At 42.6% G+C, this 144,179-nt stretch overlaps 5 protein-coding genes and 1 non-coding gene across 14 annotated transcripts in view; 2 read left to right on the top strand and 4 right to left on the bottom strand.

Moving 5' to 3' along the window:
• Positions 1–49,570: 49,570 nt before the first annotated feature.
• On the top strand, positions 49,571–68,843 carry egfl7 (EGF-like-domain, multiple 7). Of its 6 annotated transcripts, none has more exons than XR_004204943.1 (9): positions 49,571–49,784; positions 59,860–60,109; positions 61,038–61,163; positions 63,197–63,309; positions 63,388–63,483; positions 63,775–64,219; positions 66,635–66,711; positions 67,769–67,931; positions 68,082–68,736. XR_004204943.1 is itself a non-coding variant. In XM_020458004.2 (9 exons), the coding sequence occupies exons 2-9, from the start codon at positions 60,030–60,032 to the stop codon at positions 68,099–68,101; spliced, it is 873 nt and encodes a 290-aa protein (XP_020313593.1). In that variant the 5' UTR covers positions 49,574–49,784; positions 59,860–60,029; the 3' UTR covers positions 68,102–68,843. The 6 variants fall into 6 exon arrangements, 5 of the variants coding, with proteins under 5 accessions (XP_020313592.1, XP_020313593.1, XP_031658154.1 ...); XM_020458004.2 differs by having other exon boundaries at positions 49,574–49,784; positions 63,775–63,972; positions 68,082–68,843; XM_031802296.1 differs by lacking the exon at positions 49,571–49,784 and adding an exon at positions 50,964–51,208 and having other exon boundaries at positions 63,775–63,972; positions 68,082–68,843.
• A 30-nt stretch (positions 68,844–68,873) lies between these two features.
• On the bottom strand, positions 68,874–102,587 carry agpat2 (1-acylglycerol-3-phosphate O-acyltransferase 2 (lysophosphatidic acid acyltransferase, beta)). Its single transcript, XM_020458005.2, has 6 exons — positions 102,127–102,587; positions 90,012–90,145; positions 75,128–75,303; positions 74,674–74,769; positions 73,593–73,665; positions 68,874–73,415 (listed from the first exon to the last, which is right to left on the bottom strand). The coding sequence occupies exons 1-6, from the start codon at positions 102,300–102,302 to the stop codon at positions 73,249–73,251; spliced, it is 822 nt and encodes a 273-aa protein (XP_020313594.1). The 5' UTR covers positions 102,303–102,587; the 3' UTR covers positions 68,874–73,248.
• An 8,819-nt stretch (positions 102,588–111,406) lies between these two features.
• On the top strand, positions 111,407–124,850 carry LOC109868854 (divergent protein kinase domain 1B-like). 3 transcript variants are annotated; one of them, XM_020458584.2, is made up of 7 exons: positions 111,407–111,516; positions 115,486–115,620; positions 117,404–117,511; positions 117,608–117,784; positions 122,594–122,820; positions 123,057–123,198; positions 123,623–124,850. In XM_020458584.2, the coding sequence occupies exons 2-7, from the start codon at positions 115,564–115,566 to the stop codon at positions 124,064–124,066; spliced, it is 1,155 nt and encodes a 384-aa protein (XP_020314173.1). In that variant the 5' UTR covers positions 111,407–111,516; positions 115,486–115,563; the 3' UTR covers positions 124,067–124,850. The 3 variants fall into 3 exon arrangements, with proteins under 3 accessions (XP_020314173.1, XP_020314172.1, XP_020314171.1); XM_020458583.2 differs by lacking the exon at positions 111,407–111,516 and adding an exon at positions 111,527–112,158 and having other exon boundaries at positions 123,069–123,198; XM_020458582.2 differs by lacking the exon at positions 111,407–111,516 and adding an exon at positions 111,527–112,158.
• Positions 124,851–128,513: 3,663 nt separating this feature from the next.
• On the bottom strand, positions 128,514–128,639 carry LOC116356678 (small nucleolar RNA SNORA17). Its single transcript, XR_004205105.1, has one exon. It is a non-coding gene; the product is annotated as a small nucleolar RNA SNORA17 (small nucleolar RNA).
• An 8,711-nt stretch (positions 128,640–137,350) lies between these two features.
• LOC109868601 (protein phosphatase 1 regulatory subunit 26) overlaps positions 137,351–144,179 on the bottom strand; it is a 14,060-nt gene continuing 7,231 nt past the window's right edge. Inside the window, exons 3-8 of one of the 2 annotated variants that reach the window (XM_020458279.2) lie at positions 143,351–143,471; positions 140,769–140,824; positions 139,904–140,619; positions 139,506–139,619; positions 139,232–139,361; positions 137,351–138,767 (exon numbers count right to left, since the gene is read on the bottom strand). In XM_020458279.2, coding sequence (XP_020313868.1) covers positions 140,595–140,619; positions 140,769–140,824; positions 143,351–143,471 — 202 coding nt within the window. In that variant the 3' untranslated portion in view covers positions 137,351–138,767; positions 139,232–139,361; positions 139,506–139,619; positions 139,904–140,594. The remainder of the gene's footprint in view (positions 138,768–139,231; positions 139,362–139,505; positions 139,620–139,903; positions 140,620–140,768; positions 140,825–143,350; positions 143,472–144,179) is intronic. The other variant, XM_020458281.2, reaches the window with a different exon arrangement.
• Positions 138,215–138,763, bottom strand: mrps2 (mitochondrial ribosomal protein S2). The gene has a single exon (XM_031802656.1). It carries the CDS (start codon positions 138,761–138,763, stop codon positions 138,215–138,217), a length of 549 nt encoding a protein of 182 aa, XP_031658516.1.

Genomic DNA, 144,179 nt, shown 5'->3' with positions numbered 1-144,179 from the left:
TTTTCAGCATCAGGGACTGGGAGACTAGTCAGGATCGAGGGAAAGATGAACGGAGCAAGTACAGAGAGATCCTTGATGAAAACCTGCTCCAGAGCGCTCAGGACCTCAGACTGGGGCGAAGATTCATCTTCCAACAAGACAACTACCCTAAGCACACAGCCAAGACAACGCAGGACTGGTTACGGGGCAAGTCTCTAAATGTCCTCGAGTGGCCCAGCCAGACTTGAACCCAATTGAACATCTCTGGAGAGACCTGAAAATAGCTGTGCAGCGATACTCCCCGTCCAACCTGACAGAGCTTGAGAGGATCTGCAGAGAAGAATGGGAGACACTCCCCAAATACAGGTTTGCCATTCTTGTAGCGTCAAACCCAAGAAAACTCCAGGCTGTAATCACTGCTAAAGGTGCGTCAACAAAGTACTGATGTAAATGTCATATTTCAGTTTTATTTTTAAAATATTTGCAAAAATGTCAAACATTTTTTGCTTTGTCATTATGGGGTATTGTGTGTAGATTGAGAATTTAATACATTTTAGAATAAGGCTGTAATGTAATATTTTTTTTTTTTTTAAGTCAAGGTGTCTGAATATTTTCTGAATGCACTGTATGTTACACCAAACCAGGTGTTAATGTATCTTGGGGATGTAAATCTATCTGTTCTATATATGCCTATATACAAAGTATATATGTACGTGTACTGTGTGTGTGTACATCTGTGTGACACATCTCATCAGTGACACTGCTGTTGACCCCCTCCTGTCTCAGCCTCCAGTATCTATGCTGCAATATTCTGTGACGGGGGGCTATCTGGTGTAATTTTCCTGTCTTATCTGGTGTCTTGTGTGAATTTAAGTATGCTCCCTCTAATTATTTCTCCCTCCCCTCCCGGAGGACCTGAGCCCTAGGACCATGCCTCAGTATTACCTGGTCTGATGACTCCTGGCCAGTTCACAGGATGCGCTACCTTGTCCTGGACCGGCTGTTTTCGCCTCTCTCTCTCTACCTCTGAATGCTCGGCTATGAAAAGCCAACTGACATTTACTCCTGAGGCACTGACCTGTTGCACCCTCTACAACCACTGTAATTATTATTTGACCCTGCTCGTCATCTATGAAAGTTTGAAAATTTTGAAGAACAATCTGGCCTTAATGGCCATGTACTTATATTCTCCACCTGGCACAGCTATAAGAGGACTGGCCACCCCTCAGATGTTCCTCTCTAGGTTCCTGCCTTTCTAGGGAGTTTTCCCTAGCCACTGTGCTTCTTCATCTGCATTGCTTGCTGTTTGGGGTTTTAGGCTGGGTTTCTGTACAGCACTTTGTGACACCTGCTGATATAAAAAGGGCTTTATAAATACATCTGATTGTTTGACGTTCTGACTCCCCACTTTGAGATCTTAGGGTTTATCTTCCTGTTTATGTTTTGGAGACAGTTGGGGTCACATTTCCGTTTTGTTACTTTAATATTAAAAGGTCATGTTTTTATTTTTTGTAGCAATAATGTATGATCAGAACATTCAGTAAAGAAGCAAAATTGTGACAAGTTACAAAGCAGGTCTGTTATCTCAGTTGAATGAGACCCCTGGGACTCCCTGACTGACTGGCTGCTATGGAAGGTGACCTGGCTGTTTATTACATAATCTGGCTCTTCTGAGATCAGTGGGCTCTATTAATCAGCTGCTGTGTGACAGGTAAACAATAGAGCCGTAGAGATCAATCGGGTGACGTGGCCCCCTTCGGCAGCCCTGGGACTCCCTGACTTCCACCTGCCACCTCACTTTTTTCATTTGTAATTTTATTTAAATGTAACCTTTATTTAACTTAGCAAGTCAGTTAAGAACAAATTCTTATTTACTGTGACGGTCTACCCCGGCCAATCCCAGACTACGCTGGGCCAATTGTGCACCGCCCCATGGAACTCTCAATCACGGTCGGATGCGATACAGCCTGGAATTGAACCAGGGTGCCTCTAGTGATGCCTCTTGCACTGAGATGCAGTGCCTTAGACCGCTGCACCACTCGGGAGCAACTCGACACTTCCTGGTCTCTGGCCTGGCTGTAAATCTGCCAACACAGGGCCTCGGCTTCATGAAGCCAAACAAAGGGCCTGGTGTTTTGTCTTCCTCTCTGTGGGTATGTGTAAAGCTGTTTTTCCTAACGCAGAGGGACCAAGTGGTGGTCATTATGTTCCAGGATCAGTGCACTTCCTCGAGTGCCGCGGTGGTGGAGGAGGGAGGGGTGGGGGGTGGGGGTAAATTATGAAACACAGGCCTTCTTGCAGGCAGAGAGATAAGACAAGAGAGGAAGCCTGAAAGCTGAGAGGGCACATCCCAACAAGCACTCCTCTCCCCCTCCCGGACCCATCTACTCTTGGCAGCATCTGCCTCTGTTATCAAAAGGGATCTGCACAAACACTCCAGACAGATTTCAAAAATAAACAGCCACATTTCCTTTATCTCTCTTTCATTGAGCAACAGATTTTCAGGAGGAAAATAAAGTGGAATGATTTTCAGTAACTCAGGTTCAGTTTTGAACACCACAACAGGTTTACATTACACATGCCCTTTCACGATCTTCCTATATATTTTAATCCTAGTTCTTACTCTCATTTCCGCTTCCATTTCAATTTTAGCTCATTTCAGGTTGTGTTATTGGCAATGGAGAAATCAATTTGCATCACCAAAACGTGCCAAAACAACAGCAAATGAAATAAGTTGAATAAAATAGATACAGTGCATTTAGAAACTATTCAGACCCCTTCACTTTTTCCACATGTTGTTACGTTACATCCTTATTTTAAAATTGATGAAATATTTTTTTCCCTCATCAATCTACACACAATACCCCATAATGAGAAAGCGATAACAGGTTTTTAGACATTTTTGCACATTTATTACAAGTAAAAAACATGAATACCTTATTTATATAAGTATTCAGGCCCTTTGCTATGAGACTCAAAACTGAGCTCAGGTGCATTATGTTTCCATTGACAATCCTAATTTGTTGTTTCTACAACTTGATTGGAGTCCACCTGGGGTAAATTCAATTGATAGGACATGATTTGGAAAGACACACATCTATATAAGGTCCCACAGTTGAAAGTGCATGTCAGAGCAAAAATCAAGCCATGAGGTCGAAGGAATTGCAGCAGTGAAAGTCCCCACGAACACAGTGGCCTCCATCATTCTGCAGCATTAAAGGTCCCCACGAACACAGTGGCCTCCATCATTCTGCAGCATTAAAGGTCCCCACGAACACAGTGGCCTCCATCATTCTGCAGCATTAAAGGTCCCCACGAACACAGTGGCCTCCATCATTCTGCAGCATTAAAGGTCCCCACGAACACAGTGGCCTCCATCATTCTGCAGCAGTGAAAGTCCCCACGAACACAGTGGCCTCCATCATTCTGCAGCATTAAAGGTCCCCACGAACACAGTGGCCTCCATCATTCTGCAGCATTAAAGGTCCCCAAGAACACAGTGGCCTCCATCATTCTTAAATAGAAGAAGTTTGGAAACTCCAAGACTCTTCCTAGAGCTGGTCGCCCGGCCAAACTGAGCAATCGGGGGAGAAGGGCCTTGGTCAGGGAGGTGACCAAGAACTCAATGGTCACTCTGACAGAGCTCCAGAGTTCCCTGTATAGATGGGAGAACCTTCCAGAAGGACAACCATCTCTGCAGCACTCCACCAATCAGGTTTTTATGGTAGAGTAGCCAGAAGCCACTTCTCAGTAAAAGGCTTGGAGTTTGCCAAAAAGCACCTAAAGAACTCTCAGACCATGAGAAACAAGATTCTCTGGTCTGATGAAACCAAGATGGAACTCTTTGGCCTGAATGCCAAGCGTCACGTCTGGAGGAAACTTGGCAACATCCCTACGGTGAAGCATGGTGGAGGCAGCATCATGCTGTGTAGATTTTTCAGTGGCAGGGACTGGGAGACTAGTCAGGATCGAGGGAAAGATGAACGGAGCAAAGTGCAGAGATCCTTGATGAAAACCTGCTCCAGAGCGCTCAGGACCTCAGACCCTAAGCACACAGCCAAGACAACACAGGTGTAGCTTCGGGACAAGTCTCTGATTGTCCTTGAGTGACCCAGCCAGAGCCCCGACTTGAACATGATCGAACATCTCTGGAGAGACCTGAAAATAGCTGTGCAGCAACACTCCCCATGCAACCTGACAGAGCTTGAGAGGATCTGCAGAGAAGAATGGGACAAACTCCCGAAATACAGATGTGCCAAGCTTGTAGCATCATACCCAAGAACACTTGAGGTTGTAATCACTGTCAAGGGTGCTTCAACAAAGTACTGAGTAAAGGGCCTGAAAATGTATGTAAATGTGATATTTCAGTATTTTTTATTTTATAAATGTGCAAACATAAAAAAAAAACTGCTTTCGCTTTGTCAATAAGCGGTATTGTGTGATTTTTAAAAAGCAATTTGATCAATTTTAGAATAAGGCTGTAACGAAACAAAATGTGGAAAAAGTCCAGGGGTCTGAATACTTTCTGAATGCACTGTATGTCTGGATTTGATTAGAGCTTTAATCGAAGACCCAAAAAAGCCCAAATGATTGTGCTGTTATCCAATACATATATGATAGTTGCTACTGCACATTACACATGACAGAAAAACATAAAGGCCCATAGATGTAGCTATATGCTCTTTTGGGTAAATAAATTAAACTAGATCCAGTAGGCTTATTTATTTGAGTGTGGACTGTATTAATGTACTGTATTATATTATATGTCTTGAATTATGCACATCATTCAAACCATGATAATACAGGGAGAGAACATGCTATTCTGGTGCAGCACATGCGGACTACAAAGTTACAAGTATAGACTAGCAAATTTGATTGTAATTTTGAAATATAACATTTGTATAATTAGTAGGCTGATATATATACCTTTCATAATATTTCCACTAATGTTATTAGCCTCCTCTTTCTCTCTGTATTGTTTCTTCATTCCTTCCTCGCTTTCAACAGTTAAATTAAATATGTTTTGTTGTCCTTATCTCCATCATTCTAATGACATCCTTGAATAATATAGGACTAGAATTAGATGCAGAAGGCTTTCACATTGCATGTTCTCTCTTCTTTCAAACTACCCGTGAGTTCTATTGGCTACTGTATTTAACATTACACAAACAAGAGCTTCCGTCCGTCTTTGAATAGTCTATTGGTATAAGAAATGCACAAAAAAAATAATGTCCAGCAAGTTATTCGAGTCTAGCTTTTCCTGCATGGGACTCCAAGAGCTAAGGAGCCTTTTTTAAGGAGAGAGGTCAGTGGAGCACAGGTGCGTCCGTATTGCACAAGAGACAGAGGCTGTAAGTTGGAGGATTATTATGCATAACCCATCATTAATTAGCTGAATATAAGGCTAATACTGATTTGAATGTAATACCTAGACTAGGAAAGCTCCAGTGTATATATTGGACTATATATACATCTAGAACAGGATGATTTATTTGGGATGTAATTTGAATGGAGTTGATGGAGCAAGGGAAAGACTGCGACAGAGTGCTCGTGCGTGCTCTGATTTAAAGCAACGGTATTCGAGTGATAGGCTTTTTAAAATGTTTAACTCTGCAGCTGCAATTTAAAAAATTTATCTTTACAGTAGTGACCCCCAAAAGCCAGATGGAGATGGGTAAATGAGATGTGCATTCGGTCTTTATAATAGGCTATGCTGCAGCAAATGTATGCCTACCTGTCACAATAAATAAAGTTACCATGAGGTCTACATGCGTTGTGAACTGCGTTCCATACTGAGAGGGGCTGTATGTCCCCAGGCTAAATGTTGATGATTCATCACACAGAGGATGCAGAGAAGCCAGATTTAGACATTGCATATCATTTAACAGTTCCATTTCACACCGTGCTGTTCATAGAAATCATTTATTATAATTGACTCGTTTTTCCAGTTATTTATCCCAGGAAAAGGGAGTGGTTATGGGCTGTAAATCTCAGTAACCGGGTTCCCGTCATTCAACCATATTTCTCACTCATCATTATTCACGATTCATTCAGGACTATCTTTAATCATGGTAGCATCCACATGAATGTATACTGAACAAAAATATAAAAGCAACATGCAACAATTTCAAAGATTTTACTGAGTTACAGTTCATATAAATTTAAATTAATGAATTAGGCCCTAATCTATGGATTTCACATGACTGGGCAGGGACGCAGCCATGGGTGGGCCTTGGAGGGCATAGGCCCACCCACTTGGCAGCCAATCAGAATCATTTTTACGAAGCATGTGACAAAAAAAATGTGTCTGTATGTCTGTCTCTGACGTCACAATCTAAAGGGCAAGGTTGGACAATTTATTAAATGTCATTCTTCATAGCGTAAATAAAACAACGTATGTAAATAGATATTGGCAACATTTGTTAAGAACGTTGGTCATCCAAGACACAAACTAATAGGTTGAAGATGAGTGCAACATAGGCCTAAGAGGTGAAATGAAAGTTCATTTTTGACAAGGTTGCATAAATGTCATTACAGTAAACTCAGTAATCAAGATTTAAAGGGACCAATACAGTATATCTGATTTTTTTAATCACAAATAATGTGCCACCTCTATCCTGTCCTATTCAGAATAAATTGACAAGCCTACCAGCAGAGGGCATTATTGTGTTGCAGTAAATGTCTTGCTTTACCGTAATAGAAATCTACCTTCTCAATGGAATTATCCTGCCGAATAACAGGCACCTTGTAAAGCCTACAAATCCCCTTCAGCATCTTCTCCCCACGTGTTTCCATGGCATTTCCATTGTTTTGGTAGAGTTCCAGTGTCCTCTTTACCGCATCTATCAAAATATTTTTTGAGAATTTGAAAAGTCAAAACTGAGACTGGAGAAAAATGTTTATATATTTGACCAAATAGACCATTAGTAGTCCCTCCACATGCCCATAGAACACACATTTGTTGAGTTCTGAATGATATAGTAACATATATGGTGTGCCATTTCCTTTCTATCTGAAAGAGAGTTATTTTCTCATTAGCTGTGCTATAAGCCAGAGGATTTGGGCGACACAGCCAGGGTCAGAGATGCAGCAAGACAGATGGTTCTGCTGGAATGAGCATACTCTACTTTCCTATACTGTGTACTTGTGAGGAATTTTAATGTTGTTGGCTGATGATCAGATGCAGTGTTGCAACACTATGCTGGTACTGGGTTAGTACAGGCCCAGGTCTGTTTTCTTAGTCAAGTGGAAAATTAGATTCTATATTAAAACAATGTGACTTCCTGGTTTAAATAACGGTTGAATAAATATGTTATAAATCATTTTAAATCATAGATCACTCTAGAACTCTGGATAACATGTTAGTCCCCCAACACGATGCCAGATCTGGCTAATGAAATTAGGTAGAGAGAGAGAGTGAGAGATCCGAATGTTTAGCTTAAAATGTTGATAAACTATTATTTCTTGACATTTTAAGCGCAGCAATGTGCAAATGGCGGTGGGCCTATGAGCAAATGTACAGTTGACAGCCTCATTTATCTGTTTCAATAGTTGCCCTACTATTAGCCTACCTGCACAGTACGTCTTGGGTTGGCCTGACTGTGAAAGATCAATAGGGGATTTATCATTTTAGGTCATTCAGAGTGTGTATGTCACGGTTTGTCATAGAGTGTTTCACACCTTTCCTTCGCCGGGTGGAACGTGTAGGAATTCTTTGGCAAAATTAGAGTATATCCACTTCTCCAGGCACCGCTACACCACTGACGACAGTTGACTTCATACACTGTACATTGTTGTAAAGACATGCCAGATCATGAAGAGAGAGGGAGAGACAGACAGACAGAGATAGAGTGTCTGTACTTGAGACCCATTCAAGACCTACTTGATCCCATGATGACTGAGGACACATTAATAAAGACATGTATCAGTGAACCGGACATAACATGACTATTTGGGGCAAGGGGAATCATGTTGTTTAACGTTCTGACTCCCCACTTTGAGATCTTAGGGTTTATCTTCCTGTTTATGTTTTGGAGACAGTTGGGGTCACATTTTTGTTTTGTTACTTTAATATTAAAAGGTCATGTTCATATTTTGATTTATTTTGTACCAATAACATTGCCCTGTTCATGACCTGTTAATCTTTGACTTAATTTCCCTTTCTGACCCTTCAGATCAAACCTTTCTATTGTATTACTGGGGAGAGAGATAATGGTTTGGTTTATAGAAGCTACATGTTCTATCCCCTCTCCACCCTCTCTGTCTAGCCTCCCCAACCCCACACCCCACCGGGAACTTGGCCCACACTAGCTAGGGCAACACTTACAAGTTTATATTAAAGAATGTGAGTTGGAATGTAAATGTACAGACATAACAATATAAGTTTAATTGTGGAACAGAGACCAAAAAGCGAGAGGGGGGGAGGAAAACAGATGAAAAACTAAATAGGTTTCCTGCAAAACTGGTAGGAAATATTGCTTTGCCTATGGCTTTATAGAGACAAGATGGCTGATGATATTAATGATACTGGACTGATATTACAATAAATCTTACATTATGATTAGAACATTCAGCAAAGCAGCAAAATTGTGACAATAAGGTACAAAACAGATCTAGTATTTTATTTGAATGAGAGCCCTGGGGCTCCCTGACTGACTGGCTGCTATGGAAGGTGATGTGAATGTTTGTTATGTAATCTGGCTGTTCTGAGATCAGTGGACTCTTTCATCAGCTTCTGTATGACAGGTGAACAACAGAGCTAGAGAAATGAATCAGGATCAGTCAGGTGACGTGGACCCCCTGACTCCCACCTGCCTCTCTCCTGCCTTCCTGGCACTCTCTCTGGTCTCTGACCTGGCTGTAAATCTGCCAAAACAGGCCCTCTGCCTCGTGAGGGAAGAAGCCAAACAAAGGACTGCGTGTTTTCTGCTGTTTCGGGTGTTTTCTCTTCCAAAAATATAAATAGTTGTCACGCCCTGGCCTTAGTTATCTGTGTTTTCTTTATTATGTTGGTTAGGCCAGGGTGTGACATGGGTGATTTTTTGTGTTTCGTCTTGTCTAGGGGTTTATTAGATTTATGGGGTTGTGTTCAGTGTAGTTGTCTAGGTAAGTCTATGGTTGCCTAGACAACTACACTGGAAGAAGAGGAGGAAATCCCTTACAGAACCACCCACCAAAACAGGACCAAGCAGCGTGGTGACAGGCAACAGCAACAGCGGCCAAAGACACAGGACTCTTGGACATGGGAGGAAATCCTCGACGGGAGAGGACCCTGGGCTAAGCCAGGGGAGTGTAGCCGCCCTAAGATGCAGCAGGAGCAGCGCAAAGAGGAATGGACATGGGAGGACGAATTGGACGGTAAAGGACCCTGGGCACAGCCAGGAGAATATCGCCGCCCCAAAGAAGAGCTGGAGGCAGCGAAGGTGGAGAGGCGCTGGTATGAGGAGGCAGCACGGCGGCGTAGATGGAAGCCCGAGAGTCAGCCCAAAATATTTATTGGGGGGGGCACACAGGGAGTATGGCGAAGACAGGTAGGAGACCTGCGCCAACTTCCTGTGCTTACCGGGGGGCGAGAGAGACCGGGCAGGCACCGTGTTATGCTGTGGAGCGGACGGTGTCCCCAGTGCGGGTGCATAGCCCGGTGCGGTACATACCAGCTCCTCGTATCGGCCGGGCTAGAGTGGGCATCGAGCCAGGTGCCATGAAGCCGGCTCTACGCATCTGGTCTCCAGTGCGTCTCCTTGGGCCAGTGTACATGGCACCAGCCTTGCGCATGGTGTCCCCGGTTCGCCTGCACAGCCCAGTGCGGGCTATTCCACTTCGCCGCACTGGCAGGGCGACTGGGAGCATTCATCCAGGTAAGGTTGGGCAGGCTCGGTGCTCAAGAGCTCCAGTGCGCCTGCACGGTCCGGTCTATCCAGTACCACCTCCACGCATCAGCCCTCCGGTGGCAGCTCCCCGCACTCGCCCTGAGGTGCGTGTCCTCGGCCCAGAACCACCAGTGCCGGCACCACGCACCAGGCCTACAGTGCGCCTCGTCTGTCCAGCGCTGCCAGAGCCTTCCTCCTCTCCAGCGCTAGCAGAGTCTCCCGTCTGTCATGAGCAGCCAGAGTCTCCCGTCTGTCATGAGCCGCCAGAGTCTCCCGTCTGTCATGAGCCGCCAGAGTCTCCCGTCTGTCATGAGCCGCCAGAGTCTCCCGTCTGTCATGAGCCGCCAGAGTCTCCCGTCTGTCATGAGCCGCCAGAGTCTCCCGTCTGTCATGAGCCGCCAGAGTCTCCCGTCTGTCATGAGCCTCCAGAGTCTCCCATCTGTCATGAGCTGCCAGAGTCTCCAGTCTGTCATGAGCCGCCAGAGCCGCCAGTCAGCCAGGATCTTCCAGAGCCGCCAGTCAGCCAGGATCTTCCAGAGCCGCCAGTCAGCCAGGATCCGCCAGAGCCGCCAGTCAGCCAGGATCCGCCAGTCAGCCAGGATCCGCCAGAGCCACCAGTCAGCCAGGATCCGCCAGAGCCGCCAGTCAGCCAGGATCTGCCAGTCAGCCAGGATCCGCCAGTCAGCCAGGATCCGCCAGTCAGCCAGGATCCGCCAGAACCGCCATTCAGCCAGAAGCTGCCAGAGCCGTCAACCAGCCTGAGCTACCTCTCAGTCCTGAGCTACCCCTCAGTCCTGAGCTACCCCTCAGTCCTGAGCTACCCCTCAGTCCTGAGCTACCCCTCAGTCCCGACCTGCCCCTCAGTCCAGTGGGGCCCTCTGTTAGGGTTCTTAGGCCAAGGTCGGTGGCGAGGGTCGCCACTCAAAGGACGCTAAGAAAGCGGACTACGACTATGTTGGAGTGGGGTCCACGTCCCACGCCAGAGCCGCCACCATGGATAGACGCCCACCCAGACCCTCCCCTATGGGTTTAGGTGTGCGGCCGGGAGTCCGTACCTTTGGGGGGGTACTGTCACGGCCTGGCCTTAGTTATCTGTGTTTTCTTTATTATTTTGGTTAGGCCAGGGTGTGACATGGTGATTTATTGTGTTTTGTCTTGTCTAGGGGTTTATTCGATTTATGGGGTTGTGTTCAGTGTAGTTGTCTAGGTAAGTCTATGGTTGCCTAGAGTGGTTCTCAATCAGAGGCAGGTGTTTATCGTTGTCTCTGATTGGGAACCATATTTAGGCAGCCATATTCTTTGGGTATTTTGTGGGTGGTTGTCTCCTGTGTTAGTGTTTGTGCCACACGGGACTGTTTTCAGGTTTTCACGTTTCTTGTTTTGTATCCTGTTCATGTATAGTTTCTCTGATTAAAGAACCATGAACTTTAACCACGCTGCATATTAGTCCTCCGATCCTTCTCGCCTCTCCTCTTCGGAAGAAGAGGAGGAAATCCCTTACAATAGTAAAGTACAGATACCCCAAATAACTACTTAAGTACTTTACACCACTGTGTATTTCTCTTTTATAATAGCCATAATAATCATGACAAAAGGCATTTGGCAAGTTGATTTTCAGTAACTCAGATTCCGTGTTTTGACTTGGTCTGAACACCACAACATGTTTTACATTACACATGCCCTTTCACAATCTTATATTTTAATCCTAGTTCTTACTCTCATTTCCACTTCCATTTCAGCCTTCGCTCATTTCAGGTTGTATTATTGGCGATGGAGAAATTCATTTATGTCACCAAAGCATGTGCCAAAACAACAGAAAATAAAATAAGTTTGTAACAAAATAAATATCAACAAAGTCTGGGAGTCATTGCATGAGCGTGATAGTGAATTGCCTCAGTCCAATGACAACCCCCTGGACCGCAGTAAAAACCCAGTCATCTTAATCCAGCTATACTTTTCTAGTCTCCCATTCTTCCTCTCAGTGTTTGTGTTTCCACCTGTCCATACCCCTGGGACCTCTTAAATCTCATTTTACTCTTCACCCCTTCACGGTCCTCAGCTTTCCTTTTTGATAAATGTGTGTGTGCATGTGTGTTAGGATAGTCATGGCAGTAGTGCCCTCTGCTCAATCAGCTCATTTTCAGATGTTTGGTAATCTGACACTACACAGTCATTACACAGGGTCAGATGTTAGTCTATATTTTTTATTTTGACATGTTTATTTAATATTTATTTAACTAGGCAAATCAGTTAAGAAATTCTTATTTATAATGACGGCCTACCCCGGCCAAACCCGGACGATGCTGGGCCAATTGTGCTCTGCCCTATGGGACTCCCAATCACGGCCGCGTGTCATACAGCCTGGATTCAAACCAGGGACTGTAGGATTAGGAACGTCTGAGATAATCCCACAAATGATAAACTTTTCTTCAGCTAATTACACAATAAAGACTATCTGATGAGAATGTATCTCCGTATGATTCTTTCCTTGGAAGAGGACATCAACAACCACCTCCATTTCTAATTAAATGTACAGTGATGATAAAATAGTTCCCTCAGTATCAGATATACTGTACTGTATATACAGGCCAGCAAAGCCACTACACAGCACACCACTAAACAATACATTAATTGCACTATAACGGTGACAAACCGTGCCCACAAACTGTTAGGGCCTACATAAAGCTGTCCCAACAGCAGATCTTTCTTTCCAGCACCATGGAGTGAATCCTTACCATCACTACACCTGGCTTGCAGCGGAGCCTTGTCAGTGAACCAGTTAATTCAGCCTCATTTACTGCTGTAAAAATTTTTAAATAGCTGATATGGCTGACTTGCTTAAACAAATTTAGCTTCTACTGGCAATTGAGATGAACAAACTATGGCATAAGGGGACGATAAGCAGATGAGATGCAATACGTAATTTCGATTAAGATATTAATGAGCGAGCTAAGACGGAAGTAGTCATAACTATTTGTTCAGCACTTTTGAAATGTACAGCAACAGAATTCAGAACATGGGCCATTCTTACAGTATTCTCCCTGTACACCAAGTCAGAACCGTAGGATAAATAAAAGGGGCATATAAGCAGACAATGAAAGCTCTTACAATATTCAATGATGACATTTCTAAAAACAGGTTATAGGCTACATGTGCACCACCAAGTCAGAACAGTAGGCTAAGTTATGAAGGGAAAGGGACCAAATTATTAGGGCTACTAATAGCTTACTACACAACATACACATAGTATTACTTTCTTAGCTACAGTATACATATCTCCCTGGCATATTACATCATTTATGCAGCAGCATACAATACCTTTTAGGACTCATCTTGTTGTGCTGTGCTCACGTGACCAGGAAGGTGGCGCGGTTTGGAATACACACCCTCTCCACTGAATAGCAGGCTACTGATTGCTTTGCAACGCTTGCAGTTAGCCACTGATTCCTTCCAAACCATTCATTGTTGAATTTGCAATTGTTTGTAATTGTTTAATGATAATGTCCAATGGCCGATGATCACCGACACGTTTTATCTATAATTTCTCTTCATATGACAAGGATTGAAAAGGATTTGCCAGTAGATTGCCGACTTGACTCATGAAGATGACTGCTAGCTAGCTAGCTAGCTAAGATTGGACTGATGCCCATGTCAACATCAATCAAAGCTACTGTAGATATAATGTGATTTGATGTAATTTATCTGTGGCTGATGACCTTGAGCCTTCTTGGATGGGCACTTCTAATATAAATATATGGCAGCACCCAAGGGGCTTGAATTGTTTAGCTCTAACTATGACGTAGTTGTTTAGCTCTAACTATGACGTAGTGTCCTCATGAATGACAGAACACTGAGCCAATCACGGCGCAACTAGAGAACATTAACAACCCCTACACTCTGTATTTTGTGCTGGCTCCCCCAGAGAAAGCACTGAGCTAGGCTGAAACACCTGCAATTTGGAGCTGCCTTACTCAAGAAAGCAAAAAATAGATTTTTTAATGCGTCTTTATTAACTCAATTATTTATTTTGTATACTGTTTGCAAACTGATATGTGACGCGTATTTATGTCAAAATAACATGCAAAACAGGCCCACCTGCCCAGAATGACGAGTTGCCAAACTGTATATACACTGCTGTATGGTAAGCCTGTAATCGGTGAAGTATGTGTTTAGTTTTTCGCAAGAGGATTCTCTCTCTGGCTGGGCTGCAGAGTATAGTAACAAAATCCCCTAGTCTGACAAGTCTGGGCATCCTCTCAATGGTCTTCTAAATAGGAAACACAAACTATGAAAGCCAAGTAACAATGGCTATCCACTGTGGACCTTGGCGTAGACTTTGATGTCTTTGGCAGATTGGAAATATTATGTCTATGGCAGTGTTGAATTAAATCTTGTGTTTCCAGACAGTTTCATATCGTAGTAATAGGTCTACTATTGACAGACTGAGTTTTGATAATAAATCCTATAATGGTGGACAAGCAGCATATCTAAGTATGAACATGTACAAAACCTGACTGAACAGTTGGAAAAGAGATCTAAGTCACTTTAATGGATGAGATGCTTGTGGTGGGTCCCAAGGCAAAAGGTTTGAGGATAAGTGTTCTGCAGAACATTGGATGAGTTCTGATCAGTGGTGGTAAGGGCTGTGAAATGGAACAGGGCACCTCTGAGGGCTTCATGTTCATAGGACAGAGGACAGGTCAGCAACTAATCTCAGTTTAAACAGAGGCCACTGCCACTACAAAAGCCCACCTTCCCTCCCGGCTGACCCCAACTCCCCCTCTCTTCTCCTGGGTTAACCCAGCCTCCCACTCCCCCCCCCCCCCCCCCACCCTGGGGCAGCCCGGGTCCTTGGAGAATAAACACAGGGCCAAAGCACATTCCTGTGAAGTCAAGAACGAGGGAATCTGCTAAAAGAAGATGGCGTGAGAGTGAAGAGGAGTAAATCAACATAGAATAAATAGGTGTTTCACTCCTTCAATCACTATCACTTGTTGTTCTTGTAGATCCTCTCCCCCTCCCCGTTCATATACAGTATTGCCTACCCTCTTGGTTGAATGTAAACATGTTTCAGAGGGGTTGGTGTTTGGCTGTGAATCTGGTTCTTAACAGGACTTGAATATCTCAGTATTTCCTCATTTAACTGTAATGACAACTCCCAGAAGGGGTTTCTCTATAAGTGGTGGGAGTACTGTGGCTGTGGACTAGCCTTCTTCCCCAAATCTGCTCTCCATAACTCTCTCTCTCTCTCTTAAACAGTATGTCAGAGAGTACTTAATTACCATGCCATTTTACAAAGGCCACTGGCTGTGCTGCTCTCAACAGTGAAACCCAAACTGTCACCAACAGTATGACCAGTAGGAGCTCCTTCCCACACATTCTCAGCAGCACCACACTTACAGGTGTCTTAGAAACGTGATCCACCGTTAAAGACTCAGACTCAGGCCTGTACTGAGAACATACCTCAGCTGGTGAACTACAATGGATCAAAAGAGAAAGGAGGAGCGAGGACAACAGGTGATACTAAGTCCAACACTTAGCTACAGCCTCCACCAGGATTCTCATCCTACCCCTACAATGCAGTTTAAGCCCTTTTATCAAAGTGCTCTGGAATTGCAAAGTAGGCACCATATAATGAGTTTACTGTGGTAATAGTTTACAGTAGGTAGACAGTGCCATATCTCAAGTCCTTACCCTTCAACACCAGCAGAGGGAGTTCAGTGCTTTTCACAATCATGTCCATGGATGAAATACGCCACAAAATATGTTTCTGTACACACACACACAAACACACATTCCATATCATCGTCAGAGCTATGAGATCAGAGCCATCTAATTGGCTCAGAGCCTAAATAATTAATTTAATCAAATTCTCTGTCTTTCAGACTTGTTCTCCCTCTTCCTCTCATGCCCTTTCTCTAGATTTCCCTGGAGAACATAGACACATAGACAGAGAATGCTGATTCACCCTACCTCACTCTGTCTGTACATCAGTCCATCCATCTGCATGCACAAGGGAAAAGATACACTGAACTCAGCTCAATAATAATATCTATGGCCATTGTACAATACTGTAAACCATATGAGCCTACTAGACTAAACAAAAACATAAACGCAACATGCAACAATTTCAAATATTTTACTGGGTTACAGTTCATATAAAGAAATGATTCAATTGAAATACATTCATTAGGCCCTAACCTATGGATTTGACTGGGAATACAGATATGTATCTGTTGATCACTGATACCGTACCTTAAAGAAAAATGTAGGGATTTGGATCAGGAAACCAGTCAGTATCTGGTGTGACCACCATTTGCCTCATGCAGTGCAACAGATCTGCATTGCATAAAGTTGATCAGGCTGTTGATTGTGGCCTATGGAATGCTGTCCCACTCCTCTTCAATGGCTGTGCGATGCTGCTGGCTATTGGCGGGAACCGAAACACGCTGTCTAGGGTTGAATGGCAGGAACCCGGTTACCGAGATTTACCACCCAAAACCACTCCCTTTTCCGGGGTGAATAAGGTACTTAGGGTAACTAGCCCACTGGAGTAACTGCTCCCTCCCCCGTAATTCCCATTAAGACCACAAGATGTCACCAAATTATTTCCCCAACACTTTCCCTGGCTACCACTGCTCTTGCTCAACAAAAAATGTCCTGTCATCACAACTTTTGGAGATATTTCAACAAAACGATTTTGTGGTAAATTGATTTTAAAAAATGAAAAAGTTATAGATATATTTCAATGAAGTTAGAGCTATATATATATATATAACTTCATTGAAATATATCTATAACTTTTTCATTTTAAATATACAAGTAGGAAAGCCTTAAGATAAATAATCCACTTGTCTAGAGAGAAACATTTAGATCATTTTTGAGTAAAGTAGTAATATGTTGGATGAGTGTGTTGGGGGCAACTCGCCCCCAAAACAATGACTAGCCCAATTAGCACTAGTTTACATTAACTTGCTAGCTAGCAACTTCACTAGCATTAAATGCTTGCCAGCTAGCTAGTTAGCATAAGCTGCTAGGAGTGCAAGCTAGCAACCTTCCTACGAGATTGTCTGAGGGAAAATACATAGAAAAAGATAGAGTAACTTAATTGCAGTTGTAAATGTTTCCACTGGTGACTGATAGCTTTATAGTTAGTTACTTTTTTACTTTTAGTCAAAAGTTTGGACAAAAGTAGCAAAGGGTGGCTACTTTGAAGAATCTCATATATAAAATATATTTTAATTTGTATAATACTTTTATGGTTACTACATGATTCCATATGTGTTATTTCATAGCTTTGACGTCTTCACTATTATTCTACAATATAGAAAATAGTAAAAATATGAAAAACCCTGGAATGAGTAGGTGTCCAAACTTTTGACTGGTAATGTAGCTTTATTTGTGACCTATTTACACATTAGAATCGTACAATAGCAGAGCACAAGATAGTTTCCACATCAGTGTTACACTGAATTAATTAGTTAAATTATGAGTTATTGTTATTAAATGTTATATTCCAGTGCTATTTAATGTTATTAGTCATATTCCATTCAAATATTATAATCAAATAAATATTTTTTTATTTAACTATTGAAAACCTTTTGCTCCCCAGTGTCATTTTATTTATTTTTTCAAATTTTTAAATGTAAACTTTATTTAACTAGGCAAGTCAGTTAAGAACAAATTGTTATTTACAATCACGGCCTACACCGGCATAACCCGGACGACACTGGGCCAATTGTGAGCTGCCCTATGGGACTCCCAATCACGGACCGGTTGTGATACAGTCTGGAATCGAACCAGTGTGTGTGTAGTGACACCTCAAGCACTGACATCATTATAGACTGCTAAGATTTAAAATCTTGCATTATTCAAATACTATTTAGTGCAATTGTATGTAATGGATAGTATGGAAAAGGAACAACAAAGAAAGAACAAAGAAATTGTGCAAGTGAGTTAAATAGAGGGGGGGGGGGGGGGGGGGAGCAATTACCCCGGTACTTTAAAAAAGACTGCCCTTTTCTAAAAACAACATGTCATGAAATACTTAAACTGTAAACTGTAATCATTTATTTCCCTTTATAGTTTATTCGCCTCAGCATGACCATTGTTCTTCGGAGGAGCTAGTCAACCCCTATTACCCAACTATGAGAAACTGGTGAATTATAATAAATGATTTCTATGAACAGCATGGTGTGAAATGGAACTGTTAAATGATATGTGATGTCTAAATCTGGCTTCTCTATGGCCTCTGCATGATGATTCATCAACGCACAGGCTGGGGACAAACAGCCCCTCTTAGTATGGAGCACAGTTCACAATGTATTATCTACCTATCATCTCATCATGGTAACTTTCTTTCTTGTTTGGTGCACCATAGCCTATGCTACAGTAATATAACGACCGAATTTACCGATCTCAATTGTAAAGATTTGATATATTTTGAATTACATCTAGAGTTGTAAAACAGCATATCACTTGAATATGGTTGCTTTAAATCAGTGTACGCGTGAGCACTCCCTCGTAATCTTTCTCTCTCTCCATCAATTCCATTCAAATTGCATCCAAAATAGATACTCCTGTTCTAGATTGATATACAGTGGTGGAAAAAGTACCCAATTATCATACTTGAGTAAAAGTAAAGATACCTCAATAGAAAATGACTCCGGTAAAGGTGAAAGTCACCCAGTAAAATAATACTTGAGTAAAAGTCAAAGTATTTGGTTTTCAATATACTTAAGTATCAAAAGTAAACGGTAAAAGTATAAATCTTTTCAAATTCCTTATATTAAGCAAACCGGACGGCACCATTGTTTTAGATATAAATATAAATAGTGGGGCCTCCCGGGTGGCGCAGTGGTTAAGGGCGCTGTACTGCAGGTGCACAGTGTTTCCTCCGACACATTGGTGCGGCTGGCTTCTGGGTTGGATGGCGCTGTGTTAAGAAGCAGTGAGGCTTGGTTGGGTTGTGTATCGGAGGACGCATGACTTTCAACCTTCGTCTCTCCCGAGCCCGTATGGGAGTTGTAGCGATGAGACAAGTTAGTAGCTACTAAAAAAAATCTAAATCAGATGTATTTATATAGCCCTTCGTACATCGGCTGATATCTCAAAGTGCTGTACAGAAACCCAGCCTAAAACCCCAAACAGCAAGCAATGCAGGTGTAGAAGCACGGTGGCTAGGAAAAACTCCCTAGGAAGAAACCTAGAGAGGAACCAGGCTATGTGGGGTGGCCAGTCCTCTTCTGGCTGTGCCGGGTGGAGATTATAACAGAACATGGCCAAGATGTTCAAATGTTCATAAATGACCAGCATGGTCAAATAATAATAATCACAGGCAGAACAGTTGAAACTGGAGCAGCAGCACGGCCAGGTGGACTGGGGACAGCAAGGAGTCATCATGTCAGGTAGTCCTGAGGCATGGTCCTAGGGCACAAGTCCTCCGAAAGAGAGAATTAGAGAGAGCACACTTAAATTCACACAGGACACCGGATAAGACAGGAGAAGTACTCCAAATATAACAAACTGACCCTAGCCCCCCGACACATAAACTACTGCAGCATAAATACTGGAGGCAGAGACAGGAGGGGTCAGGAGACACTGTGGCCCCATCTGAGGACACCCCCGGACAGGGCCAAACAGGAAGGATATAACCCCACCCATTTTGCCAAAGCACAGCCCCCACACCACTAGAGGGATATCTTCAACCACCAACTTAGACAAGGCCGAGTATAGCCCACAAAGATCTCCGCCACGGCACAACCCAAGGGGGGGAGCCAACCCAGACAGGAAGATCACATCAGTGACTCAACCCACTCAAGTGACGCACCCCTCCTAGGGACGGTAAAAAACAATTGGATACCATGAAATTGGGGAGAAAAAGGGGTAAAATTCAAATATATATACATATAAATAGCAAAGTAAGTACAGATACCCCAAAAAAGTACTTAAGTGGTACTTCCAAGTATTTTTACTTCAGTACTTTACACCACTGTTGATATTTATAGATAATACTTTCAATGCATGTAATACATGTAATACATTCAATGCAATATTAACCTTATATTCAGCTAATTATTGATGGGTTATGCATAATAAGCTTCTAACTTATAACCTCTGTCTCTTGTGCAATACGGACGCACCTGTGCTCCACTGGCCTCTCTCCTTTAAAAAAGGCTCCTTAGCTCTTGGAGTCCCATGCAGGAAAAGCTAGACTAGAATACCTTGCTGGACATCATTTTTTATACCAATAGACTATTCGACGAGGGACGGAAGCTCTTGTTTGCTGAATGTTAAATACAGCAGCCAATAGAACAACTCATGGGTAGTTTGAAAGAAGAGAAAACATGCGATGGTGGTAGGCTATAGCAGTTATTTATTAAGACCAATAACCATTCAATGTTCGTGAAGAGAAGTGAAAGCCTTCTGCATCTAATTGTAGTCCTATATTATTCAAGGATGTCATTAGAATGATGAAGATGAGGACAACAAAACTGTTGAAAGCGAGGAAGGAATGAAGCAACAAAAATGTATTTTTCCAGTCGGAGCTTGTTTTTTAAAATAGTTTTTTTTAGAGTTCCCAGTTTTGAATGCGGCAGGTCTGTGAGAGCCAGAAATCTTGCTTGTTTGTAGGTGACCAAAGACTTATTTTCCACCATAATTTGCAAATAAATTCATAAAAAATTCTACAATGTGATTTTCAGGATTTTCTTTCACATTTTGTCTGTCATAGTTGAAGTGTACCTATGATGAAAATTACAGGCATCTCTCATCTTTTTAAGTGGGAGAAGTTGCACAATTGGTGGCTGACTAAATACTTTTTTGCCCCACTGTATATATCCAACATCCTCCTCTTCCTTTATCCTCTTCCTCCCCAGTCTTCCTCTCTCATGGGGTGAGAGCTACCCATGAAGAGAATTAAGATCACGAACAGCGGGTCAAGAGAAAATGGGGGTACCATTCTATTTTTGGGGGGCTACCATACTTCATTTTTCAAATGGTAGGTCATGGCCGGTCCCTCTTGCGTCCTGGGTTGTGGTTAAAAACATGTTTTATCTATTTGGCATTACAACCTTGAAATGCTTTAGGTTGGTCACAAAGAAAATACGTTTTGAAACCACTACAATATTATTCTATAGCACTATACAGTTGTGGTTTGGGAGCCGCTACGAAAGCCTATATTTTAGCGCTCCAAAGAAAATGGATTCTGGCGATATCATTAAAAGCACTTTATTTTCCAGGAGAGCCCACCCCAGGGAGCAGAGAGAGTACAGTATATAGTGAGAGTGGTCTCTATGGCTGTTCTGACTGCTATAAAGCTCCATTAGGGAGCTATAATTTTCAGGTTGGGTGGCAGCCAATCTTTTTTTAACATATCCCAGGTCTGGTTACAAGTTACAACCACTGGAAAGAGAGAGAAGAGAGAGAGACACAAGGAGAGAGGGAGAGAGAGAAAAGGAGAGTGAGACAGACAGAGAGAGAGAATGATAGAGTGAATGGGAAGGAGGCCAACACCAGACCAGTTTCAGGGTCCATTGGCTGGTATAGTTATTTTTATGAAAATAAATGTGTAAGAACACCCAGAGATGTTTCTGTTTTACTGTATTACAGTAATCGCCATAAAACCATGTTCATGTGTTTCTGGAAGACAATAAATCCATTTTCAATCATAGAGGCCCGAAGTCAGAGTTTATAAGCCAATATCAGTTAATCATTCTTGTCGTTAGTCAATCGGGCAGGTTCTGAATAATGACTGTTATAAATGATCTTGCTAAAATGTGTGAAATTCACACTTAAACTTCTGGCTGTAGTGTAAAGCAAAGCAAAAGGCAAAGGCTGTAAAACACATGGGATAAATGACTGGTTTTATGGCGGCATAGACATCATGGAATAGCGGTTTAAGTGTGGTTGATTTCCCTCTCTAACTGTGGTCATACATTTTGACCTGAAAACGTCCCAGTGAACTAACGAGGAAGCACCATGTTGACTGTTGTCCATTTGAAGGTGACAGCTGAGGCAAATAAAGGATGTTGTCTGTAGTTAAACACAGAGAGCACACACACTCACACACACACACGCACACACACACTCACCTGTTTGAACACTCACAAGGACATTTCCTTTTCAAAGAGTATGTGCCATTCACAGATAAAACAAACGTAACTAATGTATGTACCAGCCAGGTACCTTAACTGTCCTATTCCTGCCAATGGCGTATTCTGGGACACAGAACGAAGTATACTGTGAAAACAGAGAAAGAAGATTTTAAGCTTCTGTACTTTACAGGATAATTTAACTGAAACAGCTAGTGTGAGACTATGTACTTTGTAGTGCTGCGCGATTAACCAACATTTAAGTTATTTGAACCAATGTCATTTTAATTATTTGAATTCGGATTAGGTTTGTTTCTGTAGAGCCCAAACTGTGCGATGTAGTAGGGAGCTGTAGTTTCCAACAGGTCAATATTGTACATAGTTTAGTGCAGAAAATGTAGTAATATACTATAATGATCATAATCCATTGCCCGCCTACTTGTCCGGTTTCTTTTACACTTGCTACATAAAAGAGACAGAAGAATGTATGATCGAGAGGCATTGAGCAATTGTTTCGCAAGGTATCTCAACCTGGAAATACATTATCTAAGTGATTTTTGGTTTTCAGCCGTCATAAAAGTATGCCTTATTTACTTTGAAGAACAAAATAGTGATTTTGTCAGACAGCATAAGCAGCAGCTTTATAGAGTAGATTAGGACTTGGAATTAAATAATAACGCCATCAAATAAAACAAATGTAATATACACAACTTAAATATTTTCTTAAAGTAACGTAAAAAGTACTAATTTCTCAGCTACTACTATGTTGGCAAGCATGACCGAATAAGATTCCCTGTGTTACCATGTAAGTGTGAGCTCACCTCTGAGTAGAGGGGGTCTGTTATGGTGTCCGTACCATCTGGGAACCCCCACTGTGATAGGGGTCTTGGGAACAACCTGCCTGGGTTGAGAGGAGGAAGGATGAGGAGAGGACACCCAAAATAAATGAATGAGCAGAAACAACAAGAGGAGAAGAGAAACAAACACAGGGCTAGTCTTACAGCCACCTGCTCCACAGACCACTGACCCTACACCCTAAACCCTACTCAGCCCCAGTAAACCTATAGCTATTAGTTGTAACTGCCAACTAACCCTAATTACCAAACCACATCTTAAACCATTACAATCGACATTTTATTGATCTGCCAGTATTTTCATTTAGAGATTCTGGTAAACTCTTTGATGTTTCCTACCGATTATTATTGGATTATTTACCATGGCAACCACTTGTTAGTATAAAAACAAAACTTTCTCAGTTCGGTTGGCTTTCGTGAAGATCAGACCGTTTTCATTTGCAGGGATATTTGTGAGTTTTTGTCCAAGTACTGAGCTTCTGTGTCTGTCATTGCTCTTTGACCAGAGTGCAGTCCGGCATCCATTTACTCCAAGTAGCCTATCCATGTCATGGCTGGCTGAAGGACTGGACCAAGGTGCAGCATGGTAAGCGTACATTTTCTTTATTTAAAAATGACTCCGACAGGCCCAGAACGAGCTGAAGAAGGCGGAGCTGCGCCACTCCCTCCTAGAAATGGGTGAAGATTACTCCCCTCCCAGCCGCATCTTCAACAGTCACCTGACAAAGCGTGGCACCAAGCAGGAGCCAAAAACTCAAGACGCGATCGACCACCAGGCAGGATCACATGAAGGGAACTCCGGCTGGCACCAGACCAGCCACCCACTCATACTAGAGCAACCTACAGCAATGTCCCATGTATCCTGACATGACACCAACCAAGGACTTTCCTCAAGTCCAGGTGTCCACAACCATGGTCAAGTAAACCAGAGTGATGCCTCCTCCTTGCTGCTAGTCCCACGCCATTGGACTGATCCACCTCCATTGCTTAATCAGTCAACCCAGTTCTTAGCTGGGCCACCTTTGAGCATGCCAGCACCATGCCTGCTCTTATCCTACAGAGGTCACGGGGCGGCGCCACCACATAGGCCCAATCCACGCCGGCAGCCAACATCTGGGGTGCCTCTAGCACCTGTGACTTCAGGCCCAAACCTAATGGACCTAGTTGTAGCCTCCTCCTTTGGGATCCTAAAGCTAAAACTCCCACACTTCAGCAGCGGTCGTGAGAGTGACTTTGTCCTACTGAGGAAGGCCCTGGACAGCCTACTTGGCCCACATCCTCATATGACAGAGCATTAGAAGTACCAAGTTCTGCTAGAGCACCTCAAGCTTCCAAGTGCTTACAAACTGACCCAGTCATGTATGCATGATCCAAATCCCTACCCCACTGCCCTGAGTGCACTCCAAGACAAGTATGGACAACCAAGACAGTTGGTGCAGAGCGAGCTTGGAGCTATCCTGAATGTGGAACATATCAAGATGGGAGATGCTGCAGCATTCAACTAGTTTGCTCTCGCAGTCCATTCTCTTGTGGGTGCGCTCCAGACACTAGAGGCTGCCAACGAATTCGAACTGATGTGCGCCTCACACATGGATCGCCTACAGAGAAGGTTTTGTGGAGTATTGCCTTACCAAAGGCATTCTACAAACAGGGGTTGATAGAACCTACACCCTACCTGACCTGACTGCCTGACTGCTATAGAACAGTGCCTGCCTTCCCACAACAAGTCCATTTCGAATCCCACCGTACCTTCTCCCCTATGCAATCTAGTTTCTGAGCTGGTCATGGGTGCACCTCAGCCACACTCAAGGTCCTAAACGATATCTTAACCACCATCGATAAAAGACAATACTGTGCAGCCGTATTCATCGACCTGGCCAAGGCTTTCGACTCTGTCAATCACCGCATCCTTGGTTTCTCAAATGACTGCCTCGCCTGGTTCACCAACTACTTCTCAGACAGAGTTCAGGGTGTCAAAACACACCAACACAGTCGTGAAGAGGGCACGACAATGTCTCTTCCCCCTCAGGAGGCTGAAAGGATTTGGCAAGGGCCATCAGATCCTTAAAAAGGTCTACAGCTGCACCATTGAGAGCATCTTGACTCGCTCTATCACCATTTGGTATGGTAATTACTCGTTATCCGACCGCAAGGAGCTACAGAGGGTAGTGCGTACGGCCCAGTACATCACTGGGGCCGAACTCCCATCCATCCAGGACCTCTATATTAGGCAATGTCAAATGCCAAAAACTCCAGCCACCCAAGTCACAGACTGTTCTCTCTGCTACCACACGACAAGCGGTACCGGAGTGCCATGTTTGGGACCAAAAGGCACCTGAACAACTTCTACCCCCAAGCCACAAGACCGACAATTTACATTGACCCCCTTTACTATTTATTTATCTTAATTGTATGTTATGTTATTTATATTTGAGTACCATAAGATTAATTAATCAATCAATCAATCAATCAATGCACATGCAAAAACATAGATATTGAAACAAACAACTTGAAAAATCAACCTGCAATAGAACATGCCGGGAAATGATAATGATGGGCGTGGCTTTGGTTCAACTCTTGTTATTAACACCAACACCATGGTTCTTTTACACCACTGAGTGTTAATTTAACTATTTAATCAACACTATAAATGTTACACTGAAAAATCAACACTAGTAAACACTGGACAATTTGCTGTGTGCTATGAAAGGGACACATCTGCAGGCTTCCACACATTTCAATAACCTTTTCAAATTCTGAATAACGGTAGATAACCCCCCACTTAACTCAAAGGTTCTTTATTGGGCAAGAGTTCTCCAAGAAAACTTAAGAGCTGAGAAAGAACAATTTAAGAACCTTCGAGTTAAGTGCATTTAAATGCCATGGTAACTCCATGGCAACATTGATTGTTATTCTTCTTGAAGCAGAGAAGACTGAAAAGAGTTATCACCTTCACGACTTTGGGCTTTCACACTTTGGGCTTTCACACTCACTGAGACAGAAACTGAGAAAATATTTAATTACTCAAACTTTAATGAAGATGGACTGACACCATAAGTTATCAGGGCGCCACCCTGCTACAAAGAGCACTTTAGGAGTCTCGTCTGAGTTTGCATTGGGACACACACACAAGTCATTGATTAGGCTGTTATCAGAACACTAGACTACAATGTGAACAGGGATAACACAGACACACACACTGCATTGATTTAGCTGTAAAAGAGACCCAGTGCAGCGCTATCTTCTTTGACAGTGTCAGCCCAGACACACTAATGTTAAACCTGCCCTTCCTCCAACCCCTCCCCTCTCTGAATAGTTACCGTATATTTACTACACCTGGACATCGTCGAGTTCCCACACTCTCTGTGCCACCTGGTGGACTACACTAAACAGGGGCAGAGAGGGAAAGACCTGACACAGACAGCTGGAGAATGGCTCCTCACTGGGCACATACATACGTCAATTCAATGTCTATTCCACATTGGTTCAATGTAATTTAATTGAAATGACGTAGAAAAAAACATTGATTCAACCAGGGTGGACCCCGCTGCACTACTTACTGCGATGTGCCATGACAGCAGCATGGGGGAGGAGGGGCTGAGGTCGCTGGCCTCCCACATCAGCAGTCTTTAAATCTTTACCCCCCCCCCATCAGTGAAGGAGTGGAACATGCCTTTACATAGATTCTGCTGACTGGGGAGTCTGAGTCGGGCTCTGGGGAAACACACTGCTCCAGCACACATGCTGTATGTGGAAAAAAAGAGGGAACAGAAAGAAAGAAATAGGGGGTCAGTACTTCAGGACTCTCGTTCACTATGTGAGATGTGTTTTGGCCGTATACATTACAGCCTCCCAAACACTACAGATGGCCCCAATGACAGATGAGGAGAGGAGGTGTGAGGGAGAGGAGTGAGAGAGAGGAGGAGTGAGGAAGAGGAGCAGTGAGAGAGAGGAGGAGTAGTGAGGGGGAGGAGGAGAGGAGGAGTGAGGCAAAAGAGGAGTGAAGGAGTGAGTGAGAGGAGGAGAGGTGACGAGAGTGGAGGAGCAGGTGGAGAGAGACAGAAACATTGCTGACAAACAACATGTAGCCTGCAGTGCGTGGCTGCATCTGTGGAGTTAAGAAAGGAAACCAAAATCAGCAGGCTTGTTTTGCACCCCAATCCAGGCCCAGGGTGGTCGAGAATGAGGAATGGCTTGTGTACGGCTCCTGCAGTCTGTATAGTTTGTCCCCACTCTCTCTCTTTCTGTCTTGTTTCTCTCTCTCTTATCTCTCTATTCTTTTCCTCAGTGCTCTACAGTATGCTTGTAGAGCGTTTGTCCCCCTACAGAAACCTCAGCACTATACTGTAAGTATATTATTTTCCAACATAACATTGTCATACCAGCAAAAGTAGTTGACCATCCTGTTGTTCTCTCTCTCTCGCTCTCCTTGCCACCTTTCTTTCTATTCCACATCCCCAGTCCCAATCTACCCTTCATTCTCTCTCTCTCCATCTGTCCCTCTCTCTGCCTATCAGTGTTAGTGTGACTCATATTATTGCAGTGTTAACGTAGGAAAGCACCCAAGCCATGGGCCGGAAGGTCTGCTTCTGGAGATTGAGTCACTGCAGGCCAAATAGCCTTTCCTGTCCTTTCCTCTCCCACCCTATATATCTCCTGCTCTAATATAGCCCTGTAATTCATTACATCAACACCAGAGGCTTATAGTGCAGTTCACAATATACAATATAACTCCTGCAAAAACAAGCCTCTGCATGTTGTTTGTGTCAACATTTCGGTTGGAGACCTTTATCAAGACAGATATAGTTTATAGTCCCCAAAAACACTTAAATTACTCATTCATAAAGTTTAGATTAAAGCTCGTTGGCAACATTTATATTAGCTCTACCAATATACAGCTTTCCTGCCATGCATCATACATGCCTAATGAGGAACTGTAGCTTCCATGATGCTGAATGACAGCTCCGTCTGTCCAAGAACTTTCATTCTCAGGTGGTTGGGTGGAAGAAATTACACTAACTGTTCCACAAGAGAATATCACTGATGGGCATATTTTATTGGGTTGTTTGCAGATGATTTTGAACATTCTTCACATTTAAGTGAGTGTGACAAATTCAACAGTCAAGTGGAACAGCAGGTCTTTTTAACCTTTATTTAGCTAGGCAAATCAGTTAAGAATCTGTTCTTATTCTCAATGACGGCCTAAGGAACAGTGGGTTAAGTGCCTTGTTCTGGGGCAGAACGACAGATTTTTACCTTGTCAGCTCTGGGATTTGATCTTGCAACCTTTCGGTTACTAGTCCAACACTCGAACCACTAGGCTACCTGCCTTATTTAAGGGTTAGGTGAGTGTCTGGCCCTTGACTGGCAGGGGATTGGGAGGGGGATGTAGGGGCATTTTAATGGGGTACAGAGTCTGGCGTTTGAGAGTGTGTGTGCGCGTGTGCTTGTGGGTGTGTGTTCGCTTTGGTTGCTGGGTGGGTGTGGCTGCAGGGAGTCCAGTCTGCAGGGTCAAGATAAATGCAGAGAGAGGAGGGTGAGGAGGTGAGACAGGAAGTCCTCTAACATCACTTCCTGTCTTTGTTTCAACCACTCTATTTTCAAGGCTTGGAATGTAAATCCTGTTTAGAGGTGAAGGAATTCAAAACAAGTTTATTAACCCCTACGTCGGGGGTGGAACAGGTTTCTAAGTGTCTCTGTGTGTGCGTGTGCATGCGAATGGTTTGTTACCACACCCTGTCTACATCCTGTACCAGCCATTCTGTCCTTGTATCTCAGGCCAGGGCACTGAGGAATGCCAAGCCCCACAGTCCCACAGCACGCTAGTAGAAACACTCACGGACCCTAAAAGGAAGTGTGTGTGTGAACATCAAACATAAACAGTGATTTACAAAGTGACCAACGCCAGCCCAGGGCTAACGGACAGACAAACACTGCCATACTCTTTATTACATTATGGAAGCCTACAAAGACGGTGTTTTCCTAAGACAACAACCACATCTCACTTTTAAACTACAGTGTGTTTTAACCCGTCTTACATTTTCATGGTGTTGGGCTGGTACTACTCACACACACGAAGGCACACACACACACTCACTTCTATCCTACGTGGTTAGGGGGTTTTAAGTGGAAGGGTTTGTCTCCTATGGGACGTCAGGGAGATACATGTCTCAGGCTGAGGCTCAATGTCGACAGAGGACAGATTTAGGGTAATCCTCTGTTCCTTTCCAGAAAGACCTCAATCACCCTAATGAGTCTAGGAAACTGCTGTCTGTCAGCAGTACAGGGATTTGGGATTTGAGGCGGACAAACCTTTTCCAACTTCTGTTCACACTGTGGGAAAATGTGTTTTTGTGTGAATACAATGTGAATTTGTGCAAGTTGCAGTGATGTTGTTCTATTTTAAGTGCATTATACTATTTGAGCGTATTTGACAGCGCTTGGATGAATTATTTTCTATGTGCGTGTGTGTTTGAATGTGTGTGTGTTTTTGTTTGACTGATATAATAGGTGTTATGACCCATGATTTCTATAGGATTAATAGTCCCTTGGGTGAACGACCCCACATGGAAACAGTGTGGATTTAACAATTGGGTTGTTGGGTTGTTGTTCTTACCTGTGGGGGTCAATCAGCCTTCCCTTGTTTTAACACCCTCCCACCCTCCTCCCCTCCATTAACTACCCTCTCTCCTTCCCTCGCTTACCAACAGTGGTGGAAAAAGTACACAATTGTCATACATTACCAGTGCCTGGTTGTTGAAGTGTGTTTGTTGACAGCATGTCACTCACACATTATTGGCGCATTAGACTGCTTGTCCTTCACACATTATGGGCGCATTAGGGCCAGGCTGCATGTCCTTGACATGTTTAAGAGAGCACCTCGCCCCATAAATAAACTGAGGAGCACCAGGCTGGTCAGGGACACGGCCTTGACAAAGAAGGCCATTTGTCAGGCTTGTTTTTCAAATCTTTTTGCTACCGTCAGGCTTGTTTTTCAAATCTTTTTGCTACTGTGCACATCTACTTTAACAATCCTCCTCACTGACTGACTCAAGGTCTTTAGACTCTATGTGCTACATATGTAGGATCTTAATTTGCAGCAAAATAATCCTGCATAAACAGGATTTTAACATTTAGTCCATAATGTTGCTTGCTCTGTGGTTAGGCTTTCAGCTGGCCAAAATTAGACTACATGAAAAGTGCAATACTGTTAACATAACCGTGTGTAAGTGGGTTTTCAGTGAATTTATGTAAATCACAAAGCTCACCTGCATTTCCTGCAGAGAAGGAAAATTATCTGCAACAAAAAAGTGATCCAATTAAGATCCTACATCTGTACTGTGTCTGATGGGCCTTTTCTTCTCATCCAGGGAAAGAAGTCATAGGGTACGTCTGAAATGGCACCCAATTTACAATATAGTGCACTACTTTTGACCAGGGCCCACATAGGGCTCTGGTCAAATGCAGTGCACTATGGATCTTGGTCAAAAGTAGTACACTATATAGGGAACATGGTGTCATGTAAGATGCAGACGTGATCTGCCTCAGCATTAACCCTCTGTCTTTAGGATGATATTCATTGGGGAGAGGTGTTTCAATTTCTTATACAGTAAGACACATTTATGTAAATGGATTCATATTTCAGAGATATCTGAGGTATGCGAGAGGCTCTCTGCATGTCGTCTGTCGAGGGTCAAAAACCAGGAGGAGGAGAAAAAGAGAGGCTGGAAAAAGACAAGCGCTGACAGGATAACCGCTGGTAAGCTTGACAAACAAGACGAACTGGCACAGACAGACAGAAAACACAGGTATACATACCCAGAGGATAAGTCTGGAAGATGGGCAACACTTGGAGGGGGTGGAGACAAGCACAAGGACAGGTGAAACAGATCAGAGCGTGACATGTTGAATTTCTTTCATGAGCTTTTTCTTAAGACAACTTTATTTTCAATAATCAAATTTCTTCTGAACTTTTTGCTTAAGGAGAAACATAAGAAATAGCGCAAGAAAATGTCCAAGAACCTTTGAGGAAAATCAACTTGCTTAACTTTCTTCTTAAGTCTATAGCTAAGGAAAAAATGGCAGTTAAGTAGACATTTCTTCTTTAGAATGTTTTGTGAATCTGTGCCCTGGAGGCTCCATTATATACACTTTAGTTTAGGCTCTGGCTTCAACACTACACAAAGGTGCTATCTAGGACCTAAAAGGATTTGTCAGCTGTCCCCACAGGATAACCCTTTGAAAAACCCTGTTTGGTTCCAGGTAGAACCCTTTCCACAGAGGGTTCTAAAGGAATCCAAAAGGGTTCTATCTGGAAAAAAAAGGATTCTCCTATGGGGACAGCCAAATAACCCTTTTGGCACCCTTTTTTCTAAGTGTGTAGCTGCTAACATTACAGTCTGAGTGAAGTGTAGAGTTCTTACTCTCTAGTGGTGGAAACTACTGGACACCGCTATCTCCTTACTTTAATCCTGGTTTACCTACTGCCCAGCCTCTCCACTTAGCTGCCATCAAACCTCTATCTATAAAATAAAAACTGCTCCTATCAACTACCTATGTGGATTTGATCTCTAGCCTATACAGATACAGAACCCTTATTGGCACCACCTGCCATTGATACTTTACACTTTATCTATTCTTACTGCCCCACCACACACATGCACATTCACGCACGCACGCGCACACACTACACAGTCTCTTATGACTGGGTTAGGAAACCATGGGGATACTCTTTCTAGAAATAGCATAACACACAGCAGCAGAGTGGCATATATTATTGATGGCAAAACACTGCAAAAGTTGGCAGACCATGGGATATTCAATAGCCAACAAATACTGTACGTCTCCATATAACTTACATTAAATCACAGTTGATTTGAACTACAAGAGATCCTTCAAGACTATTGTGGTGTGAATGTCCACAGTTCACACTCACCAGCCTCCTCAAACAACTCTAGGGAATGTTTTGGCTCAAATACAAGATGTTCCAAATGCTAGCCTCATGGAGAGAGAATTTGATTACTATGGTAAATAAGCCAATTACTGTCACGTGTTTCTGAGGGAGCAGAGTTTGGGTGGAATGTGTATAAAATCCCCATCCCTCCCTGGTCGCCGTTGACAGTTTCTGACGAGGATTGTTGGCAACAGCAACAAGGGGAAGAAATCTGAGTGGGACGGGAGGGAGGCCATAAAAAGGCATGTTTAAAAAATGTGCTCACATTGATATGCAGGACAAAATTAGTCAAGGCTATTCTCATGTATTTTTGTGATGTCTAAGCATTTTTACTGTAGGGGCCCAAGGCATGGATGGTAAAACCAATTGCGCAACATTGATACACTAGTGATAAACTTACCCATCCTACTACTCAACTAGATGACTAGTTTCCCTTACCCTCTCCTGAAGACCAGAGAGAGGAAGTGAGATTAATAAAGGTTGGTACCTCTAAAAAGGCTATTCACACATCCAAAACTGGGAAGTATATCAAAGCATGACTTTGCTTCAAATAAATGGTCCAATCCCCTAGGATTTGTTCACATTTTGTTGCATTACAAAGTGGAATTTAAATAGATTTATATGTGATTTTTTTTGTTTATCTACACAAAATGCTCCATAATGTCAAAGTAAAACATTTGACACATTTTTACAAAATAAAACTAATTAAATAACATATAATATAGTCATTGCATAATTATTCACCCACTTTGTTAAGGCTAGCCTAAATTAGTTTATGAGTCAAATTTGGCTTAACAAATCAAATAACAAGCTTACATGGACTCTGTGAAATAATAGGGGTTAACATGATTTTTGAATGACTACACCTTCCTCTGTACCCCATATGAGTGGCAGGTAGCCTCAAGGTTAGAGCGTTGGGCCAGTAATCGAAAGGTCGTTGCTTCGAATACCGGAGTCGACAAGGTGAAAAATCTGCCCGTGTGCCCTTGAGCAAGGCACTTAACACTAATTGCTCCAGGGGAGTTATACAATGGTAACCCTTGCCATCACAAATATAAGCACCTACCCCCATACATACAACATCTGTAAGGTCCCTCATTAAAGTATTGAATTTCAAGCACAGATTCAACTACAAAGAATAGGGTGGTTTTCAAAAGCCTCTTAAAGAAGGGCAGTGATGGGTAACAATAACACATCAGACATTGAATATCTCTTTAAGTTAATTATTATGCTGTGGATGCTGCATTAAATCACAGACACATCAAAGATACAGTCAGGCTTCTAAACTGCAGGACAGGAAGGAAACTGCTCAGGGATGTTACCATGAGGCTATTGATGATTTTAATACAGCTATGGAGTTCAATGGCTGTGATGGGGAAAAACTGAGGATGGATCAACAACATTGCAGTGACTCCACAATAATGACCTAAATGACAGAGTGAAAAAACACAGCAAAGGAATACACTTTTTGGCATAAATGCAAATAAATGCCTTATGTTTGAGGCAAATCCAACACAACGCATCAGAGTAATTGCCTCCATATTGTCAAGCATATTGGTGGCTGCATCATGTTATGGGTAATGTTGCCTTAGGCAGTGTGCGAATTTAAGTCTGCTGAGCGCAAACTTGTGAAAACTTTCAGTGCACATACACTGTGAACACTGAGGCTGTACCAGCTTTAAGTTACATCTTTACAGTGGCTATGTAGGTTACTGTAGCTATTTGATCATAATTTAACCCTACCAGTGGCCTACCATAAAAAAACAATGGAAAAAATGCATCCTATAACATTAACAAGCGCATCTACTCACGACCGCTCATGCTGTAAACATAGCCCAGTTCAAAGTAAATGGCACAGACCCATATATGGTAATGGTCTATTTGCATATAGACCTACTGCAGCTCTGATTGTTTATGTCACACAGGTCTGCGTAGAGTACGGGCTGAGTAGTGTGTGCCAATGCAATGGAATCCGAATCCAATGCGTTCTGCCTACAACAAAATCTCTTGCATAGTTCGTGTTGTTTCAGTATGTTGAATAGAATGTGGCTAATATTGCATTGATTTGATCAGTTGCCACAATAAAGGGAAATGTTGATGGGGGAAACTCTTGAACAGTGGTCACCAACCTTTTCTGATTCAAGATCACTTTCTGAATCAAAATAAAAGCTGAGATCTATTGCTCAATTTTTTTTGTTACATGACTTAAAAACCGTAAGCATATGCAACATTAACCAATTAAAAACAGTACTGTAGAAATGAGGTTTGTGCAGTAACCTATAGGCCCAGTACATTATGACCGCATATTGGTTTTGCTTGAATTGCCCTGCCTATGCATTGTTGTTCGGGCCATTTTTTTAAATTACATTTTAACATTTGAGGTAGGCTGTATGATCATACTGGTAATAGAGCCGTTGTTGTATTACTTGTGAGGCACAGCTGAGTGAGCATACATTTAAATAATTTTTTGTTAATTTCTTTTTTTTACTGGGCTGCTGGTGTCTGCAGACTGAGTGTCTGCCTCAAATCAAATCAAATGTATTTATATAGCCCTTCGTACATCAGCTGATATCTCAAAGTGCTGTACAGAAACGCAGCTTAAAACCCCAAACAGCAAGCAATGTAGGTGTAGAAGCACGGTGGCTAGGAAAAACTCCCTAGAAAGGCCAAAACCTAGGAAGAAACCTAGAGAGGAACCAGGCTATGAGGGGTGGCCAGTCCTTTTCTGGCTGTGCCGGGTGGAGATTATAGCATGGCCAAGATGTTCAAATGTTCATAAATGACCAGCATGTTCAAATAATAGGTCTGGGACAGGTAGCACGTCCGGTGAACAGGTCAGGATTCCATAGCCGCAGGCAAAACAGTTGAAACTGGAGCAGCAGCACGGCCAGGTGGACTGGGGACAGCAAGAAGTCATCATGCCAGGTAGTCCTGAGGCATGGTCCTAGGGCTCAGGTCCTCCGAGAGAGAGTAAGAGAGAATTAGAGCGAGCATACTTAAATTCACATAGGACACCGGATAAGACAGGAGAAGTACTCCAAATATAACAAACTGACCCTAGCCCCCCGACACATAAACTACTGCAGCATAAATACTGGAGGCTGAGAGGAGGGGTCAGGAGACTGTGGCCCCATCCGATGATACCCCCGGACAGGGCCAAACAGGAAGGATATAACCCCACCCACTTTGCCAAAGCACAGCCCCCACACCACTAGAGGGATAGCTTCAACCACCAACTTACCATCCGGAGACAAGGCCGAGTATAGACCACAAAGATCTCCGCCACGGCACAACCCAACAACCCAACTTTTGAGTTGCACTGGCCTACAATTTGCTGACTCAGCCCCTGTAATAGGGTTAGAGGCAGAGAATCCCAGTGGAAAGAGGGGAACCGGCCAGGCAGAGACAGCAAGGGCGGTTTGTTGCTCCAGAGCCTTTCCGTTCACCTTCACACTCCTGGGCCAGACTACATTCAATCATATGACCCACTGAAGAGATGAGTCTTCAGTAAAGAGACCGAGTTTGCATCTCTCACATGGGTAGGCAGACCATTCCATAAAAATGGAGCTCTATAGGAGAAAGCCCTGCCTCCAGCTGTTTGCTTAGAAATTCTAGGGACAATTAGGAGGCCTGCGTCTTGTGACCGTGTAGGTATGTATGGCAGGACCAAATCAGAGAGATAGGTAGGAGCAAGCCCATGTAATGCTTTGTAGGTTAGCAGTAAAACCTTGAAAAATCAGCCCTTGCCTTGACAGAAAGCCAGTGTAGGGAGGCTAGCACTGGAGTAATATGATCAATTTTCTTGGTTCTAGTCAGGATTCTAGCAGCCTCAACATCCCTCCGCTCACCCTTTCCTCTACTGACACTGACCAAAAAGGGACACCGTCTTCCAGCTGATAGGGAAACTTGAGTCGCACCGCATTATTGCTGCCTCATACACAAATTCATGTTGTTACTCCTATGAACAGAGAAAGTTAAATATTCCTCAATATTAAAAAAGACCCAAGCCGCTAATAATAACAACAATGCAAGAATACAGATACACTTTCCTATTCATTCATTACTGCTGCATTGTTTGTTGTAGCGCTGAGTGGAAATAGGAAGAACGAGGCATTTTATGGCTTATAAAAGTGTTGACTACAAAGTGTTGACAGTGCTGAGTAAGAACTTTAACATGAACTCACTCAAACTGCAGCTCTGCTGTATTCGTTGACAGTCTCTCTCTAGTCATGGTTTTAAACGTTGTGAAATCTCACAGTATTAACTTCACTGTAAGCTTTATTTTATACCTGCTATGTCACTTTAGACATGGTAATCTGAGACATCCGATTGGTCAGCAGTAGGCCTATAGTGCACCTGATTTGCTCTCTGGGCCTGCCGGAAAGGCAGAGTTTTTACCTTCAGACACATGAAATGGTTCAAAATGGCAACAGTTTGCCTACCCGGCACGCAGGGCAGCTGAATCGGGTGCACCCACCACCAACAGCCCGAGACTAATACAAACAAATTGGAACACAAAGCATTATTATTTTTTATTTTTTTACAGAAATGTTTGGCGTTCGACAAGGAATGCCTTGGTGACCACTACTCTATAAAGTTGAGTGAAGTTCACATTTATTTATTTTTTAAATTAACTAGGCAAGTCAGTTCTTATTCTTATTTACAATGACGGCCTACCAAAAGGTAAAATGCCTGCTGCAGGGACAGGGGCTGGGATTAAAAATATAATCAAAATAAAGGACAAAGCATACATCACGACAAGAGAGACACCACAACACTACATAAAGAGAGACCTAAGACAACAACATAGCATGGCAGCAACACATGACAACACAGCATGACAACAACATGACAACAATATGGTAGCAACACAACATGGTAGCAGCACAAAACATGGTACAAATATTATTGGGCACAGACAACAGCACAAAGAGCAAGAAGGTAAAGACAACAATACATCACGCGAAGCAGCCACAACTGTCAGTAAGAGTGTCCATGATTGTGTCCTTGAATGAAGAGATGGAGATAAAACTGTCATGTTTGAGTTTTTTTTGCAGCTCGTTCCAGTCGCTAGCTTCAGCGAACTGAAAAGAGGAGCGACACAGGGATGGATGTGTGCGCTTTGGGGACCTTTAACAGAATGTGACTGGCAGAATGGGTGGAGGATGAGGGCTGCAATAGGTATCTCAGATAGGGGGAGTGAGGTCTAAGAGGGTTTTATAAATAAGCATGAACCAGTGGGTCTTGCTACGGGTATACAGAGATGACCAGTTTACAGAGGAGTATAGAGTGCAATGATGTGTCACATAAGGAGCATTGGTGGCGAATCTGATGGCCAAAACCACGTTACCTTTTTACCAAACCACGTTACCTTTGTTTTGGAGGTGTTCAGAACAAGGTTAAGGGCAGAGAAAGCTCGTTGGACACTAAGAAAGCTTTGTTGTAGAGCATTTAACACAAACTCCAGGGAGGGGCAAGCTGAGTATAAGACTGTATCATCTGCATATAAATGGATGAGAGAGCTTCCTACTGCCTGATCTATGTTGTTGATGTAAATTGAGGAGAGCGTGGGGCCTAGGATTGAGCCTTGGGGTACTCCCTTGGTGACAGGCAGTGGCTGAGACAGCAGATGTTCTGACTTTATACACTGCACTCTTTGAGAGAGGTAGTTAGCAAACCAGGCCAAAGACCCCTCAGAAACACCAATACTCCTTAGCCTGCCCACAAGAATGGAATGGTCTACCATAACAAAAGCGTGGCCAAGTCAATAAAAATAGCAGCACAACATTGGTTAGAATCAAGAGAAATGGTGACATCATTTAGGACCTTTAAGGTTGCAGTGACACATCCATAACCTGAGCGGAAACCAGATTGCATACTATAGACATTAAGAAAGCCAGTCAGTTAAATATTGACAAGTTTTTCCAAAATAGAAATTGGCCTATAACAGTTAAGATGGGCTTGATCTCCCCGTTTAAATAAAGGACACACCCTGGCTGCCTCTCCCCAGAGAGTTTAGACAGGTTAAAAAGGTCAGAAATAGGCTTGGTGATGATAGGGGCAGCAACCTTAGAAGAAAGGGTCTAAATCCAGACAGTTTTTTGGGGGTCAAGTTTATGGAGCTCCTTTAGCACCTCGGACTCAGTGACCGCCTGCAGGGAGACATTTTGTAGCGGAACAGGGGAAAAAGAGGGAGGAGCATCGGGGCTAGTCGCATTAGAAGGGGTGGGAGATGAGGAAATATTGGATGGGCAAGTAGGCATGGCTGAGTCAAATAGGAATCCTGACTTAATAAAGTGGTGATTAAAGAGCTCAGCCATGTGCTCCATGTCAGTAACAACCACATCATCAACATTAAGGAACATGGGCAGCTGTGAGGAGGAGGGTTTATTCTCCAGGTCTTTAACCATTTTCCAAAACTTCTTGGGGTTAGACCCACAGAGAGAGAACTGCTCCTTAAAACTTCTCTAGGGTACGTGGAACGGTAGCGTCCCACCTGTCAACAGCCAAATTCAAAACAACAGAAATACCATACATGTATTTTACACCATTTTAAAGATACACTTGTTGTAAATCCAGCCACAGTATCCAATTTCAAAAAGGCTTTACGACGAAAGCAAACCAAACGATTATGTTAGGTCAGAGCCAAGTCACAGAAAAACACAGCCATTTTTCCAGCCAAAGAGAGGAGTCACAAAAAGCAGAAATATAGATAAAATGTATCACTAACCTTTGATGATCTTCATCAGATGACACTCATAGGACTTCATGTTACACAATACATGTTTGTTTTGTTCAGTAAAGTTAATATTTATATCCAAAAATCTGAGTTTACATTGGCGCGTTATGTTCAGTAGTTCCAAAACATCCAGTGATTTTGCAGAGAGCCACATCAATTTACATAAATACTCATAATAAACATTGATAAACGATACAAGTGTTTTTCACAGAATTAGAGATATACTTCTCCTTAATGCAACCCCTGGGTCAGATTTCAAAAGCAAACCATGCTATAATCTGAGTACGCCGCTCAGACGACAAATCAAGCCAAATTGATATCCGCCATGGTGGAGTCAACAGAAGTCAGAAATAGCATTATAAATATTCACTTACCTTTGATGATCTTCACCAGAATACTCTCCCAGGAATCTCAGTTCCACAATAAATGTTTGTTATGTTCGATAATGTCCATAATTTATGTCCAAATTCCTCCTTTTTGTTAGCGCGTTCAGCCCAGTAATCCAATTTCATGACGCACGAGCAGATGAAAAGTCCCAAAGTTCCATTACAGTCCGTAGAAACATGTCAAAAGATGTCTAGAATCAATCTTTAGGATGTTTTTAACATAAATCTTCAATAATTTTCCAACTGGAGAATTCCTTTGTCTTCAGAAATGCAATGGAACGCAGGTCCCTCTCACGTGAACACGCGAGACTGAGCTTGTGGCTGCTGGCAGACCTCTGACTCATTCCCCTCTCATTCGGTCCCACTTCACAGTAGAAGCATCAAACAACGTTCTAAAGACTGTTGACATCTAGTGGAAGCCTTAGGAAGTGCAACATGACCCCATAGACACTGTGTATTCGATAGGGCAAGAGTCGAAACACTACAAACCTCAGATTTCCCACTTCCTGGTTGGATTCTTTCTCAGGTTTTTGCCTGCCATATGGGTTCTGTTATACTCACAGACATCATTCAAACAGTTTTAGAAACTTCAGAGTGTTGTCTATCCAAATTTACAAATTATATGCACATTCTAGCTTTTATGGCTGAGTAGCAAGCAGTCTAATTTGGGCACGCTTTTTATCCAAAATTCCCAATGCTGCCCCCTACCCTAGAGAAGTTAAAGTAACTAACTTTGGCCTTCCGGATAGATCACGGTTGAACCAGGGGCTGAGTCTGTTTCTAATTCTCAGATCGGTGTGAAAGAACTTGACTGGCCTGCACAGAGCCCTGACCTCAACCCCATTGAGCCCCTTTGGGATGAATTGGAATGCCAGGCCTAATCACTGCCCGACCTCACTAACGCTCGTGGCTGAATGGAAGCCCCCGTAGCAATGTTCCAACATCTAGTGGAAAGCCTTCTCAGAAGAGTGGAGGCTTTTATAGCAGTAAAGGGGCGACAAACTCCATATTAATGCCCATGATTTTGGAATGATGTTTGACGAGCAGGTGTCCACATACTTTTGGTCATGTAGTGGCTGAGGATAGAGATTAAAACTGTTGTGTTGAACAGTCATGCTGATTGGATAGAAATGAGAAAAGATGGCACGAGACAAAGCAACCAGACGTAGTAGTGCCTGACTAACGTGATTCGCTTGGTGTATGACATGCTGACGCTAGGCCTATGATTTGAGCCCCACTAAGGATTAACCAATTACCTGTCATGTAAATCTGATGAACTGCCGACTTTGAGCGTGAAAATCCCCCCAAAAGTACATGGATAGAAAGCATCCGTAGTAGTACCCGTACTAAGAGCCAACTATCTAACCCATAATGAGATCTGAGATCAGGCGCTATTGCGACGTGACCATAGGACCAACCATGAAAAGGCACTTGAATAAAAGTGTTATTAAAACTGAGCACTACCCAAACCCTTGCAGGTGCCAGATGAACCTTGTACACTAGCAGTAAAGAAACCAGCGTGGTAAACCCATTCCTGGATATGATGTAGCCTGGAATCAGTTGTAAAGATGGCTGGATAGCCACCAGTGCTGGGTCGTTGGTCATAGGAGCCGAGAAAGGGGCACGGGTGGAAGTGGTGGAGGAGCCACGGCGGCTTCATTGGAGCGAAGTATTGACTCAGGGGGTTGAATACCTAACTAATCAAGGGATATTAGTGCTTTCTTTTTCATTCATCTCAAAAAAATTATTAGAATTGTTCTTCCACTTTAACATTTCAGAGCATTTTGTGTAGATCATTGACAAAAAATTACAATGAAATCCATTTTATCCCACTTTATAACACAATAAAATGTGAAGAAATCCAATGGGGGTGAACACTTATGATACCCAGTGCATGGTTCATAAAGCTTCCATCATTATTGCTTGTATGAAGTGAAATGGGTTGATGACTGTAAAATTAAGAAAAAATGGGTGTTGGTGAAAAGACGGGTTTGAGGCCTTGGATGCAGGACGTCCTGTTTGGCTTGAATGAATGGAAATCATGTCATCACTGGGGTAGTGGTGGGGAGAGGTCTAGAGCACAGAGAGAGGGGGGTGAAGAGTATGTGTGTGTATTGGGGGGAGGGGGGGGGGGCTATATGAGGGTCCCAGAGACTTTTCTTCTCTTCTTACTCATCCTCTCCTCTGTCTTATCTAAGCAACAAACAGGGTCATGACAAGGATTAGTATGCAGGACGTGTGGTTTTATAGCAGTGTGTATGCATCATTGCGTAGGGACAATAGGTGTGCATTTGCACATATCTGTACACACATACATATCTCAGTGTCTCCCTCACACATGCTCAGAAGCCTTACAGTACAAATCTCCACAGCATCCAGTCTCTTCATTCTAGTCTCCAGCATGTAGACAGACAGACAGACAGAGACCAAGCAGCACATAATCATGTTGAAGTACTGTATCAAGTATCTGGAAGCGTCAGTAAATGTTAAACTGTGCCCATTCTGCTGACTATATTTGTGTCCTCAAATTCCTACATTACTGGTGAGGACAGCCCAACCGTCTTAGAGTTGGCCAGAGACTTTAAACACAGCACTGATCCACAACTAAGGTAGAGAAGGGGAGGGTGGAGAGAGCAAGAGGGGGGTAGAGAGGGATTTTTTTTTATTCTATCAATGCTCTGTTTATCCATTCATGTTTTAAAGAGCAGATAGATATCAGTGGTGGATCTAAGTGCCTGCAGCCACAGAAGAGACAGGAACAGACCAGGACCAAACTCTGTAAACACACTGGTGATGTCATCAATACTCAGAGACAGGGAGGGAGGTGTTCACTATAGTTCAGTAGCCAGGGAGAAATACCTGATGTCTCCCGGTGGAGAAAACACACACTGCCCGCCTGCACACTTACACTGGCACAACCAGCGCTTTCTACATAAACACACCCCAATCCTATTGTGAAGCCAGATAATAAACCAGAACCGGCAACGCTCCAGACCTAATTGTTTGCCAGCAACAATAATATTTACTGTATTGTATGCCCTTCTTTACCCCACCACTCTCTCTCTCTCTCAGCCCTCATCAGGAAAGTTTGTTCATGTTTCTAACCCTCTTCAGACCATAGCATGGGCACAGTGACCCTTCTCTCTACTCTCTCCAGGGTCAGTGCTTCTGCCTTTTAGCCAAATCTGTCAGGTCCCCTTTGACGCACGTCCGCTTCCTGTACAAGTGAGATTTTTATTGTTCCAAGGGACCCAACTCCAGAATCTCACTACCACAGCCATTTCCTGCTTCCTCTTCGGCAGGAAGTGCTGCTTCGCTTCAGTTATTTTTTTGGTCTCAGCAATCGGCATACAAAACTTTGCTTGCGTCAGGCCAAGCCTTGATTTCAAAGAAAAGAAATGATTCCTTGAAAAGAAACATACACTCGCTCACACATTGCACATTTTGTGTCTCACGGTGCTTGAACCTTTCCTGCCACTCACCCTTGGCAGAATGTCATGAGTGTGTGTTGGTGTGTGTGGTCAACTGCGACCCCCAGCCATGGTGCTACAGCACATAGACTTCTTCGTCATCGCAGTAAAAACAGTATGTGTGCAGGTACAGTAGAGGCACATCGCTAGGCTACAACCCAAATCACTGGGCCCTTAACTAACCTCAGGAATAAAAACATACCTCACTTTAGCAAGTTTGGTATTTTTGTTTAAAATGCATACGTTATTATATTTCTCTGTTAGTTTTGTAACGTATCTGTAGACCAATATCACATTTTTACCAGCGAAAAGTTTAACCAAATGTTAACCTCTGAACAAATTTCATAACAGTTAAAAGAAGCTTTGAAGTAAAAATGTTTAATAAATTCAGCATACAGTGCCTTCAGAAAGTATACATACCGCTTATTCTACATGTTGTTGTGCTACAGCCTGAATTCAAAATGGATGAAGTATATTTTTTTCTCTCACCCATCTACACTAGGGTTAAACACGTTCAGGGTCATTTTCAAATGTTGCATCCCAATAATAAATACCTTTATTTCGCGCCAAAACCGGAAGTGTTATTCAAAAGGCCTATTTATATGCTTTATAATGCTATGTCTGGATTTGATTAGAGCTTTGATTGAAGATTCAAGTCTGATGCTTCCTGAGACTGATGAACCATATATTAAATACATTTTATGAGCCCTACATTAAAAGGCATTTAATGAGCCCAAGCCCAAAAAAGACCAAATTATTGTGCTGTTATGCAATACATATTCGATATAGGCTACTGCACATTACACATGACAGAAAAACATAAACGTCCATAGATGTAGCTACTGTAGCTATATGCTCTCTTGGGTAAATAAATTAAACTAGCTCCAGTAGGCTAATCCGTTTGAGTATGGACTGTATTAATGTATATATTGTATTACACTGGATTACATGACTGGAATTACACACATTCAAACCATGATAAAGCAGGGAGAGAACATGCCATTCTGGTGCAGTATAGGCTAGTTACAAGTATAGGCTAGTAAATTTGATTTGAATTTTGAAATATAATAGAGCCTATTTGTATAATTGGTAGGCTGATGCATATACAGTGCATTCGGAAAGTATTCTGGCATTTTGTTACATTACAGCCTTATTCTAAAATTGATTAAATTGTCCTTTTTTTCTCATCAATCTACACACAATACCCCACTGCAATATAACATTTACATAAGTATTCAGACCCTTTACACATTACTTTGTTAAAGCACCTTTGGCAGCGATTACAGCCTCGAGTCTTCTTGGGTATGACGCTACAAGCGTACATTGTCTTGGCTGTGTGCTTAGGGTCATTGTCCTGTTGGAAGGTGAACCTTCACTCAAGTCTGAGGGCCTGAGCGCTCTGGAGCAGGTTTTCATCAAGAATCTCTCAGTACTTTGCTCCGTTCATCTTTCCCTTGAGCCTGACTAGTCTCCCAGTCCCTGCGGCTGAATAACATCCCCACAGCATGATGCTGCCACCACCATGCTTCACAGTAGTGATGGTGCCAGGTTTCCTCCAGACATGACACTTGGCATTTAGGCCAAAGAGTTCAATCTTGGTTTTATCAGACCAGAGAATCCTGTTTCTCATAGTCTGAGAGTCCTTTAGGTGCCTTTTGGCAAACTCCAAGTGGGCTGTCATGTGCTTTACTGAGGAGTGGCTTCCGTCTGGCCACTCTACCATAAAGGCCTGATTGGTAGAGTGCTGCAGAGATGGTTGTCCTTCTGGAAGGTTCTCCCATCTCCACAGAAGAAGTCAGGAGCTCTGCCAGAGTGACCATCAGGTTCTTGGTCACCTTCCTGACCAAGGTCCTTCTCACCCAATTGCTCAGTTTGGCCGGGCGGCCAGAGTCTTTGTGGTTTTTAAGAATTATGGAGGCCACTGTGTTCTTGGGGACCTTCAATGCTGCAGAAATGTTTGGGTATTAATAATGATATATTTAATATAAGTAGATATGCACTCATAATTGACTGTAGCCCATATAAAGAACCCACAAGCCACCGGTGGCTGAAAACACAATCATCACGGGATGAACTAATGACGAATTTATGGCCAAGGGTGGTCCCTTTAAAAATCATTCCTTTTTCCCTTGCCCCTTGCCCTGCAAGTGTATACTTGTCAGACTTCATGATACATCATCAGAAGTGTCTACTTCATTTGAGGGCTGAGAGGATAGGGTGCGTCTTTTAAGTGTTTGGACTGCAGCCTCTGTCTTTATATAACTGTAGCATAAACTCTGCTGCAGCAAATGTAGGCCTATTTGTCACAATAAAACAAAAAGTTACCATGATGAGATGATAGGTCTACATGAATTCACACCATGCTATTCATATAAATCATTTATAAGTTACCAGTTATTTATCCCGGGAAAAGGGAGTGGTTTTGGTTGGTAATTCTTGGGAACCCTGTTCCCGCCTTTCAACCCTAATGTACACACAATATCCCATAATGACAAAGTGAAAACATGTTTTTAGAAATGTTTGTAAATGTCTAGAAAATTAAATTGAAAAATCTAATTGACTCATTTATATAAGTATTCACACCCTTGAGTCAATACTTTGTAGAAGCACCTTTGGCAGTGATTACAGCTGTGAGTCTTTCTGGTTAAGTCTCTAAAAGCTTTCCCCACCTGGATATTGCAACACTTCAAAACATTTCAAAATTCTTCAAGCTCTGTCAAATTGGTTGATCATTGTTAGATAACCATTTAAAGGTCATGCCATATATTTTCAAGTAGATTTAAGTCAAAACTATAACTTGGCCACTCAGGAACATTCAGTGTCTTTTTGATAAGCAACTCCAGTGTAGATTTGGCCTTGTGTTTTAGGTTATTTTCCTGCTGAAAAGTGAATTAATCTCCCAATGTCTGGTGGAAACTCCCCAGTCCTTAACGATTACAAGCATATGCAGCCACCACAATGCTTGAAATTATGGAGAGTGGTACTCAGTAAGGTGTTGTATTGGATTTGCCATAAACATAGCACTTTTTTATAGTATTACTTTAGTGCCATGTGGCAAACAGGATGCATGTTTTGGAATATTTGTATTCGGTACAGGCTTCCTTCTTTTCACTCTGTCATTTAGGTTAGTATTGTGGAGTAACTGCCATGTTGTTGACCATCCTCACTTTTCTCATATCACAGCCATTAAACTCTGAAACGGTTTGAAAGTAATTATTGGCCTCATGGTGAAATCCCTGAGCGGTTTCCTTTCTCTCCGACACCTTAGTTAGGAAGGATGCCTGTATCTTTGTAGTGACTGGGTGTATTGATACATCATCCAAAGTGTAATTAATAACTGCACCATACTCAAATTGATATTCATTCAATATCTGCTTTTTAGGTGCCCAATAGGTGCCCTTCTTTGCGAGGCATTGGATAGCCTCCAAGGTCTTTGTGATTGAATCTATGTTTGAAATTCACTGCTCGATTGAGGGACCTTACAGATAATTGTAGGTATGGGGTACAGAGATGAGGCAGTCATTCAAAAAACATGTTAAAACGCTATTATTGCACACAGAGAGTCCAGCAAATGTTTACTTTTTAACTTAGGATAGCCATAACAAAGGGGTTGAATATTTAATTACTCAAGACATTTCACCTTTTCATTTTAAATAAATTTGTTAACTTCTAAAAACACATTTCCACTTTGACAAAATGGGCTATTCTATATAGCCCAGTGACACAAAATTGAATCCACTTTAAATTCAGGCTGTAAGACAATTATTTATTTTTTAAATCAAGGAGTGTGAATACTTTCTGAAGGGACTGTAGACAGAGTAATTTTAATACATGGGTTTTACAGTCCCGTCCATAGAGAGCAGTGGCAGTCGGTGCCGTTTAAGGTTATGAGCATGGCCTTACTTTTATTACAGCATATTGGATGACTGTCATTCAAATTCCATTCACCAAGCTCAATGTAGCATCGATAGGTTTAGGCTACTACATGACACTCAAATTTTCCCTAAACCCATCATATAGTTGCTACAACCTAGCCACAAATTAAAAGTTTATAATGTAGGTGCACAGGTCGAGAGACAAATTGTAGTAATCAAGGTGACAGACAGTGACACATTCAATACCGCCTTCCATACTTTTACCTGCATCTAGCTGATTTAGGGTGAAATCATTCATCCAAACAGTTGCAAACGAGAGTTTCTATTGGACACATTTGGGTAGGTTGATCCCCGTTTTGTTCCATTTGCTTCCGTTTAAGAAACTATTCCAAGAGAATCCGCGGAATGAATACACACAGTTCACTTTCATAGTAGCCACATACAAACAGCATTATAACTTTGCTCGTTGTATAATTGTCTCACATTAACGCACTCTCCTCCTCTCACCTTTTCCCTTCGCTTGTGGACCTTTCCAAGCCAAACCTTCGTACCATATCCGCTACACACTGCTTGCATCGTTGTCACCATATTAGCTAACATCATAGTCAACATAGCTACTAGAACTAACGTGTTAGTAAACCTGCCACAATCAAGCAGTACAGTGTACAGCAAGCAGCTTATCAGTTATACCAGCGGGCCCCAGTTGCAATAAATTAATACAACCGAAAGCTTACCTTGACTTGGAGGAGTGCCCGTGTTGGATAGCCTTAGCTAGCTAGCTAACATAAATAGCAATCCACTCTGTTTGAGGAGACCTAATTAGCTAGCTAAATGAAAAGTGGAAAAAAAATACAACCAAATATATCTAGCTCTTTCTGCTGGTGCTGCTGCTAATTCTCCTTAATTTTTGAAGAAATTAATTTGTACAAAATTGTTCAGCTATTGTCTTTCTCTCTCTTGGAGTCAACTACTCACCATATTTTATGCACTACAGTGCTAGCTAGCTGTAATCTATGCTCTCAGTACTAGATTACTTATCTGATACTTTGATTGGGTGGAGAACATGTCAGTTCATGCTGCAAGAGCTCTGATAGGTTGGAGGACGTCCTCCGGAAGTTGTCATAATTACTGTGTGAGGGGGTGAGAACCATGAGCCTCCTAGGTTTTAAATTTAAGTCAATGTACCCAGAGGACAGAAGCTAGCTACCCCTGAGAGTGCTGTTGAGGCGATTGTAGAACTTTGTTGCAAAACAGTGTGAATACACTGCATTTATATACGGCTTGCTCTCAAAGTGCAGGAAGTTAACAATCTGTGGCTTAGATTGAACTCAAAGTTGACACAAATGATAAACTAAGCAAAGCATTGCAACAAACTACTACAAATATGAAAGACTGCAACACACCGGCAAGTACAATAGCCTACACATGGAAAGGAACCCAAAGACACATACAGTACCAACCAATACTACTCGCAGTGCTGCCTTGGTTGCAGTCTGCTGGTCCGCAGCTGCTCCCTTCTTCTTAGCAGCCACCGCCTTGGCATCAGTCAACAAGTTCAACTTCAACTTGAGAGTGGAGCATGCTTTATAGACTCAGCAAAAAAAGAAACTTAATCTCACTGTCAACTGTGTTTATTTTCAGCAAACTTAACATGAGTAAATATTTGTATGAACATAACAAGACTCAACAACTGAGACATAAACTGAACAAGTTCCACAGACATGTGACTAACAGAAATTGAATAATGTGTCCCTGAACAACAGGGGGGGGGGGGTAACAGTCTGTATCTGGTGTGGCCACCAGCTGCATTACGTACTGCAGTGCATCTCCTCCTCATGGACTGCACCAAATTTGCCAGTTCTTGCTGTGAGATGTTACCCCACTCTTCCACCAAGGCACCTGCAACTTCCCGGACATTTCTGTGGGAAATGGCCCTAGCCCTCACCCTCTGATCCAACAGGTCCCAGACAGGTTCAATGGGATTGAGATCCGGGCTCTTCGCTGGTCATGGCAGAACACTGACAAATCACACACAGAACCAGCAGTATGACTTGTGGCATTGTCATGCTGGAGGGTCATGTCAGGATGAGCCTGCAGGATGGGTACCACGAGGGAGGAGGATGTCTTCCCTGTAACGCACAGCGTTGAGATTGCCTGCAATGACAACAAGCTCAGTCCGCCTCCAAATCGATCCCGCCCCAGAGTACAGGCCTCGGTGTAACGCTCATTCCTTCAACAATAAACGCGAATCCGACCATCACCCTTGGCGAGACAAAACCGCGACTCGTCAGTGAAGAGCACTTTTTGCCGGTCCTGTCTGGTCCAGCGACGGTGGGTTTGTGCCCATCGGCGACGTTGTTGCCGGTGATGTCTGGTGAGGACCTGCCTTACAACAGGCCTACTATAGCCCTCAGTCCAGCCTCTCTCAGCCTATTGCGGACAGTCTGGAAACTGATGGAGGGATGAAAAGCCAACTGACATTTACTCCTGAGGTGCTGACTTGCTGCACCCTCGACAACTACTGTGGTTATTACTTGACCATGCTGGTCATTTAATAATATAATTATAATCTCCACCCGGCACAGCCAGAAGAGGACTGGCCACCCCTCATAGCCTGGTTCTTCTCTAGGTTTCTTCCTATGTTTTGGCCTTTTTCTAGGGAGTTTTTCCTAGCCACCGTGCTTCTACACCTGCATTGCTTGCTTTTGGGGGTTTTAGGCTGGGTTTCTGTACAGCACTTTGAGATATCAGCTGATGTAAGAAGGGATATATAAATACATTTGATTTGATATGCAACCCTAAACAGGAAGGGTCTCTATTTACAGTAATAATTACAGTAATAATGTATGCTGATTAAGCCTACGCTGTAACGGTGCAATGTAATGAAATCTTTTGTGGGTTAAAATCTGAAGGCCTACAGTACAGTCCAGGGTTGGGATCAATTCAAATTGAAGGCAGTCAATTCAGGAAGTACTGAAATGCCAATGACTTCTCAATAAACTGAAAAGTAGAAGCTATTTATTTGATTCGTTTTTCAATGTTTTTTTTTTAATGTCAATCACTTCCTAAGTGACTGCCTTTAATTCGAATTAACCCCATCTCTGACAATAGTCAGAGCAAGACGCTTTTTCTTGTCCCCTTCAAACTCTGACCGTAGACTATAGGCCTAATGGGGGCAGAGAATGCTTTAAAAGGTAATTGACAAAGAGGTTCAAGCAGGATGGAGTGTTTGTGCAGTAGAACGGTTTTATCAGCGTGAAACACTCACAGGAATTCCGGTTTGGGATTGTCCATCCAATTCCTGCGTTCCACAGGAAGCTCTGGATAAAAAGCAACTGAAAAACGCCCAAAGGCATTTCATTTCTCTCCATTCGGTTCACGGGGAGCATCTAAACATTAAGCGTTGAGGTTTAATTCTAAGAAAAAACCCGTAGGGACGAGCTAAAAATAAATTGCAACGATGGAAGAGTCCACTAAACTGGCTGTCAAGTGGTCGGAGTTTGTTCCCATGGCAGCATCGGCTCTGCGTGCGCGAGACGCACCACCATATGACCTCATACTGAGGGGGTAAGAAGAGTTTTTTTCGTTTATCTTAACTCATCATTTTGTTAACTTTTGGAAGAAAAAAAAACGTATTTACTATACTTATGTAAGATGTTTTAATTGTGTTGACGAAACAACGGTGGCTATTGAGCCCTCTTCTAGGCCTACTGCCAGTATTAAAAAGGACACACATTTTTATATTAGACATGCATAGCCTAACCTTACTTACAACTCAAATGTGACACATCATTGTCACGTCATTGGGACCCGTTTCGATCAAGCCACAGCCGACCACGACCAAGGGCGCGAAACGGAATAGCTTTATGATATTGCTATGAGCATTTATGGACCTGTCTAAATGGAAATGACCTTTTCGTCGTGGGTGTGGGTGGCACAATGGCGGGGTTGGAGGGGATGTAGCCAATACTTGAGAAAGTAGCTTGAGACATCGGGATACGATTGGCCTTCATGGTATTAATTGAATGCGCTCCCAAGCATTGTGCTAGTCAACTCATTGCAAAAATGTATATTTATTAACGTCTGAGAATGTGGTATGCTACAACAACAATTAGCCTACATTTAACAATCTATTTAGAAAGGTGGCATATTTCAACAAAATGTATCACATTTGATGAGAAAATTCCCACAAGGCACTGCTTGAATCAACGTGATTCAACCTAATGAAATTATTGTAACGACCCTGGGTTTATAAACGCGGAAATCGACTCTGCCGCACGTATATGCTTTTGCGGCACAGTCGATAGCGCCCCGGACCTCGGGCTAGAAGGTCGAGGAATCGAGGCCTGCTCCCTGCTGTTTCATAACATTATGTGCGACCAACCTCAATTAGACGTTGAATTGAGGTCTCTGCCCAGTTGGTTGTCATTTTCCCTGGTAGGCCTAGGCTATCAATAGCTCTGCTAGAAATGGACAACAAAATATGAATGTGGATGATGCTATTTTTAGGACTTGTTACAGGCTACAGTAGCCCAGTATTTTCAAAAGACGCCCAAACCATATTATCCTTCTCCAATGCAACTCCAGGTTCATTCGCTCTTGGCCACGATAGCGCTTGTAATAAATAGCCTACAAATAAATTCAAGTGAAAACTCTTTGTAGTAACGCAACGCGGGGAGTCCCCCTCGACCAGTCGCGGTTGCGAGATACCCAGCTGGCTCGAGCCGGAGGGGGTGCTGCCGCGGGTACCCCCCATGCGCACTTTGACAGTTAGTAGGTTTGTAGGCTACTCACGGAGACGGAACCTGCATCTGGACTGGCAGAGAGATATTACTACAAGGCTATAACACAAGACGACTCAAAGGGAAACGCTCACTAGGCTACTAACTAGCATAGCGAGTGGATTTGACCGAGGTTTTCCGTTTTGCTAGACATTTCACATTCTGGACAAGGGAGCAGTGCGTTGCTACTTAGCTGCACATGGAACAGTTGTAAGTTTAAAAGCGAAAACGAGTATCACTTAATTTCACTAAATTACAAGGAGCACATTGGAATTACTATATCAGACTTGTAAGTTGCACGTTTTCATTCCATTTCAGCCCATTACGCACATTAATTATATAGCCAATACGTACGATCCGCTCACTTTTACTTTAGATATGACCATATCAATGATATAATTTCTATAGGCTAAGCTTGTTATACTTTGACTATTATTAATATCGGTAACTTTTGCATTATGTTGTAGGCTACTGAGAATAAGTGGGTATACGTGTATATGCGTGCGTATGTGTATGCGAAAGTGAGATAGAAAGAAGAGCAAGAGCATCTCTGGCTCAGAGGCAAGTTTGCGGTGTGTGATCTAATGATGAAACTATTGTAAAACACTGCCGTCTGTTGGCCACTGTAAGAAATGTGTCGCATGTGCCAACTGCTTAATTCTATAATGATGCATTGACTAGACCAGTGTTGCCCTAGCACTTAACAGCTGATTCAAGTAACCAACTTTACCCGGGCAAAAAACAAAACGTGCACCCAGGGTAGGCCCCAGGACCGACTTTGGGAAACCCTGGACTAGACTAGACCAGGGCAATGGGCATGTTCCATCCATTGAGTGTTGGGATAGCTGTTGTTTACTTTGAATACCAAGCTCATTAGCATCAATAACAATATTTTAAGATCTCAACTAGATCAATATTTACCTGAGTTCACAGCCTCGTCTCATAGACTAGATGTAACATAGTAAACGTAAATCCTAGACACTCAAATTAGTAAAATATGTTAGATTTTTGTAAGGTTACATAAGACAGATGGTTACTTAAGGCAAAAACGAAATTAGGGTGGTTGGTCAGGGTGGTTGGTCAGGGTGGATGGGTGGGCGTATAACGCATATGTCTAACCACCAAGAGATTGTGAGTTCGATTCTCATCACGGACAACTTTAGCATTTTTGCTAATTAGCACCTTTCTCTCTACTTAGCATGTTAGCTAACCCTTCCCCAGTGGTGGAAAAAGTACCTAATTGTCATACTTGAGTACAAGTAAAGATACCTTAACAGACAATGACTCATGTAAAAGTGAAAGTCACCCAGAAAAATACTACTTGAGTAGAAGTCTAAAAGTATTTGATTTTTACATATACTTAAGTATCAAAAGTAAAAGTATAAATCATTTCAAATTCCTTGTATTAGGCAAACCAGATGGCACGATTTTTTACATTTTTAATTTTGGATAGTCAGGGGCACACTCCAATGAGTCTGCAAAATCATAGGCAGTAGGGATGTTCTCTTGATAAGTACGTGAATTGCACCATTTTCCTGTCCTGTCAAGCATTACAAATCAAACTAGTACTTTTGGGTGTCAGGGTAAATGTATGGAGTAAAAAGTACATTATTTTCTTCAGGAATGTAATGAAGTAAAAGTTGTTAAAAATGTAAATAGTATAGTACAGATACCCCAAAAAATGACTTAAGTAATACTTTAAAGTATTTTTACTGGAGTACTTTACAACACTGCACTTCCCCTAACCCTAACTTTAACCCTTTTTAGCTTTCCCCTAACCTTAACCTTTTTAGCTAACCATTTCCTTAACACTTTTTAGATAACCCTTCCCCTAACCTTAACCCTTTAACCTAACTCCTAAATTTAACCCTAACCCCTAGCCTAGATTACATTAGCCAACTAGCTAATGTTAGCCACCTGGCTAGATTCGTAACATATCAAACGTTTTGCAAATTCGTAACATAATACAAATTGTAATTCGGAACATTTCATATGAAATGGCCGATGGACAGCCACAAATTAATACAGACCACATGAAACATAATATATCACATTAAATGGAGAGGCTTGAATTTATTTACGTACAGAATAATACAAAATACTCTGAGTCCAGGTTGGAGTTCAGAGGATTTGAGCAATTAACCCATTTATCGGTCCAGGTGAAGCTGTTCAAGTTTTGTTTTGTGTGGCCAGGTCTGATTTGAGTACTGTGTTCTCGGCTGGGGAGAGTTGTGGTTAGATCTGAACTGAAGATGAACTCAGTGTGTTTTAGGGCTCCATGCAGTCAGGGAAGATACACAGCATGTCTCAGTCAATGGCATTGGTTTATGATTCTGCCAGTGTCAAATCCCCACCTCATGCACTCTCACAGATCCCCAGGGGTATGACATAATTATCTTAGGTAATCCATTCAGGTAGACAGAGGTGTGTGCTCTTCATCTTACAACCCATACACTTTATCTGAACATGGAAACGGCAGTGACTTTTGACCTACCCTTATCCTGCCCACTCTTCCCATTTTTATATTTGAGTAATTTAGCAGACACTCTTATCCAGAGCAACTTACAGTAGTGAGTGCATACATTTTTCATTTATTTTCCCCTGTACTGGTACTGAGAATTGAACCCACAACCCTGGTGTTTTTTACATATCCCAACTCCGAAAGGGGAGTGGGGTAATGGCCAGGGTCTGCTAATATCAACAGCAACCCTGGAGCAATTAGGGCTCCAGATTTTTCAAAACTGTGACACCAATCAGGCCCTCAAGGACTGGAACTGCCCACCCCTGCCCACCCCTGCTCTAAACGCTAGGCTACCTGCCTTCCCCTACCATCCCCTTTCTCTTTCCACAGGGGAGGAACCCTCAGACACAGATGTGCTAGTCTCTTCCTCCACCCAACCCACCGTCCATAATGCCTCCTTGGGCCCGACCTTGGTAACTCCCCAACAGGCATGTTGTGTTGTCAGCTGATCCCACTGTCTGAAGCCATTAGGGAGATATCCTCCATACAGGGATTCACAGAGCCTCACTCCTCAGACTTACACTTAGACAGATAGACAGCCCCCAGCCACTATCATCGTCTGTCTGTCTGTCGGTCAGCATGGACCTCTGCCTAGGTGGGCTCACCTGGGACACAGCAAAGAGAAGGGGGGTGGAAGGGGGGCACTGAGATATTGGAGTATGGGGTAAATGTTTTTATGGGTCTTTATTGCCTAAAAGTCTTTCCTATATGGTGCTTTATCACCTGTGGAGGTGAGTGTCATGTTGTGTCTGTTGTGCAGGGAGAGTGAACCCAGGCATTGGCTGCTTGGCTTAATATGTTTCTATTAGAGAGGATAATGTCTGTAGAAATAGATTGTATGTAACCAACAAGGTTGTAGGTTCAATTACTTGTTGATATCATCCACCTATATCTCAGCCAGAGGTTGTTACATGTACTATATATTCCCTGTGGGTGTATGACTCCGACTATTGGCAGCAGTAGCCAGTCTCACAACCTTACATTTAACTACAATCTAATCATCGGCAACACAGCTGCTGGCTATGATGTTCTCAAACCACACCAGGCACTTTGTCAGGAAGCAAGGCTGTGATAGCTGCACACCTTAAGGTCTTTTTTGATACTTAAAATGTGCACTTGATCCACACTAAAGATAAGAGCAGACTGGAGCTATGCTGTACTATACTATTGCTGTGGCGATTTGTGAATGAACCCAAGCTGTGTAAGGTTTGCGTGTTTGCTCTCTGGGCGTAGAGCCAATAGAGGATCTGAGAGACATGCACGCTGTCAGCCAGGGCTTAGCGGCACCTCCAGCCTAACTCTGTCTATATCCCAAATGGCACCCTGTTACCTATATAGTGTATTCTTTTGACCAGGGCTCATGGGGCTCTGGTCAAAACTAAAGTATGGTGACATTTACAACGCAGACTAACTCTTTGTTCCCTATCAGGCTAGCCGCTAGCCCAAGGCTAAGAGCAAACACCCAGGGTAACATTAGTGTTATGCTATTGGCTACAACAAGAACCAAGGCCCTGGCCTATATAGGATCAACTCCAGGTCTCCTTCTGCATCCCAAATGGCACCCTATTCCCTATATAGTGCACTACATTTGACCTGAGTCCTATGAGCCCTGGTAAAAAAGTAGTGCATTATATAGGGAATAGGGTGCCATTTTGGATGTATCCCAGGTTAACTGTAGTGCCATCTTGGAGGCTAAATCAAAATTCAGAGCCAGAGTACCCCCAGCTCTTCTGAAGGTTAACCAAACTCCTGCTATAGTTCTCCATCAATCTAACAGAATGGAATGGGAGCTAGGAAGAGATTATGGGACAGAGCTGGAGGTAGACCTATCTTCACTTTATGTTCTGAGAGACGGGCCAGTCCACCCTGGCCTCACACAGGATCTGTCTCTGTGTGTGTGTGTACGTACATGCGCGTCATGTGTATGCATGTGTGTGTGTGTCGCCTTGGTATCTGTGGGTCAATAGACAATATAACAGAGCTATAATAATGTCCAGGGTTTTAGGGTGGATCAGGGGTTCAGATAAAACCACTAAATCAGCTATACAGTCTCTTAGGGCCTCATCATCCAGACCGCCCTGTTGGCTCCATGGCTGTCCCAAATGGCACTCTATTCTCTACATAGTACACTACTATTGACCAGAACCCTATCTGCCCTGGTCAAAAGTAATGCACTATATAGGAAATAGGGTGGCATTTAGGGAACACAGCATGATGCCACCTTTCTCCCTGGGGCCTGGCTGTGGTGGGGAGTGATGGGTTAACAGCCCTCTAATGACAGGTCATCATCCAGGGACCGTAGGGGTGCAGTGTCAGAGGAGTCCACATGATGTTGGTTAGCAGGGAAATTAACCCAGCAGAGAGAGCATGGTCAATGTTTACACCCACGCACACACACACACACACACACAACCTACCGCTCCGAGCACCCGACAAACAATCTAGCTCAGACACTCAGCATGAAGCACAAACATGGCTCAAATCATCTTTACAGTCAGTGGCAAACAGTGTTCTGAGCGGAGGGGGTACAGTAACCACCAACGTGCTAAATCTGGTTACTGCACCCCCTTACTGCTGCTACCTGTTGTCTGAACTCATTCACTTTTATGACAGCCATGTTTAAAATCACCCACCAGGGAAGCACAATCAAATCTATTTTAAACAACTCATAAAATCGGGGAATCGTTATATAAATAAATGGGTTGATTACGTTAAGCTTTTCAAGATGAAGGGCTCTGCCGTTCATACAAAGAGCTGTGGTAGGGAAACTGGAGTCACGTAACAAACGAAAGAGAAAGTATATAGCTACATATTATGAATACAGTGAAAATATGACCTGTGTGAATTAGGGTTAAATATTTTCCCGGTATTTTTACAAATGTTTCATCCCGAGAATAAATCACTTTTCTCCTGGGTAACCCGCTATTTCTCGCCAAAACCGGAAAGGTCATTTAAAAGCATGATAAAGCATATAAATAAACCTATGTCTGGATTTGATTAGAGCTTTGATCGAAGACCCAAAAAAGCCCAAATGATTGTGCTGTTATCCAATACATATATGATAGTTGCTACTGCACATTACACATGACAGAAAAACATAAAAACCTATAGATGTAGCTAGTTACAGTGGGGCAATACAGTATTTAGTCAGCCACCAATTGTGCAAGTTCTCCCACTTAAAAAGATGAGAGAGGCCTGTAATTTTCATCATAGGTACACTTCATCTATGACAGACAAAATGAGAAGAAAAAAATCCAGAAAATCACATTGTAGGATTTTTAATGAATTTATTTGTAAATTATGGTGGAAAATAAGTATTTGGTCACCTACAAACAAGCAAGATTTCTGGCTCTCACAGACCTGTAACTATATTACTGTGCGGTGCAAATAAATCAATAAATAATAAGTACTGTATTTTACTGGATTATATGACTGGAATTACACACATTGTTCAATCCATGATAAAGCAGGGAGAGAACATGCGATTCTGTTGTAGCACATGCGGCCTAAAAAGTTACAAGTATAGGCTAGCAAAATGTATTTTAGTTTTGAAACATAATAAGGCCTATTTGTATAATTAGTAGGCTGACGCATATATACCTAATGTTATTAGCCTACTTCCTCTTTCTCTCTCTGTTGTCGCTTCATTCCTTCCTCGCTTTCAACAGTTAAATTAAATAAGTTTTGTTGTCCTTATCTCCATCATTCTAATGACATTCTTGAATAATATAGGACTACAATTAGATGCAGAAGGCTTTCACTTCTCTTCACGAACATTGAATGGTTATGGGTCTGAATAAATAACTGCTATAGCCTACCACCATCGCATGTTCTCTCTTCTTTCAAACTACCCATGAGTTGTTCTATTGGCTGCTGTATTTAACATTCAGCAAACAAGAGCTTCCGTCCCTCGTCGAATAGTCTATTGGTATAAAAAATGATGTCCAGCAAGGTATTCTAGTCTAGCTTTTCCTGCATGGGACTCCAAGAGCTAAGGAGCCTTTTGAAGAGCGATGATGAGATGATAGGTCTACATGCATTGTGAACTATGCTCCATACTGAGATGGGCTGTCTATCCCCACCCTGAGCGTTGATGAATACTTTCCGACGGCACTGTATAATTTAACAGTTCACTTTTCACGCCATGCTGTTCATATAAATCATTTATTATAATTTGCTGGTTTGTCATCGTTATTTATCCCGGGAAAAGGAAGTGGTTTTGGGCAGTAAATCTGGGGAACCGGGTTCCTGCCATTCAACCCTAGTGTAAATGTTGAGTCATTTGCTGTGAAGTGAAATTAATGTCAGTGCTGGTATGTTAATCACTGGCACATTTCTTATAATACAGAGCGAGTCGTACTGAGTCTCTGACTTTAATTCTCTCTTTCTGTGTGTGTCCACCTCTACCCCATTCCATTACAACATTTTAGTTCCAGGATTCAATCCGATCGTCCCTTTTTGGCTATGCACCATTTAAAGGTGATGCAGTCGCAGAGATGGCATTCAAATTAAACGCTGCAGATGTTGGCTCAATCAGAAATGTCAACTGCGCAACAACGTGGATCTTCCGGATTGAATCCTGGCCTTATTTTAGTAACAGAGCTACACTCTCCACTGCAGATTCAACCTCATTATTGTATTAAAACTAGAGGTTGACCGATAATGATTTTTCAACGCCGATACCGATTATTGGAGGACCAAAAAAGCCGATACCGATTAATCTGCCAATTTTTGTTGTTGTTTTTTTGTTTTTGTAATAATGACAATTACAACAATACTGAATGAACACTTATTTTAACTTAATATAATACATCAATAAAATCAATTTAGCCTCAAGTAAATAATGAAACATGTTCAATTTGGTTTAAATAATGCAAAAACAATGTGTTGGAGAAGAAAGTAAAAGTGCAATATGTGCTATGTAAGAAAGCTAACGTTTCAGTTCCTTGCTCAGAACATGAGAACCTATGAAAGCTGGTGGTTCCTTTTAACATGAGTCTTCAATATTCCCAGGTAAGAAGTTTTAGGTTGTAGTTATTATAGGAATTATAGGACTATTTCCCTCTATACCATTTGTATTTCATTAACCTTTGACTATTGGATGTTCTTATAGGCACTAGTATTGCCAGTGAAACAGTATAGCTTCCGTCCCTCTAGTTAGCGCGCGCTAATTAGCTAGCAATTTCACTTCGGTTTCACCAGCCTCATCTCGGGAGTTGATAGGCTTGAAGTCATAAACAGCGCAATGCTTGATGCACAACGAAGAGCTGCTGGCAAAATGCACGAAAGTGCTGTTTGAATGAATGTTTACGAGCCTGCTTCTGCCTACCACCGCTCAGTCAGATACTTGTATACTCAGTCAGATTATATGTAACGCAGGACACGCTAGATAATATCTAGTAATATCATCAACCATGTGTTTACTAGTGATTATGATTGTTTTTTACAAGATAAGTTTAATGCTAGCTAGCAACTTACCTTGGCTTACTGCATTCGCGTAACAGGCAGACTCCTTGTGGAGTGCAACGAGAGAGAGGCAGGTTGTTATTGCGTTGGACTAGTTAACTGTACGGTTGCAAGATTGGATCCCCTGAGCTGACAAGGTGAAAATATGTCGTTCTGCCCCTGAACAGAGCAGTTAACCCACCGTTCCTAGGTCATCATTGAAAATAAGAATGTGTTCTTAACTGACTTGCCTAGTTAAATAAAGGTATAAAAATAAAATAAAAATTGGCCAAAAAATCGGCGCCCAAAAATACCGATTTCCAATTGTGATAACTTGAAATCGGCCCTAATTAATCGACCATTCCGATTTTCTTACATTTTATTTAAATTTGACCTTTATTTTACTAGGCAAGAATAATCGGTCAACCTCTAATTAAAACAGTATGTACATCATCTGTTTTAACTTAAAGTATTACATAACCCATTGCTCTTTATGCTACACTATCACTCCAGAACTTGATTTGAGGTTCAAGTCAAGCAGTAAGTATGTTTTCTGGAATGGTGTGGGAACTGATATTTGGAGTGTTGTTTGGAGATGGACTCTGTTTGAGTGTTTATAAATGGGGGTAACACTTAAGCCTTCCACATCAGCTATGAGAGTGGAGAAGTAAGCTAGTACTCTCTCTGATGTGAGAACTCAGTGAACTTCTTTCTATCATGGTTTCTCTAAAAGGTTAGATGTTGATATGACTGACTGGGATTCAAACCCGGATCGTCTGTGCATCACAAGTGGAGTGGAAACGTCAAGTGGAAATGCATGAAAAGAGTGAACAGAAGTTACTCTTCACTTCCTGAACCCAAACTTCTGTGTTTGTCCCTCTCTGTGTACCTACAGGTAGTTGGCATCCTCCTCCTAGAAGTCTAAAACAAGGCTCTAACATCAGAGAGAGAGACACAGCCACAGCCCTTCTCCCCTTCCCCTCATCCTCCTTTCTTCTCCCATTGGACAGAGAGAGAGAGAGAGAGAGGGAAAGAGCGAGTGAAAGTGAGAAAGAAGAGGGAGACATGTACCAAACACTCCTCCTCTCCTCCTCGCTCTTCATCCTCCATGTGACGGCCACTCCACAGTTCCACGGTCACCACGGGTAACAGCTCCCTCATTCCATTTCTTGTGTTTGTTATTGGTCGTCACCCATTATTGGTCCCTGGGATAGCTCGGTTACATAGGCCTCTAGCTTCAGTTACACACCAATCATTTACGGAGTTAATTGGGGGCTATATATTTAGAATGGTTATTTGCTTCACTTGGCATTCTCACCCTGAGTAAATGTATACTGATAGTCCAGATAACAGTTAAACATTTACGACGGTGACATGTTGTATTAGACCGATGTCAACTCTATGGAGATGCAGGTTCTTTGAGATCTCAGTTGATTTGGCCAGAGAAGAAAACAAACTACAACCCTTACGAAAGATCAAAGGGTGATGAAAGGTTAGAGGTGACTCTCAACTCAAGACAGGTTCAGTGGCGATAACATTGGCCAGTCAGCATCAATTACATGTCAGTTAACTGCCACTGACACAGAGACCTCGAGGTCACGTCATCAACTGAGGGTTAAAATGCTTGACGGACTGATTAGTTCTCAGACTGGTTAAGAGAGACCACCACAGCAGGTTTTAAACCCAGTCTCAAACTGTCCCCTGACACGGCACATTCTATATGTGAATGCTTCAGAGGTAATCAACAGTAAGTGGTGTAATTTCACATTTTAAACCATTACGATTCCTGTCAGTAATTTCACTTCCAACATTAAGCAAATTGTTAATTTGACGATAAAGAATTGTGATTATGTTGAATTTCATGACTTGGAGTGTAGCTAGCTGTTAAACCTAACACAGTGACAGACTGATGACAGCAGAGACAGTCCTAATTTAATATAATATATGCCATTTAGCAGATGCTTTTAACAGTCAAGCATGCATTACTTTTTTTACCCACAGTTCTCATATGTTCCAAAGAATACTTCACTAGTCTCTACCTGTGTGAGTGATCTCACCTGTGTGTTCCTACAGGAGGAGGGTGTGTGGCAGAGATATTCATCACAGCAGTGTCATCAAGACGACCGAGTCGTTCGTCCAGCCCGTTCACAAACCTTACATCACCCTATGTCAGGGGCACCGCCTCTGTAGCACCTACAAGTAAGTGACACAGCCATGACTCTCATGACCACTACTGTTGCTATCACTGTCAATATCTCTATCACTGTCAATATTTCTATCACTGTCAATATCTCTATAACTGTCAATATTTATATCGCTGTCAATATCTCTATCGTTATCAATATCACTATCATTGTCACTATCACTGTCAATATCGCTATCACTGTCAATATCTCTACCAATATCTCTCTATCACTGTCAATATCGCGATCACTGTCAAAATCTCTATCTCTGTCAATATCTCTAACTGTCAATATTTCTATCGCTGTCAATATCTCTATCGATATCACTGTCGATATCGCTGTCAATATCGCTATCACTGTCAATATCACGAACAATATCTCTATCGCTATCGCTATCACTGTCAATATCACGAACAATATCTCTATCGCTATCACTGTCAATATCGCTATCACTGTCAATATCACAACCAATATCTCTATCGCTATCACTGTCAATATCGCTATCGCAGTCAATATCTCTATCGTTATCAATATCACTATCATTGTCTCTGTCACTATCACTGTCAATATCGCTTTTGCAGTCAATATCGCTATCGCAGTCTATCGCTATCACTGTCAATATTTCTATCGATATCACTGTCAATATCTCTATCGATATCACTGTCGATTTCGCTATCACTGTCAATATCACTACCAATATCTCTGTCAATATCGCGATCACTGTAAATATCGCTATAACTGTCAATGTTTCTATCACTGTCAATATTGATATAGCTTTCAATATCTCTATCACTCTCGGTATCGCTGTCATTATCTCTAGCACTGTCAATATCGCTATCACTGTCAATATCACTACCAATATCTCTATCGCTATCACTGTCAATGTCTCTATCACTGTCAATATCTCTATCGCTGTCAATATTTCTATTGCTATCACTGTCAATATTGCTATCGCTAGCAGACTTAGTCATGCGACTTTGTTTTTTTGTGTATGTATGGGAATCGAACCCGCCATCATCTACCAACTGAGCTACAGAGGACCATATATTTAGCATTGTCTATACAGTCTGACCTCAGCCAACATCAGGCAATACATTCATCTCTGACACAGAAGATGTTAAGGGGAATTTATACATTGTTCTACAATGTTTATTTGTTAGCAGGGCTACACTCTCTAAAGAAGGTAGAGAGCTCCTGATATGTTTTAACAGAGGAGTCTTATCCCTCCAGGTGAAGACCTGCCACTGTCCTCGCTACCACTGTCCTCTCTGTTGTATCGCTTTCTCTGTTCATCTCTCTCTCTACCCCCCGACTCCATGTCTCTCTCGCGCTTTCCCTCTTTCTCTCCCCCTTTGTATCTCTCTGGCTCACCCCCCCCCCCCCCTTTCTCTAAGTCTCTCTTTCATATCATACACAGAAGTGGGTCATGGCGGTACATATTTTGGTGGAATATAAATATCAAGCAATTTGTGTAACTACGGGAAATGAACAGCCAGCCCACAGAGACCACTGCTGTGTTTATCTTGGACAACCTCTCCCTCTGTGCTTACGCACTCTTTCATTCTTTCTCTCTCTCTCTCGCTCTCTCTCTCCGCAGCAGCAGACTGCTCCCAGCCGACAACCATAATTATAAACTTTTCTTCCCACCATGAGACTGATGTTATTGATTAATTTGTGAGACATCTTTTGTGAGGCTATTTTTCTCTTTCCTGCTCTCTTTCCCTTTTTCTCTCTGAGGACAATGCCAGGAAACATTTCAGCAGATCTCAGTGTAACAGCAGAACCCAGAACTGGCTTGGTGTCAACCTCACCCCCTGCCATCCTTTCCACATCCTCCCCCTCTTGTCACACACACTTGGTAACCATTGGTCCATGGTCCAGCCTAATATACCTGTGTGTCCATGTCTGCTGACAAGGAGAAAACTCTAGGAGCTCTGCACGCACACAGTGGTTCTCAGAATCATCACTCAAACCTATTTAAGTGGCTTTGTGTGGGCAGTAAAGACCTTGTCTGACCTAGCTGTAACTTTCTGTTGTGTGTTTCTCCAGGACAGTGTACAGGGTGGCGTACCGTCAGGTGACCAGAGCAGTGCCAGTCTCACACTCTTACCCAGAATGCTGCCCGGGTTGGCGACGACTCCACTCACACAACTGTAACCAAGGTAATAGGGGTTTACACTCTCCAAGCATCCCGTATGTGTGCATGTTCATTTCTGATTATTTCTCTCTGTCCTCTCCAGCGGTGTGTGGCCAGTCCTGTGTGAACGGAGGAACATGTTTGAGACCCAACCACTGCGCCTGTCCTCTGGGATGGATGGGTCGTCACTGCCAAACAGGTACACACACACACACGCTCTTGCACGTACACACAGTACGTTGCACGTACACACAGTCTTGTACAGCTAACCTTGTGGATAGCTGTACAATTCAGTCCCATTCAAAATCCTATTTTCACTAAGCCTGTACTCTTACCTTTATAACCTTAAACCTAACCCTAGTTCTTAACCCTAAAACTTACCCTAGTTCTTAACCCTAAAACTTACCCTAGCTCCTAACCCTAACCCTTAACGTAATTCTAACCCTAACAATATCAGTGACACCCAGTCTCTCCTCCCTCTCTCTGTCAGATGTGGATGAGTGCAGTGAGCAGCAGCCCTGTTCTCATCAGTGTGTGAACATGGCAGGCAGCTACCACTGTGTGTGTAGAGAGGGCTACAGGCTGGCAGGAGACACACACTCCTGTGAGAACCTTCCTCCTCCTGCCTCTTCCACCCACCCCAGTCAAGAAGCAGCAAACGATCACAGGCCCCCCTCCAGTGATGCAGGTACACCTCCACCATTATCTTTATCTGCAGACATGATAATCAAGTGTGTGTGTGTGTGTGTGTGTGTGTGTTTCAGCAAAGCCTCCAATGGGAGTGAAGAAGAGGACAGACAGGACCACAGCCAGGCTCTTGGTCCATTATTACTTTTGGTACGCGCTATGCCAAACTCTACTCGTACCGTGAGTAATAATGCACTGAGACTGGTGCGCACTGCAAAGTGGACCGCATGCAGTCAACAACCAACAAGGTGTGGTGGTGTATGTTATGACCAGATGGACCACACTGATAACCAGTATAAACAACGATTGATAGACCAACTGCGGTCAGCAACCAATAGTTTGTGGTCATGTACAGTATGGTATGACCTGATGAACCATGCTGATAACCACTGTTTGTACATCAGCTAGCTGTTTGATGTAGACCAGGGATGGGCAGCTTTGATGGGGGTGGGGGCCACAAAAAATTGGAACTCATCATGAGGGGCCGCAGTGGCTCGTGGGTCACGTTCCATACCCACACATGCAGTCAGAGCCAGCCCTAGGCTTTTGGGGCCAGGGGCCCTAAGCTAAATGTTGTTATACTATTCTAACTATCCACAGGTGGGGGGCAGTTGCCCATCCCTGATGTAGACCTTTCTTCCCCATCTTTAACATAGGAAAACTTCTTACCATTCCAAAACGTTCCTTTAGTATGCAGTGAAACATCCTCCTCTCCCACACTTTCACACACTCACGCTATTCTCTAAACTGCTGCATATCACTGAAGAAAAGGGGAAAAAACAGCTCCCATAGATGTGCTGTGTTTGGCGTAACTTAGCAACAGGCTAAAACAACCTCCCATGTCTAGAAGTGGCTGGATGGAACCCAAAGAAATTCCCATTTCTCTCAGACTGTTAGCCAGTAAACTGTAGTATGATGAGCATACAGTACACACATAAAGAAAGACTAATCATTTCCTCTACCTTATGTCTGTCTGTCTAGATAGAGATGAGATGAGATATACAGGATAGATTGTCTCACACACTAAACTACACAAAGAGAGAAAAACAGCAGTAAAAAGCAGATGTTACAGATTGTACTTGGTGAAGGTGACGCAGGGGGAATATGTGCAGGCTCAGTACAGTTCTGTTCTCCTGGCCAACTAAGTGCAAGGTCAGCAGGCTGCTGCAGCATTAACATCAGCAGCAGTATTGTCTTGGTTAATGGCCCTATTATATCCATGAACTGTTCATATCCAGGCTGAGGTATGATGTTGATGAAGATCACCAAGACAAACAAGGGAATAAATGCCCTGCTCAGACCTTAACAGCACTCGTCTGAATCCCTCCATCTTTTTTCTTCCTTCTCGGTCTCTCTCTCTTCTTGGCCGGAACTTGCGCTCTCATTCCAGCTTCATCAACTTCATCTGCTGGGGGTCGCCTCCCCCCCCCCCCCCCCCCCCCTCCCTTTCGACTCTTGTCCACATCTGGGAGAGATTGAGTTGTTCTCAGCCTTAGCTCCATGGCTGACCGGGGGAGACGTGGGGTTTGTACCCAGCTCTGAGCCCATAGCTCTGGGGACCTGTCATGGTGAACAGGGGGACACTCGGTGGCTGGTTGGACTCAGGCCAACTTAGCTCACCCCTCCTTGTCTTGTAACTGATACAGGACAACATGTTTAGTCATGATGGACTGTGTGTCTTATTCATAGTGCCCTCTTCCAGTTACATGGTGTGTGTGTGTCATTTCCTCATATCCTCTGCCCCTTTTGCAGTCTTAAGTTATGGATTACCGGCTTCACCCCTAGCACTGAATTCCCCAGCCAGCTTGTGGTTCTCTTCCCATTTGTTTCATAGCTCTGAGACTGAGGCCCCCTGTCTGCTTATGAATCACTCTGGAGCAGGATTGGAGTAAGATGCTGAAGTCATTATCTATCTCAAAGACATGTCACAAGTCTAAGCTTTAGATAGAATTGGAAGGATTAACCATCGCACTCTCTCCCACCCGTTCCACTCTAAAAATTGTCAAAGACTCCAGCCACCGTAGTCATAGACTGTTCTCTGTGCTACCGCACGGCAAGAGGTACCGGAACGCCAAGTCGAGGTCCAAAAGGCTTCTTAACAGCTTCTACCCCCAAGCCATAAGACTCCTGAACAGCTAATCAAAGGGCTACCCAGACCCCTATTTTATGCTGCTGCTACTCTCTGTTTATAATCTATGCATAGTCACTTTAACTATACCTACATGTACATATTACCTCGATATAGCCTGGCTTGTTATTTTACTGCTGCTGTTTAATTTTTTTAACTTTTATTTGACATTTTTTACTTATCTATTTTTTATCTAACACTTATTTTTTCTTGAAACTTCTTAAAGCATTGTTGGTTAAGGGCTTGTAAGTAAGCATTTCACTGTAAGGTCGCACCTGTTGTATTCAGTGCATAATATTTGATTTGATCTGTCCCCAAAGCTTTGTAAACTAACCCTACTGGGTCATATTCAGTAGGGTTCACTGTAGCAAAACGTTTTGCAACAGAAAATAAAAATCTGTGTTCTTATTGAAGCAGGTCAGGTAGTACCTCATAGTTTTCAAAAAGTTTTCTCCCAATACACAACCCCATTGTGTAGATAGAGGGTGTCTTAAATACTGGTGATCCACAGTGTGATTGTGTGTGTTGTCTACAGGTGGAGGGTATGGGCTGACTGAGAACGTAACAGAGGAGGTCCAGAGCCTGAAGAACAGAGTAGAGCTGCTGGAGCAGGTACAACTGCACCCCCTGTTCTCTACCATCACCTGCACACACAGCTTTGTTTTGGGGAATTTTCAGGACTTTCTGGGGAGTAAAAATGTATTCCCATTCAAAATTATATTTTCCCTAACCCCAAACTCTAAACCTAACCTTAACCTCAAACCCTAAACCTAACCTTTACGCCAAAAATAGCATTTTTACAAATTCAGGACATTTAAAAATATATAAATTATTTTCCTACCTTGTCAGAACATTCTAGTGACTTGTCAGAACATTCTGGTGACTTGTCAGAACATTCTGGTGACTTGTCAGAACATTCTAGTGACTTGTCAGGAGATTGTGGTCCTGATAAAGTAGGAAAACGTGTACACACACATTCACACTCTCTCACAAACAGGCGTACATACCCTCTCCCTTCCTATCCTTGTAAAGTCCCCCTTAAACCCTTACCAGTACCCCTCTAGCATCTCCCACCCACTCTGAGCCAGCGCCAGGCAGACACACGTTAGACTGTTACGCTGGTGTATTATCAAATACCACTCAAGATGTAATCATGAACTTTGTTAACCAACAGAGAACACACGCACTCACAAAACCCAGCATCCTTTGAACTGCCAGACTGTCATAGTGACCTTTTAAAGGTCTTTTTAGTTTTTCATTAGAAGTCATGTCGTTAATGCTCGGTGGATTACAGTAAAAGTGAATGAGGAGATGCAGGCAGCTGAAATGGGAGGATCCGTATAATATAGCAGTACTTTCACATTACAGCGACCGCTGTGATGGCGAGACGGATTGTGTTGGGATTTGTTGCCAAAAGGAAAATAAATTGTATTGCTGTCATCCTCTCTGTTGTTGTTAGTCACATACACTACATATACTAAACCCCCTCATCTTTTCTCCCTGCCACTGCCCTTCTCTCCCGCTCCCCTCACTCTTCCCCTCTCTCTCCTACCTCCCTCTTCCAAACATCTCTCTCTTGCCTCCCTCTTCCAAACTTCTCCTCTCTCCCGATCTCCTCTCACCCATCTCTTTCCTCATCTCCTCTCTCTCTCCCTTTTCACCTCTCCAGAAGCTCCAGTTGGTCCTGGCCCCTTTCACCAGTCTGTTCCCCATGTCGCTGGACGAGGGTGTGTCTGAGAAAACCAGCTTCCTGTCCCACTCCTTCCAGCAGCTGGATCGCATCAACTCGCTCAGCGAACAGGTCGGCTTCCTCGAGGAACGCCTCGGAACCTGTGAGTGGATAAAGACAAAAGTTTCAAACTTTTTTTCGTTGTACTCCTCTTGTTGGACAGGACAAAGTGGCCATATAATGGCTTGAAGTGGATGTGAAGTGATTTGGTTGACTATGGATAGTAACATTGATTTGTCCTTTGTTGCTAAAGGTTCCTGCCAAGAGAATTAGAAACAACAGGACTGGGTCACCCTCACCAACCAGATATCTCCACACAAGTCTGAGTCCACAACACAATAGGAATGAATGCCCCAGCCCAGCGATATGGGAGGATGAGGATGAACATTAGCAGAACATAGGCCTACTCAGTGATTGTGTATTCCTGTTCCTATACCAGCCCAAAGGCTAACTCGAACACTAGCTCTATGATGGGCAACCCTGTCATGTGCTATGTCAGTGACACATACAACCCTTTTAAGTGTCCCTTTCCTTCACTCCTAACAGCATCATTTCATGTCATTGCTGGATTACGGAGACATAGAAGAGCATATAGCATCACCACCTGGGACGGTTACAGGGGCCTCATTCTACCATTAGCACATTACCTGAGAGTCGAAGTTCAAACTGCCATTTTCACTCTGAAGTATCTGGTTTCCATGTTTTAGGTTCACATCAGTCTACTGTCAGAGCCCCCATGGTGGGGTTCGCATGGACATCTGTATTTATGTATTTAAGTTAGAATTCCTTGTGCTTATTTCATAGAGCTACAATAGTTAGTAGACTTTTTTTTTAACCTTGTTTTGTAACTTTTTGTAATAAAATTGATTAAATCAAAAATGTCTGGTAGAGGATGTGTGTCTGCTCCACGTGGAAGAACAAGAGATCTCATTTGAACACTCAATGAACACATTACTTGTTGCCGATTTCAATTCTATGGAGAGTTAAGAAACAGTAATAAAGCTCTACAACAGCTCCTTAAGAAAAAAAGACATTATTTTCCAAAGAATTCATCAAACATGTTTAATCAATATTTCTGTGAAATCAAGAAATACTACATCGTCGATATTAACCAGATACTACAATGGGCTTCTATGTTGTCGTGTGTGTACGTCTAGGCCACACAGACAGCTCAGCAGGATGTCATAAGACAAGACGCCTTGGCCAGCTCAATGCTTCATAGTCATCTAAAGCCAACAATTACACTTTAATTGCTTTGGTGAAATTCAGAATATTTTTATAAGATTTGTTCTTTTTAAATATAACCACAAACTCAACATGAAAAGTGCTTTATTCATATTTAGAATACTTTAAATCTTTCTCCAATATCTTATATATAATGTTGTAAACAACAGCCAGATCAACCAACCAGGCTCTCCAAAGTAGTGCTGCAGAGCCTGTTGAGTTAACATATGATCGTCATCTGAGTCAATGACGCTTTTAGCTGACACACTAGAAAGTTAAGCTACAAAACATCATGAAAATAATCATAAAAAGATTAATAGGCTAACTATTGACCATTGTCTAAAAATCAATGACAGTATACATTTGGTTGAAACCAATTTGGTAGCATCTTTGATGAACATTCAAACCTCTGTTGTAAGATTTTTTAAAAGACACCACTGCATTAAGATAACAAAATCCATGAAAGGCTTACTATTGTTGATATATACTTCTATTAACAAAAATTAAAGTCACAGATTTATTTGATGTATTCAGACCGATATTCCTTACATGGTGGTACTGGCCTTCAAGAACATAAAGATGAGGAAAGCCCGGGCCTTGAGTTGATTTACTCCTCAGAACCAAGTAAGCCAAAAGCCCAGCAGGTAAAGCTACTGTAGCCAATCGACTGAAGAGGCCTCGTATACAGGGTTATTACCAGACAAAGCATAGATGATTTCACTTCTACAGCATGAGCGGCTCAACAGGGTTGGAGTTAATCAATTCAGTCAATTCAGGAAGTAAACTGAAATTCTAATTAAACATGTTTCAGAGAAGCACTGAGGATAATTGAAGTAGATGTTTTTTGGATTGACTGAATTTAAATGGATTGACCCTCAACCCTGTACCTCAGGAAGTTTGGGTGCACAACAAAGAAAAATGCTGGAGATAAAATTAAGTGTTCAATTATTTTACCTTAATTTGAAATAAAAACAATTAATCATTGACATTTCTTTGTGTCAGAAACCAACTGTATGCAAAACAACATTCCATTGAAATAAGTTATACTTAAAGTAAACATTTTTTTTTGAAAAATAAAGAGTTAAATGCAATAAGTAGTACACAAATAATCCTGAAATACATTCTCAGACTGGTGTTTTTGACAGGCAAAAAGCTTCAAGCGACGTCATTTTAGCCAACTAATGTAAAGGCAGTGAATATTAAAAATGTCAAGATCTGGATACAAATTATAATAAGAAGCTGCGTTGCCATACATTAAAAGTATTTCAGTCATTCCAGTCATCTGTCTATTAATTACAGAATATAAAACCTCTCACAAGTTTACGAACTTCACAATCCCAACTTTGATTAATACTACCTTGAATACAAGGCCAAAAACATTCAGCCAATTCCTCGCTTCCTTTAAAAATAGACCGCGCCTGTTCCCCACAGTCAGAGTTGTACATATCATACACCATCCATCGATTAAAAACATCAAATTTAATATTCTCAGTTCTGTTTTGGGTATCATAATTGGTCAGAAAACCACAGTATGTAATGACTATGCGTGTATCCCTCCTCTTCCCCATTAATAGGAAAAGCACCAGTTTATCAAGTATAAAGCTAAGGTAACCACTCTGACAGCAGCCCTTCTATACTGAACAAAAAATAAATGTAACATGCAAAGTGTTGGTCCCATGTGTCATGAACTGAAATATCCCAGAAATGTTCCAATGGCACAAAAAGCTTGTCTATTAGTGGGCTTTTCTAAATTGCCACGGTAATTTATACACGTGACAGGTGGCATATCAAGAAGCTAATTAAACAGCGTGATCATTACACATGTACACCTTGTGCTGGAGACAATAAAAGGGCCACTCTAAAATGTGCAGTTGTCACACAACACGATACCACAGATGTGTCAAAATGAGGAAACATGCTATTAGCATGCTGACTGCAGGAACGTCCAACAGGGCTCTTGCCTGAGAATTTAAGGTTCATTTCTCTACCGTAAGCCACCTCCAGTGTCAATTTAGAGAATTTGGCAGTACGTACAACTGGCTCACAACTGCAGACTGTGTGTAACCACAACAGCTCAGGCCCTCCACATCTGGCTTCCTCACCTGCGGGATCGTCTGGAGGCAGGGGTGCTGAGGAGTATTTCTGTCTGTAATAAAGCCATTTTGTGGGGAAAAACTGATTCTGACTGACTGGGCCTTGCACCCAAGTGGGGGGGCCTATTCCCTCCCAGGCCCACCCATGTGCCCCTGCCCAGTCATGTGAAAGCCATAAATTAGTGCCTAATGAACTTATTTCCTGATTTCCTTCTATGAACTGTAATTCAGTAAAATATTTAAAAATTGTTGCATGTTGTGTTTATATTTTTGTTCAGTATAGTTGCCATGCAACAATAAGGAACATTTGGCCAAGCAAAGAATGCACAAGACTTAGCTAATAAATAAATGTTACTCGTGTACCCGTGTTACATCTAGATCACTTCCCAATGTGTTACTTTTAAAGCACTAGCACACTTTTTCCAACAAAACCAGAGTTCCTGTTGGACAAATTCAAGTAGGTCCCTCCGTTTCATTCAGTTTGCTCCATTTGCTTTGTTTGGCTCTTAAAACAGTTTCCGTTGCAAGATGTAATGAATACATCCTAGAACTCTTACACTTTGGAGCAGTTTAGATTGAACAGTTGGACATTGCACTTCATAAAATCACCTTTTATACATCTTAAATAGGTTCTCCATGCACAAAGAACAGAACTTTAAGACACAAATAAAATGAACACAAGACCATATGATGTAGATATAAATAAAGAGAAATATAGAACACAGCTGCAAAAACAACAACACTTTGTTCAATGTTACATGCAGGTTATTTCTTAGGCAGATAGAAAATAAGAATGAAGAAAATCTGTGTAGTAAACCAAAAATGCACATTTGGAAACTGATAAGTCCAGTAAAGTCCATGAATTCACTGAAGATGGTTCTAGTCTTCGTTGTATACCTTGTTGTTTGGCGTGGTACATTATATCATGGTACAGTATATCATTGAGCTATTGTGATAAGGTGGTTGAGATGCCAGTGTGGTCGGTAAGTAAGTAACAATATAGAGTGGATTCCACTGAGACACAGATAGGGACTTGTTCCTTAAGTCAACTACTGTTGATCTGGTCTCGCTCCTCTGTTGCCCTCCACCTCCCCTGTTCTTCACAGAGACAATAGGCTGGAATGCAGAACAGGGGAGGATACACTGGGGTTGGGTGGGATGTGATGTTGAGCAGGGGGAACTGTTGTGTGTGCATGTTAAAGCAGGGTGGTTGTGTGTTGCGATTGTCTGAGAGCGCATTAAGAAAAGAGGTTAGGCAGCACCAGAAGAAGGTATAAATATCCACTGGCGACATTTACAAAAATCTAAAGTCAAGCCGGAGGAAGGGAGAGGGAAAATAGCGAAAGCACAACTACTGCCATAAAATCAGACAACCATAAAGCCACTTAAAAACAGATAAACAAAACAAAATGCTGGACAACAGAGCAATCCAAAAGGAATGCATGATGAACCCACATCACATCCATGCTGTTCTAACCTGCTGCAGTGAGCGGTCAGGGCTGGAATGTACTGGGCTAGGTCAGACCAGGAACCAACCAGAACCAAACTGGACCAGGCCAACACATCAGAAAGCAGAGAAGAGTTCATGACGTAGACCTGGTTTGTGCGTTCTGTCCTGGTAGAGATACACTCAAATATATTGGCACCCTTGCATGATTCACTATGTTTTTTAAGATAAGTTGACATTTAAAAACATTTGGTTTACACACATGAATTTGTTTGATTTACAACTGCACAGGACCAATACATGTTTTCTTCTTCTAAAATTGAGATTGTTCACTTCAAAGTAAAAAAAGATAGCCTGGACTAAATTATAAAACATTTATTTGGTTGGTTGGAAGCAATTATCTTGTTTACGGTGTCATTTCTCTCACCCGTGGTAAGTTGCAGGTGCCTTAAGGGCAAGACATATCCATTCAACCAGTTTTGAAAAGAGAAAACAGAACATTCTGCGCCATTGTAAAGTGTGAGGGTGCCAATATATTTGACTTAATTTGTAAGTAGGTAGGTAGGGAGCTGGGACGATGTGGAGGGGAGAAGGGGGGGGGGGGGGGAAGAGTTTGGTGTCTTGGACAGGAAAATGAGGAGGGAGGTTGTTCATGTTTAGTGGTGCAAGGAGGGCCCGTTGCGCTGGGTTACGGGGGCAGAGCCAGAGATGTCTAGGAAGACGGAGCGCATGAGGTCGTAGGACTTGTCGGAGAGGTCGGCCACGTTGTCTGACGTCATGCCCTTCGTCTCAATCTTCGGAAGGATCTTCAGTGTGATGGTCCCTTTTTAGAGCATAGCATAAATATCAATATCATCGTAAACATCATCACAACAACCCTCATCATCGTGTCTGCATGGAAGCAAAGGACAACTTCTTTCGATAAATAATATCATAAGCCATTAATGTCAAGAGTAGCTGTGGATAACACCTTTTCAATATGAACTACAAACATCTGTACCCGAGTTGAACTGCTTTTCTTTCCGTAGATAGAAGTTACTGTAGGAGGAGAACACGATGGGAATGATAGGAGCCTGGAACAGAGACAGAAGCAAGAAAGAGAGAGAAGCAAGAAATTACCATGACAGTTCATTCCACATTCGATTTAAGCCCAGGGTACCAAAATACCATTATTATTTCCAAGATCACAAACCAACAAGTATAATCTACTTTTTAAGGATGCTTCCCTCCCTCAGGCAAGACAAAGACAAACATGAACACACAGACAAAGACATGCATGGCTGACTGGCCTACACAGACTGTCTGTACACACATCTATGGGCACACACACACATACACCATCTCCTCCAGCACTGCAGAGGCAGACCTAGAGATATCGTTAGCTTCTTGGCAAATCGTTAGCTAGCTAGCATTGGAGTACAACAGTCATGTGTTAATGATATGGGAAACTCAACCATACACCATTCTGCAGAGATCTACTATACAGATTAGGGTTTTGAGTTGACCCTTCTGTAGACCAGAGATTCCTCAGATATTTCTGTGTTAGTTAATATGGACCAGCAGGTCTTGGTTACTGTGTTCCGTCTGTTTCTCAGATCTATCCACTGATACACATCCTTTGAGCATGCAGGTGCACAAGGCCTACATTGAATACAGGCTACACAGACAGACTGTACAATAAACACACACACACACTTCGACACCTCATAACCTGGAGTGAACCTGCGGTGTCGGTCTGGCTCTGTTTCATGTAACATTATTCTTTACATTTATTTCACCTGTCTCCCTTCCTCAGTCTTTCATTCTCCCCAACACTCATCCGATATCACCCTCCATCTATAACCTTAGAAACCCTTTCCATTAGGCTCTCTGGGTCTCTCTCTCTCCCACTGTATTGCTCCCCCGGTCTTTGCTTCTCTCAGTCTCTCTTACTCCCTTTGTCTTCCATCTGTGCCAAAGGTAGTGAAAATGTCCTCTGCAATTCATATGATGTTCAGTCAGTCTCCATGCTAGATTGTTAGGTCCCCCTTGTGAACACTGGAATAGAGGCATGCACGCACACACACGGCCCTGTGGCTCACTTGCGCTTGCACTGCCAGGTGGAAGGCTCCCTTCTTGAAGGGCAGCAGGTCGCCCCTCTGGTTCCGTGTACCCTCCGGGAACACCCACAGACGGATCTACAGGGGTCAAAGGTTAGGGGTCAAAGGTGAGGCCTATGTGGAAGCATGGAAACAGTATTTAAATATCAGTGGTGGCGAAAGGTCTGGACACTAAACCAGAAATAAACATGGAAAAAAATACTTGATTTTTTTCTAAGTTACAAGTACTCAAACTTGGGTTAAGTTTCAGGATATACTGGCTTGGGAATGAAATTAATTTGTTTAATTAATTTTTATGATCTAACAGTATGTCACTCCCTGACATCATACATTATTGGGCTTTCAGAATGGAGTTAGTCGTTAGATTGGAAGGCTCCAGAGCACAGCGCGGGTTTCCAAATTAATCTGGTCCAATAGATTAGTCCTGTTGATTTACCTGGTCATCCAGCATGGTCTTGGCAGCTTCGGCCATGACACTCTTGGCGTCTCTTGTCTTCTTGCGGTTGATGAAGACGATGCCGCCCAGCCAGCACACGATGCCCACAGTGCCAGCGTACACCAGCTCCTTCTTGGCAACCATGGTGCAGCGATCTGGGAGGACCTCCATTAGACCTGGGGGTTGGAAAGGATCTGTTAGTCGATCTGTAACAGGACCTCCATTAGACCTGAGGGAGAACATGATCTTCGAGAAGATCTAGACTATTAGATCTGTCAGGCATTTACACAGGCAGCCCAATATTTTTCCACTAATTAGTCTTTGGACCACTCAGATCAGCACTGAAAAAGAGCTGATGTGAAAAGATGTGTTTTGATTGGTCAAAAGACCAATTTGTGAAAAAAAAAAATTTTATTTTAGATCTGATTGCTGGGATATTGCTGGGATATTTCATCTGTATGAAATCGTCATCATGTGGGGTTAAATCTAAAACTTAAGAACCAACCATGCATGTAACTGAATTAACAGTTTTGCACAAGGATTTCATTGACACCACAGAATGATTTGGAATGAGACTAATACCCTGACTACACCGCTCACGTGACTTGCGCGAGTGTGGCAAAATAAATGTAGAAATCTATGTTATTCAATTATTGCACCCACACTGCTCGCGAGCGCCTGCGTTGCCAAGATAGAAGTCCTTTCTAATTCTGGTGCAGATTGTGCTGCAAGTCCTGCCTCTCCCATCTCCTCAATGGTTTATAGAAGCAGGTACCCACGTGCCATCTCCTCATTGGTTATACCCACGTGGGTGTTTGAAAGACGAACTGTGTTGTCGGTCGTGGTGGTAATACTATGACAGTTTAGATGCCAATCACCATATAAGTTTAAAGATGAAAAAGCCTGGAAGGAGGAGAGATGACTAGAAACGATTCGGTTTACCTTTTTATGTGTGGATTAATTGTCAGAGTAGAGGACCTTGTGCATCTCTGAAACTGGAAACACTTCTCCCTCACTAGCTTTAAGCACCAACTGTACTGCACCTGTACATAGCCCACCTATAATTTAGCCCAAACAACTACCTCTTTCCCTACTGTATTTAATTTATTTAGCTCCTTTGCACCCCATTATTTTTATTTCTACTTTGCACATTCTTCCAATGCAAATCTACCATTCCAGTGTTTTACTTGCTATATTGTATTTACTTTGCCACCATGGCCTTTTTTTGCCTTTGACTCCCTTATCTCACCTCATTTGCTCACATCGTATATAGACTTGTTTCTACTGTATTATTGACTGTATGTTTGTTTTACTCCATGTGTAACTCTGTGTCGTTGTATGTGTCGAACTGCTTTGCTTTATCTTGGCCAGGTCGCAATTGTAAATGAGAACTTGTTCTCAACTTGCCTACCTGGTTAAATAAAGGTTAAATATTTATTTTTTAATTTTTTAATTCAGGTAAAATAACAACTCAATGTTTATATCCAAGGACAAATTAGCTAGCAACAGCAAGCTAGCTAAATAGGACAAATTAGCTAGCAAGTGCAAGCTAACTAGCTAAATTGCCATAAATGTTTAATGCTTTTCGTCCTGTCCACAAATGAAATGTAATTGGTTCAGAGTTTGTTTTGATATTTTAACCTGCGTGTCATGATCGCGTTTGGTGTAGGGGGACAAAATAAATGGATGCACGATTGCCGGTTTGGGTTCCGTGTTAGGCCTTAAAGGCCCAAGTCTAATAATCAGACCACTGTGCATTAAAAACGAATTAATCAAAATGTTATTAGTCACGTACACATACTATCAAAAGGTGCAGCGAAATGCTTATGTTTCTACCTTCAACAGTGCAGTAACACCTAAGAATACAAACAAATCCCGAAAATAAAAAGAAATGAAGAAACATCAGAAGGAGCAATGTCAGAGTCTGGAATATGTAAGGGCTTATCAATGAGGGGATGTGTGTTTTATGGAAAATAATGAACGTAGAAGGTTTGTTCCACAACGTACTAACGGAGTGGATCTAACCATCCACAGAGTTGCATTACTTTCCAGAGGACGCATAGCCCCTTGTTGATTTTCCCTTACATATCCCAGACTCTTAAATTATAGCCATAGTACAATGTCACATTTGCCCCAGAAATGTGTAGACTTGCCGGTGACAATGAATTATTGCCATTCAATTATTCTGTTCTTGATATACTGTATGGTAGTAGAAAATAGTTCATGCTCTAGAATGCACTTCAAGCAAATCGGGAAAAAGTGTTCAACAATGCCATGGTATAAAAATATGTACAACGAACATAAATAAATGCAACATACAACAATTTCAATTTACTGAGTTACACAGTTCATATAAAGAAAATCAGTCAATTGAAATAAATTCATTAGTCCTTAGTCTATGGACTTCACATGACTGGGAATACAGATTTGCATCTGATGTTCACATACAGTACCAGCCAAAAGTTTGGACACCTACTCATTCAAAGATTTTTCATGGCAACCATGTTCCAGAGATCAAACCCAATCGAGATGGTTTGGGATGAGTTGGACCACCGAGTGAAGGAAAATCAGCCAACAAGTGCTCAGCATATGTAGGAACTACTTCAAGACGGTTGTAAAAGCAATCCAGGTGAAGCTGGTTGAGAGAATGCCAAGAGTGTGCAAAGCTGTCATCAAGGCAAAGGGTGGCTACTTTGAAGAATCTCAAATATATTTTGATTTGTTTAACACTTTTCTGGTTAATACATGATTCCATATGTGTTATTTAATAGTTTTGATGTCGTCACTACTCTTCTACAGTGTAGAAAACAGGAAAAATAAGGAAAAACCCTTGAATGAGTAGGTGTGCCCAAACTTTTGACTGGTACCTTATATATTGTGGGTTGTCCAACATTGGAGCATGTTTGGAATGGGGGTGTGTAAGTTACAAAACAAATGTAAAAGGGTAATATTTTATTTTTATGATTGTATTGCCCTTGTGACCCAATAAAAGTAAGTTTATTTAATACATTTGCAAAAATGTATAAAAACCTGTTTTCGCCTTTTCATTATGGGGTATTGTGTGTAGATTGTTGAGGAAAACATTTTATTTAATCAATTTTAGAATACGGCTGTAACGTAACAGTGTGGAAAAAGTCAAGGGGTCTGAATACTTTCCAAATGCACTGTATGATTGTGTGTGTAGAAAAAATATGAATTGACAAGGTGTGTACAACAGTAGCTATATAGGATGAGCCTTGACTAGAATACAGTATATACACAAGGCCTTCAGAAAGTATTCATACCCCTGGACTTATTCCACATTGTTGTTTTACAGCCTGAATTAAAAATTGATCAAATATATGTTTTAAATCTCACCCATCTACACACAATACCTCATGACAAAGTGACAAAATACATTTTTTCAAAATGAAAGAAGTCAAGGGGTATGAATACTTGCTGTGAATACTTGCTGAAGTGTGTAAAACAGTATGTTAACATTATTAAAGTCACCAGTGTTCAATGACTATGTACATAGGGGCAGCAGTCTAAGGTGCAGAGTAGAGTAGGTGGTAGCCAGCTAGTAACAGTGACTAAGTTCAGGGCAGTGTACTGGGCGGAGGCTGGCTAGTGGTGACTATTTAACAGTCTGATGGCCTGGAGATAGACGTTTTCAGTCTCTCGGTCCCAGCTTTGATGCACCTGTACAGTCCGCCTTCTGGATGGTAGCTGGTGAACAGGCCGTGGCTCGGGTGGTTGAGGTCCTTGATGATCTTCTTTGCCTTCCTGTGGCTGTAGATGTCCTGGGGGGCAGGCAGTGTGCCCCTGGTGATGTGCACCACCCTCTGGAGAGCCCTGCTGTTGTTGGTAATCACACTGTTGAGTCAGTCGACTTCACCCTCTAATGCACAGTGGTCTGATTATTATTGTGAGGAAATTTCTGACCTTGAATGGTGTTCTCACCTTATCTCACACTAGCCTTACGAAGTCACAGTTAATATGTCATCTATTTCCAGGGCTCTACACTGACCTTTTTTTACAAGGAGCACATGTGAGCCTAAGTTGAAAAATGTAGACAAAGAAATTAGGAGCACAATGAAACATTTGAAATATTAAAGGGTAGGTAGTAAGGCTGGGCAATATGAACTAAATATATCACAAAATGTTTGACATGTGACAGTATTTTATGTTTCTGAATAATAAAAGTTCTAAATATGCTGTATGAATTGTTCACAAATGATTAAATGGGGCTTTCTCCATTTATACTTTTTAATCCAACTCCAAACAAAAATAATATTCAGCATTTTCAATCAATCACTGCATTTCTATTATCATTTCCACACGATGTTGGCAAAAAAATATACATTCCTAGTTAATTGGTGATCTGTTGTAAATATGATTATTCTAATTAAATGGTTGGAATATCGTGGGGAGGACCAATGAATAAACGAGGGAAGAATTATTGACAGGGTAGGACCCAAAGTGTTGGTCAGTGTTTCCAGGTGACCCTTACTTCATGTAGCTAGCTAGCTATCCAGCCAACATATTAATGCTTCGCCTATTTCTCTCTGATAAGATACCGTTGCACAAACATGCTGTAATGGGAATTTTCATGTTTGTGCTTTTCTTATAACTACATTTCTGTGTTTTATTTATTCAGTGCGCCAGCACCAAGCCAAGGTAGAAAAATCTACAAAACTCCCATAGCCTACTTCACAGAGAACATGCCGAAAAGCAGGCATGATTCTCTTACATTTTGAACTCACGGCAAGCTAGAACCAGAGCCTGCCTTACTAACGGGTTCCACCTAGATAACAGCCTCAAAGCCATAAATAGCATGAGGTGTGGCTAACGTAAGCCACCTTGAGCTAGCTACCAAGCTAGCCTACGAACTATGTAGCCACAGTAGATCTTCCATACGATGTTAAGAAATAGTGCATTGTGGGTAGTTTAGAAGTGATCTGGAAATAAGTTAATAAATATGTAATAACCCCAAAACCTAACTATGTTTGTACTTATAGGTAACCAGATCGTGACTATAACTAAGTTACTATGTCTTTGACCACACTATTACATTGGTGGGTAACAACTCATGCTACCTACCCTTTAAAGCTAGAATGGTGCTCCTAAATCAATTTCAGGTCGCACAGAAAAAATATTTAGGCACATAGGCGAGTAAAATGGTCACATTGTAGAGCCCTGTATTTGTTTGAGGTGGCTGATTACAATCAGTAAAGTTTTGCATTTGATTGGTCTGGAATTTAGTACTGGGTCAAGTCGCCATGCCTTGTAGTGAGTTATAGGGCTGTCGCCGACAAAAAAAAATCTTGGTCGACCAAGAGTCGTCTGTTCCTTCGACAAATCGACTGTTCAAAAATTAAACTTGTATTTTTCGATATGTAAACACACCCTATGCGTTTTAATAAAAATCAACTATATGTAGGCTACGGAGCTTGTCTGACGCTTTAAGCAGACGTCATTATTTAAATCAGACACAAAGGACTCAAGAGGGAGCCAGAAATCAAGATAGCCAAACCAGAAGGAAAAAAACCTGTTCCCGACCCCCCCACCTCCAGCTGCTGCTTGCCTTCGCAGATTCTGTCATTAGGCTATTGAAGTGGCCGCTAATAGGCTACACCAGGGTTCGGCAACCTTTTCCCATTTGGAGTGCCAATTTTTCTTACCCAGGGATGCAAACTGGTGAGGGCCCAAAAAGGCGAAATTTTTTTCACACTGAAACATGCAAACAAATCCCAGGTTTAACTAATTAAACAAAGAATATGATCTACATCATCAGTATGTGTGTAACATAAGTGGTTAATGTGAACCGAACTCACAGCTAAAAAATGTAAGGAAAGCAATCCAATGTTATTTGTTGCCTAGACTTCACTGCAAATGACACTCAAGTCTTGAAAACAAACACAGTAATATTGCAGTTAGATATGACAGCCTTTATAATAGAATGTTTGTGACCACACACACACACACACATCTAAATATTGCACTTGGGGAAAAAATATCTTAAAAATAGAATGAAACAAACAGGCATTCCATTTTTGCTCTATTATAGTGGCCACTATAGACATCGATCAAGTGCACAAGGCTACATGTATGCAAAAATAACATTCAGAGTAATAATCCCCCTCAAATCCCAAAGGTGTTACTTTCAAGTTCAACACAACAAAAGCAATATCTATGGGCTACACTGCACGTTATTACATTGTACACTTTCTGCCTGTGGACATCTGTCTACAATGTGCCAGTGGAGCATGATACCCTTTGTTGGCATAATTGATCTCTTTCAGGCAGAGAGTACACCTGGCATACCCCTTTTTATCCACTATATTGAAAGAAGGAAAGTGTGTGGCGTTTCTTTCACCTCTATTGGCATCCAGCATAAACCAGGCCCAGCTCCAGCTACACTTTATCCCTGAATCCATTTATTTAACAAGCAACGACCTCACTTACACCTAATGCTCTCATTCTGAAAATTAGAGGGGAAACATTAGTTCGTTCGCTAGTTAACATTTTACACAAATTGCCAGGAAGCAACTAACGCGTTAAAACTTGAGGAACGGCAAGGAGTTGTATACCAGTTAACGTTAATACTATAGCAAATTAGTTATTAATGTTACTAATGTTAGCTCATCTGACGTTGTAACGTTAGCTAGCTAGCTGTCAGACTTTATTAGCCAGCTAATTTTCACACAATAAACTCAATTACTTGATGTTGCTCAATATTTCTCTGGCTAGCTAGCGGAGAATTTGACCCAGCTACTATAGCAAGATACTTAACTTCTTGGATATAGGGGGCGCTCTTTTAATTTATGGATAAAAAAACGTGCCCGTTTTAAGCGTAATATTTTGTCACGAAAAGATGCTCTACTATGCATATAATTGGCAGCTTTGGAAAGAAAACACTAAGGTTTCCAAAACTGCAAATATATTATCTGTGAGTGCCACAGAACTCATGCTACAGGCGAAACCAAGATGATACCTTAACCAGGAAATGGTCAGAATTTTCGAAGCTCTGTTTTCTATTGTCTCCTTATATGGCTGTGAATGCGCCGGGAATGAGCCTGCCCTTCCTATCGTTTCTCCAAGGTGTCTGCAGCATTGTGACGTATTTGTAGGCATATCATTGGAAGATTGGCCATAAGAGACTACATTTACCACGGGTCCTCCCAGTGTCCTTAGTGTAAATTTGTGCGTAATCTTCAGCCACAGGCATTTTCTCCTGGGATAGCAGACTTCCACGAATGAGATCATCGAAGAGATATGTGAAAAACACCTTGAGGATTGGTCCTAAACAACGTTTGCCATGTTTCAGTCGATATTATGGAGTTAATTTGGAAAAAAGTTTGAAGACTGAATTTTCGTTTTGTTTTGGTAGCCAAACGTGACGCACCAAACGGAGCAATTTCTCCTAAACAAATCATCTTTCAGGAAAAACGGAGCATTAGCTATCTGAGTCTCCTCATTGAAAACATCTGAAGTTCTTCAAAGGTAATGATTTTATTTGAATGATTCTGGTTTTTGTAAAAATGTTGCCTGCTAATGCTAACGCTAAATGCTACGCTAGCATGCTACGCTAACAGCGCTAGCTGTTACACAAATGCTTATTTTGCAATGGTTGAGAAGCATATTTTGAAAATCTGAGATGACAGTGTTGTTAACAAAAGGCTAAGCTTGAGAGCTAGCATATTAATTTCATTTCATTTGCGATTTTCATGAATAGTTAACGTTGCGTTATGGTAATGAGCTTGAGGCTGTATTCATGATCCCGGATCCGGGATGGCTCGACGCAACAGGTTAACAATGCTAACAATTCTTGTTCCACCACACTTTCTCCATAACCTCAAACTTTCCAAATGCCAGTTGTTTTTCGGTCACAGCTCATGAAGTACACTTCATCACCTTCTCATCCCAGTCTCCTTGGTCAGGCTTCTCACCTACCTCTTCGTTATCGTTCGGCAAACTGCCTTTACACCAGACTGCGGTCTTTCCAGAGCGCTCGCTGATTCTGTAATTAGCTAATTGGTTGTCTCTGCTCTCTTCAGCCGCGCGCTGCATTCTGTTATGTGAAGGATTGGCTGAGCCTTGGATACAGACAGTATCGCTTACAAAAGCGCATCACTCGTTCCTTTACAGCCAGTAGTGATCCAAAGCCCCACTCCCGAACTTTTCTCATCGGATCTACACTAATCACGTAGGTCACCAAATTTGGATTCAAAACGGTAAATTTTCACTAACAACTAGCTGGTCCAGCCACAAGCTTGCACTAACGAACTTGCAGCATTGTATAGAATATTCTGGAACCTCAGAGTTTCCAGAACCAGTGAGATCCAGACAGCCACAGCTGTAGGCTATTAGCGCAAGGGATAAGAAGTAAACAGCTGGGCCTCTTAGGACTTTCCACTAGATCAGAGCAGGACTTTCTTTTCCCCTTTCACCCTGAGTGGTTTGTGAAAGGGAGAGGACTGGAAAGGTTCAAATAGGCTACATTGAGGAACTATTGTCATTCTCAATGGATGTAAAAACATACATTGTTTATTTGCCGTTTGATGTGAAGAAGAAATTACTTCGAGAAGCGCCAAAGCTCATTAGTGGTGGTGAGTCAAGACACTCAGAAATACTATCAGATCCGCGTCCTTATTCAACATTGAGAGGAGCGTTCCAAAACTAAACAATTCATAAATTGACAACTCGTAAATGGAATGAAATAAAAACTTGTGTAGCCTAGGTTGTGTGCTCTGCAAACAACGTGTCCACTCCGACAATGACAACTGTAAATGACTAATAATAAATTGAATGCATTAAAACCTCAGAGCTCCCCCGCTACTTTGTGCAATTTCCACCTGAAGACATACCCAAATCTAACAGCGTGTAGCTCAGGCACAGAACAAAGGATATGCATATTCTTGGTACCATTTGAAAGAAAACACTGAAGTTTGTGTACATGTGAATTGAATGTAGGAGTATATAACAAAATAGATCTGGTTTAGATAAAACAATGAAAAATGTTTTTTATATCATCTTTCAAATGAACAAGATAAAACAAATATTCAGATAGGATGATGGGGACAATTTCAGTGAAAAATACAAGAGGGCAAAAAATACAAGAGGGCAACAGTACAAAGTTTCAGAACGATAACTTCCAAAATGAGTGTGCTACATGACATTTATCATGAAGTCACCCAGGAGTCCCACACAAGTAGCCCAAATGTACCCAGGTGGCCAAATTGGTGAAGGTATACATTTTGAAACAAATAACTATATACAAAATACCAAAATGGTATTCTAACACACCCCCCCACCCCCAAAAAATGGAGAGCAAAAAAATAGAAAAAATAATTTTTATATATATATATAAAAATAAATACACACACACACATTTACAAAATAACATGGGTAACTATTTACACACTTTCAATATTTGAAAGACCCTCAGTCCTCTATCAAAACAAATCTATTTATATAGCCCCAGCCTAAAACCCCTAACAGCAAGTAATGCAGGTGTAGAAGCACGGTGGCTAGGAACAACAAGGCTATCAGGGGTGGCCAGTCCTCTTCTGGCTGTGCCGGATGGACATCACAGTGGTTGTAGAGGGTGCAACAGGACAGCACCTCAAGAGTAAAAATGAACAGTTTAGGGTTCCATAGCCGCAGGCAGAACAGTTGAAACTGGAACAGCAGCAAGGCCAGGTGGACTGGGGACAGCAAGGAGTCATCATGGCAGGTAGTCCTGAAGCATGGTCCAAGGGCTCAAGTCCTCCGAGAGAAAGAAGGAGAGAAAGAGAGAGCAGACTTAAATTCACACACGACACCAGATAAGACAGGAAAAGTACTCCAGATATAACATACTGACCCTAGCCCCCACCCACTTTGCCATATAACCCCACCAACTTTGCCAAAAGTTGGTGCAGTAGTGCTGTAGCAGTAGTGCTGTAGCCAGCAAACTCCTTGATGCTCCCTCTAATGTAGACTGATTGGAGGAAGCATGCTGGCTGTGTTGAGATGTATGGGTTTGCATTCTACACAATACCATTATGATATATAGATTATATATATATATATATATATATATATACACATACACACACACACACAGCTCAAAAACATTAAGAGAACACTTAAACACAATGTAACTCCAAGTCAATCACACTTCTGTGAAATCAAACTGTCCACTTAGGAAGCAACACTGATTGACAATACATTTCACAAGCTGTTCTGCAAATGGAATAGACAACAGGTGGAAATTATAGGCAATTAGCAAAACACCCCCAATAAAGGAGTGGTTCTGCAGGTGGTGACCACAGACCACTTCTCAGTTCCTATGCTTCCTGGCTGATGTTTTGGTCACTTTTGAATGCTGGCGGTGCTTTCACTCTAGTGGTAGCATGAGACGGAGTCTACAACCCACACAAGTGGCTCAGGTAGTGTAGCTCATCCAGGATGGGACATCAATGCGAGCTGTGGCAAGAAGGTTTGCTGTGTCTGTCAGCGTAGTGTCCAGAGCATGGAGGCGCTACCAGGAGACAGGCCAGTACATCAGGAGACGTGGAGGAGGCCGTAGGAGGGCAACAACCCAGCAGCAGGACCGCGACCTCCGCCTTTGTGCAAGGAGGAGCACTGCCAGAGCCCTGCAAAATGACCTCCAGCAGGCCACAAATGTGCATGTGTCTGCTCAAATGGTCAGAAACAGACTCCATGAGGGTGGTATGAGGGCCCAACGTCCACAGGTGGGGGTTGTGCTTACAGCCCAACACCGTGCAGGACGTTTGGCATTTACCAGAGAACACCAAGATTGGCAAATTCGCCACTGGCGCCCTGTGCTCTTCACAGATGAAAGCAGGTTCACACTGAGCACGTGACAGAGTCTGGAGACACCGTGGAGAACGTTCTGCTGCCTGCAACATCCTCCAGCATGACCGGTTTGGCGGTGGGTCAGTCATGGTGTGAGGTGGCATTTCTTTGGGGGGGCCGCACAGCCCTCCATGTGCTCGCCAGAGGTAGCCTGACTGCCATTAGGTACCGAGATGAGATCCTCAGACCCCTTGTGAGACCATATGCTGGTGCAGTTGGCCCTGGGTTCCTCCTAATGCAAGACAATGCTAGACCTCTTGTGGCTGGAGTGTGTCAGCAGTTCCTGCAAGAGGAAGGCATTGATGCTATGGAATGGCCCGCCCGTTCCCCAGACCTGAATCCAATTGAGCACATCTGGGAAATCATGTCTCGCGCCATCCACCAACGCCACGTTGCACCACAGACTGTCCAGGAGTTGGCGGATGCTTTAGTCCAGGTCTGGGAGGAGATCCCTCAGGAGACCATCTGCCACCTCATCAGGAGCATGCCCAGGCGTTGTAGGGAGGTCATAGAGGCACGTGGAGGCCACACACACTACTGAGCCTCATTTTGACTTGTTATAAGGACATTACATCAAAGTTGTATCAGCCTGTAGTGTAGTTTTCCACTTTAATTTTGAGTGTGACTCCAAATCCAGACCTCCATGGGTTGATACATTTGATTTCCATTGATAATTTTTTTGTGATTTTGTTGTCAGCACATTCAACTATGTAAAGAAAAAAGTATTTAATAAGAATATTTTATTTATTCAGATTTAGGACGTGTCCTTTTAGTGTTCCCTTTTTTTGAGCAGTATATACATATATATATACACATATACATATACACATATATATATATATATATACACATATATATATACACACACACACACAATGGTCGTTCTCATACAAACAAACAAAGACCCTCACTCACAATGACTAGCTAATGTGTACTTTAACCATTTCGTTACATTTTTATATATTGCAAATAAAATTTAAAAACAATCACAAATTATATTTTATATTCATTTCAAACAACGGCATTAGCATGAGAGCAACTTACCAGTCCAAAACAATGTCCTCTCCATTCAAAGAATATGCCTCAGTTTCAGAGTCTTCAAAATGGAGTCTTCAAAAAGCAGATCTGTCTCACTTTCACGATGAATTTCCTCTAAAATGGTTTCTACATTCGTTTATATCTAGTCTTAGAATTAGCTTTCCTTGACTTATTCGCCATGATGTTGGATAAATAAACAGCTGAAGATGCAAGTAACCGAAATACTGCTGTGCGTAATAAGCTTTGCTCCTTCACGGTTGAATTGGCAATGGCGAAAGAGCGGTCCTTACGCCAGCGTTCAATGGAAAGGTTTGTCTTACAACAAAGAACCATGGGATATTGCCGTTTACCTCTGCTCATTGGCTATCTACCCAGCTAGATTTCAAGACGATCAGTGGTCATTGGGTTAAAAGACAGTCAATCAACGAGACAGTGGTCATATAATTGGTGCACAATGGGCTCGTCACTTGTTGTCTTCCAATCGTTTTTTCCGGGTCAATACGTCCCGCAAAATGACCCCTCAGGTTTGGTTGTGTTACTTACAAACAAACAGTTGATTGCAAGGAAACCAAACATGACGGGATAAAGTCAGGGAAAGTCTGTCTATTTTACGTTGGATGTGACGTCAAATTGAATGACACGAAATTCAACGAGATAAGCGTTCACAAAATGTTTTGTGTTAGGCTATAAAAAATGTATTTAACCGAACAAATGACCATTCATTGTGTAACAACGAGCCTTGGGATTGCAACCAGAGCAAGATCTTCAAAGGTAAACGATTTATTTCAATGCAATCTGTGATTTTGTTACGCAAGCGCTGGCTGAATAAGTAGTCTGATATGGGGGTCTCTGCTCAGATAATCGCAGCGTATTCTTTCGCAATAAATACTTTTTAAAATCTGACAACGCAGTTGGATTAGCAAGATTTTAGGCTTTCGAACCATGTGAGACACTTGTATTTACATGAATGTTTAATATGACTATTTATGTAGCGATCACCGTATGTTGTCGAATTTAATCCCGCTAATGGGTTTGGTGCGCAGAGAGGTTAACATAAGTTCCGGTAACCAAACAAACATTGTAATTAGAAATGGGAATTAATGGTATCTGTACTACTGGTGAGCCATCCCCGTGGCCTACACTATGGATTAGTCCACTGAGACAGGTGTCAATCAAAAAGTAATCATTTTAAATGCCCGACTAAAAGTTATCCACCAAACAGTCAACCAGTCGACTAAATAGGGTGAGCCCTAGAGAGTTGTCTGTAGTCAATGTAATCAGTAGTGTATTGATCATTTGAGCGAGTCTGATCTATATCGCTGGCACGTGTCTGGATGGTTGTTTGTTTTGGTGTCCTGTCAACCCAGTTGGCCCAACAAAGTGCTCTTTGAGGCCAGAAGCAGAGAGAAACGCTAGAGGCAAAAGGCCGGGGTTGTTCATGAGGAGGGAAGGTAGGGACAGAAGGCCGGGGTTGTTCATGAAGAGGGAAGCTAGGGACAGAAGGCCGGGGTTGTTCATGAGGGAAGGTAGGGACAGAAGGCCGGGGTTGTTCATGAAGAGGGAAGCTAGGGACAGAAGGCCGGGGTTGTTCATGAGGAGGGAAGCTAGGGACAGAAGGCCGGGGTTGTTCATGAGGAGGGAAGCTAGGGACAGAAGGCCGGGGTTGTTCATGAAGAGGGAAGCTAGGGACAGAAGGCCGGGGTTGTTCATGAGGAGGGAAGCTAGGGACAGAAGGCCGGGGTTGTTCATGAGGAGGGAAGCTAGGGACAGAAGGCCGGGGTTGTTCATGAGGAGGGAAGCTAGGGACAGTAAGCCAGGTTGTTCATGGGGTGCGAAGCTAGGGACAGAAGGTCGGGATTGTTCATGAGGATTTGGATCAGCAGGTGGAGCAGTTGTTCAGTAGATTATCTGTTATGGGAGGTTGGTATGGTAACTCCGACCCTAGATCAGCCATCAGCCTCCTGCGGTGTGTTATCAGCTCTAATGAAGCATCTCTCTCCTTCTCCCTCACTGTCACACACTCCTTCTCTCCCTCCCGCTGTCAGACACAATCACCTTCTCCCTCCCACATGCTCGCTCGCTCCCTCCCTTGCTCCCCCTCCCTTACATTCCTGCTGTCAGTCTCCTAGCTTGCAGTCAGTCTCCTGGCTTGCAGCCAGCTCATATCTCTCAGTCACCACCAAGACACATACACACAGACTCCTCCAGCTAGTTGTTAAAGTGAACCCCCCCCCACACACACACACACACTTAAATCAATGTGACACACTAGGGACACAACCTAGGCCCTATGAGAATCCAGTAGGAGACATACTAAGAATTCCTCTCCTGACCAACTCTCTGAATAGACATATCATTCAAAGACCTTTAGAATGCAAACAAAATCTCCCATGAGGGGATACCAAAGATGATCAATTTCGATGTAAAAATGCATAACACATTCTGGATTCAATAACTAAATACAGCCAGTCAGCCTCATGGCACTAATTAAGGCTAGTGCTGCACAATCCTCTGGTGCCAAGCATAATCCAGTTTATATTGATCCATGCCTTTCTCTAATGTCAAACATCTGTAACAACATTATTTACTTAAAATAGTGCTGTCTAGCCCTAGAGTTAGGATACACAGTCGGTGCTGGGTTTAGACTTAGACAGCCATGTCAGTGATCGGAGCTTGTGTGATGCTATTCCAACTGACAGTTGTCAGTCTTCGCCCACTGAAACCATGCGTATCAATCCCCACTATCCTCCTCTCTCAAAATAGAGTGCTCTGTGACTGGCAGCACTCAAACCATTACTAGAAGATTCCCTTAGGAAGTGAGCTATGGAGGGTAAAGTGGAGTTAGTGAGAAGGGAGAAACCCAGTGTTTGTATTCAATACAAGAGGGACGAGACTCAGAGACCAGGGAAACGCCTCGATCCTATTCAAAAGTGTGTGCGTGCGCGTAAGTGTGCATCTGTGAGTGTGTCGGTCCGTTCATCCATCTGTGTGTGTCTCCTACCCAGTACGTCCAGGGAGCTCTGGTGGTTGGAGATGATGACGTAGGGTCCCTCTGTCTGCAGGTGTTCCAAGCCGCTCACGTCAAATCTCAGACCCAGGAAGTACTTCACGTGACGAACCAGAGCGCGGATCACCCTGGAAACCAAGGAAGGGACAACAATAATCAATTCAATCTTTATTTGAAAACCATTTCAGTGTCAAACGGTGTGAGTAGAATGAAAACGGCAGAGTTTCATAGCATCAGTTCTGCTCAGTCCGTGATCACCAGGTGAGCAGACTGACTACCTCCTAATCATAATGAGTAGGCTAGTTACACTACATATACACATTTTGTGTATGTGAACACCCCTTGAAATTAGTGGATTTGGCTATTTCAGCCCACACCTGTTGCTGACAGGTGTATAAAATCGAGCACAGCCGAGCAGTCCCCATAGACAAACATTGGCAGTAGAATGGCCCATTCTGGAGAGTTCAGTGACTTTCAACATGGCACCGTCATAGGATGCCACCTTTCCAACAAGTCAGTTCGTAAAATGTCTGCATTGCTAGAGCTGCCCCGGTCAACTGTAAATGGAAACATCCAGGAGCAACAACGGCTCAGCCGCAAAGTGGTAGGCCACAGAACAGGACCGCCGAGTGCACTCACTACAGACTGCCTCTGGAAGCAACGTCAGCACAAGAACTGTTCGTCTGGAGATTCAGAATATGGGTTTCCATGGCGGAACAGCCGCACACAAGCCTAAGATCACCATGCGCAAAGCCAAGCGTCGGCTGCAGTGGTGTAAAGCTCGCCACCATTAGACTCTGGAGCAGTGGAAATGTGTTCTCTGGAGTAATGAATCACGCTTCACCATCTGCCAGTCTGATGGACAAATCTGGGTTTGGCAGATGACAGGAGAACGCCATCTGCCCAAATGCATAGTGCCAACTGTAGTTTGGTGGAGGAAGAATAATGGTCTGGGGCTGTTTTTCATGGTTCGGGCCCCCCTTAGTTCCAGTGAAGGGAAATCTTAACACAACACTATACAATGGCATTCTAGATGATTCTGTGGTTACAACTTTCTGTTTCAGCATGACAATGTCACTGTGCACAAAGTGAGGTCATTACAGAACTGGTTTGTTGAGATCACTGTGGAAGAACTTGACTGGCCTGCACAGAGCCTCAACTTTAACCCCATCGAAAACCTTTGGGATGAAGTGGAACACCGACTGCGAGCCAGGCCTAATCGCCCAGCATCAGTGCCCGACCTCACTAACTCTCGTGGCTGAATGGATGCAAGTCCCAGCAGCAATGTTCCATCTAGTGGAAAGCATTCCCAGAAGAGTGGAGACTGTTATAGCAGCAGGGGGGGGACCAACTCCATATTAATGCCAATGACTTCAGAATGAGATGTTTGACGAGTAAGTGTCCACATACTTTTGCCATGTAGTGTATATTAAAAGTATAGTTCTTCACATTATGCTATTTGAAAAAAACTTTCCAACAATCTCCCCATGGATAATCACCAATCCTCAGTGTGAAAGAGAAGTGGAAGTTATAGGTCTACTGCTGCATTGACCTATGGACAATGAGTTCCATGCGCTCATTTCTTTAGCCACCAATGGATCACAGCGTATCAATGTGTCCATATGGCAGAAGCTGGTGATCTCGCATTAGTTGACTTAGATTTAATTCAGATTTTTATGATTAACCACGTGAAAATGATTGAGAAATGAAAACGTTATTGAAATGAAACTGTTCGACTTAAATGTACATATGAAAATCATAATTGGCACACAGAACGGTAGAAAATGGTAGGATAAATTGTGAGCTTCCCCAAACTTGAAACTCACTCACTGCCTATGAAGTCTATGAAATCATTGCCTCCATGGTCAGATTCTGCCTATAGGCTACTTTGAAGCAAGGCAAGACATGCCTCATAATATGAAATAAAAATGTTTTTCTCCCAGTCATTTTGGCCAGCAACAGTTTTATTTCCAATCACCTTCTCATTTCATTTTTCAGCCAAAAGCCGGCGATTGCCAGCTAATGGAAACCCTGACCATCACATACAACAGTTGAGAGAGAGCATGTTGAAGAGAGGAGGGCAAGGCAGCCATAACATAAACCCCCAGATCTGTCCGGGACACAAGGCTAGCAGTGCATGCTCTCTAACAGATGGCCTTCATTACTGGAAGACTACAGCCTCTGTCCCTAAAGGAAGAAGAAGTGTGTGGTTCTGTTTACTCCAGTCTAGCATTCAGCATACTGTCCATTTTATTCTCCCTGTGTGGGTTTAGAATACGACCAACACTGCTCAAGTCACAAGAATGAGTGTGTAGAGTAGAGTGCAATGAGACTGGATCTGCATGTCAAAATATGATCTTCAAACCAGAATAAAAACACTATCTCCTCACTATCACGACGATAAAACCATCCAATCTTGTGCAAAAGCAAGCGTGATTGTGCAACGCCTCTATCGACAGGCAAGCTGCTATTCTTAGACTACAGCACAGTCGTAAAGAGGAAGACAATTGCCTTAAATTCAGTTGCAACCGCAATGTCAACAACTGACATATCACAACGGTTATCCTCTAATGATCACGTTTAGGTTGTCAGTTTCCTCCTGAATGTCATTGCATGACTGCTCTCTAAAAGACACATTTTAACCCTTGTTTTGAACTATTTCAAAACGAGCAAAGCCCACAGTATCTTCAACAAGAGTCTTTACTGTGTAAGTGTTTCAAAGTGTTTTAATTAAATATTAATTGAGCAAGGTCAGGGTGACCTCAATTATATCCCAAAGTATTGTTCCAGTTTCAACAGATAAACGTGCCAAAGTTCCAGTCTAAGCAGTCCGAGACAGTTGACATAAACCAGAGAAGAAAAAGAGTTGACAGCACACTGCAATACACTACATAGCACATCATGGTTCACGAGCACTGACAGGTCTTAGTACCGTTGACATCTATAAGCCATTCCCCTTGAGCAGTGTCTAAATCTCATTTGTTTCCATCCCAAAACTCTGTGTGACGATTCAGGTTGGAATCTTGCAGCAACATTCCTATAGGGATGTAGACAGTGCCTTCGCTGTCCTGGTTGAGAATAAAATGACTCTACAAAAACAGTCTCCAATTCTAGAATAATTGCTAGAAATGCCTTTTGCCATGTGATAATGCTCAACACACCGGCACTAGTTTGTCAGGAAAACATGGCCAACCTATAAGGCTTTCAAAGACACTAAGCATTGAGTGGGTGTTTGACCTGGGGCTGTAAATGAGGGTCATTCACACAGTGAGCCAGGTTCAAGAGTCCCAGTTCCCACTAGAGGTCGACCGATTAATTGGGGCCGATTTAATGTTTTCATAACAATCGGAAATCTGTATTTTGGACACAGATTTAAATTTGTATTTATTTATTTAACGAGGCAAGTCAGTTAAGAACACATTCTTATTTTCAATGACGGCCTAGGAACAATGGGTTAACTGCCTCGTTTAGGGGCAGAACGACAGATTTTTACCTCGTCAGCTCGGGGATTCACTCTTGCAACATTACAGTTAACTAGTCCAACGCTCCAACCACCTGAATACATTGCACTCCACGAGGAGCCTGCCTGTTAAGCGAATACAGTAAGAAAAGGTAAGTTGCTAGCTAGCATTAAACTTATAAAAATCAATCAATCATAATCACTAGTTAAACTAGTAATATCATCAACCATGTGTAGGTATCTAGCGTGTCCTGCATTGCATATAATTGATGCGGTGCGTATCGTTGCTCCAACGTGTACCTAACCATAAACATCAATGCCTTTCTTAAAGTCAATACACAGAAGTATATATTTTTAAACCTGCATATTTAGCTAAAAGAAATTCAGGTCAGCAGGCAATATTAACATTAATATTAACCAGGTGAAATTGTCACTTCTCTTGCGTTCATTGCACACAGAGTCAGTATATGCAACAGTTTGGGCCGCCTAATTTGCCAGAATTATACGTAATTATGACATAACATTGAATATTGTGCAATGTAAAAGGAATACTTAGACTTATGGATGCCACCCGTTAGAAAAAATACGTAACGGTTCCGTATTTCACTGAAATAATAAACGTCTTGTTTTCGAGATGATAGTTTCCGGATTCGACCATATTAATGACCTAAGGCTCATACTTCTGTGTGTTATGTTATAACTAAGTCTATGATTTGATAGAGCAGTCTGACTGAGCGATGGTAGGCAGCAGCAGGCTCGTAAGCATTCATTCAAACAGCACTTTCGTGCGTTTTGCCAGCAGCTCGTCGCTGTGCTTCAAGCATTGAGCTGCTTATGACTTCAAGCCTATCAACTCCTGAGATTAGGCTAGTGTAACTGATGTGAAATGGCTAGCTAGTTAGCGGGGTGTGCGCTGATAGCGTTTCAAAAGTCACTCGCTCTGAGACTTTTGTGGAGCGATGGGTAACGCTGCTTCGAGGGTGGATGTTGTTGTTGTGTTCCTGGTTCGAGCGAGGAGAGGGACGGAAGCTATACTGTTACACTGGCAATACTAAAGTGCCTATAAGAACATCCAATAGTCAAAGGTTAATGAAATACAAATGGTAGAGAGAGAAATAATCCTATAATTGCTATAATAACTACAACCTAAAATTTACCTGGGAATATTGAAGACTCATGTTAAAAAGGAACCACCAGCTTTCATATGTTCTCATGTTCTGAGTAATTTTTTATTTATTTTTTATTTCACCTTTATTTAACCAGGTAGGCTAGTTGAGAACAAGTTCTCATTTGCAACTGCGACCTGGCCAAGATAAAGCATAGCAGTGTGAGCATACAACAAAGAGTTACACATGGAGTAAACAATTAACAAGTCAATAACACAGTAGAAAACGAAGGGGGGGTCTATATACAATGTGTGCAAAAGGCATGAGGAGGTAGGCAAATAATTACAATTTTGCAGATTAACACTGGAGTGATAAAAGATACTTTTGCCATGTAGTGTATATTAAAAGTATAGTTCTTCACATTATGCTATTTGAAAAAAACTTTCCAACAATCTCCCCATGGATAATCACCAATCCTCAGTGTGAAAGAGAAGTGGAAGTTATAGGTCTACTGCTGCATTGACCTATGGACAATGAGTTCCATGCGCTCATTTCTTTAGCCACCAATGGATCACAGCGTATCAATGTGTCCATATGGCAGAAGCTGGTGATCTCGCATTAGTTGACTTAGATTTAATTCAGATTTTTATGATTAACCACGTGAAAATGATTGAGAAATGAAAACGTTATTGAAATGAAACTGTTCGACTTAAATGTACATATGAAAATCATAATTGGCACACAGAACGGTAGAAAATGGTAGGATAAATTGTGAGCTTCCCCAAACTTGAAACTCACTCACTGCCTATGAAGTCTATGAAATCATTGCCTCCATGGTCAGATTCTGCCTATAGGCTACTTTGAAGCAAGGCAAGACATGCCTCATAATATGAAATAAAAATGTTTTTCTCCCAGTCATTTTGGCCAGCAACAGTTTTATTTCCAATCACCTTCTCATTTCATTTTTCAGCCAAAAGCCGGCGATTGCCAGCTAATGGAAACCCTGACCATCACATACAACAGTTGAGAGAGAGCATGTTGAAGAGAGGAGGGCAAGGCAGCCATAACATAAACCCCCAGATCTGTCCGGGACACAAGGCTAGCAGTGCATGCTCTCTAACAGATGGCCTTCATTACTGGAAGACTACAGCCTCTGTCCCTAAAGGAAGAAGAAGTGTGTGGTTCTGTTTACTCCAGTCTAGCATTCAGCATACTGTCCATTTTATTCTCCCTGTGTGGGTTTAGAATACGACCAACACTGCTCAAGTCACAAGAATGAGTGTGTAGAGTAGAGTGCAATGAGACTGGATCTGCATGTCAAAATATGATCTTCAAACCAGAATAAAAACACTATCTCCTCACTATCACGACGATAAAACCATCCAATCTTGTGCAAAAGCAAGCGTGATTGTGCAACGCCTCTATCGACAGGCAAGCTGCTATTCTTAGACTACAGCACAGTCGTAAAGAGGAAGACAATTGCCTTAAATTCAGTTGCAACCGCAATGTCAACAACTGACATATCACAACGGTTATCCTCTAATGATCACGTTTAGGTTGTCAGTTTCCTCCTGAATGTCATTGCATGACTGCTCTCTAAAAGACACATTTTAACCCTTGTTTTGAACTATTTCAAAACGAGCAAAGCCCACAGTATCTTCAACAAGAGTCTTTACTGTGTAAGTGTTTCAAAGTGTTTTAATTAAATATTAATTGAGCAAGGTCAGGGTGACCTCAATTATATCCCAAAGTATTGTTCCAGTTTCAACAGATAAACGTGCCAAAGTTCCAGTCTAAGCAGTCCGAGACAGTTGACATAAACCAGAGAAGAAAGAGTTGACAGCACACTGCAATACACTACATAGCACATCATGGTTCACGAGCACTGACAGGTCTTAGTACCGTTGACATCTATAAGCCATTCCCCTTGAGCAGTGTCTAAATCTCATTTGTTTCCATCCCAAAACTCTGTGTGACGATTCAGGTTGGAATCTTGCAGCAACATTCCTATAGGGATGTAGACAGTGCCTTCGCTGTCCTGGTTGAGAATAAAATGACTCTACAAAAACAGTCTCCAATTCTAGAATAATTGCTAGAAATGCCTTTTGCCATGTGATAATGCTCAACACACCGGCACTAGTTTGTCAGGAAAACATGGCCAACCTATAAGGCTTTCAAAGACACTAAGCATTGAGTGGGTGTTTGACCTGGGGCTGTAAATGAGGGTCATTCACACAGTGAGCCAGGTTCAAGAGTCCCAGTTCCCACTAGAGGTCGACCGATTAATTGGGGCCGATTTAATGTTTTCATAACAATCGGAAATCTGTATTTTGGACACAGATTTAAATTTGTATTTATTTATTTAACGAGGCAAGTCAGTTAAGAACACATTCTTATTTTCAATGACGGCCTAGGAACAATGGGTTAACTGCCTCGTTTAGGGGCAGAACGACAGATTTTTACCTCGTCAGCTCGGGGATTCACTCTTGCAACATTACAGTTAACTAGTCCAACGCTCCAACCACCTGAATACATTGCACTCCACGAGGAGCCTGCCTGTTAAGCGAATACAGTAAGAAAAGGTAAGTTGCTAGCTAGCATTAAACTTATAAAAATCAATCAATCATAATCACTAGTTAAACTAGTAATATCATCAACCATGTGTAGGTATCTAGCGTGTCCTGCATTGCATATAATTGATGCGGTGCGTATCGTTGCTCCAACGTGTACCTAACCATAAACATCAATGCCTTTCTTAAAGTCAATACACAGAAGTATATATTTTTAAACCTGCATATTTAGCTAAAAGAAATTCAGGTCAGCAGGCAATATTAACATTAATATTAACCAGGTGAAATTGTCACTTCTCTTGCGTTCATTGCACACAGAGTCAGTATATGCAACAGTTTGGGCCGCCTAATTTGCCAGAATTATACGTAATTATGACATAACATTGAATATTGTGCAATGTAAAAGGAATACTTAGACTTATGGATGCCACCCGTTAGAAAAAATACGTAACGGTTCCGTATTTCACTGAAATAATAAACGTCTTGTTTTCGAGATGATAGTTTCCGGATTCGACCATATTAATGACCTAAGGCTCATACTTCTGTGTGTTATGTTATAACTAAGTCTATGATTTGATAGAGCAGTCTGACTGAGCGATGGTAGGCAGCAGCAGGCTCGTAAGCATTCATTCAAACAGCACTTTCGTGCGTTTTGCCAGCAGCTCGTCGCTGTGCTTCAAGCATTGAGCTGCTTATGACTTCAAGCCTATCAACTCCTGAGATTAGGCTAGTGTAACTGATGTGAAATGGCTAGCTAGTTAGCGGGGTGTGCGCTGATAGCGTTTCAAAAGTCACTCGCTCTGAGACTTTTGTGGAGCGATGGGTAACGCTGCTTCGAGGGTGGATGTTGTTGTTGTGTTCCTGGTTCGAGCGAGGAGAGGGACGGAAGCTATACTGTTACACTGGCAATACTAAAGTGCCTATAAGAACATCCAATAGTCAAAGGTTAATGAAATACAAATGGTAGAGAGAGAAATAATCCTATAATTGCTATAATAACTACAACCTAAAATTTACGTGGGAATATTGAAGACTCATGTTAAAAAGGAACCACCAGCTTTCATATGTTCTCATGTTCTGAGTAATTTTTTATTTATTTTTTATTTCACCTTTATTTAACCAGGTAGGCTAGTTGAGAACAAGTTCTCATTTGCAACTGCGACCTGGCCAAGATAAAGCATAGCAGTGTGAGCATACAACAAAGAGTTACACATGGAGTAAACAATTAACAAGTCAATAACACAGTAGAAAACGAAGGGGGGGTCTATATACAATGTGTGCAAAAGGCATGAGGAGGTAGGCAAATAATTACAATTTTGCAGATTAACACTGGAGTGATAAAAGATCAGATGGTCATGTACAGGTAGAGATATTGGTGTGCAGAAGAGCAGAAAAGTAAATAAATAAAAACAGTACGGGGATGAGGTAGGTGAAAAGGGTGGGCTATTTACCAATAGACTATGTACAGCTGCAGCGATCGGTTAGCTGCTCAGATAGCTGATGTTTGAAGTTGGTGAGGGAGATGAAAGTCTCCAACTTCAGCGATTTTTGCAATTCGTAAGGAAGGAACGTAAACATTAGCTTTCTTACATAGCACATATTGCACTTTTACAACACTTTGTTTTTGCATTATTTAAACCAAATTGAACATGTTTCAATATTTATTTGAGGCTAAATAGATTTTATTGATGTATTATATTAAGTTAAGTGTTCATTCAGTATTGTTGTAATTGTCATTATTACAAATAAATTTAAATGATATTTTTTTTAATTGTCAGATTAATCGGTAGTAGCTTTTTTTTGGTCCTCCAATAATCGGTATCGGCGTTGAAAAATCATAAATCGGTCGACCTCTAGTTCCCACTAGCAATTTGAGGGTAGATGACCGTGACAGGCTGTGCTATCCTTCCGTGTTGAATCAGTCAACTCTTTCTAATACGGCCTGCCCCCTCTCGGTCTGTGTCACTGTGTGTCTGGATCTCCATCTTCCACTTCTACCCACACACTCAATCTCTCTGTCTCTCACACACACATACACATACACATACACATACACATACACACACACAGCGACTGTGAAAATGGTCCAGCTGCAGAAAACCTTTGGGGTAAGAGAATACTGCCAGGTGCAACATGACACCACAGCCAATACTTCTGGTCTGCACACCTGGCTGTGAAACAGTTCTGTTATTCCAAGAGCACTGAACCTGAGCCAAGTCAGTCTGCCAGTTGTGTTATCACTAACAAAGGACAACAGGCAGCACAAGGCTGGGGAAGACATACATTGATTTCTAGGGTACCTTTCGGAAGAGATGAGTTACAACCAGCCAGTAACACGACTCTGAAAGGGAGAGACTATCTGACCCCCACTCCTCTCTTATTGTGTCCAACCGGCCATGTCGTCTCACTAGCCACAGTAAAATATGTCCCAATCCCCCTGGCCTGCAGACCAGTTGACTGACAGAGGTTACGTTTGCATTCTTGGGCACAGGGACTGTCTAAATGACTATGGCCCCTTAACACTCACATCTGTAGCCATTAAATGTTTTTAAAGGCTGCTCATGGCTCACATCAATACCATCATTCTAGACCCACTCCAATTCACATACTGCCCAAACAGATCCACAGATGACGCAATCTCAATTGCACGCCACACTGCCCTTTCCCACTTTGATAAAAATAACACCTATATGAGATTGCTGTTCATTGACTACGGCTCAGCATTCAACACCATAGTGCTCTCCAAGCTCATCACTAAGCCAAGGACCCTGGGACTAAACACCTCCCTCTACAACAGGATCCTGGTCTTCCTGACAGGACACCCCCAGGTGGTGAGGGTAGGCAACAACACATCCGCCATGCTGACCCTCAACACGGGGGCCCCTCAGGGGTGCGTGCTTAATCCTCTCTTGTACTCCCTGTTCACCTACGACGGTGGTAGGCCTGATCACTGACGACAATGAGTCTATAGGGAGAAGGTCAGAGACCTGGCAGTTGTCCTGGCACCACAACCTCTCCCTCAATGTCAGCAAGACAAAGGATACGATCGTGGACTACGGGAAATGGAGGGCCGAGTAAGCCCTCATTCATGTCGACGGGGCTGTAGTGGAGTGGTTCGAAAGCTTCAAGTTCCTCATTGTCCACATCACTAAGGATCTATCATGGTCCAAACACACTAACACACTCATGAAGAGGGCATGACAACGCCTCTTCACCCTTAAGAGGTTGAAACGATTTTGCATGGTCCCTCAGATCGTCAAAAAGTTCTACAGCTGCTTCAATGACAGCATATTGACTGGCTGCATCTCCGCTTGGTATCACAACTGCATGGCATCTGACCGCAAGGCTCCACAGAGGGTAGTGCGCACGAGCCAGTACATCCCTGGGCCAAGCACCCTGCCATCCTGGACCTCTATACCAGGTAGTGTCAGAGAAAGGCCCTAAAAATTGACAAAGACTCCAGCCACCCTAGTCATACACTGTTGTCTCTGCTACTGCACGGCAAGCGGTACCGATGCTCCAAGTCTGGAACCAACAGGATCCTAAACAGCTTCTACCCCCACGCTATTAGACTGCTAAATAGTTAAGTAGTTAACCAAATAGCTACCAGAACATTCTGCATAGACCCATGTTCCACTTACACTGCTGCTACTGGTTACTGTCACTTTATTCCTAGTCATGTACATACAGTATCTACCTCAAATACATCGTAACCCTGCACATCGATATAATACCTGGTACCCCTTGTAACGTTACTCATTGAGTACTTTTACATGCACAGTAATAATTCAATATTAATAACCCCCTGGAGTCTACGTGCACGCCCCGCAAAAATCTTATCTGCATAATAATAATCCATCAGCTTAAGATATGACCGGACGATATGGCCAAAATATATCACGGTATTTAAAAAACATTTGACAGTAAAGTAGTGTTTAACTGTATTTTAGAATCGAAATTCTCTTTAGGAGTAGTGTGTGACCCTTTGGTGGAAACACATACATTCCAAGTGATTACAATGGGTATTTCTCCATTCTGATTGCTATTCAATTCAACTTCATACATTTTTATTTGCATTTCCACAGCCACATAAGGCTGGACGATATTGAACAAAATGTTGCAATTGCGATTTACACCTTACAAATATGTAAAACTCAACAATTTCAACGATTGCACTGAGTTATTTCATATAAGGATAGAAGTCAATTGAAGACATTTGAGGAACTGATTTGACGAACTGGAATAAATGTGTAAAAACGTCTAAATGTCTGTTTTTGCTTTGTCATTATGGGGTATTGTTTGTTGATTGATGAGGGGGGAAAACGATTATCTATTTTTGAATAAGGCCATAACGTAACAACATTTTGAAAAAGTCAAGGGGTCTGAATACATTCCGAATGCACCGCGTCCAATGACATTAAACCAACTGATAAACTAAAACATCTTGCCTTGGTCCTGTTTAGACTTGAGACACAAAATCGATGACAACAATGCATGGATTAAAGTGGCATTTTTTGCAGTTGTTGGATTACATCTGTGCAAAAAAAAACATGCAAAAAAAAAACATGCCTGTTGGATGCATGTTTCGACCTGGTTTCCAGCCACGAAAACGTCGGGCCCTGAGGCCATGTCTGAAATGCCATATGTAACGACAACGTTAGCAAACTACTTAGCATTAGCCGCATGATACCGTACAGAAAGTCCCAAACATCTGGCAATGCATTGGAGCTAGCTCGCTAGCCTTCTTACCAACCGCTGGATAGCCATCTCGCAGTCAGTTACAAAAATGCAACAACGAATAGGTGACAATATCTGCGCATACCTTTTCTGGAAGTAGAAACAAATAGTGATGTTATGGTTGCATTATTTCAGTCTTTGGCGAGCTATTTAGCTACTGTAGCCATCTTCCATTCCCATGAGCAAACGTTAGCTAGCAATGCACGGCTCGCGTTGTTGTACAACCTGGAACTTACCTCATGTTTTCGATGTCCCTGCCGCCGCTTTTCAGAATACTAAGCGGAATCGCAATCGCAGCCAAAATCATCATATAGGCCACGTAGAAACACTTTTTAAAATAAAAAACAAAAGTGCTGCTGGTCCATAGCAGGAGTGGGACCAGCAGCAGTAGGAACACCAAGAGCGCATCCATACTGATTCCTCCACTGATATTGCCAGCAAGAGTCTCTGATGGTGCTAGCTAATGTTGTGCAAGCATTAGCAGCACTGTGTGGCACCGACTGACATTACAACTGCCAAGAGGAAACACACAACTTGTGCAACTTCGGTGGTGCACGACTCGTTCTCTAGATTAATATAACTCGTGGACAACACTGTTCAGTAAACGATGGTGAAAGGCAGCCTCATGTAGAGGTTCCTAAGGTAAATTGCCATGGAATTCGATGTTTTTTTCTGTTTCCGGTTGCACCTTATATGGTTCCTCGGTCACCGTTCACATTCAGTGATGACAGCCCAGCCCAAAGCAAATACTGTAGTAACGGTTTCCAGAAGTAGGGAATGTAGAAGAGCAAGCTTTGTACTGTGACTAATCTTTTCGGGTAAATAAGTTGTAAAATATTTTTTTAAATAACATTACGGTTTCAACAGATGTAGCTTGCAGGCTGCAGTTATACATCCAGCTAATGACTTAGGCTGCTGATCTCATTGAAAAATGCATTATGTTGCTGTTGATGCCTGGGGCCAAACTCAAGTCAAAACTCGTGTTATTTGTCATCCTCTTAAAATCTTCATAAAATATTTGTTGGGCTGTGCAGCATCTTATTCTCTCTCTCTCTCTCTCGCTCTCTGCATGTGTGTGTAGGCGAAGGGTGGCTACTTTGAATAATCCCAATATAAAATATATTTTGATTTGTCTAGCACTTTTTTGGTTACTACATGATTCCATATGTGTTATTTCATAGCATTGATGTCTTTACTATTATTCTACAATGTAGAAAATAGTAAAACATTAAGAAAAACCCTTGAATGAGTGGGTGTTTCCAAGCTTATGACTGGTACTGTATATACAATATCTTTGTTGTTCTGTCCTTTTAAACATGTCTGAAGTAGGATAAATAATGTATTTAACATATGACACAGAAAACACAGACTTTGATTGGCATCTGAACCAGGATGACTCATGTTTGACTCACACACACCTTTGGACTGAGGATGCTCTGAAATACATGTTGGTGGACTCCCTGTCAGGATGGCTCAATACACTCAACGAGATGGATCTGATGGTTAGAGGTCTTCAGAAGAAAAAGCAGGAAGATGAGTGGAAAAGCCAAACATGAGTGTATGCAACAAAACCCTTTTCAGCTATGGTCCAAGCATAACCAGATTTAAGCATTTCTGACAGTGAAGAGACATTTACACGTTTATCCCTCTTATAGATCAAGATGTTAAGTCATCAATATGCCAGATTAAGACTACAGATAAAACAGGATTAGTTGTGATAATCCAGGAGCGTAATCTAGCCCTGCCCGGTACCTCAGGCTTTAGACCGTGTATCTGCTGTTTGTTAACTAGAGATGCTTTGGACCATGGCCAGATAATTAATCACAGAGTAACTGCAGTGATTCTTACTATACCACTACTACTGTTCTAGTCAGTCAAAAGCTGTAAACCTGCAGCTTCAGGAGTAGACAAAACAGCATTGAAAAACAGCATTGATTCATTATGATTGTCATTCACTGTCATTATTTACAGAGTCAACATTGTTTTATGTTTTTTATCAAATCATTATTTGCTGTAATCTGATTGTAAATAGTTGCAGTAATCTGATTGTAAGAAGCCTCAGAAAGTTATTGGATGATTTATATTTAGGACTCCTCCATCATAGAAAATAGTTTATGGTTTTGGACAAGAGCCCAAAGATTTCCGTAGAAAATTACAGTGTTGTTTATTGCTTATGTATCAATACATGTTTTATTTTTCATGTTGAACTGAGTTGTTTTTTCCCCAGCTTCTTCTCCTCATGTAAAATCAACCCGGTACCTAGCTGAGAATTCTTATTGTGGAGTTGAGAATTCTCAGCCTGTACCCTATTTTTGTCAATAATTTAAGGTGCTCTGTCTCCACCTACTGGAGATTAGATTAACTGCATCCCATTTAAGTCTTCAGCTCAGTTCCAATAACGAAGTGTGACTTAATAGCGTAAATCCTTTTTTGTTCCACTGTGGATGTCTGTTTATTACAGTAATGTCTGTTTCCCTGAATAATCTGCAGTTATCATTGGATCTTATTTTGTTTTTGTTTTACCTTTATTTAACTAGGCAAATCAGTTAAGAACACATTTTTATTTACAATGATGGCTTACCCTGGCCTAACTCCCCTAACCTGGACAACTCTGGGCCAATTGTGCGCTGCACTTATCACTCTCTCACTTCACAATAATCAATCCAGAGAGCAACTGTATCCTACCTGTATAGGAGTGTCACCTAATGCCTTACATTTGCATGACAGAAGACTGAAGTCAAAGAGAAGGAAAGGGGATACTTAGCATTAAACTAAAATGTGTCTTCCACATTTGACCCAAGCCCTCTGAATCAGAGAGATGTGGGGGGCTGCCTTAAGCAACATTCATGTGCAGGGGTCTGCCTTAATCAACATCTTCATCAGCTCAGGGATTCAATCAAGCAACCTTTCGGTTACTGGACCAACGCACCTACCCACCAGGCTACCTGTGAAATGGGCAGTATCTAGTAGCCTCAGGTATTACCATGTGTCACCCTAGAGATCCTTAGTCATACAACTATAGTAGCTAAGGGAACAAAGTAACTACATTGCATTGTCACTTAAAATGTACTGTATCTGTGATCTAAATTGATAGTTGGGTCATTTTTTATTTAGTCTTTATTTAACTAGGCAAGTCAGTTAAGACCAAATTCTTATTTACAATGACGGCCTACTCCGGCCAAATCCGGACCAATTGTGCACCACCCTATGGGACTCCCAATCACGGCTGGATGTGACACAGCCTGGATTCAAACCAGGGACTGTAGTGACACCTCTTGCACTGAGATGCAGTGCCTTAGACCGCTGTGCCACTCAGGAGCCTCGGGAGTCATGGGGTGGGGGCTTCCGATGAGTTGGATCTGGGGTTGTCGGACCAAATCGGTCTTATTTAAAACGATCTTATCACTGTCTCTCTCACAGTACACAACCATGCACTGACTCGCACAACAGTCCTTTTAAAAGACACCATTTTACCATTCACCCTGTTTCCACAAGTTACGGTTTTAATATTTCCTGTCAGTGACAAGGCATGTAAACATACATAACTAAAACCACTTGAGTGAGTGAGTGAGTGGTGTTGTATTGTGCTTCTGTGTGTTTGACTTACAGGAGCCCTCGGACTGACAAGCCATCCTTCACCGTGGTGACTCAGGTGTTTGGGCCTGTCAGAAAGAAAGATGACTGGGTCCTAGTTTGAAAATGATTTATTCACCAATCCTGCATCCTCTAGAATAGTAGTAGAAGTTAATTGACTTGCTTACATGCCTTCAGAATGAGGTTCTTATTCTCAACACCCCATGTACCCCACTTTGCCTTCTCATTATCGAAACAGATAGCTAAAATACATGTTTAAAAGTCTGATTGAATTTGATGTTTTTATCATTTAATTTTAAATATTTTTACTTTCAGGTTTGTTTAACTCGGTCCTTTTCATTGAGGGAGCAAAGCAAAAAATATTATACATTTATTTGTTCATTACTTTTTGGGAAATTGTGGTAAAATGCATAATATCTGATCAAAAAACATACAAATAATAATGAAACGGAGAATTGCAGATCCTAATCTCAGTGATCCAAGAGGATATTTAGTGAAAAATGACAGTTGAAAAATGTTTGGTTAAATGAGAATGACCCATATCTTCTTTCACTGCCAGCCATCATAGGATATAAAAGCCCATAGCTGTCTGGCCCTAGTGTTAATTTACAGCGAGTGCACCAGGCTGTGGTGGTGCGTGCAGTTAGACACACAATGGAGCATTAGGACATATCTCAATTATACATGAAGACAGTGGGCCATGGGCCATTAGGACACAACTCAATTATACAAGACGACAGTGGGTCATTAGGACACATCTCAATTGTATATGAAGAAAGTGGGCCATTGGCCATTAGGACACATCTCAATTATACATGAAGACAGTGGGCCATGGGTTATTACAACACATCTCATTTATACATGAAGACAGTGGGCCATAGACCATGGGCCATTAGGACACATCTCAATTATACATGAAGACAGTGGGCCATAGACCATGGGCCATTATGACACATCTCAATTATACATGAAGACGGTGGGCCATAGTCCATTAGGACACATCTCAATTATACATGAAGACAGTGGGCCATAGACCATGGGTCATTAGGACAACTCTCATTTATACATGAAGATAGTGGGCCATAGACCATTATGACACATCTCAATTATACATGAAGACAGTGGGCCATAAGGACACATCTCAATTATACATGAAGACGGTGGGTCATGGGCCATCATGACACATCTCAATTATAAATGAAGACAGTGGGCCATTGGCCATAATGACACATCTCAATTTTACGTAAAAGTCAGTGGGCCATTATGACACATCTCAATTATAAATGAAGACAGCGGTCCATTGGCCATAAGGACACATCTCAATTATACATGAAGACAGTGGGCCATTAGGACACATCTCAATTATACATGAAGACAGTGGGCCATTGGCCATTAGGACACATCTCATTTATACATGAAGACAGTGGGCAATGACCATGGGCCATTAGGACACATCTCAATTATACATGAAGACGGTGGGCCATTAGGACACATCTCAATTATACATGAAGACAGTGGGCCATTATGACATTTCAGTTATACATGAAGACAGTGGACCATGGGTCATTAGGACACATCTCAATTATACATGAAGACAGTGGGCCATGGGTCATTAGGACACATCTCAATTATACATGAAGAGCAGTGGGTCATTAGGACACATCTCAATTGTATATGAAGAAAGTGGGCCATTGGCCATTAGGACACATCTCAATTATACATGAAGGTCAGTGGGTCATTAGGACACATCTCAATTGTATATGAAGAAAGTGGGCCATGGGTCATTAGGACAACTCTCATTTATACATGAAGATAGTGGGCCATGGGTCATTAGGACACATCTCAATTATACATGAAGGTCAGTGGGTCATTAGGACACATCTCAATTGTATATGAAGAAAGTGGGCCATTGGCCATTAGGACACATCTCAATTATACATGAAGACAGTGGGCCATGGGTTATTACAACACATTTCATTTATACATGAAGACGGTGGGCCATAGACCATTAGGACACATCTCAATTATACATGAAGACAGTGGGCCATAGACCATGGGTCATTAGGACAACTCTCATTTATACATGAATATAGTGGGCCATAGACCATTATGACACATCTCAATTATACATGAAGACAGTGGGCCATAAGGACACATCTCAATTATAAATGAAGACAGCGGGCCATTGGCCATAACGACACATCTCATTAATACACGAAGACAGTGGGCCATTGGCCATTAGGACACATCTCAATTATAAATGAAGACAGTGGGCCATTGGCCATAATGACACATCTCAATTATACATGAAGACAGTCGGCCAACGGTCATTAGGACACATCTAAATTTTACGTAAAAGTCAGTGGGCCATTATGACACATCTCAATTATAAATGAAGACAGCGGGCCATTGGCCATAACGACACATCTCATTAATACACAAAGACAGTGGGCCATTGGCCATTAGGACACATCTTAATTATACATGAAAACAGTGGGCCATGGGTTATTAGGACACATCTCAATTATACATGAAGACAGTGGGCCATTAGGACACATCTCAATTATACATGAAGACAGTGGGCCATTGGCCATTACGACACATCTCATTTATACATGAAGACAGTGGGCAATGACCATGGGCCATTAGGACACATCTCAATTATACATGAAGACGGTGGGCCATTAGGACACATCTCAATTATAAATGAGGCCATATTAGCGAAGTAATTACAATTTAGCAAATTAACACTGGAGTGATAGATGAGCAGATGTTGATGTGGAAGTAGAAATACTGGTGTGCAAAAGAGCAGAAAAGTAAAGAAAAATAATATGGGGATGAGGTAGGTAGATTGGGAGGGCTATTTACAGATGGGCTATGTACAGCTGCAGTGATCGGTTAGCTGCTCAGATAGTTGATGTTTAAAGTTGGTGAAGGAAAGGATAGTCTCCAACTTTAGCGATTTTTGCAATTTGTTCCAGTCACTGGCAGCAGAGATCTGGAAGGAAAGGCGGCCAAATGAGGTGTTGGCTTTGTGGATGATCAGTAAGATATTCCTGCTGGAACGTGTGCTACGGGTGGGTGTTGTTATCGTGACCAGTGAACTGAGATAAGGCGGAGCTTTACCTAGCATAGACTTATAGATGACCTAGAGCCAGTGGGTCTGGCGGCGAATATGTAGCGAGGGCCAGCCGACTAGAGCATACAGGTCGCAGTGGTGGTATAAGATGATTTGGTAACAAAACGGATGGCACTGTGATAGACTGCATCCAGTTTGCTGAGTAGAGTGTTGGAAGCTATTTCGTAGATGACATCACCGAAGTCGAGGATCGGTAGGATAGTCAGTTTTACTAGGGTAAGTTTGGCGGCGTGAGTAAAGGAGACTTTGTTGCGAAATAGGAAGCCGATTCTAGATTTGATTTTGGATTGGAGATGTTTAATATGAGTCTGGAAGGAGAGTTTACAGTCTAGCCAGACACATATTCTAGATCGGAACCGTCCTAGTAATGTCATCAATCAAATCAAACTTTATTTATAAAACACATTTCTTACCACAAATCCTTTTCAAGGTGTTCAAAGTCATGCATTGAAAGGCGTGTGGCACTTAACATCCTTCCTCTTGGCAGGTCTCTATAGGTGACCAGGGGATTCTAACATTCAAATGCTTCCATGAAGATCATACAGTAAGTGTAGCCATGCAGCCTATTTTGGTGGTTCACAATATCGGCGGCACGGATGTGGAACGTGAGTGGAGGAAGCCTGCCATGCCCAACCAGGTGCAGTCAGTGGAGGACCTGTACCCGGCCGAAGTCTACAGCCTTCTGTCCTGAGAGCCCACAGAGATCTTCAGTGGCTAAGGGCCAGCAATTATGTAGCAGGGGTTAGGGCCAAGCGTTTTAATATGTCACTGCTAAAAAGGGTCCTCAGATCACAGGGGTTGTTTGTGTATTGGGGCACAGATAGCAAAGTGGAGGACATCAAAGCATTCAAAATGGCTACAAGGACTGATGTGCAGGAGTGAGGGCTTTGAGTCACAGGGTCTGGGATCCTTGGTGCCTCACCAGATGGTTTTGTGGGCACCACAGCAGTGGTGGAGGTCAAGTATCCTTATGGTGCAAGGGACCTTACCATTGAAGAGGCAATGAAGTCAAAGGATTTCTATATCAAGGGGGGAGGGTCTTACCGCCTCCGTGAAGACCATCCTTACTAGCACCAGGTCCAAGGCTAGCTCCACGTCATTGGAAGAAACACCTGCTTCTTTGTTGTGTGGACCACCAAAGCCTCCATCACCATCCCCAGCCAGCGTGACGACCTCTGAGACTCATATTGCTCCTCCTATCAGTACATGTTTTCAGGGAAGCCAATGGTCCAAAGATATTCCACATAGTTCATACACACACACTGGGCTCCCAGAATAGGTTATATTACATACAAATTTTGCTCATAGCAGACAACTAAAGTAATGTAGTTAAATTTATCATGGGCACAGTGGCAATTTATATCTGGGATGTTCAAATTATTTGTTAATCCCGGTCTTTTACTTGCTGAAGGTCCCAGTCAACAAGTGAGCAATGAATAAAGATCATCCACAAACAATAGGCTCGTAGAATAGGTTATGACATTCACATTTTGGTCAAAGCAGCCCACTAAAGTAATGTAATTAACATAAGTTCAATCACAAAGGCTGGTCTGAGTGCATATCTTCACAGTTTCATTCAGTAGTACAACACAAATCAAAGCTAATTGTATTTGTCCCATGTGCCAAATACAACAGGTGTATTTCACCTTATAGTGAAATGCTTGCTTACAAGCCCTTAACCAACAATGCTTTAAAGAAGATAAGATTTTTTTTTAAATGTTCAGTAAATAAAAAAATAAAATAAAAAATTATAATAATTAAACAGCAGCAGTAAAATAACAAGCCAGGCTATATCGAGGTAATATGTACATGTAGGTATAGTTAAAGTGACTATGCATAGATTATAAACAGAGAGTAGCAGCAGCATAAAATAGGGGTCTGGGTAGCCCTTTGATTAGCTGTTCAGGAGTCTTATGGCTTGGGGGTAGAAGCTGTTAAGAAGCCTTTTGGACCTCGACTTGGCGTTCCGGTACCTCTTGCCGTGCGGTAGCACAGAGAACAGTCTATGACTACGGTGTCTGGAGTCTGAGGGCCTTCCTCTGATACCGCCTGATATAGAGGTCCTGGATGGCAGGAAGCTTGGCCCAAGTGATGTATCAGTGATGTTTCCAATGTATAGTCTATTACAGTGTATTGCATTGGGGGCTATGGAGGGGGTGGAGAATGAAGTGCTGCTGGATATGTACTACACAGTCCACCTCCAAAACTACAAATATTAGGTTAGTAGAGACCCTACTATATATAGTATTGGTATTTTCCACACCACTTTAGCTGCCAGGTAGAACAAGTTTCTAAACGCATATATTTTTTATTTTTTTTAATCTTAATTGCCTTTTCTTGTTGGCACAAAACAAGTGGCCATTGATAAAATGGCTATATCTTTTGAATGAGAAATCCACATTGCAATGTTTTGAAATAGGGGCTTTTATTTTAAAAGTTTATTTATTACCATACGAACGTGACGTCATCATTTGTCCTGCTGGTAGAATACTGGTGGCTTGAGACCGCAATTTGCCCTTTTAAAATAGCACTCTCATGAGTCACTGCAAAACTGGCTGTTAAAAAGGCGCTTCATGGTCAATCTGGAGGCTGCATTGGCCGTGAAGCATTTACGGCGATATGGCCTCTGCAGAGGTCAGGTCAGGGCCGAGCAGCGCTGTTGTGAAGGAAGTTGTCAAGGAAGTGAGTTTGTGTTTATACAGGACCTCCCGCCCTCACCTACCCTCAACCAATCATGTCAATTCGGAGCTATACCGAGCCCTCCCTATTGTTACAACGTTTGAGAGGCGTACGGCGATGTGGTACAGAGCTCAATTTGGCCTCTGCGTGCCTCGTCCGGATGCTCCGCGATTGCGTCACACCATCCATTTAGTGTCTCCGACCACATTTTCAGGTCAGGCATATATTGGCTCTTGTTGTTATGAGAGTTCGTTCGTAGAGTCAGAAGGGGTAGACTAGTAGCGTATTCAATCATGTATTTTTTTAAACGGAGGAGTCGGACAGGATTTTTCAGTCAACATTAATATCCTAACCGATGGCGCCTAGGCAGCTGAAAACATGTGCTCAGAATGTCAGTCTGCATGTTGTGAAGGGAATATAGCTCCACTTTTTATTTTTCCCCAATGACGTCTGAAAGCTTAGGATAGGCTATGATTTTCTGCAAACGGAATGGCGTTGTTTGTTTATGAAATTGGATTATGAAACGATGCCCACTTTCTCGCTGACCTGACTCACTGTGGCTCTGGACTGTTTAGATTTTGTCTTTTATTTTCATAAAGGATCTTTGTTCCACATGCAAATCTCGAACGATAAATGCGCACAAAACTGAATGCCATAGGGGTGAACAGGTGACGTCAGTTTAGTATGCTCAGACTGGAGATGCTGGTCCCATGGATGTGTCTCGACGGGAATACGGTTCAGTGATTTGCCGTTCCAGCCCGAGCGCGTTCTACTAACGGAATCGCTTATGATGCCCAGAGGTTTACGGAGACTCGTGCACCTGGTGCTGTTTTGCCCTATGTCGAAGGGGCTGCAGGTGGGACCACTAGCTGAGATTTGGCTGCGTTTTCGTGCCCTATATGCCATCAGATCGTTACAAATAAGAGTATTCTATCTCTCTCTATTTGTCAGTAAATTGCTAAACCATAGACTTCTAATTAGGTAATAGCACAATATACCATTGTATTGATTTGATTTTGTCTGCACAAAGTTGACACCAGGCTATTTGCCTTATGGACACGGGTGCTATTGAATATCAATGTTGGAAAGATTTGAGTGATATACATCCGTGGTATTCATTTCTTGAATACACAAGCCTTTCAGTTTTGGCTGCAGTGAAGGCCCTGAAACTGTGAATAATGGCTTGGCAAGTTGCATGAAAATCGAGACAATTTACTACCCCCAGAGTATGGGTTCTGCACGCACTTATGTATTAAAAGTGAATATTCATATTCATTTGCAACCTGGTCTCAGAGCATTGCATATTATTCTGTACGTACACTGAACAAAAATATAAACGCAACATGTAGTGTTGGTCCCATGTTTCATAAACTGAAATGAAAGATTCCAGAAATGTTCCATATGCACAAAAAGCTTATTTTTCTCAACTTTTGTGCACAAATGTGTTCACATCCCTGTTAGTGAGCATTTCTCATTCACCAAGAGCATCCTGACAGGTGTGGCATATCAAGAAGCTGATTAAACAGCTTGATCTTTACACCAATGCCACAGATGTCTCAAGTTTTGAGGTAGTGTGCAATTGGCATGCTGACTGCAGGAATGTCGACCAGAGCTGTTGCCAGAGAATTGAATGTTCATTTCTATACCATAGGCCGCCTTCAACGTCATTTTAGAAAATTTGGCAGTAAGTTCAACCGGCCTCACAACCGCAGACCATGTGTATGGCGTAGTGTGGGTTAGCAGTTTGCTGACGTCAATGTTGTGTACAGAGTTCCCCATGGTGGCGGTGGGGTTATGGTATAGGTAGGCATAAGCTACAGACATTGAACACAATTGCATTTATTGCATTTATTTATTGACAGCAATTTGAATGCACAGAGATACCATGACAATATCCTGAGGCCCATTGTCTTGCCATTCATCGGCTGCCCTCACCCCATGTTTCAGTATAATAATTCACGGCCCCATGTTGCAAGGATGTGTATGTACACTCTTCCTGGAAGCTGAAAATGTCCCAATTCTTCCATGGCCTGCATACTCACAAGACATGTCACCCATTGAGCAGGTTTGGCATGCTCTGGATCGACATGTATGACAGCGTGTTCTGTCACCCATTGAGCAGGTTTGGCATGCTCTGGATCGACATGTATGACAGCGTGTTCTGTCACCCATTGAGCAGGTTTGGCATGCTCTGGATCGACATGTATGACAGCGTGTTCTATTTCCCACCAATATCCAGCAACTTTGCACAGCCATTGAAGAGGAGTGGAACAACATTCCAAAGGCCAGAATCAACAGACTGATCAACTCTATGCGAAGGAGGTGTGTCGCGTTGCATGAGGCAAATGGTGATCACACCAGATACTGACTGGTTTCCTGATCCACGCCCTTATTGTTTTAAAGCTATCTGAACAACAGATGCATATCTGGGACTAATGAGTTTATTAAAATGGACTGATTTCTTTATATGAACTGTAACTCAGTAAAATTGTTGCATGTTACGTTTATATTTTTGTTCAGTATAAATCCTGGACACTCCATTTAGTATGATATATTATGTTTGGTATGGTTACATAAAACAGATGGTTACTTAAGACATAAACGAAGGAGGGTGGCTGGTCGGTGTGACTGGGTAGGCGTATAACGTGAATGTTTCGCAACCCAAAGGTTGTGAGTTCAAATATCATCACCATTTTTTTTTGCATTTTAGCACATTTTCAACTACTTACTACTTTTGAGCTACTTTGCAACTACTTAGCATGTTTGCTAACCGTTCCCCTAACCTTAACCCTTTTATCTTCCCCTAACCTTAACCCTTTAATCTAACTCCTAACCCCTAGGTAACGTTAGCCACCTAGCTAGAATTCATAACATATCTTACATTTAGCAAATTTGTGACATATTGTACATTTTTCAAATTCATAAAATATTTGCCTTTTTCAAATTCGCAACATACAATACAAATCGTAATTCGTAATATATCATATGAAATGGGGGATGGACATCCACAAATGAATACATGCCATACGAAACATAACATAACATACTAAATGGAGTTTCTCAGGTTTGCGTACAGCATAATACAAAATGCTCTGAGACCAGGTTGTCATTTTGTGACAACCAAACCTTATACTCGATGAACGTTTGAGGAGTAAAAGAAAAGTGCCAGGAATGGCAAGACTGCAAATTTCTTTGCACATTAGAGAGTTCAACAAGAGGGCATCTGTTTAAAATGTAACTTTGTAGATGCCCCTCTCTGATATGGCACTACAGCCAACAGTAAATTGCCACACATGCTCCTTCTCCCCCTCCCTGGCGCTCGAGGGTGCCAGGCTGCCCATCATTACACACACCTGTCACCATCGTTGGCTCGACAGGTTTTCTTTCCTCGGTTGGCTTGGCAGCCTCCTACCTCAGCTGACTCGTCAGGCCCACGCCTCAGCCGACTCGTCATGCTCCCATGCCTCAGCGGAATCGTCAGGCTTTCACGCCTCAGCCAGCTCGTCAGGCTTCCATGCCCAAGCCGGCTCCCATGTCTTGGCCGGCCCATCAGGCTCACCCAGGTGGGACGCCGGGTGGCACCCCTAGAGGGGGTGGGGTACTGTCACCAGCTCCCGCTCCTCCTGCCTGGCGCTCGAGGACGCCAGGCTGCCCATTATTACGCACACCTGTCACCATTGTTACGCGCATCTGCGCTTCTTTGGACTCACCTGGACTCCATTACTTTGTTGATTTTTCCCTCCTATATCTGTCTTTTCCTCGGTTTGATCTCCGTGTCAGCATTATTGTTGTTGTTTCCCCTGTTCAGACGCTGTCCTTGTTTGTTTCATGTCAGATATTTATTAAATGTTGACTCCCTGTACTTGCTTCTCATCTCCCAGCGTCTGTCCTTACATAAATACAGGTTCCAATGGGTCATTGATGTAGAGCATGCTGCTGGCCAAATCAGGGTTGTGCATTTTCTTCCCCGCAATGGCCATGCTGATAGTTCTGTATTTCGCCTTGGAGAAGAATGTCTTCCACAAGACCATAATATAATGATTGCTTAGATTTCTCAGTGTCTTTATGGCCTAAAACCCCTCTCTTCCTCAGTATGTTTGTCTTGTTTGGGATAAAGCAGAAGACACATATCTGTAGGACTGTGGACTTTGGTCAATGTGTAATCTTCTCCTCTCCTGTGTAGAGTCGTCTCCCGGCGTTAAAGGTGAAGTACCTGCTGCTGGCCTGGCTGGGGATCCTGGTAGCCAGCTGGGTCCTCTACATGCAGTACGCCTCCTACTCAGAGCTCTGCCGAGGACACGTCTGCCACATGGTCATCGTAAGTATGAAACAGCGTGAACACCCTGACACCTCCTACGAAGGAAGGAGAAAGAGAGAGCGTGGGAGTAATGGATTGGAAGAAAATATAAAGGGACTGGAAGGGCAAGCTGTGGGTGGAAGATAGAACACTAAGGTCTGGAAATGACAGATGGAAAGAGTGAATGAGAAAAAGGGTCATCTGTATTTAGTGTCAGTGACTGCTGAGTTCAGGATGGTTCCTCTTATAATAGAGTAGCAAATTTGGACCAGGAAAAAGTCATTCACAGAATACCTGATAAGATACTGGATGAGAGATCAGTGATGTAACAGAGAGCCTGCATCCAAAATGGCATCTTATTTACTCAGGCTCTGTCCAAAATGTGTGCACTAAATAGGGAATAGGGTGCCATTTAATGATAGGCCACAGGAGAAGTGACTCTACTCTAGTTTCCTTAAGCATTGTTCCCTGTGATAAACAGTGATGAGAAGTAACCAATCATTCCCAGATCAACAACGTCAGCACAGTCATTTCCCTCGTCACATATTTTACATTTCAGGTTGAATTTAAGCAGCAAGGGCGAGATCCCTGTGAAATATTACATTTATACTCTGAAGTGGGAGTGTTTGTTGCTCAGCAGTCAGCACACACATATTCAGAAGTAAAGGATCAAGAGAGAGAGGGGAAGGGTAAAGATGAATGGCCAGCCTGAGGTGGTCCTGTTTTGGTGTCATTATCTATGTATAGTGTTATTGTGATGAATAAGGCAGTACTATCGTGCCCTACTCTTCCTTGTGCTGTGAGAGGGAGAGGCAGGCTGTCTGTCTCAGGACATACAAACAGGGAAAACAGTGTCTGGAAAGGGGGAACATGGAGAGAGGAGATAGCGGGATGGAGAGTGTAAAAGAGAGAAGGAAGGAGTGAGAGAAGAGTGTTGTCATTGTTGTGTGTGTCCCGCTAGGCTAATTTGCACATTAGTGCGACATTAAGGACGACTGGGCCTTTAATTGGTTGGCTCGCAACCAAAGTGGCCAAAATTAAGTCATATTACCATAGCAACTGTTATACTGTGGAGAAGGAGGTCACAGCCTATAGTCTTTATTTGTAAATTTTGCTTTGCAAGAGTGAAACTGTTTGGGTGGATCTCATCTTACTGTGGCACTAGCTACTGGAGCAGTGGATTTAGCTACAGGCTGGCGTGCTGCCTGGATGTTTCCTAAACAAGATAATCTCACACCCACACATGCTAATTTAAGCAATGACTTTACTTCTCCTTTCTGCTTATGCGAACAGTCTTTTCCAGATATTTTTTGGGGGTTGGGGTATATCGCTACACAGTGCCAACAATGGTGCCAAGCTCAGGGTGGACCAAATATAACCGATACATGTGTATGAACACATAAGCCATCTCACAGGGGGTGAAAATAAGTTGACATCTGTGTGGAAACTGGAAAATCCTCACCATTGTTATCTACAGTATTAAAAAAAACTGCGTGCAGGTGGGTATCTCCACCTGGGATTTAGGCCATAGTACATATGAGGGAGAGATACAATTATTCACATTTGATCATTTGACAAAAGCTGTATTTTTTTTTAGCTCACCCGTTTCCTAACCTTTACCTAATTCTCCTAACCTGCTAAGTAAGTTCTCCTAACCTGCTAAGTAAGTTCTCCTAACCTGCTAAGTAAGTTCTCCTAACCTGCTAAGTAAGTTCTCCTAACCTGCTATATTGTAGGATCCTTGGATCCTCTTCCTGCTGATAATGTGATGATGTATTTCCTGTTTCCTGTCTGTCTGTCTCAGTGTGACCACTACAGGAGAGGCATTATCTCAGGGTCGTCCTGCAAGGCCCTGTGTGAGGAGAAGAGCCTGACCCTGCAGCGATGCATGTCCACCTCTTCCACACACCAAGTAGGTAACACATACACACACATCAGGTAATACCCACGAACACACACTCTATCTACTCTGTCTCTGTGTAATGGGAATATTTACCTGTGGTTCTAGGTGTACAGGGGTCTGTGGAAGGACAGGCCTGTGGTGATAAAGTGTGGTCTAGAAGAGCCTCTGAAGGGGGACGTGGCTCCTGACTCTGTACTGAGACAGGAAATGACCCTGTTTGACAAGCCCACCCGCGGGACCTCCATGGATGAGTTCAGAGAGATGTTGCACAGCTTTCTCAAGGTCTGGTTGCCCATTTCACTTCCTGTCAGTCCTCACAGTTAGATTAGATAGAAGAGCTTTCCACAATAGACATGTTGGTTGTTTAGCAACAAAACTGAGGTGTGCGTAACTATGGGGAAAAACAGACAGGGTTGGCTAAGATAGAAGCTATATTTAGTCTCCGATGTTTATTGAAAACTTAAATACATTTGTACAAAGCACTTGTCTTTCAATTAAATCGTTAGTTGTTGGTTAACTAGCTAGTGAATTTGAACCATATTACCATTGACTTGAAATCAGTCAAAACATAGTATCAATAACAGGCTGAAACGAGCCACTTACGATTCCCCACATCGCAGTTTCTTGCCATTCTTGCTAGCAATCTGGCCATCCAGAATCACAACAACAGGATGACATCTGCCCCATGGAAGCACACATCATTTTCGTGACGTTGTCAGCTAACCCATCTATAGGGAACTGGTGTTTTCTGGTACAGGCTGTGTTACATTCATGCACATTCAAAATGCAAATGAACTCAACCCCTCAATCAGAGAGGAGGGAGATAGAGAATAGAGTGTGTGATGGAACGAGGCGGTAGGGGGAGGGAGGGAGAGGCAGAGAGAGGTTAGGGGCTGAAGCCCCGTGCCAAATATAACCCTACACGTCATTGTCAGTACAATGGCTCCACTCTCAGCCGTATAGAGATGGGCTGAGAGTGATGAAGGGAATAAGTTATATGGAAGAAATCTAGCACATTTCAATCATTCCTCACAGTCTCGTTTTTATTATGGTGTGTACGACTAACTGAACTGAAAAGTGAACTGTTTTTGGTTGCCTATTCTTTTTTTTCTTTAAATAGCATTATATACACTTAGTGGCCAGTTTATTAGGTACACCACCCCATTCATGAAAATAGTTTGCTCCTACAGACAATAGCTATTTTTCCATTTACTTGTCCAGTGATTTTTTTTGGTCGACATGTAGAACATTTGAATAGAAAATAGATGTGACAATTGCCTGTTAGGTTGCGTTTCCATTGAACTATCTTGAGTCGATTTAAAAACAGCTGGATGTAATGAATTCACACCTAAACAGTTTTCAGAAAAACCCAGTGTCTAATAAAAATGTAGTGGTTGAAGTGTTACCATTATCCATTCAGGCAAATTGCACGTTAATACATTGCTGGCATTTGTATGCCCTCCCACCTATCTGTTTCATGTCTCAGGTAGCCTGCAAAAGCCAGCATGCAAAAATTGACTAATATTTGCCACATTCTAATAACTCCTATGTTCCTATCATATCGGCTGCCTAGGCTAGTCCATGCCATGGTGAAATTTGCTCTCCTGTAGAGCTGAAATAATTGGATGGTGAAACTTGCCAGCCAACCAGAAAAGCAAGGGGAGCAGTGGAAACGCGTTCTCTGGAGTGATGAATCACGCTTCACCATCTGGCAACCCGACAGACAAATCTGGGTTTGGTGGATGCCAGGATAACGCTACCTGCCCAATACATAGTGCCAACTGTAAAGTCTGGTGGAGGAGGAATAATGGTCTGGGGCTGTTTTTCATGGCTTTTCATGTTTCGGGCTAGGCCCCTTAGTTCCAGTGAAGGGAAATCTTAAAACAACACCATACAATGGCATTCTAGATGATTCTGTGCTTCCAACTTTGTGGCAACAGTTTGGGGAAGGCCCTTTCCTGTTTCAGCATGACAATGCACTCGTGCACAAAGTGAGGCCCATACAGAAATAGTTTGTCAAGATTGGTGTGGAAGAACATGACTAGCCTGCACAGATCCCTGACCTCAACCCCATCAAACATCTTTGGGATGAATTGGAACGGCGACTGCGAGCCAGGCCTAATCGCCCAACATCAGTGCCTGACCTCACTGATGCTCGTGGCTGAATGGAAGCAAGCCCCCCCAGCAATGTTCCAACATCTAGTGGAAAGCCTTCACAGAAGAGTGGAGCAAATGGAGGACAAACTCCATATTAATGCCCATGATTTTGGAATTAGATGTTTGACAAGCAGGTGTTCATATATTTTTGATCATGCAGCCATATCTAGAAAAAAATAATTCCAAAGACTGGACCTAAAATTGTATATGAACAATAATTCCTATGTCGAAGATGTGAAAAATATTTGTTGGTCTGATTTGTCTGGGTTTGATGCGCGCTGTGTTAAGAAGCAGATAGTAATTACTAAGAATTGGATACCACGTAATTGGGGAGAAAAGGGGGTTACATTTAAAAATATAATAATATTTAATGACCCCAACCTTATTGTATGTAAACTTCTGACTTCAACTGTGTGTGTATATATATATAGTGTGCGACTCTCTTTGTTTTTATAGCTTACAGAAAACAAATTCACAACAGACTTTCAGTGTGCTTATAGGGACGCTACCGTAGGGCAGCCGGCTTGGGCCATTATTGTTTTTACAAATGACCTTTCACTGACCTTGAGTAAAGCCTAGGTGTCAATGAACACTGATGACTCAACAATATACATGTCGGCTGCATCAGTAAAATAAATAACTCAGACGCTTCAGTTTTAGAGTGGGTAACTAGCAATAGGCCTGTGCTAAAAATCTCAAACTAAAAGCATCATTTTTTGTGCAAATTACGTATGCAACTCTAAACCTTTTTTAGATCGATTGTTGAATAATATGGCTATTGAGCAAATTAAGGAGACAAAACTGCTGGGTGTAACCCTAGATGGTAAGCTGTCATGGTCCAAAAATATGCACTCAATGGCTGCTAAAATGGGAAGAGGTCTGTCCATGATAGGTTGTTGCTCTGCCTTCTTGACATCTCAGACGACCAGACAGGTCCTATAGGCCCTATTTTATTTTGCACCTGGACTATTTCCCAGCTGTGTGGTCATGTGTGGCAAATACATGTTTTTTATATATCTTGTATTGTAGTGTAATTTGCTGTGTACTATCTATTAGACCTAGATATTGTGTGTATGTACTGATAAGTAGGCTGTGTGTGACATTTTAAATGTACAGTGCATTCGGAAAGTTCAGATACCCTTTTCCACATTTTGTTGCGTTACAGCATTGTTCTAAAATGGATCAAATTACCCCATAATGACAAAGCAAAAACAGGTTTTTAAACATTTTTGCAAATGTATTAAAAATAAAAACAGAAATATATCTTATTTACAATAGTATTCAGAACCTTTGCTATGAGACTCAAAATTGAGCTCAGGTACATCCTGTTTCCATTGATCATCCTTAAGATGCTTCTACAACTTGATTGGAGTCCACCTGTGGTAAATTCAATTGATTGGACATGATTTGGAAAGGCACACACCTGTCTATTTCAGGTCCCACAGTTGACAGTGCATGTCAGAAAAAAAAACAAGCCATGAGGTTGAAGGAATTGTCCAAATAGAGACGAGACAGGATTGTGTCGATGCACAGATCTGGGGAAGGGTACCAAAAAATTCTGCAGCATTGATGGTCCCCAAGAACACAGTGGCCTCCATCATTCTTAAATTAAAGAAGTGTGGAACCACCAAGAACCCAATAGTCACTCTAACAGAGCTACAGAGTTCCTCTGTGGAGATGTGGCCAGACGGAAGCCACTCTTTAGTAAAAAGCACAACAGTCTGCTTTGAGAGTGCCAAAATACACCTAAAAGACTCTCAGACCATGAGAAACTAGATTCTCTGGTCTGATGAAATCAAGACTGAATTATTTTGCCTGAATGTCAAGTGTCACATCTGGAGGAAACCTGGCACCATCCCTACGGTGAAGTATGGTGGTGGCAGTATCATGCTGTGGGGATGTTTTGCAGCGGCAGGGACTGGGAGATGAGGGTAATATGAATGGAACGAAGTACAGTGAGATCCTTGATGAAAAACTTCTCTAGAGCACTCAGGGCCTCAGACTGGGGACAGGACAACGACCCTAAGCACACAGCCAACACAATGCAGGAGTGGCTTCGGGACAAGTCTCTGAATGCCCTTGAGTGGCACAGTCAGAGCCCGGACTTGAACCCAATCAAATATCTCTGGAGAAATCTGAAAATAGCTGTGCAGCGACGATCCCCACCCAACCTGACAGAGCTTGAGAGGATCTGCAGAGAAGAATGGGAGAAACTCCACAAATACAGGAGTGCCAAGTTTGTAGCGTCCTACCCAAGAAGACTCGAGGCTATAATTGCTGCCAAAGGTGCTTCAACAAAATACTGAGTAAATGGTCTGAATACTTATGTAAATGTTATATCAGTTTTTCTTTTTATATACATTTGCATTGTGGGGTATTTTGTGTAGGTTTATGAGATAAACACTTATCAATTTTAAAATAAGGCTGTAACGTAACAAAATGTGGAAAATGTCAAGGGGTCTGAATACTTTCCGAATGCACTGGATTTCAGTCCTTTACTAATAATGTTCTGTATTATGTCATGTTTCATGTGGACCCCAGGAAGAGTAGCTGATACTTTAGCCATGGCTAATGGGGATCCTAATCCCAACAGATCTGTGATCAACAGATGCATATCTGTATTTCCAGTCATGTGAAATCCATAGATTAGGCCTAATATTTTTTTTCAATTGACGGATTTCCATATATGAACTTTAACTCAGTAAATCTTTGAAATTGTTGCATGTTGCGTTTTTTATATTTCGGTGTAGATGGGTGTACCTAATAAACTGTCCATGAAGTGTATATTTAAACTGTTCTTCTAGTCTTAGCTGGCTGATATTTACGCCGTTGCTTAGTGGACAAAAACTGTAACATTCGATTGCAAGGTTTGAACATCATGGTCTCCTGTACATATCAGTTCCTCACTTCGTCTTCTCTCTGACCTCCCTGCAGTCTAATTTGGGAGAGCAACCTTCTCTCACCACCTTGGTGGGTCGTGTCATCACCCTGGCCGATGTCAACAAGGACCGCAAGGTGTCCCTGGCGGAAGCCAAGTCTGTGTGGGCTCTCCTCCAGATTAACGAGTTCCTTCTGATGTTAGCCCTGCAGGAGAAGGAGCATACCCCCAAACTGCTGGGCTTCTGCGGGGACCTGTACGTGACTGAGCGCGTGGGCCACAGGTAAGGACCACTTTGGAAAGAAGGGTTTTAATTAAAGAATGACTGTACTGGCTGATTTGAATTGGTTTTGTGCTTGTAATTTTCAAGAAATGCCACTACAAACATTTGTGTCTTGGATGTGTGGTTTGATTTGGTGTTCATTGGTTTCAAATGATATTATCTGTGATTAAATGCACATCTTGTTGGTGTATGTATTATTCTTTTTCCCCAGAAATAATATTACATTAAATCTACAGCTCCCTCTATAGGTTGGAGGTCCCCAGCTACCTGCAGGCATTAGTCCCAAAGGCCCTGAGCTCCAGCCTGAACCAGTGGCTGGCCCCGGCGTGGCCCCGGAGGGCCCGCATCACCATCGGCCTGCTGGAGTTCATAGAGGAGGTAAAGATAAGATAGGAGGAGCCATAGAGATAGAGGACTCATCTTTGTATCTGTGCCATTATAGCGTCTGTGACAGCATGGGCTGTGCCATTGAGGCCACCTCCATTTTAAAGTAGTCAATTTTCTTCACGATTGGCTGATCCCTCCTGATGACCTGGGTGAACATGACTCCAAAAAGGATCACCAGGAGGGATCAGCCAATGAAATTGGAGGTTTCCCCCTGGGTTGGCTACATTAAAATGGTGGAAGCTCAATGGCACTGCCCATGCTAATATGACCTTTTGGCCACTGGTTGCGGCTCTGTGAATACATAAAACATATCAAGCTTAGACAGAGGACAGACCATTTATAATCATTGGGAATAGAAAGTGTAGTTGTCTGATTTATAATGATCTAAACATCTGTACCCCATCAATTCCAACAGGTGTTCCACGGGGCCTACGGCAGCTTCCTGATGTGTGACGCCAGCCTGCGCCACGTGGGGTATAACTTCAGGTATGACTGCAAGATGGCAGACCTGCGCAGCGTGGCGTCTGAGATGGCGGTCCGCAGGTTCCTGCGGGGACGTCGCTGCGAGACCAACGCTGACTGCACCTTCGGACGTGACTGCACTGCCACCTGCGATCGGCTGGTGAAGCAATGTAACACAGAGGTGGTCCAGCCCAACCTAGCCAAGGTTTGTGTGATGCTACAGGACTATCTGGTGTCTGGGGCGCCCCAGGACCTCCGCATAGACCTGGAGAAGCAGCTCCGTACCTGTGTGACGCTCAGCGGCCTGGCTAGCCAGATGGAGGTGCACCACTCGCTGGTCCTCAACAACCTCAAAACCCTGCTGTGGAAGACCATCTCCAACACAGAGTACTCCTGAGGACCACAGAAGAGCTGCTGGGAGCCATATGTAGGCCTGGGTTGTATTCATTTGACACCAAATAAATGAAAATGGATTGAAACAAATGGACAATCTGAAGTTGTCCAGTAACAAATGCAAATGTATTAACTGTTCACATCATTTTCTACGGTATGCCCTAATGACTACAACTCATTTTCTACGGTATGCCCTAATGACTACAACTCATTTTTCCTTAGACCGACCTTAACCAGGAAGAAGAAAAAAAAACACCAGGACCTACCCATAGGAGTGAGGCAGGTCCGAACTCTACCCTATTATTTACCCTAGAGGTACTTCCCCTCCTACCCTACTTTTTTACAAACATGCCAAAAGCTTGAGTAAAACAGACTAGTAAATCACTGACTGAAAGTGAAAATGAATGAAAATCAAATGGATTATGATTTAAAAGTAAAGGCTGTTTATTTTTATGGAAGGATTCTTTATTTTGTTAAGGAGGAAACTGTCTGGTCTATTCTCAGGGCCTTGCCTATGTAATGATAATTAACTGTACAGTATTCTACTTTAAAGAGTAGTTAAGTGTATAACTTCTATCAGGGAACGTCAATGTAGAGGTGTAATGCCATGAAAATATGGGAGTGATGTAACAGTATGTGGAAAAACTACTATTTTATCTGTGTGTGAATGGTCCATCAGACAAGGTCAAATGAGATGGAAATATGGAGGGATCAATTGAGCTTTTGTGATAGATCATAACCAATCTATATTACTCAGATGAAGAAATAAAATACAGCACTCCAAACTATGGCAATTTTTCTAGACTAAAAAAATTGAAGTCTCAGTATTTTATGAATTATACAACAGGTTGGTCTAATCCTGAATGCTGATTGGTTAAAACCACATTCCAGCCAGTGTCTGTACCACCATCTAAATTACTATTTACTGTTCCATCTGATTGCGCAATCCACTGTCTGGCGATATCGCACCTCATTAGCTCATTGCTATGATGCATCCAAATAAACAATAAACATTATCCAAACAAATGTCACAAAACAGCTTAAACAAATGCAGATATTCAGGCTGCACTGTTTGACGTGACTAAGTTAGCCGTAGTTGGCTAGCTAGCAAGCAAGGGATAAGAAGGTTGCCAGCCAGTATGGAAATGGAACATTAAGAATGAACGACTGACACAGAACAAAAAATTGAACGACTGGGGCGCGTCTCTGGCAACCGAAACACCAGACGGCTTGGGTAGCAACCCTAGATTTGTGTCGGGACTGTCTTGTGGAACGATGAAATAGTATGAACAAATTCATCAAATCAAAATGTTAATCATTATTTGAATATATTTGAATATGTTGATAAAAGTGAATATGCACTCAAAGCCGGTGTGGAGGATATTGGCACGGTTTGCCGGGCCTAGTCATGGGCCTAACACCCGTGCCAATATATACTCCAAACACCGGCTTCTCTGGCATTATCACTTAAGGGGAAAAAAGCTGTCTTTTACCATTGTGTAGTTCGCCCCGACAGTATTTCGCAATTCACATTTCAACCAACCATGTTCTCGCCTCAAGTTCCATCCATCTTTCCATGGCACCAATATATTCATTTTACAGGTGTACTTGTTAAAATAGTCTCCAGTGTCAGTAGATACATTGTAATAGTGACATGTTTCGGCATCTGAAGGGAAACGCTCATAAGAAAATATATTTCAACCAGTGAGATCAGCTTGAGATTTGAATTAGCTTGAAAATTGCATCATGATAAAAGTGATACTCAAAACCAAAATCTGGTCCATAAGGCAATTTGATGCTTAAATTGGATCCAAATACTGCCTAATTCAATAAAGGGTACACAGAGGTTAACATGATCAGACAGTCCAGAGGTTAACATGATCATCCATCTACCCAAATACAGTGCTTATCAGATTCTACCAACTTTGAGCAACTCTTACAGCAACATGCACGGTGTATAAAACATTAGGAATACCTTCCTAATATCAAGTTGCACCTGATTTTGCCCTCAGAACAGCCTCAATTTGTCTGGCCATGGTCTCCACAAGGTCTAGAAAGCTTTCCACAGGGATGCTGGCCCATGTTGACTCCAATGTGTTCCACAGGGATGCTGGCCCATGTTGACTCCAATGCGTTCCACAGGGATGCTGGCCCATGTTGACTCCAATGCGTTCCACAGGGATACTGGCCCATGTTGACTCCAATGCGTTCCACAGGGATGCTGGCCCATGTTGACTCCAATGCGTTCCACAGGGATGCTGGCCCATGTTGACTCCAATGTGTTCCACAGGGATGCTGGCCCATGTTGACTCCAATGCGTTCCACAGGGATGCTGGCCCATGTTGACTCCAATGCGTTCCACAGGGATACTGGCCCATGTTGACTCCAATGCGTTCCACAGGGATGCTGGCCCATGTTGACTCCAATGTGTTCCACAGGGATGCTGGCCCATGTTGACTACAATGCGTTCCACAGGGATGCTGGCCCATGTTGACTCCAATGCGTTCCACAAAGATGCTGGCCCATGTTGACTCCAATGCGTTCCACAGGGATGCTGGCCCATGTTGACTCCAATGCGTTCCACAGGGATGCTGGCCCATGTTGACTCCAATGCGCCCCACAGTTGTGTCAAATTGGCTGGTAGTGGATCTCTATACCAAATAGTTCATTCCATCTCATCCCACAGATGCTCAATAGGATTGAGATCTGGTGACTGGGCAGGCCACTGCAGTAAGCAGAATGCATCATTCGTGCAACCATTCCTGGACAATCCAAGCCTTGTGCCATTATCCTGCTGAAAAAGAAATCAATTCACAGATTGATACACTCCTGCCATGAAGGGATGCACCCGATTGACAATGATGTTTATATATCCCTTGTCATTCAAACATTGTGCCACTTATCAAGGGGCCCAATGTGTGCCATGAAAACACACCACCAACCTGCAATGTTGACACGCGGCATGATGGATGCATGTACTCGTGGTTCTCGCCATACCGAAGTCCTCCCATCAGCGTGAAACAGCAGGAACTGGAATTCATCAGACCAGGCAATGTTTTTCAAATTCTCTATGGTTTGTTCCTTAGTCCACTGCAACCCATTTATTTGTTTTGTGCTGAAAGTGGAACTCCAAGGTCGTCGACTGCCACACCCCATTCGTGTCAAGGTACGACGAGTTGTGCATTCTTTTGGGTCTTTGGGCACCAATGTTGTACTGGACTGTCAGTTGACTAACTGTAGCCAGTCTGTTGCTCTGCACAATTCAGGTCAGCCTCCTTTGTCGTCTTTCGTCAAAGACACATTTTCGGCCACAGGCCTGCCGTTGGCTGGATGTCCTTTAGGCGGTGGACCATTCTTGAGACACGGAAAACTTGAGCGTGAAAAACCCAGCAGCATTGCAGTTCTTGACAAACTGATACGCCTGGCAGCTACTACCATACTCCGTTCAAAGGCACTTCGATCTTGCCCATTCACCCTCTGAATGGCACACATACACAATCCATGTGTTTCAAGTATTACATCTTTTAACCCATCTCCTCACCTTCATTTACACAGATTGAAGTGGATTCAACATGACATCAAGGATCATATCTTTCACCTGGTCAGGCCATGTCATGGAAAGGCCATGTCCTAATGTTTTGTACACAGTGCTTGTTGCCGTAAGAGTTGTGCAAAGTTGGTAGAATCTTATTCCAAATGATTCAGAACTAATGGATGCCAAAGGTGCTTCCAAGTACTAAGTTTAGGGTGGAGACTTATCCAAATTATGATATTTCAGTGTTTAATTTGTTACATTTTCTATAACTTTAACGTTGAAGATGTGGGGTTGGTTGTGTAGATCTGTAGGAATATAATAAAATGTAATCCCTTAGATTACATATTAATGCAGCAAAACCCAAAACAGGGCCCTATGCTATAGAAGATGTCACCATAAACAGGCAAGAGTGTAGCCTGCACAATCCTTTCTCTACCATCACCTCGAATCTTCAACTTTGAAACTGGCCACATCTTGGCTTCTTCGTCACATCTGCAATCTGTCAAAGATTCAGGAAATGGGTGAGAAAACGATAGCCAAAAGACCTATCAATCCTCCAAAATGATCAAGAAAAGTAGACCTCAGATCAAAGTCAATCAAAAGTCAAAGTCTTGGACTAATGGCAGTTACCAGTCAGTAAACAAATGAACACAAGAAACACAACTGCTGAGGGTGAGGGATCTTGAAGGAAAAGTCCACCACAGTTTTTGGTGTTTGTTCCATTGTTGACATAAGTAAAACATTTTTGGTGTTTGTTCCATTGTTGACATAAGTAAAACATTTTTGGACAATGTCACCAATGGACTAAAACAATAAATACCAAACTATTTTATCTTTAACTGGCTCACTCCTGTTCAAACACTTCCTGTACAGTAAGAACCCTTTTCAGAGGGTCTAAATGGTTCCTTGGTGGCCAAATGTGCTATGATCATTTCAAGTACCCACCGTTCTGGGTCCTCAGCATATCAATATCTTTCACTCTCCGCCCCTCATCACACAGGCTCAACACGTACAGTCAGACTGCAACGCCTCGAGGGGCGGATTGTTCAGAGACCAATACACTTAGCCAGTACGTTACCCAGTGAGGAGTGTAATGACCATGGCTTATGGCTTGGTCATCCCCCACTACGACCACAGTCGCTACTGCTGCACCTCCAGACTGCTCTTCATCTGAAATTAACATCCAAAAGACTATAGGTTAGGTTTGAAGAGCCACAAGGAAACTGATTAAGGCAACAAAGTCAAAAGTACATAAAGTAGTTAGTCCAAGTACATTGCTGCTAGTTCTACAGCATCCATTTTACACCAAGATTAACCATTCTTGATTAGACTGGTTGGCTGACAATGTCACAAATGATGTACGCGTCGATGTGGCCGGAAGGCTTGCGTTATCATGTCAGATAGCTATCAACAATGACAAGAAGCTGCCATGTGGGGAATCGTAGGTGACACATCTCAGCTAGTTCTCTTGTTGAGACCATGTCTTGTTTAGAGGCATTTTCACAGATTTCATGTCAATGGCTCAAATGTCTAGCCAGCCAACAACTTTCAATGTATTTGAGACAAGTGCTCATTTTGTATTTGTATTTATTATGAATCAGCTACTCTTCCTGGGGTCCAGCAAAATTAAGACAGTTTACACAATCTTAAAAACATTACAATACATTCACAGATTTCACAAGACACTGTGTGCCCTCAGGCCCCTACTCCACCACTACCACATATCTATAGTACTAAATCCATGTGTATGTATAGTGCGTATTTTATTGTGCGTGTGTTTGTGTGTGTGTGTGTGTGTGTGTGTGTGTGCGTGTGTTTGTGTGTGAGAGAGTGTGTGCATGTGTCTGTGCTAATGTTTGTGTTGCTTCACAGTCCCCGCTGTTCCATAAGGTGTTTTTTATCTGTTTTTTAAATCAAACTTGATGTAGAATAGAGTTCCATGTAGTCATGGCTCTATGTAGTACTGTGTGCCTCCCATAGTCTGTTCTGGACTTGGGGACTGTGAAGAGACCTCTTGTGGCATTGTGCAGATGTATTTATGTTTTCAATAAACATTGAGACGAAAGTTCAAATGTTGTCAATCATCTAAGCCAAACCCATGTGTTTTACCCCATAGTTGACACACATCGGTTGTTGCTAAACAACCAGTCTATAGGTTAAACACCCTGCCCTTCTGGTGAGGGTCAGGGTTTATCTGGCCCAGTTCCGTACCCGCTGGACAGGGCAGTAGAGCCATCATGTGTCAGTTTGTCTGCCTGGTCATTGCACAACCGTGGCATTGGCACCACATTTACATCTGAAGGGAGGAATAAACCCAGAGACTATTAGTCTTACCAGTTCCAGAAGAAACCGTTAGAACCCATGAACCGTTATTACAGGCCGCAGACATACCATTCAAAACAGCCTTGTGAGCATGCATTTGTATGTGGCTGTGCAGGTCTCAGATAATGTGGTAGAGGTTGTCCATCACAAGTTCAGCATGGTGCATGATTTCTCATCACAGACCTATATATTTCATGCAGACTGAATTAAGGCCACCCGTTGCTTACCATTAGGTGTGCACACCATTCTTTCAGGGAGGAACGACAGGCTGTTATTTTCCTGTTTCATCAGCTTGGCCAGTGGGACCCAAATGATCATGGTGGTATCCAATATTCCTCATTGGACGCTTCCCAGCCGAGGGGCTAGAGAAAATAGATCATTTGAGATATGACTGACATGAATACCAGTAATTATTTACCCTCAACATTTTATATACACTGACCAAAAATAGAAACGCAACAATTAAGATTTTACGGAGTTAGTTCATATAAGGAAATCAGTCAATTGAAATAAATTTAATTTATAAATTAGGGCCTAACCTATATATTTCACATGACTGAGAATATAAATGTATCAGATTGATCACAATAAAAGGTGGGGCGTGGATCAGAAAACCAGTCAGTATCTGTTGTGACCATTTGCCTGATGCAGCGTGACATCTTCGCATTGAGTTGATCAACCTGTTGATTGTGGCCTGTGCAATGTTCTCCCACTCTTCAATTGTTTTGTGAAGTTACTGGGTATTGGCAGGAACTGGAATGTACTGTCGTACACATTAATCCAGAGCATCATAAACATGCTCAATGGGTGACATGTATGGTGAGTATGCAGGCCATGGAAGACCTGGGACATTTTCAGCTTCCAGGAATTGTGTACAGATCCTTGCAACATGGGGTTGTGCATTATCATTCTGAAACATGAGGTGATGGTGGGGGATGAATGGCACGACAATGGGCCTCAGGATCTCAAGATATCTGTGCATTCAAATTGCCATCGGTAAAATTAACTTGGACGTTGTCCATAGCTTATGCCGGCCCAAACCACACCGTGCCCACACAACACCATACACCTTGTCTGCCATCTACCCGGGATTCATCCATGAAGAGCACAATTCTCCAGCGTGCCAGTGACCATCGAAGGTGAACATTTGCCCACGGCGCCAAATTGCAGTCAGGTCAGGACCCCGGTGACGTTGATGAGCACACAGATGAGCTTCCCCGAGACGGTTTCTGACAGTTTGTGCAGAAATTCTTTGGTTGTGCAAACCCAGTTTCATCAGCTGTCCAAGTGGCTGGTCTCAGACAATCCTGCAGGTGATGTGGAGGTCCTGGGCTGGCTTAGTTACATTTAGTCTGCGGTTGTGAGGCCGGTTGGAGGTACTGCCAAATTCTCCAAAATGACATTTGAAGCGGCTTATGGCAGAGAAATTAACATTCAGTTCTCTGGCAACAGTTCTCATGGACATTCCTGCAGTCAGCATGCCAATTGTACGCTCACTCAATTTCAGACATCTGTGGCATTGGGTTGTGACAAAACTGTACATTTTAGAGTGGTCTTGTCCCCAGCACAAGGTGCACCTGTAATGATTGTGCAGTTTAATCAGCTTCTTGATGCCACACTTGTAAGGTGGATTGATTATCTTGGCAAAGGAGAAATGCTCACTAACAGGGATGTAAACAAATTTGGCAAATGAGAGGAATAAGTTTTGTGCGTGTAGAACATTTCTGGGATCTTTTATTTCAGCTCATGAAACCAACACTTTGCATTTATATTAGTTGGCAATTTGAATGCACAGAGAAACCGAGACAATATTATCGCAAGGCCCATTGTTGCCAGGTTCTGTACACAATTCCTGGAAGCTGAAAATGTCTAATTTCTTCCATGACTTGCATACTCAGACATGTCACCCATTGTGCATGTTTGGGATGCTCTGGATTAACATGACAGAGTTCCAATTCCAGCCACTTCACACAGCCATTGAAGATGGGGCAACATTCCACAGGTGGATCAACTCCATGCTAAGGAAAGGTGTCAGGCTGCATGAAGCCAATTGTGGTCACACCAGATACTGACTTGTTTTCTTAGGCTGCATCACATCCGGCCGTGATTGGGAGTCCCATAGGGTGGCGCACAATTGGCCCAGCGTCCTCCGGGATTGGCCGGGGTAGGCCGTCATTGGAAATAAGAATTTGATCTTAACTGACTTGCCTAGTTAAATAAAGGTTCAATAAAAAATTAAAATACATTCTTATCCAAGCCCCTACTTTTTTAAAAGGTATCCGTGACCAAATAAAACAGGTGTAGACCTTGCAGTGAAATGTTTACTGGCAAGCCCTTAACCAACAATGTGGTTTTAAGAAACTAAACCCCCCAAAATAAGAGATAAGAATAACAAATTATTAAAAACAAGCAGTAAATAACAATAGCTGGGATGTATACAGGGCGTACCGGTACAGAGTCAATGTGCGGGGGCACTGGTGTTGAGGTAATTGAGGTAATATGTGCATATAGGTAGAGCTATTAAAGTGACTATGCATAGATAATAACAGAGAGTAGCAGCAGCGTTCCAGCTGTTCAGGAGTCGTATGGCTTGGGGGTAGAAGCTATTTAGGAGCCTCTTGGACCTAGACTTGGCACTGTCTATGACTAAGGTGGCTGGAGTCTTTGACAATTTTTAGGGCCTTCCTCTGACACCACCTGGTATAGAGGTCCTGGATGGCAGGAAGCTTGGCCCTGGTGATGTACTGGGCCGTACGCACTACCCTCCTTAGTGCCTTGCGGCAGGGGCCCGAGCAGTTGCCATACCAGGCAGTGATGCAACCCGTCAGGATGCTCTCGATGGTTGTTAAGGGATTTTTATGAATAATGACTAAATTATGTATACATTTCAATCAGAACTATGAATAAACAGAATACTACTATGTTACTGTATGGATGTATGTATCTTATTATAATCATAATACTGAATGTAATGTGTGTAGTTTTCGTCCAGAATTAGAATTAGAATTCTGTTCCTTGTTAGAAACGAATGGAGCTATCGTCAGACTGGCTGGAATGCTGTGTTCCTTACAGGACATCCTGTCTCTACACAGGGAGAGGAGAGACCTTGGGCTAGTAGTAGATTATTTAACAGGTGGTGGACAATGTGGGAAGGCTTGTGAACTATACTGCCATTGTATCGGAGTGGAGGAAGGACAGAATAAAACCTATGACCTACGTCATTTTTAGTATATAACCTGTTGTAAATTGTACCATGATCAGTACTCTCTATTGATTGATTTTGAAACTGGTCTCTGTCCATTTTATACAAAATAAGTATCTTACAAATCCTTAGAAATGGGCAGAGTGTTTTAATTGAATTGGTTGATAAACATATAGGAATCCAATTCATTTAACAATGGTGCAGCTGTAAAACCTTTTGAAGATCTGAGGACCCATGCCAAATCTTTTCAGTCTCCTGAGCGGCAATAGGTTTTGTTCACAACTTTCTTGGTGTGCTTCGACCATGTTAGTTTGCTGGTGATCTGGACGCCAAGGAACTTGAAGCTCTCAACCTGCTCCACTACAGCCCCGTCGATGAGAATGGGGGTGTGCTCGGTCCTCCTTTTCCTGTAGTCCACAATCATCTCCTTTGTCTTGATCACGTTGAGGGAGATTGTGCTTGCACCACACGGCCAGGTCTCTGACCTCCTCCCTATAGGCTGTCTCATCGTTGTCGGTGATCAGGCCTGTCACTGTTGTCATCAGCAAACTTAATGATGATGTTGGAGTCGTGCCTGGCCATGCAGCCATGAGTGAACAGGGAGTACAGGAGGGGTGTAAGCACGCACCCCTGAGGTGCCCCCGTGTTGAGAATCAGCGTGGCAGATGTGTTGTTACCTACCCTTACCACCTGGGGGCGGCCCGTCAGGAAGTCCAGGATCCAGTTGCAGAGCGATTTGTTTAGTTCCAGGGTCCTTAGCTTACTGATGAGCTTTGAGGACACTATGGTGTTGAACGCTGAGCTGTAGTCAATGAATAGCATTCTCACATAGGTGTTCCTTTTGTCCAGGTGTGCAAGGGCAGTGTGGAGTGCAATAGAGATGGTGTCATCTGTGGATCTGTTGGGGCAGTATGCAAATTGGAGTGGGTCTAGGGTTTCTGGGATAATGGTGTTTATGTGAGCCATGACCAGCCAGCCTTCCAAAGCATTTCATGGCTACAGACGTGGGTGCTACGTGTAGGGCATTAAGGCAGGTTACCTGTTCTTGGGCACAAGGACTATGATGGTCTGCTTGAAACATGTTGGTATTACAGACTCAGACAGGGAGAGGTTGAAAATGTCAGTGAAGACACTTGCCAGTTGGTCAGCGCATCTTTGGAGTACACGTCCTGGTAATCTGTCTGGCCCTGCGGCCTTGTGAATGTTGACCTGTTTAAAGGTCTTTCTCACATCGGCTGCGGGGAGCGTGATCACGCAGTTGTCCGGAACAGCTGATGCCCTCATGCATGTTTCAGTCTTATTTCCCTTTAAGTGAGCATAGAAGTTATTTAGCTTGTCTGGTAAGCTCGTGTCACTGGGCAGCTCTTGGCTGTGCTTCCCTTTGTAGTCTGTAATAGTTTGCAGGCCCTGAAAAATCAGACGAGTGTCGGAGCTGGTGTAGTACGATTCGATCTTAGTCCTGTATTGGCGCTATGTTATGCACGGCCACACAGTCGTGGGTGAAGAGGGAGTACAGGAGGGGACTAAGCACCCCTCCCTGAGGGGCTCCCGTGGTGAGGGTCAGCAAGGCAGATATTTTATGCCTACCCTCAACACATGGGAGCAGCCCGTTTGGAAGTCCAGGATCCAGTTACAGAGGGAGGTGTTCAGTCCCAGGGAGCTTAGCTTAGTGATGATCTTTGAGGGCACTATGAGCTATAGTCAATGAACAGCATTCTCACGTAGTTGTTCCTTTTGTCCAAGTGAGAAGGGGCAGTGAGTGCAATAGTGATTGTGTCATCTGTGGATCTTTTGGGGCAGTATGCGAATTGGAGAGAGGCCAGGGTCTCTGGGATGATGGTGTTAATGTGAGCCATGGATTCGGGGCAATAGTCATTTAGAAAGGTTACCTTGGCGTTCTTGGGCACAGGGACTATGGTGGTCTGCTTGACATATGTAGGTATTACAGACTGGGCCAGGGAGAGGTTGAAATGTAATTGAAGACACTTGCCAGCTGATCAGCGCATGCTCTGAATACGCTTCCTGGTAATACGTCTGGCCCTGGGGCCTTGTGAATGTTAACCTGTTTAAAGGTTTTACATTGGCTACGCACAGCGTGATCACACAGTTGTTTGGTTTGTGTCATAGGGCAGCTCGTGGCTGGGTTTCCTTTTGTAATCCGTGATAGTTTGCAAGCCCTGCCACATCCAACGAGCGTCAGAGCCAGTGTAGTAGGATTTGATCTTAGTCCTGTATTGATGCTTTGCCTGTTTGATGGTTCATCTGAGTGCGTAGCGGGATTTCTTACAAGTGTCCGAATTCATGTCCCGTTCCTTGAAAGCAGCAACTCTATAGCCTTTAGCTCAGTGAGGATGTTGCCTGTATTCCATGGTTTCTTGTTGGAATATATACGTATGGTCACTGTGGGGACGACTTGGTCGATGTGCTTATTAATAAAACCGGTGACTGATGTGGTAAACTCCTCAATGTCATCGGATAAATCCCAGAACATATTCCAGTCTGTGCAAGCAAAACAGTTTAGCATCCACTTCATCGCACCACTTCCGAATTGAGTGTGCCACTGGTACTTCCTGTTTGAGTTATTGCTTGTAAACATTCTTCAGGATCGGTAGGTCCCCTGTGGGACAGTTAAGCTAAAGTAGGTTAATGCGATTAGCATGCGGTTCTAAGTAACAAGAACATTTCCCAGGACAGAGACATATCTGGTATTGACAGAAAGCTTAAATGATTGTTAATCTAACTGCACTGTCCAATTTACAGTAGCTATTACAGTGAAATAATACCATGCTATTGTTTGAGGAGAGTGCAGTTTTGAACATGAAAAGTTATTAATAAACAAATTAGGCATATTTGGGCAGTCTTGATACAAGATTTTGAACAGAAATGCAATTGTTCATTGGATCAGTCTAAAACTTTGCACATACACTGCTAAATTGCACCTTGGCTGGAATAATACATTATGGCCTTTCTCTTGCATTTCAAAGACGATGGTACCAAAAAAACAAATAAAATGGGTTAGTTTTTTCTTTGTATTATTTGTTTACCAGATCTAATGTGTTATATTCTTCTACATTCCTTTCACATTTCCACAAATGTCAGTGTTTCCTTTCAAATGGTACCAAGAATATGCATATCCTTGCTTCAGTGTCTGAGCTACAGGCAGTTAGATTTGGGTATGTCATTTTAGGCGAAAATTGAAAAAAAGAGGCAGATCCTTACTTGAGATGGAGTCAGGAGTATAGTTATGGTCAGATTTGCCAAATGGACAGCGAGGGAGAGCTTTGTATGCGTGTGTGGAGTAAAGATTATCTTGTTTTTTACCGCTAGTTGTACAGCTGGTAGAAATGAGGTAAAACGGATTTAAGTTTTCCTGTATTAAAATCACTGCCAACTAGGAGCGCATTTTCTTGTTGGCTTATGGCCCTATACAGATCGTTGAGTGCGGTCTTAGTGCCAGCATCGGTTTGTGGTGATCAGTATACAGCTACGAAAAATATTGATGAAAACTTTCTTGGTAAATAGTATGGTCTACAGCTTATCATGAGATATTCTAACTCAGGCGAGCAGAACCTCGAGATTGTGCACCAGCTGTTGTTAACAGAGACACACACCTCCGCCCTTGAGTTTACGAGACACTGACGTTCTGTCCTGCCGATGCATAGAAAAAACAGCTAGATTTATATTAACCATGTCCTTGTTCAGCCACGACTCCACGAAGCATAGGATATTACAATAGGACATTCTCAAACGGAGCCTGTCTCATTTGTTCTCCAGTGATTGTACATTCGCCAATAGAACAGGGGGTAGAGGCAGTTTCATCAGGCTGCCCCCACTTCAGCCTCTACATCTCTGTCTTTTCCTCTTCCGGGTGTCGGGGATTAGGACCTGGTCCAGGGTGAGCAGTATGTCTTGAGCGGCTGAGTCATCCAAATCGAGGTAATGATCACCGTTTTGATGTCCAGAAGCTCTTTTCGGTCATATGAAACAATGGCAGAAACAATGTATAAAATAAAAAGTTAAGATCAGCGGAAAATAGTATAATTGGTCAGGAACCCATAAAACAGCCACTATACATGCCAGTGCCATTTTGTATTTTATTGCTACAATGATAAGGATGTTAGATGAATTCAGACATTGATTTTATATGACTGGGAACACTAAGACTTTAGCCCAGTATTACAATTCAAGGAAATAGTTGGAATGTCGAAAAAGCACGAGGAGACCACATATTTAGTGAAAAGAAAGTTTACTTAATAAATAGTATGAGTGCATTCATGTCATTTGATACAGAAATAGCTTCTTTTTTATTTGACCAGACAATGTCAAGCTGAATGTTAGAAATAATCTGGAAACATGATCGGTTTGATGGAGCAAACACTGCAATTACATACTTTGTAAACCTAAGTTTCTCCAGATAAATCTAGACAAAGAACAACAACTCTGTACAAATGCGCCAAATCTTGTTGCTGAAAAACAGTGCTTCATATAGCATTTTAGCAGTAGTCCTTGGCCATATTTGACTATATACATATTTATTTTACCTTTAACTAGGCAAGTCAGTTAAGAACAAATTCTAATTTACAATGACAGGCCTAGGAACAGTGGGTTAACTGTCTTGTTCAGAACTACAGATGTTTACCTTGTCAGTTCGGGGATTTGATCTAGCAACCTTTCGGTTACTGGCCCAACACTAACCACTGGGCTAACTGCCACACCTAAATGCATGCTTTACCCACCCTTCCTTGGCATAAATCCCTAATCTGACATGAACATAATATTTTTGTTATTTCTTAATTCTATTATTTTACTTTGAGATGTGTGTTTTGCTGTGAACTATTAGATACTACCGCACTGTTGGAGCTAGAAACACAAACATTTCGATACACATGATCAATAATGATTTATTTGTTATGTTGTTGTAAACAATGAAGTGGAACACTTGCTTTCAAATACTACACTTGATCTTAACCAAAAGGCAGAGATTTTACCTATCCTATCATTTCAGATCAGGTTTAACTTCAAGGGAGTAAAATTGAATAATGCATTTTCAAATAACTCAAGAAGGGGCCCTTCATTAATTCCACCAGTGCCTCTCACGAGGAACCCTGTGTGAGGCCCGCTGGTGATAGACCCTGGAGCAGCTCCATCTGCCTCCTCTTGTCCTTGGCCCTGTTGATGGTCATCTTGAAGAGGCGGCAGTACAGCTCCATTGCGGCTGGTGTGTCATCATTCCCAGGCACCGGGTATGTCACCAGGCTGGGGTTGCAGTTAGAGTCCACCACACCCACCGTGGGTATATTCATCTTGGCTGCATCGCGGACCCCCACATGCTGCTGGAAGACGTTGTTGAGAGTTGAGAGAAAGACGATGAGGTCAGGCAGCCTGACCCCCGGGCCGTACTGGATTGGGGCATTGGTGAGCAGACCACCCTGCCAGTAGCGTGTGTGGGCATATTCTCCACAGTCCCCTGCCGTGCTCTCCACCACGTGGCCGAACTGTCGGCGGCGGGAGACAAAGAGGATGATGCCGCCGCGGTAGGCGATGTGGGCGGTGAAGTTCAGGGCGCTCTGGAGGTGCACCATTGTCTGGTCCAGGTCGATGATGTCCTGGCCCAGACGACTGCCGAACAGATAGGGCTCCATCAGTCTAGTAGAGAAAGATGAAGGGAGAGAGAATCAAGATCAATGTTTGTGTGACAATGTGCTCCTGTTCATACCTACAGTATGCGGTCTGTCTCTGTATATGAAATCTGCAAGGCATGTTTTGGGATGGCAGGTAGCCTAGCAGTTAGAGCGTTGGGCCAGGAACCGAAAGGTTGCTGGATCGAATCCCTGAGCTGACAAGTTATAAATAGGTCCTTCTGCCCCAGAACAAGGCAGTTTACCCACTGTTGCCTGGTAGGCAGTCATTGTAAAATAAGAATTTGTTCTTAAGTTCTTAACTGACTTGCCTAGTTAAATAAAAGGTTAATAAAAATATATATATGAAGATAATCCAGCTGGTTTTACTTTACTCTGATGCAAGAGTAAAGTAAATATGGTAGATAAGGTCAATATGAACCACAACGAGAACATAACTGTCAAATGAACTATGAAAATCAGCCATCCAACCTGTGTCTGCAGCCTTTCTTGTGTCCAAGGTGCACTCTGGCATCGAATAGATCTTTTAAGGAGAAGAGTTCTGACAAGCGAAAGAAATCTGGCGTTTCAAGAGGCAAGTTCTGGATCTCGTCAGTGACAGCTATTTAAAAAAAAAAGAAGATAATATCGAGAAGTGGTTAGTTCTTTGTGATTGTAGAGAAGCTTTATGAATTCGTGTTAAATATCCATAGCATGAACTACTGCAAGACAGCTAATTGTACGTGTCACTGACAACTCGGCCTACCCGTGCTGTCAGTTTGCAAAGGGAGTGTTTTGACTGCGGTAGCAGTCGCATAGAGAGGTCCACTACAGGAGTATCCGGCTGCAACAATCCGGGGCTGGCAGAACCCGCACAAACCTACAAGAAACCCACCAGCAGTCAGTTAGCTAGCAGTCAGACGAAAAAGACAGCAGCTAACTACAACATATAAAACATTACATTGTAACGTTGGCCATCCAACTTGATGCTACTGCTAGCTAACGTTAGCAATGGTTGTGTAATTGAATTGTTAATTCAAAACGAGGATACAGTACAGTCTTTGTACAGTCTTGCAAGGTAGCAAAATAGATGCTAAATATATTTCATGTCATAATCATAACCAAAATATATGAATTGATTGTATAATGTAAATAAAAATGTACCTTTGGTAAGAACTCCAGCTGCCATGCTTGCTCGTGCTGTCCCCTCCCACTGAAGGTCAAAGAAATAGGCGACTGGTAGTTGAAGTCCATCGGATGTCTCGTACGCACTAGATCACGTGTCAATAATTTCCTTTGGACCACAACTCCCATGAGCACGCATGTAGTTGAATGCTCATTCAAAAACTTTATTGAATTGTAATACCACAATTACTGAACCATACTGTACTCTCTTGTAGCCTACACATTTTGTCAAATTCTAGCCAAATACTGTAACATCTACATTTTTTGGGATATGTTGATTTTTAGAACAGTTTTTTTTCCTTCAATAAATTGTATTTTAACATTAATATGAATGTGATGTAGAAGTCAATCTATAAAATGTATTGAAATTGAAAACGTTCTTCAACAACTGTCAATTTGAATATTGAGAACCCATCGCCTAATAAAAACAAACATAAATAATTAAAACATGAACAATAACAAGTGCAATTTCAACATAACCAACATAATTCAGAATCAAACAATTCACATACAACAGACAAACCCTCTTCACCAACAATAACAGTTTTCATCCGCATGACTAAGTCGCGTTGGATATAAGCATTTGATATATGCCATATACGCATTTAAATGTTTGATAAGAAATCTTGAAAGATCTTTCTGTACAAAAAACATCTGTGCTTCTGTTGCTTTACTTCCCAGTTGATTTATTTTTCCTGCAAAGAAACATAATTCATTACACTCAATGAACCCTCCTTATCTTCTAATTTAATCATGTCTGTGCCTAATCCTTTATTTATCTATGTGTTGTACTATTGTGTTATCAAGTAGGTTAAATATGACAAGATTTGCCTACAAAATGTACCTGGATAGAGGTAGAAATTGGAGCATTCTCTTCACAGGTTTCTCAAATTTGGTCTTCTGAAAAAGAGCCCAGAAAGAATCGTTTGTTAACAAACCAAGCCAACAAACACCAGTTCATCACAAACCTATTCCAGACAGATTGGAACACACTGTAAAGCCCCTTGCACACTGCCCATTACAATGCCTAATAAACTCCAACAAAAACATAGGGGCACACCCAGTACTTAATTTGTAAATCGGGAGGTACCGGAACAAAATGTGAGCGGGAGAGAGGGGTGCCCTAGGGAGCTCTGAGGTACTGGAACAAAATGTGAGCGGGAGAGAGGGGTGCCCTAGGGAGCCGTGAGGTACTGGAACAAAATGTGAGCGGGAGAGAGGGGTGCCCTAGGGAGCTCTGAGGTACTGGAACAAAATGTGAGCGGGAGAAAGGGGTGCCCTAGGGAGCTCTGAGGTACTGGAACAAAATGTGAGCGGGAGAAAGGGGTGCCCTAGAGAGCTCTGAGGTACTGGAACAAAATGTGAGCGGGAGAGAGGGGTGACCTAGGGAGCTCTGAGGTACTGGAACAAAATGTGAGCGGGAGAAAGGGGTGCCCTAGGGAGCTCTGAGGTACTGGAACAAAATGTGAGCGGGAGAAAGGGGTGCCCTAGGGAGCTCTGAGGTACTGGAACAAAATGTGAGCGGGAGAAAGGGGTGCCCTAGGGAGCTCTGAGGTACTGGAACAAAATGTGAGCGGGAGAAAGGGGTGCCCTAGGGAGCTCTGAGGTACTGGAACAAAATGTGAGCGGGAGAAAGGGGTGCCCTAGGGAGCTCTGAGGTACTGGAACAAAATGTGAGCGGGAGAGAGGGGTGACCTAGGGAGCTCTGAGGTACTGGAACAAAATGTGAGCGGGAGAAAGGGGTGCCCTAGGGAGCTCTGAGGTACTGGAACAAAATGTGAGCGGGAGAAAGGGGTGCCCTAGGGAGCTCTGAGGTACTGGAACAAAATGTGAGCGGGAGAAAGGGGTGCCCTAGGGAGCTCTGAGGTACTGGAACAAAATGTGAGCGGGAGAAAGGGGTGCCCTAGGGAGCTCTGAGGTACTGGAACAAAATGTGAGCGGGAGAAAGGGGTGCCCTAGGGAGCTCTGAGGTACTGGAACAAAATGTGAGCGGGAGAGAGGGGTGACCTAGGGAGCTCTGAGGTACTGGAACAAAATGTGAGCGGGAGAAAGGGGTGCCCTAGGGAGCTCTGAGGTACTGGAACAAAATGTGAGCGGGAGAAAGGGGTGCCCTAGGGAGCTCTGAGGTACTGGAACAAAATGTGAGCGGGAGAGAGGGGTGACCTAGGGAGCTCTGAGGTACTGGAACAAAATGTGAGCGGGAGAAAGGGGTGCCCTAGGGAGCTCTGAGGTACTGGAACAAAATGTGAGCGGGAGAAAGGGGTGCCCTAGGGAGCTCTGAGGTACTGGAACAAAATGTGAGCGGGAGAAAGGGGTGCCCTAGGGAGCTCTGAGGTACTGGAACAAAATGTGAGCGGGAGAAAGGGGTGCCCTAGGGAGCTCTGAGGTACTGGAACAAAATGTGAGCGGGAGAAAGGGGTGCCCTAGGGAGCTCTGAGGTACTGGAACAAAATGTGAGCGGGAGAAAGGGGTGCCCTAGGGAGCTCTGAGGTACTGGAACAAAATGTGAGCGGGAGAAAGGGGTGCCCTAGGGAGCTCTGAGGTACTGGAACAAAATGTGAGCGGGAGAAAGGGGTGCCCTAGGGAGCTCTGAGGTACTGGAACAAAATGTGAGCGGGAGAAAGGGGTGCCCTAGGGAGCTCTGAGGTACTGGAACAAAATGTGAGCGGGAGAAAGGGGTGCCCTAGGGAGCTCTGAGGTACTGGAACAAAATGTGAGCGGGAGAAAGGGGTGCCCTAGGGAGCTCTGAGGTACTGGAACAAAATGTGAGCGGGAGAAAGGGGTGCCCTAGGGAGCTCTGAGGTACTGGAACAAAATGTGAGCGGGAGAAAGGGGTGCCCTAGGGAGCTCTGAGGTACTGGAACACATAAGAAAAAATTATTACCTTAATAATAAAGCATTGCATGCTTATCATCACATTTGTGTAGTGGCATAGAGCAGGAGAGTAGAGGCACTTACACATTGGGAATATTTTATTTCTGTGAGAGATACAGGCGTGCTACTCACACAGCCATGGCCATGCATTGGTCTCAAACATATGTTACAATGTTACGCACACCGTAAATCAGGGCTGGCCCAACCCAAATCAACTCTTGGAATATCAGGCCCAGGATGAAAATCGACTTTTTCACATGACGTTTTTTTGGGTTGGTTGGGGCAGGACAATAAATGTAGGTGAGGTAACTCAAATTAACTTTGATCTCTTTCATTTCAATTTTTACATTGTAAAAAGTGACAATTATATTTCATGCCATGAGAGGTACTGGATCCGGCCAAACAGCTGCCAGAACAAAACAGTCCAAAACAGGGAGGTGCCGGCTCAAATTAAGCACTAGTCACACCTATCCATCTGTTTCTGGTTGGTGTTTGATTGGCATTGTATGGACAGTGTGCAACGTGCTTAACTGTCCCCGTACATCACTGTACCTTTGGCTGATTTACAGCAACAGCTTTACACATCCATCTGAACCTCTTGCTCCTTTCCTCTGTGTTCAATGCTATGTAAGGGCTGAGGGTGATACCAGGGTCAATGGAGCTGGACAGAGACCTGGGGCAAGGCAGAGTAGGGGAGGAAACATCAGTGCATGTTTATGTAGACAGACTAATCTACACATCACCTTGCATTATAAATGACTACTCATTATGGTCGCATTCCCCTGCTCAGATGTTGCATGCATCAACCAATGGTTGACGTGGCACGCATCGACTGTGCCTTCATACACCAGATAGCTATAACATGTGGTTCACGTGCTGTGAAATGCCTATCCAGGCATTGTAAGATCTGGCATGCGTCAGCTAAGCCTGGACAGAGGAACACCCCCTATAATTTGGGGTTGGCAATCAGCGACTGAGCAAAATTGCTGTCGAACACATACTCCTATCCTCACTCTGCTTATGCATTAGACATTATGAACATCATGATAACCATGAAGCCAGTACGATCAAATCACTCTCAACAGTAGAGAAATGTAAACGGTGTGGCCGGCTGGCCGCAGACCAGACTTTTAAATGCTGTTACAAGAGGGAAATGTTGAGAGATCAAGGAGAGAGAAGCCTTGGAGTTACTCATTCATGTATCCAAGTCAGTCTGTCTGTCTAATATAATGTATTGTGGCCCAAGGTACTGCTGAACCCCTCACTGCTGAGTAATTCTGATTTGGTAATATGATGAGGTCAGAGGACACTAAGGATTTTAACATTAGCTAAATGAGTCATATACAGGGATAATATAGCAAGAGTTAGACAGTTGGTTTAA

Source organism: Oncorhynchus kisutch, linkage group LG23 (assembly GCF_002021735.2).
Source record: "Oncorhynchus kisutch isolate 150728-3 linkage group LG23, Okis_V2, whole genome shotgun sequence".
Taxonomy (NCBI): domain Eukaryota; kingdom Metazoa; phylum Chordata; class Actinopteri; order Salmoniformes; family Salmonidae; genus Oncorhynchus; species Oncorhynchus kisutch.
The sequence above is the reverse complement of the archived record's forward strand: the minus strand, read 5'-3'. Positions and strand labels throughout refer to the sequence as shown.

What these genes read in the sequence shown, in the direction of transcription:
- egfl7 (XM_020458003.2), top strand. Translation starts at nt 60,030, where the DNA reads ATGTACCAAACACTCCTCCTCTCCTCCTCGCTCTTCATCCTCCATGTG. An exon ending in CAGTTCCACGGTCACCACGG is followed by an intron (nt 60,110 to 61,037) that starts GTAACAGCTCCC and finishes GTGTTCCTACAG; the next exon opens with GAGGAGGGTGTGTGGCAGAG. An exon ending in GCCCCCCTCCAGTGATGCAG is followed by an intron (nt 63,973 to 66,634) that starts GTACACCTCCAC and finishes TGTTGTCTACAG; the next exon opens with GTGGAGGGTATGGGCTGACT.
- agpat2 (XM_020458005.2), bottom strand. Translation starts at nt 102,302, where the DNA reads ATGGATGCGCTCTTGGTGTTCCTACTGCTGCTGGTCCCACTCCTGCTA. An exon ending in GAGCTCCCTGGACGTACTGG is followed by an intron (nt 75,304 to 90,011) that starts GTAGGAGACACA and finishes TCCAACCCCCAG; the next exon opens with GTCTAATGGAGGTCCTCCCA. An exon ending in AGACCATGCTGGATGACCAG is followed by an intron (nt 74,770 to 75,127) that starts GTAAATCAACAG and finishes TGACCCCTGTAG; the next exon opens with ATCCGTCTGTGGGTGTTCCC.
- LOC109868854 (XM_020458582.2), top strand. Translation starts at nt 112,090, where the DNA reads ATGATGCCCAGAGGTTTACGGAGACTCGTGCACCTGGTGCTGTTTTGC. An exon ending in CCACCTCTTCCACACACCAA is followed by an intron (nt 117,512 to 117,607) that starts GTAGGTAACACA and finishes CTGTGGTTCTAG; the next exon opens with GTGTACAGGGGTCTGTGGAA. An exon ending in TGTTGCACAGCTTTCTCAAG is followed by an intron (nt 117,785 to 122,593) that starts GTCTGGTTGCCC and finishes ACCTCCCTGCAG; the next exon opens with TCTAATTTGGGAGAGCAACC.
- mrps2 (XM_031802656.1), bottom strand. Translation starts at nt 138,763, where the DNA reads ATGGAGCCCTATCTGTTCGGCAGTCGTCTGGGCCAGGACATCATCGAC.